General features: G+C 40.9%; 2 protein-coding genes across 5 annotated transcripts; both read left to right on the forward strand.

Moving 5' to 3' along the window:
• Positions 1–9,091: 9,091 nt before the first annotated feature.
• Positions 9,092–108,943, forward strand: LOC106588535 (ras/Rap GTPase-activating protein SynGAP). Of its 4 annotated transcripts, XM_014177664.2 has the most exons (22): positions 9,092–9,557; positions 32,164–32,297; positions 36,790–36,907; positions 83,652–83,746; positions 84,694–84,815; positions 85,185–85,338; positions 85,524–85,622; positions 85,750–85,989; positions 86,099–86,434; positions 86,597–86,741; positions 87,046–87,190; positions 87,353–87,589; positions 89,894–90,095; positions 92,091–92,281; positions 92,598–92,802; positions 93,561–94,178; positions 94,781–95,326; positions 96,017–96,184; positions 98,529–98,740; positions 98,955–98,982; positions 106,647–106,964; positions 107,770–108,943. In XM_014177664.2, the coding sequence occupies exons 1-21, from the start codon at positions 9,536–9,538 to the stop codon at positions 106,953–106,955; spliced, it is 4,326 nt and encodes a 1,441-aa protein (XP_014033139.1). In that variant the 5' UTR covers positions 9,092–9,535; the 3' UTR covers positions 106,956–106,964; positions 107,770–108,943. The 4 variants fall into 4 exon arrangements, with proteins under 4 accessions (XP_014033139.1, XP_014033140.1, XP_014033141.1 ...); XM_014177665.2 differs by lacking the exon at positions 106,647–106,964 and having other exon boundaries at positions 9,094–9,557; positions 98,955–99,027; XM_014177666.2 differs by lacking the exon at positions 106,647–106,964 and having other exon boundaries at positions 9,094–9,557.
• Positions 108,944–120,743: 11,800 nt separating this feature from the next.
• Positions 120,744–126,780, forward strand: LOC106588532 (relaxin-3 receptor 1-like). Its single transcript, XM_014177659.2, has 2 exons — positions 120,744–120,996; positions 124,300–126,780. The coding sequence occupies exon 2, from the start codon at positions 124,476–124,478 to the stop codon at positions 125,709–125,711; it is 1,236 nt and encodes a 411-aa protein (XP_014033134.1). The 5' UTR covers positions 120,744–120,996; positions 124,300–124,475; the 3' UTR covers positions 125,712–126,780.
• The last annotated feature ends 17,399 nt before the right edge of the window (positions 126,781–144,179 follow it).

Consider the following 144,179-nt stretch of genomic DNA (forward strand, 5'->3'; position numbering starts at 1 on the left):
ACATTTTTCCAGTTAGGATGATGGTGTTATGCTATAGATACTTCTGTGAATATCTGAACATTGCATCCAAAAATAAACTGCTCACATTCTGGACATAACTTTGTAAGGACTGTTTGTGTAAATAGTTTCTGAAAAAAGTGTGGCCAGCTCAAATGCTGATTGTTGCGTCATTCGAAACTGGCCGTTCTAAATGAGCGTTCTAAATGAGTGTTCTAATCACACGGGGTGTGATCGTACGCTTCAGGGACCACTGTAGAACGATCACACCCCGTGTGATGGTACGTGTGAAAGGGCTAGATAAGGCTATTATATTGTGATCGCTACATCCTATGGATTTGGATACTGCTTTAAAGCAAATTTCTGCAGCATTAGTAAAGATGTGATCAATACATGTTGATGATTTAATTCCTGTGCTGTTTGTAACTACCCTGGTAGGTTGACTGACAACCTGATCCAGGTTGCAGACACTGGTTACAGTTTGAAGTTTTTTCTTGAGTGGGCAGCTTGATGATAGCCAATCAATATTTAAATCACCCAGAAAATATACTTCTCTGTTGATATCACATACATTTCAAGCATTTCACACATATTATCCAGATACAGACCGTTAGCACTTGGTGGTCTACAGCAGCTTCCCACAAGAATGGGCTTTAGGTGAGGCAGATGAACCTGTAACCATATTACTTCAACAGTATTTAACATTAGATCGTCTCTAAGCTTTACAGGAATGTGCAATACCGCCTCCGTTGGCATTTCTGTCTTTTCGGTAGATGTTATAACCATGTATTGCTACCACTGTATCATCAAATGTATTATCTGAGTGAGTTTCAGAGATAGTCACAATATGAATGTCATCTGTTACAAGCAAGTTATTGAGTTCATGGACCTTGTTTCTTAAGCTACATATGTTAATATGGGCAATTTTTAGCACTTTTCTGGGTTGCTTGATTGTTTTTAATGCTTTACTGAGAAGCTTATCAGAGGTAGACTTACTCATATTATTTACATTGGAGCTGATAAGGCAGGGTGAGCTGCATGAAGTGGTCTTCCTGCTAGTGCACACAGCCTTAGTGCTAACAGTGTAACTCTGGTTTATAGGCTCATGATTACTGCTTACAATAGTGTTTGCTTACAATAGTGTTTGCCAATGTGTTTGCCAATGCCCCTAAGATCATGTACATTTGATGCAGCATTATGACGACTCATTGTCACAATGGTAGGGATAAACTGAGCTGGTCTTGGATCATTTACCAGTCATTGTTTCAACAGAATCTAGAAATGCGTGGACAGAGTCCAGGAGCCAAGATGATTTGGATGGACTCCGTCATTCCTGTAGCGTATCTTCTGTTTCCAGAAGGTGCCAAACTTATCAATAAAAGTGACTCCAGCAGAGCTACAGTAGTATTTTAGCCAGATGTGTAATGCCAGCAGTCTGCTGAATCTTTCACACCCGCAGCCCAACGATGGTACTGGACCTGAAATTATTGGCCATTTTTTGGAGTCTTTTAACGCTAAAATCAGTTCTTTTAACTTCTTACGGCTTGGGGGCAGTATTTTGACGTCTGGATGAGAAGCGTGCTCAAAGTAAACTGCCTGTTACTCAGGCCCAGAAGCTAGAATATGCATATAATTGGTAGATTTGGATAGAAAACACTCTAAAGTTTACAAAACTGTTAAAATAATGTCTGTGAGTATAACAGAACTGATATGGCAGGTGACAACCTGAGGAAAATCCTTCCAAGAAGTGGGATTTTTTTGATGTGGGTATTTTCAATTGAATGCCTATAGAGTATCTAATGGGTTATGACCCAGATTGCAGTTCCTATGGCTTCCACTAGATGTCAACAGTCTTTAGACATTGTTTCCGGCTTGTTTTCGGAAAATGAAGAAGAATGAGACCTTTCTCTCAGTGGACTGTAGAATCAAGCAGTGCTGGTTTGTGCATGTGACTGAGTGTGCGCCCTTCGTTGTTTTTCCTTTCTATTGAATACGCTATTGTCCGGTTGAAATATTATCGATTATTTAGAGAATTGACAACCTGAGGATTAATTATAAAAATCGTTTGTCATGTTTCGACGAATTTTACCTGTACTATTAGGATGTATTTGTCTGCATGTTTTGACCGCCAACAAAACGCGCCAACAAACTGAGTTTTTGGGATATAAAGAGGGACTTTATCAAACAAAACAAACATTTATTGTGTAGCTGGGACTCTTGTGACTGCAACCATATGAAGATCTTCTCAGGTAAGTGATTAATTTTAACGCTTTTTCTGACTTTTGTAATTACTTTACTTCCTTTACTTAAAATGTTTGTATGCTTTCGTAAGCGGGGCGCTGTCCTCAGATAATTGCATGGTATACTTTCGCCGTAAAGCCTTTTTGAAATCTGACAAAGCGGCTGGATTAACAAGAAGTTAATCTTTAAGCCGATGTATAACACTTGTATTTTTTATGAAGGTTTATTATGACTATTTCTGTATTTTGAATTTGACGCTCTGCAATTTCACCGGATGTTGTCGAGGTGGGTCGCTAGCGGAACGCCTGCACCAGAAAGGTTAAAATCAATTTTCAAATGTTCCGAGACACTGTAGCCCTCCTGATGTTGTTTGACCCCACATGGACTATGACAGTGTCAGCTCCCGGCATCTGTGGTAGAACAGTCGGAAGCAGCCTTGTTATGTCCTGTACTCGTGTTCCTGGGTAGCACAGGGTTTTTGCCTTGGTGACTGAGACGTTTCTCACCATAGAGCTGACTATGATGACAGCTGGTGATGTTGAATGGGCCGGTCTCTCAGACAGCCTCACAGTCTGGTGAGTCTCGGAGCTCCGAGGATCTGAACCCGAGGTAGAAGCCACCGGAGAGGGAGACAGAACCGAGGACGAAGACGCAGGTACCTCTGGATCCGATCTTGATTGGGAAGCCACCAAGGAAGGATCCAGGATCCAGGGAGGCAAAGCTGTTTCTGTGTCAGTTCCATGCTCAACATCTCCATGGAGACCCCCGTTACCAGAGGACGCCTTCTTCGACTTCCATGGCGAGTGACATTCCTCCATGACTGGTTGGTTGGGTCAAGAACAGCTCCGTTCTCCAGGGAAGAGGGAGACCTTCGGAGATGGAACCCTACGATTACCAGCCAGATGGCTGTGGAGAGTCGAAACGGCGGCGTAACTTCCACCAGACCAGAGCGGCGTCCGGCTACTGGTATGGCAACTGCTCGGCCTCCGACCGCAATGCACTACAATGCACGACAAGATAGAACGAGGGCGGAGTTGCAATCTGCTGCGGTTATAGCCTGCAGAGTTCTGTCTTACTATGCAGGTCAGTACCCAAATAATTCAAGCTTCTACTTTTAATAATCCAGAAACAAGTCTCTCACCGTTGCCGCTTGGTATAGACCACCCTCTGGCCCCAGCTGTGCCCTGGACACCATATGTGAATTGATTGCCCCCCATCTACTTTCAGAGCTTGTGCTGCTAGGTGACCTAAACTGGGACATGCTTAACACCCCGGCCATCCTACAATCTTAGCTTGATGCCCTCAATCTCACACAAATTATCAATGAACCTACCAGGTACAACCACAAATCCGTAAACACGGGCACCCTCATATCATCCTAACCAACTTGCCCTCAAAATACACCTCTGCTGTTTTCATCCAAGATCTCTGCGATCACTGGCTCATTGCCTGCATCCGTAATGGGTCTGCAGTCAAACGACCACCCCTCATCACTGTCAAACGCTCCATAAAATACTTCAGCGAGCAGGCCTTTCTAATCGACCTGGCCCGGGTATCCTGGAAGGATACAGCTGTCAGAGCAGCTCACAGATCACTGCACCTGTACATAGCCCATCTATAATTTAGCCCAAACTACTACCTCTTCCCTACTGTATTTATTTATTTTATTTATTTTGCTCCTTTGCACCATATTATTTATATTTTAACTTTGAACTTTCTTCAAATAAAAAATCTACCATTCCAGTGTTTTACTTGCTATACTGTATTTACTCTGCCACCATGGCCTTTTTTGCCTTTACCTCCCTTATCTCACATCATTTGATCACATTGTATATAGTCTTATTTTTTCTACTGTATCATTGATTGTATGTTGTTTTACTCCATGTGTAACTCTGTGTTTTTGTATGTTGTCGAACTGCTTTGCTTTATCTTGGCCAGGTCGCAATTGTAAATGAGAACTTGTTCTCAACTTGCCTACCTGGTTAAATAAAGGTGAAAAATAAAAAATAGAAAATATTGACTTCATCCTGTCAGTAGAGGATGCCTGGTTGTTCTTTAAAAGTGCCTTCCTCACCATCTTAAATAAGCATGCCCCATTCAAAAATTGTAGAACCAGGAACAGATTTGGGACACTATAAAGTCCATGGAGAATAAGAGCACCTCCTCCCAGCTGCCCACTGCACTGAGGCTAGGAAACACTGTCACCACCGATAAATCCACTATAATTGAGAATTTCAATAAGCATTTTTCTAAGGCTTGCCATGCTTTCCACCTGGCATACCCTACCCCGGTAAACTGCCCTGCACCACCCACAGCAACTGGCCCAAGCCTTCCCAATTTCTACTTCGCCCAAATCCAGACAGCTGATGCTCTGAAAGAGCTGCAAAATCTGTACCCCTACAAATTAGCTGGGCTAGATAATCTGGACCCTCTCGTTCTAAAATGATCTGCCGAAATTGTTGCAACCCCTATTACTAGCCTGTTCAACCTCTCTTTCATATCGTCTGAGATTCCCAAAGATTGGAAAGCTGCCGCAATCATCCCCCTCTTCAAAGGGGGAGACACTCTAGAACCAAACTGCTACAGACCTAAATCTATCCTACCCTGCCTTTCTAAGATCTTTAAAAGCCAAGTTAACAAACAGATTACCGATCATTTCGAATCCCACCGTACCTTCTCCACTATGCAATCTGGTTTCAGACCTGGTCATGGGTGCACCTCAGCCACGCTCAAGGTCCTAAATGATATCATAACCGCCATCGATAAGAGACATTACTGTGCAGCCGTCTTCATCGACCTGGCCAAGGCTTTCGACTCTGTCAATAACCACATTCTTATCTGCAGACTCAACAGCCTTGGTTTCTCAAATTACTGCCTCGCCTGGTTCACCAACTACTTCTCTGATAGAGTTCAGTTTGTCAAATCGGAGGCCTGTTGTCCGGACCTCTGGCAGTCTCTATGGGGGTATCACAGGGTTCAATTCTTGGGCCGACTTTCTTCTCTGTATACGTCACTGATGTCGCTCCTGCTGCTGGTGATTCTCGATCCACCTCTACGCAGACGACACCATTCTGTATACTTCTGGCCATTCTTTGGACAGTGTGTTAACTAACCTCCAGACGAGCTTCAATGCCAGACAACTTTCCTTCTGTTGCCTCCAACTGCTCTTAAATGCAAGTAACTCTAAATGCATGCTCTTCAACCGATCGCTGCCCGCACCTGCCCGCCCGTCTAGCATCACTACTCTGGACGGTTCTGACTTAGAATACGTGGACAACTACACATATCTAGGTGTCTGGCTAGACTGTAAGCTCTCCTTCCAGACTCACATTAAGCATCTCCATTCCAAAATAAAATCTAGAATCGGCGTCCTATTTAGCAACAAAGCATCTTTCACTCATGCTGCCAAACATACCCTCGAAAAACTAAAACAAAATAACTCAAAAATCACTGAAGCTGGAGACACATATCTCCCTCACTAGCTTTAAGTACCAGCTGTCAGAGCAGTTCACAGATCACTGCACCTGTACATAGCCCATCTGTAAATAGCCCATCCAACTACCTCATCCCCATACTGTATTTATTTATTTATCTTGCTCCTTTGCACCCCAGTATCTCTATTTGCACATTCATCTTCTGCACATCTATCACTCCAGTGTTTTCATTGGTATATTGTAATTACTTCGCCACCATGGCCTATTTATTGCCTTACCTCCCTTATCTTACCTCATTTGCACACACTGTATATAGACTCTTTCTACTGTATTATTGACTGTATGTTTGTTTATTCCATGTGTAACTCTGTGTTGTTGAATGTGTCGAACTGCTTTGCTTTATCTTGGCCAGGTCGCGGTTGTAAATAAGAATTTGTTCTCAACTAGCCTACCTGGTTAACCTGTTTGGGCTAGGGGGCAGTATTTTCACGGCCGGATGAATAACGTACCCAATTTAAACAGGTTACTACTCTGGCCCAGAAACTAGAATATGCATATTATTAGTAGATTTGGATAGAAAACACTCTGAAGTTTCTAAAACTGTTTGAATGGTGTCTGTGAGTATAACAGAACTCATATGGCAGGCAAAAACCTGAGAAAAATCCAAGCAGGAAGTGGAAAGTCTGAGAATTGTAGTTCTTCTTTTGATTCTCTATCAAAACTACAGTGTCTGTGGGGTGACGTTGCACTTCCGAAGGCTCCCATTAGCTGTCTAAAGCCTTCAGAAAGTGGTTTGAGCATTCTCCTGTCACTGGGCAGAGTATAGGAGCTCAGTTACTGAGTGGTCTGCCTGGCAACAAAGGGATTGGATATGCGCGGTCATGCGAGCACGCCGTTCCTTCTTTTTCTTCTTGAATGAATATGCTATTGTCCGGTTGGAATATTATCGCAATTTTACGTTAAAAATACCATAAAGATTGATTTTAAACAGCATTTGACATGCTTCTAAGTACAGGTAATGGAACATTTTGACGTTCTGCGCTCACGCGTTATGCCTTTGGATAAGTGATCTGTACGCACGAACAAAATGGAGGTATTTTTACATAAATATGGATTATTTCGAACAAAAACAACATTTCTTGTGGAAGTAGCAGTCCTGGGAGTGCATTCTGACGAAGATCAGCAAAGGTAAGAGAATATTTCTAATACTAATTCTGAGTTTAGGTTTTCCCCAAACTTGGCGGGTGTCTGAATAGCTCACCGTGATGGCTGAAAAATGTGCTTTCTCTGTAAAGCTATTTTAAAATCTGACACAGCGGTTGCATCCAGGGGTAGTCTATCTATAATTCTTTAAATAATTGTTATATATTTTGTCAACGTTTATGATGAGTATTTTTGTAAATCGATGTGCACATTCACCGGACATGTGGTGGGAATACATTTTCTGAACATCACGCGCCAATGTAAAATGCTGTTTTTGGATATAAATATGAACTGTATCGAACAAAACATACATGTATTGTGTAACAAAATGTCATAGGAGTGTCATCTGATGAAGATCGTCAAAGGTTGGTGCTTCATTTAGCTGTGTTTTGGGTTTTATTGACACATGTCCTTGCTTGGAAAATGGCTGTGTGATTATTTTTGTCTATGTACTCTCCTAACATAATCTAATGTTTTGCTTTTGCTGTAAAGCCTTTTTGAAATCGGACAATGTGGTTACATCAAGCAGAAGTGTATCTTTAAAATGGTGTAAAATAGTTGTATGTTTGAGAAAGTTGAATTATGACATTTTGTTGTTTTTGAATTTGCCGCCCTGATATTTCACTGGCTGTGTCCCGCAGGTTGGACGCTAGCGTCCCACCTAGCCCATAGAAGTTAAATAAAGGTGAAATTAAAAAATAATAAATAAATCTACAGAGGGTAGTGCTTATGACCCAGTACATCACTGGGGCAAAACTTCCTGCCATCCAGGACCTCTATACCAGGCGGTGTGAGAGGAAGGCCCTAAAAATGGTCAAAGACTCCAGCCACCCTAGTCATAGACTGTTCTCTCTGCTACCGCACGGCAAGCGGTACCAGAGCGCCAAGTCTAGGTCCGTTGTCCCCCCCCCTCTCTTTTACGTTGCTGCTACTTTCTGTTATTATCTATGCATAAGTCACTTTAATAACTCTACCCACATGTATATATTACCTCAATTACCTCAACTAACCGGTGCCCCTGCACATTGACATTGTACCCGCACCCCCTGTATATAGCCTCGCTATTGTTATTTTACTGCTGCTCTTTAATTATTTGTTAATTTTATTTATTTTTTTAGGTATTTTTCTTAAAACTGTATTGTTGGTTAAGGGCTTGTAAGTAAGCATTTCACTGTAAGGTCTACACCTGTTGTATTCCGCACATATGACAAATACAATTTGATTTGATTTGATGTGCTCAAACGAAGCTTCGGACATCATTGATCACATTATAAAGTTTCTTTGAAACGAGCATCAGTACATTGTGTCGGATCTGTAGTGCTTTGAAAACTACACCGGAGCGTCAGAGCTCTGGTATCAATCGTCCCATCACTAGGTTTGGATGAAATGTAAGTCTCACTTTGTTAAATGATTAAATAAAACAATGCAATGGTTTATTGTGAAGTTGTTCATGTAGTAATATCTTGCAATGTTAATCGTAGTACAAACTATAGCCTGCATGCACTCATAAGCAAGTGCTACACAAAGTTCATAAATCTGTTGACAGACTGTCTGTTCCATTTGTGCTTTGGTGCGATAGAGAAAGACTGGGTGCGCCCGATTCAACATGAGGATGGTGCCGCAGAGTTCACACCAAGGGTTCCCAAACTTTTATACTCAGGCCTCCCTTCCAGCATTGGGAGACATCCATGCTACTAATATTGTCCTGAAATGTGCCTCTCAAGATAACTTTTTGATGAGTCAAAACAAAACAAGGAATATAACTTATAAATATAAATGTATAGCACTTTGTGACATCTGCTGAATTTGATTGATTGATTGATTGTGAGCTTAGTTCAACTGTCATACCCCATCAGAACCCAAAATATGAGCTTGTTTTATAGTGTAGTAAACAAAGACAATATAGCCTCAAAACATGTTTAAAACTATACTTTTGATGTAATGTAAGGTACATCCACAGCTCTGTCTGCGAATTTGAGACTGGTTACATTTATCCAGCCCCATCTATAGGCTTTTTACTGAAACAGGGGCGGCAGATTCGCTTTGTTATTGTTTCAACTGCTGATTGCCGCTTTAAATTATGAAAAACTCAGAGAAAATAGAGCGAAAAATATTATTATAGTCTATATTGTAGTATCCTATAAATGGACACTATCCCGCCCACCTCCCGTGCACTATTTGTAAAGAGTGTGTGTGTGCAACGTGTATGAGCGTGCGCCTACGAGAACGCGGAAAAGAGTTTCATTCAATGGGACTAAATTCAATGGGCATAGACTTTGACCTTATGATAATTGGGCAGATAACGATTAAGATAGCCTATACGTGCAATTGGTAGCCTAATACATTGCACACGCAAGCGCTCAAACGCTCCACCTCTTCTTGCCTCCCTCTCCCACTCACTTCGGCTCGTGTGATATACCCATATTTCTATGTAGACAACAATTTACATGCATTTATATTTATGTCCTTTACTCTATCGTCGCAAATGGCCTCCAACGGAGATGGACTGAGTAATTTTTATACATTGCCGTTGTATTTTCTCAGTTAACGGTTCCTAGGCTTTGCCCAATCATTATGTAGCCGTTTTATTAATGGAATTTCTACTGACGAGATTGAAAGTGCTGAGAGCTTGCTCTGGGTGACTCCGATGTCTTTAGACCATGTCCTATGTCTCTTCGCAAGGTAAGATAGTCTGATATTTAACAGCTCTTACCATCTCCCTCCCTCTGGTTGCCTCATCACCCACAAAGAGTGAGGAAGTGGCACAGTGCAGGTTGTGAGATTGTGTCGGGCTGTATAATTTCATAAGGTATGAAATCGTGTTGCTTTGTCAACTGGACTATTGGATTTGCTGTTAACAGTGGTGGCCAAATGTTGTGTGTTTATGCACTGTATCTGAAGTGTTACTGTATGTTTTTTTAAAGGACGTCTTCTTGACTATTTCAGTTGACGGAAACACTGAATGCGAGACTAGTTGGTCCTGAAATACTCTGAGATGATTATACAGCATTAAAAGTGCTTGATGTTCTAATAGTGTGCATAGTTCAGTCACTATTCAATTATTGATACGACATTTATTTTTATTATCAATGCACAACATGACCCTTTCTACAGTGCACTTCTCATTTGTAGTGGGGAGGTGTTAGCCTCAGGGTATTGTACTAAAGCCTACGCCAGCCACTGCACTGCACACAGTGTATTTTTAGATTTCGAAATAGCCCAACGGTGAAGAGTTGTGGAATTGAGGTGAGAATATTTGGAGCAGGGGATCATGGGAGTTGGAGTATTACACCAATGAGTTGAGAGTCATGAGAGTTTGTGTTGTGCATAGCCCCAAAACATGAAATAATGTATTATTTCTTAAATATGAATATACACAGGATCAAGCTGATACAGGTTAGTGTTATAGCTTTGAAATGTGGAAGTCTCAATGTTGAACTGTTAATCGGAACTGTGTATCTGCCTTGCATTAATTTCATGTTGTAAATATATTGAGATCTTATTGTCACTAGACTAATTGGTTAATCACCCTATTAAGCAAATATATAATTTACAGACCTTGTAAATATAATTTTAAGTCTCATGCTAATACTGTGATGCAGCCAGGGGTTAACTACACTCACACGGACCGTGAATATACACTGAGGGTACAAAACATTATGAACACCTGCTCTTTCCATGCCATAGCCTGACCAGCTGAATCCAGATGAAAGCTATATGACCCCTTATTGATGTCACTTGTTAAATCCACTTCAATCAGTGTAGATGAAGGGGAGCAGACAGGTTAAATAAGTATTTTTAAGCCTTGAGACAATTGAGACATGGATTGTGCATGTGTGCCATTCAAATCAAATCAAAATCAAATGTATTTATATAGCCCTTCTTACATCAGCTGATATCTCAAAGTGCTGTACAGAAACCCAGCCTAAAACCCCAAACAGCAAGCAACGCAGGCGTAGAAGCACGGTGGCTAGGAAAAACTCCCTAGAAAGGCCAAAACCTAGGAAGAAACCTAGAGAGGAACCAGGCTATGAGGGGTGGCCAGTCCTCTTCTGGCTTATAACAGCACATGGCCAAGATGTTCAAATGTTCATAAATGACCAGCATGGTCAAATAATAATATTCACAGTTGTCGAGGGTGTAACAAGTCAGCACCTCAAGAGTAAATGTCAGTTGGCTTTTCATAGCCGATCATTGAGAGTATCTCTACCGCTCCTGCTGTCTCTAGAGAGTTGAAAACAGCAGGTCTGGGAAAGGTAGCACATCCGGTGAACAGGTCAGGGTTTCATAGCCGCAGGCAGAACAGTTGAAACTGGAGCAGCAGCACGGCCAGGTGGACTGGGGACAGCAAGGAGTCATCATGTCAGGTAGTCCTGAGGCATGGTCCTAGGGCTCAGGTCCTCTGAGAGAGAGAAAGAGAGAATTCGAGAGAGCATACTTAAATTCACACAGGACACCGGATAAGACAGGAGAAATACTCCAGATATAACAGACTGACCCTAGCACCCGACACATAAACTACTGCAGCATAAATACTGGAGGCTGAGACAGGAGGGGTCAGGAGACACTGTGGTCCCATCCGACGATACCCCCGGACAGGGCCAAACAGGAAGGATATAACCCTACCCACTTTGCCAAAGCACAGCCACCACACCACTAGAGGGACATCTTCAACCACCAACTTACCATCCTGAGACAAGGCCGAGTATAGCCCACAAAGATCTCCGCCACGGCACAACCCAAGGTGTGGCGCCAACCCAGACAGGAAGACCACATCAGTGACTCAACCCACTCAAGTGATGCACCCCTCCTAGGGACGGCATGAAAGAACACCAATAAGCCAGTGACTCAGCCCCTGTAATAGGGTTAGAGGCAGAGAATCCCAGTGGAGAGAGGGGAACCGGCCAGGCAGAGACAGCAAGGGCGGTTCATTGCTCCAGAGTCTGCATCTCTCACATGGGTAGGCAGACTATTCCATAAAAATTGAGCTCTATAGGAGAAAGCCCTGCCTCCAGCTGTTTGCTTAGAAATTCTAGGGACAATTAGGAGGCCTGCGTCTTGTGACCGTAGCGTACATGTAGGTATGTACGGCAGGACCAAATCGGAAAGATAGGTAGGAGCAAGCCCATGTAATGCTTTGTAGGTTAGCAGTAAAACCTTGAAATCAGCCCTTGCCTTAACAGGAAGCCAGTGTAGGGAGGCTAACACTGGAGTAATATGATCAAACTTTTTGGTTCTAGTCAGGATTCTAGCAGCCGTACTTAGCACTAACTGAAGTTTATTTAGTGCTTTATCCGGGTAGCCGGAAAGTAGAGCATTACAGTAGTCCAACCTAGAAGTAACAAAAGCATGGATTAATTTTTCTGCATCATTTGTGGACAGAAAGTTTCTGATTTTTGCAATGTTATGTAGATGGAAAAAAGCTGCCCTTGAGACAGTCTTGATATGTTCTTCAAAAGAGAGATCAGGGTCCAGAGTAACGCCGAGGTCCTTCACAGTTTTATTTGAGACGATTGTACAACCATCAAGATTAATTGTCAGATTTAACAGAAGATCTCTTTGTTTCTTGGGACCTAGAACAAGCATCTCTGTTTTGTCCGAGCTTAAAAGTAGAAAGTTTGCAGCCATCCACTTTCTTATGTTTGAAACACAGGCTTCTAGCGAGGGCAATTTTGGAGCTTCACCATGTTTCATTGAAATGTACAGTTGTGTCATCCGCATAGCAGTGACATTTAACATTATGTTTTCGAATGACATCCCCAAGAGGTAAAATATAAAGTGAAAACAATAGTGGTCCTAAAATGGAACCTTGAGGAACACTGAAATTTACAGTTGATTTGTCAGAGGACAAACCATTCACAGAGACAAACGGATATCTTTCCGACAGATAAGATCTAAACCAGGCCAGAACTTGTCCGTGTAGACCAATTTGGGTTTCCAATCTCTCCAAAAGAATGTGGTGATCGATGGTATCAAAAGCAGCACTAAGATCTAGGAGCACGAGGACAGATGCAGAGCCTTGGTCTGACATCCTTAAAAGGTAATTTACCATCTTCACAAGTGCAGTCTCAGTGCTATGATGGGGTCTAAAACCAGACTGAAGTGTTTCGTATACATTGTTTGTCTTCAGGAAGGCAGTGAGTTGCTGTGCAACAACTTTTTCTAAAAGTTTTGAGAGGAATGGAAGATTCGATATAGGCCGATTTTAGTTTTTTTATATTTTCTGGGTCAAGGTTTGGCTTTTTCAAGAGAGGCTTTTTTACTGCCACTTTTAGTGAGTTTGGTACACATCTGGTGGATAGAGAACCGTTTATTATGTTCAACATAGGAGGGGCCAAGCACAGGAAGCAGCTCTTTCAGTAGTTTAGTTGGAATAGGGTCCAGTATTCAGCTTGAAGGTTTAGAGGCCATGATTATTTTCATCATTGTGTCAAGAGATATAGTACTAAAACACTTGAGTGTCTCCCTTGATCCTAGTTCCTACACAAGGGAAACCAAGCACTCAAACCGGTGCGCCTGGCACCTGCTACAGTACCATACCCTGTTCAAAGGCACATAAATATTTTGTCTTGCCAATTCACCCTCTGAACAGGGTATAGTACTGTAGCAGGTGCCAGGCGCACCGGTTTGAGTGTGTCAAGAACTGCAACGCTGCTTGGTTTTCCTTGTGTATCAAGAAAGTTCCACCACCCAAAGGACATCCAGCCGACTTGACAAAACTGTGGGAAGCATTGATATTAAAGCACAATAAACATTTACCAACTTAGCTTTACTGAGAACGGAGAACATTTGTTATTTGTAAACTGAAAAATAATAGTTTTGTTTCCTTAACATTTCAAATAGCAAACATGCAACTTCACACAAATATGTTTTGACATTCTGTAGACATTCATCTGAATATATAACTATCTCAGTTTATCAACCGAATTGTCAAACATGTTCGATTTTTTTTTCTTCCCCCAAAACATTTTGACATTATCTGGATTTATAGATGACTGGAGACATTAACATTACTGTATGTGCTGTAACTCAATCAGTGAGCTTGTTTCTGTAATACACAGGTACTTCCTGACGAGTTTGCTAAGCTTTGAGAAGTTCACTTCGACCCTTAAAGTGTCTCATAAAGTGTATAAAAAAATATCATAATTATGTTATGTGTTTTTAGGGTTTTTGTTCTAAAACCACTCCTAACTCAGAGATGGGTGTTGAAATATGTTATGAAACTGTTTGACAGTTCAATAGGTGTTACATTTTGATTTTGGGTAACACTTTATTTGAAGGGTACCTAATATAAGGACATCTTAAAGCAGTGGTATTCAAACTTTTTCAGCGGTTACGCCATTTTTTCAGCAAGAGTTTCTGGGACCACATTTATTCCCCAATAATTTCTTGTGACCCCACCCCACCCCAAATCTAATGTGCCAACCTTAAAATCGTTAACCTTAGATGTTTACCTTTTTACAATAAATGAAAAGAAACCAATAAATATTGATTTTAAGTCTCGGGACGGAAATCCGTGCCAATGTATCCTCCAAACACTGCTTCGAGGGCATTTTCAATTTTATGCAACAGGTTACCAACATATTCAAACAATAATTGACATATTTCCATTAAAAACATTATTTGATGAATTTATTCATACTATTTCATCCTTCCACAAGATATAGCCCCAAAACAAATCTAGGGTTGCTACCCAAGCCAGCTGGTCATTCCTTCTATCGGTTCGGTTGCCAGTGACACGACCCAGTCGTTCAGTCTTTTTGATCTGTATCTATGGACGTGCCCCAGTCATTCGTGGCTGGCAACATTCTTGTCCCTTGCTTGCTAGCTTGCCACCTACGGCTAACTTACAGTTACGTCAAAAAGTGCAGCCAGAATAACAGCAAAGTAGCTGCATTTGAATTTGTTTAAGCTGTTTTCTAGTGACATTTATTTGGATGCATCCATAACAATGAGCTAATGAGGAGCGTTTTCGCCTGGTGTAGAAAATGTGCTCACTCGTCAGGACACTGTTGTTCAGAGGAGCTAGCCAACACAATCACTTCAAACTGAAGCTGGAAAGACTGCAAACTAGTTGCGCTTTGTTTCATTTTACCTTTTTTCAATTTACATTTCTTTGTTATGTGTATATATACATAAAAATGATGCCAGCTGATTCATGATTTCGACTGGCTGTGAAACGCTGCCTGTCTGTCTGTTTCGTCCTGACACATTCATTACTAAAGGACAGCTGGAGATCGAATTTGAATCTTGAAACAATGTTGCAAATGTTGGAGAGACAGACAGCAAAGTTTATACAAATCTCTGCTGTTGAAAACTAAATGTTAGTCTAAAAGAATGTGAGATAATGTCTAGATAATTTTTATAGTGGAGATCAAGTTTATAAATTGCTTGGCTGGGCTGGTGAGACAGTGGATTGTGCAGTCAGATGGAACAGAGTAAATAGGCATTTTAACATCATAGATTCAGCCGTTGGTGACTTGTGGATTATAATTTCTATTGGCTAGGTGGGACGTTAGCGTCCCACTCTATTCAACAACCAGTGGAATCGCGTGGCGCGAAATACAAATACCTCAAAAATGCAATAATTTCAATATTTCAAACATACGACTATTTTACACCATTTGAAAGATAAGAATCTCGTTAATCTAACCACATTGTCCGATTTCAAAAAGGCTTTACAGCGAAAGCAAAACATTAGATTATGTTAGGAGAGTACATAGACACAAATAACCACACAGCCATTTTTCAAGCAAGCATATATGTCACAAAAACCCAAAACACAGCTAAATGCAGCACTAACCTTTGATCTTCATCAGATGACACTCCTAGGACATTATGTTATACAATACATGCATGTTTTGTTCAATCAAGTTCATATTTATATCAAAAAACAGCTTTTTACATTAGCATGTGATGTTCAGAACTAGCATTCCCACCGAAAACTTCCGGTGAATTTACTAAATTACTCAAGATAAACGTTGAGAAAATACATAGCAATTATTTTAAGAATTATAGATACAGAACTCCTTTATGCAATCGCTATGTCAGATTTTAAAATAGCTTTTCGGCGAAAGCACATTTTGCAATATTCTGAGTACATAGCTCAGCCATCACAGGCTAGCTATTCAGACACCCGCCAACTTCGGGGCTCACTAAACTCAGAATTACTATTAGAAAAATTGTATTGCCTTTGCTGTTCTTCGTCAGAATGCATTCCCAGGACTGCTACTTCCACAAGAAATGTTGTTTTTGTTCCAAATAATCCATAGTTATGTGCAAATACCCCCGTTCTGTTCGTGCATTCAGTTCACTATCCAAAGGGTAATGCACGAGCGCATTTCCAGACAAAACAATTCAAAATGTTCCATTACCGTACTTAGAAGCATGTCAAACACTGTTTAAAATCAATTTTTCTCGTAAAATAGCGATAATATTCCAACCAGACAATACTGTATTCATTCAAAGAGGTAAAGAAAAAATGGCGAGGTCTCGTGAATGCGCATTTCCATTTCCAGGCAGAGCACTGACAAACTGAGTTACTATACTTTGCCCAGAGGCAGGAGACGCCACAATCCGCTTTCTGGCGGCTTTAGAGAGCCAATGGAAGCATTAGAAAGTGCAACATAACCCCACGGATACTGTAGTTTGGATAGACAAGCAAAAGGAGAACTACAAAATCACAGACAGGCCACTTCCTACTTGGAATCTTCTCAGGTTTTGCCTGCCATATGAGTTCTGTTATACTCACAGACAACATTCAAACAGTTTTAGAAACTTTAGAGTGTTTTCTATCCAAATCTACAAATAATATGCATATTCTCGTTTCTGGGCAAGAGTAGTAACCAGTTTAAATCGGGTACATTTTTTATCCGGCCGTGAAAATACTGCCCCCTAGCCCAGACAGGTTAAACTGGTTTCTCGAGCCCTGAATGCTGATTGGCTGACAGCCGTGGTATATCAGACCGTATACCACAGGTATGACCCACATTTGTTTTTACTGCTCTATTTACGTTGGTAACCAGATTTTAATAGCAATAAGGCACTTCGGGGGTTTGTGGTATATGGCCAATATACCACGGCTAAGGGCTGTTTTCAGGCACTCTGTGTTGTGTTGTGTTTAAGAACAGCCCTTAGCTGTGGTATATTGGCAATATACCATACCCCTTTGTGTCTTATTGCTTAAATAGACACCAGCTGGAATGCGGTTTTAACAAATTAGCATTCAGGATGAGACCTACCCGTTGTATAAACATGAATAGAGGATGCGTACAGGAAGCTGCGTTGGTTGGGCATTTTGGGGAGGGAATTTTGACTGTGGTCTCAGAGCCTCGTAGCTATGTCACAATGGGATGCCGGACTATCAACTCTCAGCATCTGTGGACTCTGAATTACTCTAAGACAATTAGTTACTCACCCTGTGAAACAAACCCAGTGTGTTCCATTTCAACTAGAGAGAAATGGAAATGTAGTTTTGGTCCTGTGAGATGCAGAATATAGTAATCTGTCCTCGATTCATAGATAGGCTGAAAGGAATGTAATAGCCCTTAGGAAATGCATCATCACTTCCCTGGCACACACCCCAACACACCCACCCATTTACTGATACAGCAGCATGCACACAAAAAGAAACAGTTTCATGCATACACTCAGAGTAAGTATAAGGTTGCCAGTGTAAATCCAGGGCTGACTGAAGGAATCTGGCAGGTGTGAGGCGGACGGATACTAGTGTTACTGAGTGAGTTCAGACATGGGTCCCCATCTAGGGGGACCACATTTAAAATACCCATCTGGAACAACAGTATGATTTTGTGGGACATTTGCAGGACAGTGTCGCCTATGCATACCAGTCATTTGATCTCAATCAGTTTCATGGGAATATGCATTTAGATCTTCTTGAATTACTGTTTAGTGAACAAATTAGAGCAGGATGTTAACAAACTATACCCTAGGCTTCAGCCTTCCAGTATTTTGTTTCAATCCAAGTACATTTTGCCTAGTGGCCGCATGAGAAAAAAAAACATCCTGTTGATGTAACAGTAATGTTATACTATGCTATTATATTTGTTTATGTTATGTAGAATACTAATTAATCATTATGTGATCTTCCAAGACACTGATTCAGCTTTGATCTAACTACTAAAAGAGCACCATTGTGAGAAGTGGCGGAGCGACACTCCGGTGTCCTCCAGCAGCACTACAATCCCTGCTCCCACTACACCAAACAAGCTAATTGAAGTGCACCTATCCTATTTCTTTGCCTCGCTCAAACTTTTGTGATGAAAATAAGACACCACATGTGTGAATGTTTTATCAAAATCTGGGAATTTTTGGCAAAGGAAACATTACTGGATGGTAAAACATTTAGGAAGGGTGACTTAAAAAAGGGGGATTGAGAGAAGTAGCATTATGTTGAATGAGCAACTATTGACAATGGAGAGACCCACAAGTTTGACAGATTTACCTTATTTCTTTCAGTCTAATACGGCTATTTACTTATGCCTACTTCTGTAGGTCTTCATCCAAAGCACGTTTTTTGTAAGTAGTTAGTCCTAACTGTCCTGTTGAAGTTTAACTGGAATTTAACCCAAAGGGATTTGAGAAATGTGATTAGTTGACAATAGGCCTATGACATTGGCTGACCTCTCATCTTGCGCTGCACAGAATATTGTGTTTAACATCACCAGTACCACACCCTTAAGATATATACAGTATCTTGTCATAAGCCAACATGACTCCAAGAGACAGGTTGGAATGTCTGACTCAAATATGGGACAAATCTACTTTTTTTCTCAATTAGTGGTGTTTGATTTTGTTGATCAAAAGTTGGACATGATTGTTTGGTTGAGGGAACAAAGGGACAAAATGCGTGGGAATGTCCCGCACAAACTGGGACATGTGGTTACCCTAGCCCCATATGGTGTGTTTTGTTGTTGATTGAGAGTGATATGTGGTATGCGTTGTAAATAAATATTTGTGTAATAAGCCATTAAACTCTAAAATACAAAAATAAGTTAGTTAATTATCATTACTGATACAAAAAAAATACTTTAAAAAAAGGACCGGGTCCCCTGTGTACCACAAGACTGTGAGTCAGCTGAACCAATGCCTAGGCATACACTTGTTGGGCTAATGTAAGTCTTTAGGTGCTAATGCAAGTCTTCTAAGAGCTCAGACACACCGGTAGGAATGTCAAACCTTTGCCTGCCGACAGTACTTAGCACCTTTGAACAGTGTCGGCAGTCAATCTCTTTTGTGTTCACATAGCAAAGACCTTGAAGTCGCCAGCCACTCAGCCTTGTTAAAATACTCCAAACCAGAAGGTGGAAGTAGCGTTGTTTGGCAATGCATGGCCGTGTGTGTTGCTTTATGGTCTAGTCAATGCTAGCTAGCTAGCTAACTAGCTCCGCTGATGTTGATATAGTTCTAGAAATCCCTTGTTGATATTAGCCAAATAGCCACAGCTATATAACTAGCTAGCAAGATGACAAATAAACAATTTAATACAGCGCATAGATACATGTTTAATTAGCTGGCTAACATTAGTGTAGCCCAGGCCCTCTACTACTACCAATTAATGCCAGGGAAGATGGCACAAACGTGGCAGTTAAATTGGGCAGAGCATGAGTTCATTCTGTTTCCACCAATAGCAAGCGTTAGGGGACTGGTCTGGTTTTGAAGTTAGAGCAGGCAACTGTGTGTTTCTGAGATTACTTTCATCCCCGGTGAATGGCGGACAGCCGTGACTGTTTGCTGGACTGTAAATAACGAGTGTGTGTAGAGTATAAACTGTGTGAGTGGCTAAGAAGAGTTGATCATCAAGTGACGAGACCAGATAACGACATCTATACCAGCAATTCTAGAGTTACTGTGTGTTCAGAGTAGCTATTGGGTGTCAGAGTAGTTTTGGTCTCGTGACGAAACGTCATCTGGCTTGCCCTCTGTTTCCTACCACTGCACTGAATTCGGACCGCTCTTGCATGCATTTGTTACTCCCGCTCCCAGAACTCACACACACCCACACACAGACACAGAGAAGCACAAGGACTGCACTTGCTCTTGTTCATCTAAGCCCGTTGAGGGACGAAGCCCTGCAACGTAATAAGATAATTGTTACATTTCAGAGCTCTGAATAATAATGAGGGGTACTCCAGGTTTTTAAAGGTTGCAACCAGGTTATACTTTATTGAATGTTTATATTTTTTCTGATTTTGGATTACTGAGTTAACTATGAGTAAATGAATTGTAGTTCTCGTGCATGATGCCATACTGATTGGTTTTGTTTCTGAATTGTATTGCACCATACTATTTGGGTTTATTCTGCGTTATATGCCTTACATTTGATTCCAGTCTAAAGAGTTATATTTCTGTATATTACTGAATTAAGCCCAAAGGTAATTTGTACTGTAAAAATATAATACATTTTCCAAATACAAAATATGACAATTGCCTTCCTTTGGTTATTTTTGAGTATATGGTCACCCCTATTTTACATCCTCAAAGCTCAGTTACTGTAGGGGCACAGTAGGGGGGTTACATTAGCTAAATAATTAGCATGATTCGCTAGCTAAGTAAAGTAAAGACACTGCATTTGCTCTCGGCAGGCAGCTGCTTCATGGGAAGCCATTGTGATTTAATTATAATGTTACTAGCTACAGTGGCCATATAGCTGGCTTGGTAAAGCATTTAGTGGTCTGCATTGTGCTGCGCTTACTACCACATCCGTTTCATATGAAGTCTGTGTGACTGCCTTGCTCAGTTAGCAAGCTAACGTTAGCCAGCTAGCTAGCTAACTAATACGCCAAGAAAACTTGCTCAAGAAAAAAAGATGTAGGCCCTATTATGTAGCTCTATTGTTTTAGTTAGAACAATTCTGATGAAAAGTAGGTGGATTCGACTGGAAAAAGTGCACTATTTTTTTCATTTTTCTTGTCACTCCTGTCGGTTCTCCACATGTAGGTTTGTGCCTTCTGATTGGCTCAAAGTCAAGTTGTCGGCCACTGCCGAGTATTGTGATTGTACAAGTAGAAACAACAAGTTCGTCGTTACCATGTCAGTGCAGAGGAGGTACGTATTTTGTCATAGATTTTCAAGCCGATTTAAATAACAACTGTAACTAAGCCATTCAGGAACATTCAATATCATCTTGGTAAGCAACTCCAGCAAATATTTGGCCTTGGTTTTAGGTTATTGTCTTGCTGAAAGGTTAACGTGTCTCCCAGTGTCTGTTGGAAAGCAGACTGAACCCGATTTTCCTCTGGGATGCTTAGCTCTATTCTATGATGCTTAGCTCTATTCCATAAATGTTTATCCTAGAAAACACTCTAGTCCTTGAATATGACAAGCATACCCATAACATGATGCAGCCACTGCCATGCTTGAAAATATGAAGAGTGGTACTCAGTGATGTATTGTGTTGGATTTGCCCCAAACATAATGCTGTCAAGATTGTTTGTAGAGAAGGACCAAGGCGCAGCGTGAGTATCGTTCCACATCTTTATTAATATGTGAAACTTTGCAAGACACAATAAACTATAAACAAAATAACAAACCGTGACGACAGAGGTGCAACATGCACTAACTCAAAATAAGATCCCACAAACAACAGGTGGGAAAAAGCTGCCTAAATATGATCCCCAATCAGAGACAACGATAGACAGCTGCCTCTGATTGGGATCCATATCAGGCCAACATAGAAATATAACATCTAGATTACCCACCCTAGTCACACCCTGACCTAACCAAAAATAGAGAATAAAAAGATCTCTAAGGTCAGGGCGTGACAAATGCTTTGTATTCAGGACTTAAAGTTAATTTCTTTGCCACATTTGTGCAGTATTACTTTAGTGCCCTATTGCAAAACAATGTTTTATTCTGTACAGGCTTCCTTCTTTTCACTCTGTCATTTAGGTTAGTATTGTGGAGTAGCTATAGTACAATTTTGTTGATCCATCCTCAGTTTTCTCCTATCACAGCCATTAAACTCTAACTATTTTAAAGTCACCATTTATCACGACTCAGGATATGACCCAGATGCAGACACAGGAGGCGGATAGTACAGTTCTCAATAATTTATTATAACACGGGACAAAGGGCAGGTCGAGGACAGGCAGAGGTTCGTAATCAGGTCAGAGTCAGGCAGGAACAGGACAGCAGGCAGGCTCGGGGTCTGGGCCGGCAGAATGGTCAGAACCAGGAAAACTAGGAAACAAACACTTGAGAAACAGGAAAACAGGAAAGCACGCTGGTAAGACCTGACAAGACGAACTGGCAACAGACAAACAGAGAACACAGGTATAAATGCTCAGGGGATAATGGGGAAGATGGGCGACACCTGGAAGGGGGTGGAGACAAGCACAAAGACAGGTGTAACACCATTGGCCACTTGCAGGGGCATGTATTCATGGATGCCAAGGGAAGCCAGGCTTCCCCCCCAAAAATGACCAAGAAAAAATGAATAAAACATACAAAATCATTTGTCTTTTGTCTCTCGGTGATTCATAAATGTCCTTCAATAAAATAATAGCCAATCAGCGTTGAGCTGGTCCTGGCACACAAAAAAAATGACATTTTAAGGGAAGCCAGTTTCGATTTGGCTTCAGACCAATCAAATCACATTAGAAGCCAAATGTCATTGACAGAACTTGAATTGTTGCATCCTGTTGTGTCATTGTCCTCCGGTGGTTAACTAGCTAAAATCGGGTGTCTAGCTTTCCTAAATTAGCCATTGATGGAGATAGGGATTTGGACTTGTGGTTTTACTTAATTCTCCGTACATGCCAATGATTATAACGGCGATTCTGATCCAACCATGAATTCATACATTGTGCCCCTGGGCTGAGAGGATGGAAATTCAACATGTAGCTAGATGTAGTTACGTTAGGCTAATGTTAACTAGCTGGCCTGGCGCATTGTTGCCCATGAAAGGAATTTAGGCTAGCGAGCCAGCATTTTAGCCAGGAAGCCTAGGACAATAAAAACTAAATGTGTGTATGACAGTCATAGACCGTTTAGGCAACATGAGATGAAGATGGCATTGGTGTTCCTCTACAAGTAGGATGAGTCAACATGTTTTTCTACTTGCGCGCACACACACACACACAAAAAAATCAGTACCATGGACAGCTATCATATTTAGCTTATAGTGATTGGACTAAATCGTTTTTGGTATCTTTTAGTTGTCACTGCATTAGACTAAGCATACGTGATTAGATTATGTTGAAACATTGCTGGAATAGTGGAGGCATCGCCTGTTTTCTTTGCAAATGGCAGTAACTCCCTGTGGTTCTAAATATATAGTGTTTAGTAGTCCGAAAATGTCAGAAACATTAACTACCTTGACCATGCTGTAGGTCATGTAACTGTTTGTTACATGCAATATGTTGGTCTCCGGTTTTGTGATGAAACAATGGTGTGGTTGAATTCTGCCGCTGTGTCTTTTTATTGTCTCTGCCTTAGGCCTATATATCATGGTGTCAAGGCATATGAACTAACAAGTTATAGAGCAAATTACGCAATTATCACAACACATAGGTTGTAATATGTATATATTTTTGGGGCTTCCCTGGTGATTTTACCCACACACCGATACTGGCCTCATGGTGAAATCTCTGAACGGTTTCCTCTCCGGCAACTGCGTTAGGAGAGACGCATGTATCTTTGTAGTGAATGGGTGTATTGATACACCATCTACAAAATAGGTGCCCTTTTTTACAAGGCATTAAAATACCTCCCTATAATCTGTGTTTGAAATCCACTGCTCGAATGAGGGACCTTACAGATAATTGTAAGTATGGGGTACAAAGATGAGGTAGTTATTCAAAAATCATGTGAAACACTATTATTGCACAGAGATTGAGTCCATGCAACTTATTATGTGACTTGTTAAGCAAACTTTTAGTCCTGAACTAATTTAGGCTTGCCATAACAAAGGGCTTAAATGACTCAAGACATTTCAGATGTTCTTTTTAAATTAATTTGTAAACATTTTTAGCAACATAATTCCACTTTGACATTATGGGGTATTGTGCAGGCCAGTGACACACATTTTTAAAATTCAGGCTGTAACACAACAAAATGTGTAAAAAGTCAAGTGTTGTGAATACTTTCTGAAGGGCTGTATTTATTTTTTCAGTTTGCGGAAAGTTTATATCTGTAAATAATAACCATGTTAAACTATATAAAAACATCTTTACATTCGTACACTACCAACCCATTTTGACATGTTTAGTGTTGGAGTGATAGTTTACGCTGGACCACGTGACTATAATGCCACCTGTAGTTGTTTTTAACCATTTAAAAAAATATATATATTATTAACGCATCCTCTTCCAATGACAAAAATATATTAAAAAAATTTCTTCAGCTTTTTTGTTACATATACAGTACCAGTCAAAGTTTGGACACACCTACTAATTCAAGGGTTTTTCTAAATGATTTACTATTTTCTACATAGAAGAATAATAGTGAAGACATCAAAACTATGAAATAAAACATATGGAATCATGTAGTAACTAAAACCAGTGTTAAACAAATCAAAATAATATTTTATATTTCTTCAAGATTCTTCAAGGTAGCTACCCAAATTAGCCAGTTCTAATGTATCCACAATATTCACGATCTCTTTAACTGCTGAGGGTGATAGTTACCACCAAAGCTCACACAGTCATTCATCCCGCATACAAACAGTATGCAGTAAGGTCTTCACAGCTCCCTCAGAACCTGTATACTGACCCTGCCGGGAATCCAAACAGGTCTGGGTCCAAAATTCAAACGTGTCCCTCCAGTCCAGGTTGGTTCCTGTTTGACTTTCACAGGTCTCTGGTCTATGTAACTACAGTTGATATACCCAAGTGAACCTGACCATGGCTCTCCATAGCCTATATCCTATTTATTTTTTAAGGCAAAGTTTTTGACAACAGAAAAGACTAGTGTCTGCCACAACTGATTTTAGGGATATAATCTATATGCATGCATCAGTTGACACTGCACCTGTCGGACACTTTGTATCATGGCATGTGGAGACTTGATGCCCCTCACACATACAGTACCGATGAAAAGTTTGGACACACCTACTCATTCAATGTTTTTTCTTTATTTTTTACTATTTTCTATATTGTATAATAATAGTTAAGACATCAAAACTATGAAATAACACATGGAATCATGAAGTAACCAAAAACGTGTTAAACAAATCAAAGTATATTTATATTTGAGATTCTTCAAAGTAGCCACCCTTTGCCTTGATGACAGCTTTGCACACTCTTGGCATTCTCTCAACCAGCTTCATGAGGTAGTAACCTGCATTTCAATTAACAGGTGTGCCTTGTTCTAAGTTAATTTGTGGAATTTTGTTATTTCTTAATGTGTTTGAGCCAATCAGTTGTGTTGTGACAAGGTAAGGGTGGTATACAGAAGATAGCCCTTTTTGGTGAAAGACAAAGAACAGCTCAAATAAGCAAAAAGAAACGACAGTCCATTACTTTCAGACATTAAGGTCAGTCAATCTGGAAAATTTCAAGAACTTTGAAAGTTTCTTCAAGTGCAGTCACAAAGACCATTAACCACTATGATGCAACTGGCTCTCATGAGGACCGCCACCGGAAAGGAAGACCCAGAGTTACCTCTACTGCAGAGGATCATTTCATTAGAGTTACCAGCCTCAGAAATTGCAGCCCAAATAAATGATTCACAGAGTTTAAGTAACAGACACATCTCAACATCAACTGTTCAGAGGACACTGCAGGAATCAGGCCTTCATGGTCGAATTTCTGCAAAGAAACCACTACTAAAGGACACCAATAATAAGAAGAGACTTGCTTGGGCCAAGATGCACAATCGAGAGCATCCTGTCGGGCTGTATCACCGCCTGGTACGGGAACTGCTCCGCCCATAACCGTAAGGCTCTCCAGAGGGTAGTGAGGTCTGCATAACGCAGACCTCACTCATCAAGGACATCAAGGACAACAACCACCCGAGCCACTGCCTGTTCACCCCGCTATCATCCAGAAGACGAGGTCAGTACAGGTGCATCAAAGCGGGGACCGAGAGACTGAAAAACAGCTTCTATCTCAAGGCCATCAGACTGTTACAGCCATTACTAACATTGAGTGGCTGCTTCCAACATACTGACTCAACTCTAGCCACTTTAAAAATTGATGTATAAATGTATCACTAGCCACTTTAAACAAGTCCACTTTATATAATGTTTACATACCCTACATTACTCATCTCATATGTATATACTGGACTCTACCTTCTACTGCATCTTGCCATCTTGATGTAATTAAATGTATCATTAGCCACTTTAAACAATGCCACTTTATATAATGTTTTCATACCCTACATTACTCATCTCATATGTATATACTGTACTCTATACCATCTACTGCATCTTGCCTATGCCGTTCGGCCATCACTCATTCATATATTTTTATGTACATATTCTTATTCATTCCTTTACACTTGTGTGTATAATGTAGTTGTTGTGAAATTGTTTGGTTAGATTACTTGTTAGATATTACTGCATGGTCGAAACTAGAAGCACAAGCATTTCGCTACACTCGCATTAACATCTGCTAATCATGTGTATGTGACAAATACACATTTATTTGATTTGAAACACGAGCAATAGACATTAGAAATCTGTCCTTTGGTCTAATGAGTCAAAATTTGAGATTTTTGGTTCCAAACGATCTCTGCATGTGTGGTTCCCACTGTGAAGCATGGAGGAGGTGGTGTGATGGTGTAGGGGTGCTTTGCTGGTGACACTGTCTGTGATTTATTTAGAATTTAAGGCACACTTCACCAGCATGCCTACCACAGCATTCTGCAGCGATATGCCATCCCATCTGGTTTGCTCTTAGTGGGACAATCATTTGTTTTTCAACAGGACAATGACACAACACACCTCCAGGCAGTGTAAGGGCTATTTGACCAAGAAGGAAGTGCTGCATCAGATGACCTGGCCTCCACAATCACCCGACCTCAACCCAATTGAGATGGTTTGGGATGAGTTGGACGGCAGGGTGAAAGGAAAGCAGTCAACAAGTGCTCAGCATATGTGGAACTCCTTCAGACTGAATGCCAAGAGTGTGCAAAGCTGTCATCAAGGCAAAGGGTGGCTACTTTGATGAATCTTTGTTTAACACTTTTTTTGGGTTCCAACGTTATTCCATATGTGTTATTTCATAGTTTTGATGTCTTCACTATTATTCTACAATGTAGAAAATAGTAAAAATAAAGAAAAACCCTTGAATGATTAGGTGTGTCCAGACTTTTGACTGGTACTGTATATATAACTGGTAAATGTATCTCTGTTCCTTGACCCAGGCCAGCCATGGTTCTTATAACCTCAGATCATCCCAACTACACAGTAAATCAAGGATAGTTGAAATCACAATGTTAAAGAAATTTGGCTTAAATTGACTCTACTGGGAGTTATATTAACCCTCAAGAGACCCTGAAGTTAGTCTTTGACAACTGGAGTTGATTGGGACAGAGTACTTTTAACTCCATTAAGAGTAACCAGAGACAGGGAGTTAAATCAGATGTGATTTTTTAAATAGTTTGTTTCATTATCAGTTTTTTTGCATGTACTTTGTTTTTGATTTTATGCTACACATTTTTCTAAACTAATCCAATCTTTAAGTGGTTGGATTTATAGCAACAGTTAGTGAGATAGTTGTTCCAGTTTACATGGTGTGTAGGTGGTCTCCAAATACTGTATTTTCTTCCCTACAATGACATGTATGCTAAATGCACATTTGGGGAAATGTAAAAGTGCTGGATAAATTCCTACAAGTTGGATTCCAATTGAGATTGGATATTACATTGCAAACCACTATAATGTTACAAATTAAGAAATATTTAAATATAGCTTTAAACCCTTATAACTCAAAGGATGTCAACTGAAAGAGAAATGTACTCGGCTGGAGCAGATTGTTAATGCAAAAATATATTTTTTTAACAATTAATGCAAAAGATAAAAAATTACACTGAAAATATTAATATAGAATTTGAGTTCAATTTAAGCAACTCTCGGAGACTTGGATAATTCCTCCAATTATTGTCATTTGAATACCAAAAATATCAACACCATGACCAGAGTAGTTTTAACGCAAAATGCGGGTGGGACGCTATAAACTTCCAAATAGTGTTACATTTGACTCCATAGAGTTGAACGAATTCTTGCGATTTTACTGTGTAAGTTAAGTTGCTATTCCAGGTGCCAAGGGCCAGACCACAGAACTTGGTAAAACAGCTTTTAGTTTTCTGGTTTTCTTGGTCTTGGAATAATCTCCAGAATTTGTTCAATTTAGAGTACTTTATCCAGATAGAGGAGTTCAAGGCTAAAGCTACCCTTTTCAGGTCTGGATGACAAAGCCTTCATGTTTTACAATGATGGTGGGTATTTCTTGATATTTATGTTTTTATGCAGCACTGTAGTTTTTTTTAATGGATCAAATATGCCTCCCTTGGAAATAAGTATTCAAACATCAATGGAACATTCTGGTTTAATAAAGGTTAAATAAAATATATTCCATAGTAGTCCATTGTGTGCAGTGACTTTTGTCTTGGCTTTGTATTGTTTTACACAAGCTCTTTCCTGTTGCTAATCTGGCCACTTTCTTATAACCTTTTGTGAGTATGTCAGATCGCTACTTTTAAACATTACTCTGTCCCAGTCTGTTCCACCCTAGCAGTCATGTAGTAGAGCAATGGATGTAATCAGATGTACGTAGGTCTTTTGAGGCTAATGTATTGATGAAAGTCTATACTTAGCTGCAGATAACCTTTTGATTTAAACTCCCTCTACTCACTAACAACTATGTGAACACAATCAAGTGTTGTGGTTCCCAATGCTGCCCAATAAAACCTGATTCATGTGGCCTGGCCATTGGTCTTGGTTACTATATAAAGACCTACAACTATTACCAGGTAGACTCCCCTCACAGGTATGCTATCATTGTTCAGAATAAGAAGTGTGTGTGTATGAGGTGAAGTGGTGAAGTTTGTAAACAAACACATGAATACATATTGCTATGGCAGGTTTGATAGAATTCCAGCCTTGGTCGGTTGATATGTTTTGCCACGATTTTCCATTGATGACTTCAATGGAGCATTTCTACTTCATACCCCGTTAGCGTTAGCATGGATTTTACCATGGTCGTGATGTGAATTAGATCAGTTGTTTACAAGTGTGGGTGTGAGTCTGTGAGAGCAGTGCGGACAATGCTGTGGTGCTGAAATGGTTTGAACTCCCTAGACACTGGGGAGCACTTAAGGACAGCGGCATGGTGCTGAAATGGGTCAATCCACTAGACGGCATAGGTATACAGTACCAGTCAAAAATCTGGACACACCTACTCATTTAAGGGTTTTTCTTTATTTTCACAATTTTCTACATTGTAGAATAATAGTGAAGACATCAATACTATGAAATAACACATATGGAATCATGTTGTAACCAAAAAAGTGTTAAACAAATCAAAATATATTTTATATTTGAGATTCTTCAAAGTAGCCACCCTTTGCCTTGATGACAGCTTTGCACACTCTTGGCGTTCTCTCAACCAGCTTCAACTGGAATGCTTTTCCAACTGTCTTGAAGGAGTTCCCAGATATGCTGAGCACTTGTTGGCTGCTTTTCCTTCACTCTGCGGTCCAACTCATCCCAAACCATCTCAACTGAGTTGAGGTCGGGTGATTGTGGAGGCCAGGCCATCTGATGCAGCACTCTATCACTCTTCTTCTTGGTAAAATAGCCCTTACACAGCCTGGAGGTGTGTTGTGTCATTGTCCTGTTGAAAACAAATGATTGTCCCACCAAGTGCAAACCAGATGGGATGGTGTATTGCTGCAGAATGCTGTGGTTTATTTGCAGCAATTTGAGCACGAAGGCCTGATTCACACAGTGAACTTAGCTTCAGTAACAACATTGCAGAACATAATAAAACTATTTACATAATAAAAAAAATCCCCATCAATCCACTGCATCCGCCGATATCGCCCTTCCACAGCTGCGGTGAAAGGTGGCAGAGCCAGAGCAGTGTTTATCAGACCATGAGCCTTCCCGAAAATCGGTCTTCTCACGAAAACATCTGTAGCGTCCGAACAGTTTGGCCTAAACTATCATGGCCACTCCATTGAAAGATGAGACTCTAACAAACACGATGGTGTTCTCCGTTTTGCTCAAGGACGCGCACAAGCCTAACAAGCCTCATCTGAAGGTCCCGGTACCGGTTTAAAAAAATGAAAGGAAGTATATATGGAGATAGTTCCGTGCCTAAAATAATGGGATATTTACATGATAAAAAATAAGAAAAAGAAATCAAATCTTTCTTATATCTCTCAGATATAGGACAGTCACTTCACAACAATCTTCTTTAGACTCTGTTATTCACTGTGTTTCTATTGGCTAATAGCAGTAATGCCAAATTCAATGTTTTATCAAATAAAATATATATTTTTTAATACCTTAAGGGGTCTTAAAATTCAAACTCAAATAGTTAAGTGATCCTTGGTATGACCAACTGAAAAGAATTCCATATGTTAGTTTAGAAAAATTGAGAGAGTGGGAGAGTGAAATGCAGGGAGTAAAGAGGAGGAAAGGGAAGGAAATAGGGACATATGGGTAAAAAGAGAGGGGGAGGGGTAAGCCATAAGGAAAAAATATGATTGTGACTATGAAGCAGCCTAATGTTTCCAGTGTGTAGTGGTCAAGGTTATCACAAGCCCACACAAAACTACAGTGGTGGAATATCTACTTTCTACTTTTGGAATCTGCAGGGCCTCCTACATACTACATGTGATATTGTACATTTAAAGACTATAGAGGACAAGAGAGGGAGGAGACTAGTCACTTCTTCATGTGTATCAGGGTTGCCATGGAGACAAAGTGTGGGCTTCACTTAAAAAATAGTGCCCTCCTTTCCTTTAGTTCCTCACCCTTCTACTATCTCTCTCTTCCACCTTTTCCACTGTCAATTGTTCACAAACCTCAATTTCCCCTTTAGGTAGCTAGTTCTATCAGATGTTCTCTTCTCTTCCTCCCCTTTGGAACGCTAGCCCTATCCTCTCTCGAACCCATTTTGCTATTTCCATTTCTCTCTTCATCCTGCTTGGAATCTTTTGCTCTATCCTTTGCAGATCATCTTTCCCTTCAGCAGTCCCTTAGTCTATTCTTTTCTCAGTTGCCATGGCGATGGGCTGGGGGTGTGTGTGTGAGTGAGAGCGAGTGAAGGAGTGGGCGTTGCGGAAATGACATGCCAGAGCAGAATTTTAGCTTCCTGTGCACTCCTCTATTTCTGGATGTGCAACTTTAACCGTGCACAAAATATGACACACAGTCAAATTGTATATACAGTATTGCATTCTTGTATGAAAATCACCATACCTCCAAGTAGGTGGATAATAATGTGCTGCTTGGCTATCCTCCCAGCACAATGAATGGGCAAATTACAGAAATGGTTCTCTATTATTATTTTTATCATGGAGAATTAACACAGAATTGAAATGTCACATACTTTTCCATAAACATCATTAGGTTTGCTATATTGCCAAATACAATACGCAAGAGTATGTCCGTTTTATTAATGTCAATGTTGTAGTTTTTGTTATGCATCCCTGTCTCCTAGATTTGGGCACACTGCTGTGGTACATATTGACTTATTGGGTAACATTAAAGGTGCACTATTCAGCCTTTTAAAAAAGTATTTATCTGTAGTATTTGAAGAATGCACTTCGTGTACTACTTCCTTACTTTATTATAATACCCCCAAATAAATGGGGCAGGGATGCGAGGTGGTGTTAAATTGTTTGTTTTCATCTACTGAGAAAGACAACTAATTGTGAAAGAGGATTAGCTGTTTGTATCTGCAACTTGCCAGTAAACAAGCAACTTATGATATATAAAATTATATATTATAAGTAAGCCTTGTCCGAGCCAAAACAGCCCACATGGTCAGGAGCCAGTTTCTGTATCATGACGCAGCACATAGATATATATCAGGTCTCTTACTTTTTTGTCAAAAGACACCACTGTCTTTCTATCTCATGGAAGTTTCTGAATTGAGGACAGGTCTATTTTATTTTTAGGACAATCAGTAGATCTGATTGCCAACTCTATTTATAACAAGTAAAAAATGGAAGCTCTGCTGCTACCTCCTGGGGAAAAAAATAAAGTATTATTTTTCTGGCATTATCAATTGTGCTATTGATCCTAGCTGCTGTGCTGTTTTTCTTCTATATAAAGTTAATTTACTAATTCCTTTTATCTCATTCTAAGATGGAAGGTGTGCCTCCCCGTTGTCTTCGCGGCCCCAGACCCCTTCCAATGGCCTGGCTTATGATTCCCCTGGTTGGAACCTACGCCGCTCGATGAGAACCGGGAGTCAGCGCTACATGTTTGACCAGGAGGAGGTAGGATGAATACCTCCATCTTGTTCACCAGAGACAAGCACATGCAGGACATGGCAGACAACCACAGTCCTGCTGATTTTCATTTCTCCCTAGCTCTTAATTGGTCAGTGAATGTATTTGATTGACTAGAGAGTCTACCTGATGGGTTGAGAGTCCACATTGATCACTGATTTATTTACCTACAGGTACAGTATATTCGGAAAGTATTCAGACCCCTTGAATTTTTCCACACTTTATTGTTACAGCCTTATTCTAAAATTGATTAAATAAATGTTTTTCCTCATAAATCTACACACAATACTCCATAATGACAAAGCGAAAACAGGATTTTAGAAACATTTTCAAATTTATAATTAAAAAAAAAAAAAAATACCTTATTTACATAAGTATTCAAATACTTTGCTATGATACTCGAAATTGAGCTCAGGTGCATCCTGTTACCATTGATCATCCTTGAGATGTTTCTAGAACTTGAATGGAGTTCACCTGTGTGGACATGATTTGGAAAGGTACACACCTGTCTAAATAAGGACCCACAGTTGACAGTGCATGTCAGAGCAAAAACCAAGCCATGAGGTCGAAGGAATTGTCTGTAGAGCTCCGAGATAGGATTGTGTCGAGGCACAGATCTGGGAAGAGTACCTAGACGGTCCCCAAGAACAAAGTGGCCTCCATCAATCTTAATTGGACAAAGTTTTGAACCACCAAGACTCTTCCTAGAGCTGGTCGCCCAGCCAAACTGAGCAGTTTTGGGAGAAGGGCCTTGATCAGGGAGGTGACCAAGAACCCGATGGTCACTCTGACAGAGCTCCAGAGTTGCTCTGTGGAGATGGGAGGAACTTTCCTGAAGGACAACCATCTCTGCAGCACTCCACCAATCAGGCCTTTATGGTAGAGTGGCCAGACGGAAGCCACTCCTCAGTAAAAGGGTCATGACAGCCTGCTTGGAGTTTGCCAAAAGGCACCTAATGGACTCTCAGACCATGAGAAACAAGATTCTCTGGTCTGATGAAACCGAGATTGAACTCTTTGTCCTGAATGCCAAGCGTCACATCTGGAGGAAACCTGGCACCATCCCTACTGTGAAGCGTGGTGGTAGCAGCATCATGCTGTGGGGATGTTTTTCAGCAGCAGGGACTGGGAGACTAGTCAGGATCGAGGCAAAGATGAACAGAGTATAATACAGATAGATCCTTGATGAAAACCTGCTCCAGAGCACTCAGAGCACTCAGAGCACACAAAGCACTCAGACCTCAAATGGGTGCAAAGGTTCACCTTCCAACAGGACAACACAGCCAAGACAATGCAGGAGTGGCTTCGAGACAAGTCTCTGAATGTCCTTGAGTGGCCCAGCCAGTGCCCGGACTTGAACCCGATCGAACATCTCTTGAGAGACCTGAAAATAGCTGTGCAGCAACGCTCCCCATGCAATCTGACAGAGCTTGAGAGGATCTGCAGAGAAGAATGGAAGAAACTCCCCAACAACAGGTGTGTCAAGCTTGTAGTGTCATACCCAAGAAGACTCGAGGCTGTAATCGCTGCCAAAGGTGATTCAACAAAGTACTGAGTAAAGAGTCTGAATACTTACGTAAATGTGATAGCAGTTTTTTTTGTAATAAATTTGCTAACATTTGTAAAAACCTGTTTTTGCTTTGTCATTATGGGGTATTGTGTGTAGATTGATGAGGAAAAAAACGATTTAATAAATTTTAGAATAAGGCTGTAACGTAACAAAATGTGGAAAAGGTCAAAGAGTCTGAATACTTTCCGAATGCACTGTATATTGGTATGGTGCACTAGGTTAACACACCTAAACCCTGTTTGGATTGGAGTGTTGTCCCTAACCAATAAAGGTACCCTTTAGATAATTTGAGTATCCAGGCTAGGTCCTACTTTTTTCTGTTACTGAACTTTCAGGGCCAAACCCTATTAAAGGTGATGTGTTTAAACTTTATAACGCTACTAGTGAGTCCGTACACCAGGCTACCTAGGTCTTTATCAGTCTCCGATTGAGAGACAGGGGCGAAAAACTAGGTACCGCAGTGGGCAGCTAATACAGGTTGTATTGAATGTGGTGTCGTACGGGCAGCCCAATTCTGATATTTTTACAGCACTAATTGTCTTTCATCTTTTCACCTATCACATCAGAGCTCATGCAGAGCTGGTCTGATTGATCAAAATACCTTTGAGTGAAAAAAATATCAGATTTGGATGCCTGTGTAAACGCAGCCATAGAGCTGTACATCCACATTCTATCCCTAGCGCAATTATTTATTTTAAATTCTGTATGTTTCTATTAGGTCCAAGTGGGGGTTTTGAATTATTTAGTTAATACGAGTTGTCTCATCAAGTGGGTAAGAGAAGATTTAAGGAATAGCTTGTATAAAGAACAGCAAGAATGTTATTGTATGATACCATTTTGTTGTATTTTTTATTTTCTTTCCCCCACTTGAATACTCCTATTTTACAACCCATATACGGACAGATGCTGGAAATTAGCACAAGCTAATGCATTGATGATGCAATGCAATGTATCAGTGGTTTGTTAGTTCCGAGTAGGAAAGTAGAATTGGGCAGATTTGTGGAATACATCACGGGCCCATCAATAACAGAGCAGCCCAGATGTGAGAGATGAAGTCCCAAAACTAGCCATTGGAGGGAGACATTATTCAACTTTACAATGTGGTATCCCAAAATAATCGTTCCTCTTCTTAATTCATATGGCAGGTACTCTTGCAAAGACACCCCAGTAACGGAGACACTTTTTGTTATTGTAAATTGAACCTGATATGATCGTAATCATACACAGGTGATTCATATGAATTGTTTGAGGGTTAGGGTTTTCAATGAAAATGAGAGGAATTCCTCTACTTATGTAACCTTTTCCTTTAGCGTGTATCTGGATGGGATAGGGGATTACATTAATCTATTGATCTGAGAACATACTGTACAAGCATTTAATATAGTTCATTACTAATTATAGTCATACAAAACATGTATTTTACTCCAATATGTGTTTTACTCGCTGCGAGTACTGGGGTAGTGCACTTAAAAAAGATGTGCAGTACTGTACTTCTGAATAAAGGAAAAAAGCTATTCAATTTACATTCAACTTAGTAGAGCTTAAGTCAATTGGAATGGCAATTTATCATTGCTAGCGTTACCTGAGCTCAATTTTATGTGTTTTCTGCTATTTACTATGGCACAGTATCACAATGCGAATATCATTTCTCTCTCTCTAAACTTCAGCACTTTCTGGTGATGCACTTACCAGTGCTGGCTCATGTCACCTGTCTGGGGAAATACCTGTGGGAGAAGCTATTTCGGACCACACACCCTTGTCCTTTCACTGTCCCTTAGCCAAGGGCTCTTTGCCACAGCTAACAGCAGAACCCACTCAATATAATGTACAGTAGCTCTCCAAGTTCATTGAGGTTGTGCTGAGCCATCTACTTTTCTCTCTGTGGTATGTCAAACAACTATATATAGTCAAATGAACTCAATGAAATATGTGGGATGGAATATTTTAATTCAATGCAATATTTGGGAAAATGTTACAATTTCAACGAATAAGAGGATCAACAAAGCTAGCATTTACAGAGAGCATAGGGGACATAAGAATGGCTCACAAATGAAGTAATATGACACTTAATACAGTATGTGCGGCATGGTTTTGGAGGTCACATTAACCTACACTATATGATAAATTCATATTTTCAGAGACAAGGTTAACAAGCCTGATTTTGAAGAGATATCAACGATAATGTTGATGTCAGTCTGTGCTGTTTAAGAATTTGAGAGGGGTTACATTTCCCTATCCCCATCCCTCAGCTGTATACCAATGCAAGTGTCAGTTTATTGTTTTATTAAATACCAGAATGTAGCCTTAATGCCAACCTATTCACTTTGTTAACTATTTGTTTCACATAGAGACAAAGTGCTTCTGGGTAAGGCTTTGCGTGTTGTAAAGCAATTTGACCTCTCACCTCTGTTAACCACATTGGGAATGTGTTGTGCTAGCCTTTATTTTAAGTGTGGGTGGAAAATGCCCCTGGTCCTTGAGACGCTCAACCCTCAATGGTCTGGATTTCAGTAGGGGAGGTTTTCAGTTTATTGCTTTATTATGTTAAATACACAAATATCAAGTCATATGAAGCTAACTCAGAAATATTTACACCAGTGAAATTGACATAAATAAATACAAATAAAAAGCATGTAGCTGTGTTACACAACTAACTTTTTCTTATACTGTATATGCTCTGGTTTGATATGATCATTTAGCAAAAATGAAATGATCCTGTGCAATCACTTTTTTCTTACAGGACAACAGCTAAACAAAGTGAGGCTTTAGTGCCCAACACAAGTGATTTATACAGTATGTAGGGGAAGTGCTAGGAGGAGCGATGGTCAGGCGTGGAGTGACCAAGGTACAATCTTAAGAGTGGGTTTTCAGCCGGACCTTGACCTATCTGACCTCCTGTTCTTACCTTAGGTTCACCCTTTACTGATGCATGAACGTCGCTCAGGCTCTCAGCGCAGCGAGCGCACCAAGCTGCTTCGAAGGACAGTCAGTGTGCCGGTGGAGGGGAGAAATCAGCACCCCGAGATAGGTATGTAGAACCCATACCGAAAAGATGTGTACTGGATTGCAAAGTGCAAACTATGTAAGTGCATTGCAGTTCAATAGAACCAATTCAAATACATTGTTTTTTATTGTTCTGGATATCTGCAAGCTCTGGTTTGGTACATGCATCCTTGCATTTCCCAAGCCATTGTATTTGTTGGAGACAAATTAAATACACCGCTATGAAAGCATACTGTTGGTTACCCTTCTTTTTTGCACTCCTTCTCTGTGCCTTTTTATGTGCCTTTTTATGTGTCAGTGAAATCAAATTATATATTAAAACCCTCAGTAGCACACATTCAAGGTCACACCTTGAATACAGTAAATAAGAAGTGCCCACTTGCAGTTTAAGTACTGTAGTCTTCTGTTGTTTAAGTGATGCATTGACGTGATGCGCTATGTCAAACAACACTTTGACCGTATTGGTATTTGTCAGCTTCAAAATATTATAAGTATTTTTCATTGTACTACTATGCTGGAAGCATAGAATAGTTTAATTATTTAAATAGATTTGTATTCAAACTGCACCATGAAACAAGCTAAGGGGGCAGCATTCAGTGATGGTTGTCATGTATACCATACACATGTACAGAGATGAAGACATACATATGCATAACAATCATTTAATTATTTTCATGAACAGAATTAAGTAACTATGATTGTGTCTCTAAGAATATATCTATTGGCTTTGTTGATACATTTGTCATTGAAAATAAGAATTTATTCTTAACTGACTAGCCTAGTTAAATAAAGGTAAAATAAATAAAAAATACTCTTATCTGTACATTAGTTGGTGGGTCATTGCACCAATTCGGTGCCTTCTGAGATGTGTAACTTGGTGAGAAAAAAAAATCATCTAATTGTAACATTCTGTCATAACAGAGCACATGTTCAGGTTCATAAAAAACATGTTTACCATCTCAAAAAGATCACGATAGTAAGTGCCTATTAAGTGCCAAATGAAGTAACAGGGTTGACAATTTCATCTTAAATCAGCTTTAAATTCCCTTGTGACAGGGAAAATAGAAGCTTGTTGTATGCATCAGGGAGGGGCTGTTGAATGCAAGCTTAATTTTTATTTATTGTTAACCTCTAGGGTTGTGGGGCGAAATCGCTATTCAACAGCCAGTGAAAAATCAGAGCGCCAGATTTAAAACCACAAAATGTCATAATTCAAAGTTCTCAAACATAGGACTATTTTACACCATTTTATAGATACACTTCTCCTGAATCAAACCACGTTGTCCGATTTCCAAAAGGCTTTACAGCGAAAGCAAAACATTAGATTATGTTAGGAGAGTACATCGACACAATAACCACACAGCCATTTTCTAAGCAACTAGCATGCATCACAAAAACCCAAACCACAGCTAAATGCAGAAGTAACCTTTGATGATCTTCATCAGATGACACTCCTAGGACATCATGTTACACAATACATGCATTTTTTGTTCGATAAAGTTCATATTTATATATAAAAACAGCATTTTACATCAGCGCGTGACGTTCAGAAAATATTTTCCCTCAAATACTGCCGGTGAATCAGCGCCACAATTTACAAAAATACTTGTCATAAACATTGATACAAAATTAAACTGTCATTCAAAGAATTATAGATGAACATCTCCTTTATGCAAACGCTATGAAAGATTTCAAAAAAGCTTCACGAGGAAAGCACTCTTTGCAATAATCTGAGTACTGAGCTCAGAAAAATACACTAGGCTATACAGATAGCCGCCATCTTCGAGTCATCTAAAATCATACATTGCATTAGAAATATTCCCTTACCTTTGATCATCTTCATCAGAAAGCACTTCCAGGTATCCCAGGTCCACAACAAATGTTTTGTTCGATAAAGTCCATCATTTATGTCCAAATAACTCCTTGTTGTTCGTGCGTCCAGTAAGCTACTCCAAGTGTAGAAAGCACACGGACGATGTCGCGACGAAAAGTTAAAAAAAGTTGTATTTACGTTCGTTCAAACATGTCAAACGTTGTAAAACATCAATCTTTAGGGCCTTCAGAACGTGAAGATTCAATAATATTTCAACCGTGTCTTGATAAAGGTTTTGGAACGGGAGGATCCTCCCTCGTGAACGCGCCCCAAGAAGTGATGTCACCCCCTGCCTCAACAACTTCCCCTCCTTGTCATTCGGTCTCTGTTCATCGTAGAAGCTTCAAACAACTTTGTAAAGACTGTCGACATCTAGTGGAAGCCGTAGGAAGTGCACAATTATTACTACGTCACCGTGTATTCAATAGGAAATGACTTGAAGAGAGCCCATGCATCCAGATTTCCACTTCCTGGTAGGATTTCTCTCAGGTTTTTGCTTGCCATATGAGTTCTGTTATACTCACAGACACCATTCAAACGGTTTTAGAAACTTCAGAGTGTTTTCTATTCAAATCTACTAATAATATGCATATCCTAGCTTCTGAGTTTGAGTAGGAGGCAGTTTAACCTCTTGACGGTCGCCTAGGATAGGGGGCGCCACAGCGCATTCTGAAAAAAAATCGTGCCCATTTTAAACGGCCTACTACTCAAACTCAGAAGCTAGGATATGCATATAATTAATACTTGTGGATAGAAAACACCCTAAAGTTTCTAGAACTGTTTGAATGGTGTCTGTGAGTATAACAGAACTCATATGGCAGTCAAAACCCCGAGACAGATCGAAACAGGAAGTGGAATTCTGAATTGCGGACTCAACTCCATCACGTTGCCTATTAATCACACCGTGAGCTATGGTTCATTGAGCACTTCCTATTGCTTCCACTAGATGTCCCCAGTCTTTACAAAGTGATTTGAGCCTCCTACTGTGAAAACTGACAGAATGACACGCTGTGGAACGTGGTCACACGGAGAGGGCCATCACCATTATGACGCCGGCGCCCCTGGCTACCCTCCCCTTTCGAAACGTTTATAATGACAATGCAATCGTCCCCCTTGAATCTTATTGGAGCTCTGGTTGAAAAAGGCCCTAAAGATTTATGTTATACAACGTTTGACATGTTTGAACGAACCTAAATAAGAAAAAAATGCATTTTGTTGAAAGAGCAGCCCCGCGCACGTCGGAACTTTTGGTGCAGCCTTCAGAACGCGCTAACAACAACAAGCTAATGGAACATAAAGGATGAACTTTTTCGAATGAAAATACATTTGTTGTGGACCTGGGATTCCTGGAAGTGCCTAAGGATGAAGATAATCAAAGGTAAGGGATTATTGACAATAGTATACAAGACTAGATTTCATATGCGATTGTTCCAAGATGGCGCTGACCTGTATTGCTAGCCTATTGTTCTGAGTATCGCATCCCCTTTTTATCGCAAAGTGTGATTACCCAGTAAAGTTATTTTTAAATCTGGCATTACAGGTGCTTTCAAGAGATATTCATCTATAAATCTTAGAATGACAATATTACATTTTAAAAATGTTTTCGAATAGTAATTTAGTAAATTGTAGCGCTGTTTCATCGGATGCATTTGAGGGAAAATAGTTAGTCAACGTTACGCACCGATGTAAAATGCTGTTTTTATATGTAAATATGAACTTTATCGAACAAAAGAATGCATGTATTGTGTAACATGATCTCCTAGGTGTGTCATCGGATGAAGATTGTCAAAGGTTAGTGCTGCATTTAGCTGTTTTTTGGTTATTTGTGATGCATGTGGTTGGTCGGAAAATGGCTATGTGGCTACTTTTACGATATACTCCTCTAACATAATCTAATGTTTTGCTTTTGCTGTAAAGCCTTTTTGAAATCGGACAACGTGGTTCGATTCAGGAGAGGTGTGTCTATAAAAGGATATAATTTGGATTTTTGTTAATTAAATTTAGTTATGCTAATGGCGATATGATTTTTCGCTGGATGTCGAGGCCGCACAGGGGTTAATATGGGCACATATTTTTTCCGAAATTGTCAATACTGCCCCCTAGCCCCAACAGGTTTTAAAACATTTCTAGCCTGTCTATCTATGCTGACTATCTACGGGAAACATGGTTGACATGTTATGCTTGACACATTCAGTTTTCCACCACAAAACACCAGAAAACTGCCAAAAAAGAGTAGAACCAGCTCATCTGCTTTTACGCTATGATTTGCCTATTAGATGTTCAATGTTTCTTTTGAAAAAAATAATTAAAAAGGAATAGTTCCACCATATTAAAATGAGAGTTCAGTTTACATAACAGGGTTGACCTTAAAATGAGGGACAGACGTAAATTAATCACTAATCACATGAAATAAATAATAATCTTCAGAAATTACTTTGTCAAAGCAATAAAATAACTAGGGCTTTACAATGATGGTGAAAACTTGGAGAAATGTCAGGATTAAGCATGTTAAATCTTCCTGGCAGTCACAGAGGGTGCATGGAGGCACATTTCAAATTGCAAAATGTTTGCACTTTAGCAAATCTGATTTATTGAATTATCCATGGGGTCAATATTAAAAGGGCACTTCATTGAATATAAAGGCTTTTAAAATTCAATATTGCTGCACAATTTCTACTTAAAATATCAAAGGGACACAAAAGGCACTCATTTCATGGAATGTCACCGGTACATTTGTATATTCTGAATTAGAGATATTTGTAAAAAGGTTTTCAGATTTGTCTATAGTGCCCCATGGAATTGGCTGATGGTGGCAATGTGCAATTATGACCATTAACACTTTTTCTAATTCAACAGTACTTTCGAGTGGATTTCACAGTGGGACTGCAATATGTAATTATATAATTACTGATGAAGGGAATAAGTCATTTTCCCACATCAACTTTTAATGCTGGCTACTTTATTAGTGGTTCACAAATTGGTTCACAAATTCTTCACTTTTAATTGTCCTATTATTCTATGTCGATGAAATGTGTACATTTTGCATTATGATGTTGTGACATCATGGTCAGGTTTTGTAAATGCCAATTTAGCAATACATGTATTTATCTGGTTGTAATTTGGTTAAATAATCTGGTTATCTGACCAGATAAGCGAAATAAGAAGTCTTTCCAAAGACGTCTTGATGTTATAAAGAAAAAATACATCTTTGTCTGGTTAAGATCACCAGAATACAAGTTTACAACAATTATGACATCAAATGCCACATTTTGCCAACTTTGTACTGACTACATTTACATTTTAGTCATTTAGCAGATGCTCTTATCCAGAGCAACTTACAATAGTGAATACATACATTTCATTTTCATTTCATGCATTTATTTTTTTTTTGTACTGGCCCCCCGTGGGAATCAAACCCACAACGCTGGCGTTGCACACACCATGCTCTACCAACTGAGCCACAGGGAAGGCCAATAACTACTAACTGCTAGGTTGATGCTGCAGGTATATAGTGGATGAAACCATAACCACACATTCAGTATCAATTTAAGTGTGGTTATTATTTGAAGTTGTTGCTTCAGGCCTTTGAACATTTGGTCCCCTGATAAACTCAGCAAAAAAGGAAAATCCTCTCACTGTCAACTGCGTTTATTTTCAGAAAACTTAACATGTGTAATATTTGTATGAACGTAACAAGATTCAACAACTGAGAAATAAACTGAACAAGTTCCACAGACATGTGACTAACAGAAATTGAATAATGTGTCCATGAACAAAGGTGGGTCAAAATCAAAAGTAACAGTCATTATCTGGTGTGGCCACCAGCTGCATTAAGTACTGCAGTGCATCTCCTCCTTATTGACTGCACCAGATTTGCCAGTTTTTGCTGTGAGATGTTACCCCACTCTTCCACCAAGGCACCTGCAAGTTCCCGGACATTTCTGGGGGGAATGGCACTAGCCCTCACCCTCCGATCCAACAGGTCCCAGACGTGCTCAATGGGATTGAGATCCGGGCTCTTCGCTGGCCATGTCAGAACACTGACATTCCTGTCTTGCAGGAAATCACGCACAGAACGAGCAGTATGACTGGTGGCATTGTCCTGCTGGAGGGACATGTCAGGATGAGCCTGCAGGAAGGGTACCACATGAGGGAGGAGGATGTCTTCCCTGTAATGCATAGAGTTGAGATTGCCTGCAATGACAACAAGCTCAGTCCGATGATGCTGTGACACACTGCCCCAGACCATGACGGACCCTCCACTTCCAAATCGATCCCGCTCCTGAGTACAGGCCTCGGTGTAACGCTCATTCCTTCGATGATAAACGCGAATCCGACCATCATCCCTGGTGAGACAAAACCACGACTCGTTAGTGAAGAGCACTTTTTGCCAGTCCTGTCTGGTCCAGCGCGGTTCGTTTGTACCCATAGGTGACATTTTTGCTGGTGATGTCTGGTGAGGACCTGCCTTACAACAGGCCTACAAGCCCTCAGTCCAGCCTCTCTCAGCCTATTGCGGACAGTCTGAGCACTGATGGAGTGATTTTGCCTTCCTGGTGTAACTCGGGCAGTTGTTATTGCCATCCTGTACCTGTCCCGCAGGTGTGATGTTCGGATGTACCGATCCTGTGCAAGTGTTGTTACACGTGGTCTGCCACTGCGAGAACGATCAGCTGTCCGTCCCGTCTCCCTGTAGCGCGGTCTTGGGCGTATCACAGTACAGACATTGCAATTTATTGCCCGGACCACATTTGCGGTCCTCATGCCTCCTTGCGGCATGCCTAAGGCACATTCACGCAGATGAGCAGGGACCCTGGGCATCTTTCTTTTGGTGTTTTTCAGAGTCAGTAGAAAGGCCTCTTTACTGTCCTGATTTTTCATAACTGTGACCTTAATTGCCTTCCGTCTGTAAGCTGTTAGTGTCTTAACGACCATTCCACAGGTGCATGTAAATTAATTGTTTATTGTTCATTGAACAAGCATGGGAAACAGTGTTTAAACCCTTTACAATAAAGATCTGTGAAGTTATTTGGATTTTTACAAATTACCTTTGAAAGACAGGTTCCTGAAAAAGGGACATTTCTTTTTTTTGCTGAGAATGAAAGACCAAGAGGATAAACAATAAAGACATTGTCTTCACGGCCAGTTTTGCTCATATTTAACAAGGCTGCCAATATTAGTGGAGGGCACTGTAAGGTCCCACAGTTGACAGTGCATGTCAGATTAAAAACCAAGCCATGATGCTGAAGGAATTGTCCGAGACAGGATTGCGTCGAGGCACAGATCTGGGGAAGGGTAACAAAACATTTCTGCAGCACTGAAGGTCCCCAAGACTACAGTGGCCACCATAATTCTTAAAGAAGAAGTTTGAATCACCAAGACTCTTACTAGAGCTGAACACCCAGCCAAACTGAGCAATCGGGGGAGAAGGGCCTTGGTCAGGGAGGTGACCAATAACCTTATGGTCATTCTAACAGAGCTTCAAAGTTCCTCTGTGGAGATAAGAGAACCTTTCAGGCCTTTATGGTCGAGTGGCCAGACTGAAGCTACTCCTCAGTCAAAGCCCGCTTGGAGTTTGCCAAAAGGTACCTAAAGGACTCTCAGACCATGAGAAAAAGATTCTCTGGTCTGATGAAACCATGATTGGACTGGGAGACTAGTCAGGTTTGAGGGAAAGATGAACGGAGCAAAGTACAGAGAGATGATTGAAAACCTGCTCCAGAGCATTCAGGTCCTCAGACTGGGGAGAAGATTCACCTTCCCATAGGACAACAACCCTAAGCACACAGCCAAGACAATGCAGGAGTGGCTTCCGGACAAGTCTCAGAAGGTGCTTGAGTGACCCAGCCAGAGCCCGGACTTAAACTCAAGCGTCGCTCCCCATCTAACCTGAAAGAGCTTGAGAGGATCTGCAGAGTAGAATGGGAGAGACTCCCCAAATCCAGGTGTGCCAAGCTTGTAGCGTCATACCCAAGAACACTCAAGGCTGTAATTGCTGCCAAAGATCTGAATACTAATACTGGTAGCTTCATTAAATATTACCCGCAAAACACCAGTCTCAACGTCAATAGTGAAGAGGCGACTCCAGGATGCTGGCCTTCTAGGCAGAGTTGCAATGAAAAAGACATATCTCAGACTGGCCAATAAAAAGAAAAGATTAAGATGGGCAAAATAACAGACACTGAACAGAGGAACTCTGCCTAGAAGGCCAGCATCCCAGAGTCGCCTCTTCACTGTTGATGTTGAGACTGGTGTTTTGCGGGTACTATTTCAAGCTGCCAGTTGAGGACTTGTGAGGCATCTGTTTCTCAAACTAGACACTCTAATGTACTTGTCCTCTTTCTCAGTTGTGCACCGGGGCCTCCCACTTTCTATTCTGGTTAGAGCCAGTTTGCACTGTTCTGCGAAGGGAGTAGTACACAGCGTTGTACGAGATCTTCAGTTTCTTGGCAATTTCTCGGATGGAATAGCCTTCATTACTCAGAACAAGAATAGACTGACGAGTTTCAGAAGAAAGTTATTTGTTTCTGGCCATTTTGAGCCTGTAATCGAATCCACAAATGCTGATGCTTCAGACACTGAACTAGTCTAAAGAAGGACAGATTTATTGTTTCTTTAATCAGAACAACAGTTTTCAGCTGTGCTAAAATTAATGCAAAAATGTTTTCTAATGATCAATTAGCCTTTTAAAATGATAAACTTGGATTAGCTAACACAACATGCCATTGGAACACAGGAGTGATGGTTGCTGATAATGAGCCTCTGTACGCCTATCTAGATATTCCATTCAAAATGTGCCGTTTCCAGCAACAATTGTCATTTACAACATTAACAATGTCTACACTGTATTTCTGATCAATTTGATGTAATGGACAGAAAATGTGCTTTTCTTTAAAAAACAAGGACATTTCTACCCCAAACTTTGAACGGTAGTGTATACAGTTGAAGTCGGAAGTTTACATACACCTTAGCCAATTACATTTAAACTCAGTTTTTCACAGTTCCTGACATTTAATCCTAGTAAAAATTCCCTGTCTTAGGTCAGTTAGGATCACCACTTCATTTTAAGAATGTGAAATGTCAGAATAATAGTAGAGAAAATGATTTATTTCAGCTTTTATTTCTTTCATCACAATCCCAGTGGGTCAGAAGTTTACATACACTCAATTAGTATTTGGTAGCATTGCCTTTACATTGTTTAACTTGGGTCAAACGTTTCGGGTAGCCTTCCACAAGCTTCCCACAATAAGGGGTGAATTTTGGCCCATTCCGCCTGACAGAGCTGGTGTAACTGAATCAGGTTTGTAGGCCTCCTTGCTCGCAGACGCTTTTTCAGTTCTGCCCACACATTTTCTGTAGGATTGAGGTCAGGGCTTTGTGATGGCCACTCCAATACCTTGACTTTGTTGTCCTTAAGCCATTTTGCCACAACTTTGGAAGTACAGTTGGGGTCATTGTCCATTTGGAAGACCCATTTGCGACCAAGCTTTAACTTCCTGACTGATGTCTTGAGATGTTGCTTCAATATATCCACATCATTTTCCTTCCTCACAATGCCATCTATTTTGTGAAGTGCACCAGTCCCTCCTGCAGGAAAGTACCCCCACAACATGATGCTGACACCCCCGTGCTTCACGGTTGGGATGGTATTCTTCGGCTTGCAAGCCTCCCCCTTTTTCCTCCAAGCATAACGATGGTCATTATGGCCAAACAGTTCTATTTTTGTTTCATCAGACCAGAGGACATTTCTCCAAAAAGTACGATCTTTGTCCCCATGTGCAGTTGCAAACTATAGACTGGCTTTTTTATGGTGGTTTTGGAGCAGTGGCTTCTTCCTTGCTGAGCGGCATTTCAGGTTATGACGATATAGGACTCATTTTACTGTGGATATAGATACTTTTGTACCTGTTTCCTCCAGGATCTTCACAGGGTCCTTTGCTGTTGTTCTGGGATTGATTTGCATATTTTGCTCCAAAGTACGTTTATTTCTAGGAGATGAGCGGTATGACGGCTGCGTGGTCCCATGGTGTTTATACTTGCATGCTATTTGTACAGATGAACGTGGTACCTTCAGGCGTTTGGAAATTGCTCCCAAGGATGAACCAGACTTGTGGATGTCTACATTTCTTTTCTGAGGTCTTGGCTGATTTCTTTTGATGTTCCCATGATGTCAAGCAAAGAGGCACTGAGTTTGAAGGTAGGCCTTGAAATACATCTACAGGTACACCTCCAATTGACTCAAATGATGTCAATCAGAAGCTTCTAAAGCCATGACATTTTCTGGAATTTTCCAAGCTGTTTAAAGACACAGTCAACTTAGTGTATGTAAACTTTTTTTAAATGATATAATAATAATATTATTACAAAAAAACACAAGGAAGGGCTAACATTGAAGTATTAGAACATGAAGGACAAACAATACAGCATCAAGACACTATCAAATATGTATCAGTCTTTCCGCAACAGAGCCATCCTTATGTGTGAGGGTGCGTGTGCATGATAGTGATATAAAATATATGTTATAGTTTCTTTTTTCATGATCACAATCTTGTGAAACCCGAACCCTCCAAGATCCCCCCCCCACAGTTCCCCAATAGCTGTCCCTCAACCATTTGAGACCCTACCCACAGTCCCCCCCCCCCCCCCGGAAGAATTAAAAAAAAATACAATTAATTCCATTCCCCACCCCCAAGAACCCCGAATGAACTAAAGATTAAAAAAAAGGAAAAGAGGAGAAAACAGCAAACAACAATGCAAAAAAAAATATTATATATATATATATTTATTAAAACAAAGGACATCATAACAAAACAGAAATCATAACAGCAATGCCAACTGTATATGTTTGTGTACATGCCTGGCACTATTACATGTATGTGTGTGTTCTTGTATGTGTTTATTTGAATGAGAGTGTGTGTATATACATGTCTACAAACACCTGCATGGCATCAGCCTCAGGCAAACCGGCGTTAGTTGTAAAAACACTGCCACTTAGTGTCATTCAAATGTACTTTTTTAATGTTTTATTTTGACTTTTTTTCTCCCTTTATCTTTTGAGCATCATTCTCTCTCTCACACAGCAACTCCACTCTCACTTGTCTCCATTTCCACATACCAACCCTCAGCCCATCCCATCTATCTCTGCTGGTCACCCACTTTGTGTTTCTACGCAACACATATATTTCAACCATGCTATGATGTTTAACGTACAATTTGAATCTATCGAATAGAATCTACAGATTGCGTGTTGAAGATAAATACTTTTACTCAGAGTATTAGTATATTAGTAATTGACTGACCCGGTCTCTCCAGATCTCCTAACAGTACTATTTCTAGGGTCAATTTTAGATCAATGCTATGCATTTTCAGCCATTCCTGAACCTGCGACCAGAAACAGGGTACCTGAGGGCAATACCAAAATAAATGGTCTATTGATTCTGTATCCTCACAACAAAATCTGCAGAGCTTCGATTTTATGCCCCAAATACTCAAAATTTTTGTTGGTGGCAAGAATTCTATAAAATAATTTTTGCTGAAAAGCACAAAGTCTTGAATCTTGCATTGTTTTATATATCAACTCATACACCCTGTACCATGGAATCGGTACATCAAAAATCTCTTCCCAACTATTTTGCGATCTGTATGGCACAGTTGTCAACATCTTGGTCCTCAAATGAAACTGGTATACTTTCCTGTTTATGCTATTTTTATTCCTCCACCAGTTATGATCGTTTATATTGGGCAGACAGACCAGTTCCCTACCTCCTCCCGCTGCCACCCGCCTCCTCCATTTTGGGGCAATGCTGTAATCAATTGGTTGTACTTTTGGATTGAGCAGACCTTCCCGTACAATTCTGATAACTCCATGAAGGACATAACTCAACCATTACAATTTACAATATCATTTAAGGACAAAAATACCCTTTTCAAACATCTTTCCCATAAATACAGGTATTTTATCAACCAGCACATTTGAGTTCAGCTATAATATTGTGGTAATATTTGTTCTATCTTTTCAGGGGGATGAAATTGAAATTGTAGCCAGCTCTGCAATCCTTGTTTGAAAAAGACAGATACTTTGAAAAAAGTATCATTTTCAATTAATAGAAAATGAGACATGGCAATCTGCACAAAGGCAAAAAGCCCATTTCTAAACAATGGATGAGCTTTTCTTATTAATCTACTTGAGAACCATTTAGGGTTCAAATAAAACTTATGAATGAGTGAAGCTTTTAGAGAGAGGTTTAGTGCTTTTATATTTAATAATCTCAACCCACCCAATTCATATTCATTATATAGATTGGCTCGTTTTATTTTGTCTGGTTTAGCGTCCCAGATAAAGCGAAATATTTTTTGCTCATATGATTTGAAAAACGAATCATCAGGATTAGGCAGCGCCATAAGTAAGTGAGTAAACTGAGATATGACTAAGCAGTTAATCAGGGCATTTTTTCCATAAATAGACAGGTATTTACCTGTCCATGGTTGCAGGATCTTGTCTATTTTTACAAGTTTTCTATTGAAATTCATTGTGGAGAGCTTATTTATTTATATCTTTTGTGATATGAATACCGAGTATGTCTACTTCACCATCAGCCCCATTTTATAGGTAAGCTGCAGGGTAATGTAAAAGTTGTATTTCTTAAGGATCCAATACGTAACATTGTACACATCATAATTCTGTTTTAGTCCAGAGTACAGAAACGTTATCTAGATCTTTAATGAGACATTGCAGGGATCTAGCTTGTGGACTTCACATAAAACTTGAGTCATCGGCATAAATGGACACCTTTGTTTTTAAGCCTTGGATTTCTAATCCTCTAATGTTGTTATTGGATCTGATTTTAATAGCTAGCATTTCGATGGCCATAATGAATAGATATGGTGACAGCGGACACCCTTGTTTAACTCCTTGACAATTCAAAACTCTGAGAAGTAGCCGTTATTTACTATTTTACACCTGGGGTTGCTAAACATTATTTTTACCCATTTTATAAGAGAATTACCGAAATTGAAAAAATCCAGGCATTTATAAATATAATCCAGTCTTACTTTATTAACTAGACAAGAGTTTAAAACAAATTCTTATTTTCAATGACAGCTTAGGAACAGTGGGTTAACCTCCTTGTTCAGGGGCAGAACAACAGATTTTTACCTTGTCAGCTTGATCTTGCAACCTTTCGATTGCAAGTCCAACGCTCTAACCAATAGGCTACCTGCCGCCCCAAACGAGCCAGTTTTAGTAGCAATTACGTGTCAGGCATTTTAATAGTCCAGGAGATGAGCACAGATAAGCCTTGATATGATAATAGGCATTTTCTGTGTATGTTTAAAATAAAGGAATTATAATAATATAGTGGGGGGAAATAAAATGATACTGCAACATTACCGAGGTCAAAGTATATCTATCTCCTGATGGTAACCATGGTAATAACCAGGCTGAAGTCTGTTAAATAGTAACCCGTTCAGTTTATTTTTACGCCACCATCGCTTTGACCTCTCTCTCTCTTCTCACTCTCTCCATGTTCCTCTATATTTTCCTCCTCTTCAAGTAAAAATCTCCTTTTGTGCTGCCTGCAGTTAAAAGGAGAATATTCATAGTCATACAGTACAGTTGTCATGGAAACTAGGAATACTGATTTATCGCCCACATGTCTGGCTTGGTTGGATCCAGGAACCATAATTGGCTAACACCGTCCCATCTGGACTAAACTACTGTAGAACATGGAACAGGTTGTCAGAATAAAAATTTTGCAGTTATGTGTTCATTCAAAGATGTGTGTAATAACAATCCTTCAGTTTAGTGAGGGTGTTTTGTTTAACAAAACCCATCTGCATCAGTGGTTGAATTAAGTGTTATACGTTTAGACCTACTCTATCCATTGTTGATCAACAACAAATTAGAATGGTCCAAACACACCAAGACAGTCGTGAAGAGGGCACGACAAAGCCTATTCCCCCTCAGGAAACTAAAAAGATTTGGCATGGTTCCTGAGATCCTCAAAAGGTTCTACAGCTGCAACATCGAGAGCATCCTGACTGGTTGCATCACTGCCTGGTACGGCAACTGCTCGGTCTCTGACCGCAAGGCACTACAGAGGCTAGTGCGTACGGCCCAGTACATCACTGGGGCTAAGCTGCCTGCCATCCAGGACCTCTACACCAGGCGGTGTCAGAGGAAGGCCCCAAAAATTGTCAAAGACCCCAGCCAACCCAGTCATAGACTGTTCTCTCTACTACCGCATGGCAAGCGGTCCCGGAGTGCCAAGTCTAGGACAAAAAGTATTCTCAACAGTTTTTACCCCTAGCCATAAGACTCCTGAACAGGTAATCAAATGGCTACTCGGACTATTTGCATTGTGTGCCCTCCCAACCCAACCCCTCCTTTTACGCTGCTGCTACTCTCTGTTTATCATATATGCATAGTCACTTTAACTATACATTCATGTACATACTTCTTCAATTGGGCCAACCAACCAGTGCTCCCGCAAAGTGGCTAACCGGGCTATCTGCATTGTGTCCCACCCACCAACCCCTCTTTTACACTACTGCTACTCTCTGTTCATCATATATGCATAGCCACTTTAACCATATCTACATGTACATACTACCTCAATCAGCCTGACTAACCGGTGTTTGTATGTAGCCTCGCTACTTTTATAGCCTCGCTACTGTATATAGCCTGTCTTTTTACTCTTGTTTTATTTCTTTACCTACCTATTGTTCACCTAATACCTTTTTTGCACTATTGGTTAGAGCCTTGTTAGTAAGCATTTCACTGTAAGGTCTACACCTGTTGTATTCAGCGCACGTGACAAATAAACTTTGATTTGATAGAAATGTAGGGCATGGAGTTTGCTTTCAATTCCTTCACCATTCCAAGCCCAAAATTCACCGTAACCCTGTAGGAAAATGATATCTCTCAAAATGCTTAGCAGTTTTTTTCTTGGTGTGGCAACATGTGGGATGAAGTGCTGCTGCTACAGAGCTACTAGATTCAGAGAGACAGCATTTGTGTGTAAGTGGTCTTCAATCCTGGTCCTTTGAGACCCAGGATGTGTACAGTAGGTGTTTGTTCTAGTCCAGCTCGAACACAACTGATCAAGCCCTTGATTAGTTAAATCTGGTTTGTTATTATTGGTCTTCAACAAAGGGCTACACATCCAGTTGATCGACAGGACCAGAGTTGAACAACGCATGTCTGTGGGTAATAAATGAAGTGCACATGCTGCTGCTCCTGGTGGAGCATCTTTTGAACAGATGGAGATTTCCTATGTAGTCAAATATGATTTATCAACCCTGTTGGTTGGTTTCCTAAGCCAATGCCTCAATGACAATGTATAACTGTCAGTATTCTTCAGAGACGGAATACATATACATGACTGAAGAGTCAAATATAAAGGTTGACTGACAGTATGCTATAGCTGCCAAAATATCACCCTGTAGGCACATATTTTGAAATACAGTGCCTTCAGAAAGTATCCATACCCCTTGACTTATTCCACATTTTGTTGTGTTACAGCCTGAATTCAAAATGAATTCATTTTGTATTTTTCTACCCATCTATACACAATACCCCTTAATGACAAACTGACTTTTTTTATGTTTGCAAATTTATAAAAAATATGTATACAGATATATCTCATTTACATAGGTATTCACACCCCTAAGTCAATACATGTTAGAATAACCTTTGGCAGTGATTACAGCTGTGAGGCTTTCTGGTAAGTCTCTAAGAGCTTTCCACACCTGGATTGTACAATATTTTCTTCAAGTTCTGTCATTTTTAAGTCTGCCATGGATTGTCAAACAGATTTAAGTGAAAACTATAACTCGGCCCCTCAGGAACATTCGCTGTCTTCTTGGTAAGCAACTCCAGTGTAGATTTGGCCTTGTGTTTTAGGTTATTGTCCTACTAAAAGGTGAATTCTTCTCCCAATGTGTGGTGGAAAGCAGACTGAACTAGGTTTTCCTCTGGGATTTTGCCTGTTCTTAACTCCATTCTGTTTATTTTTTATCCTGAAAAACTCAGAGTCCATAATTAATGCAAGCATACCCATAACATGATCAAATCAAATCAATGCTTGAAAATATGGAGAGTGGTACTCAGTAATGTGTTGTATTGGATTTGCCCCAAACATAACACTTTGTATTCAGGAGAAAAATGTAATTGCTTTGCCACATTTTTTACATTATTACTTTAGTGCCTTGCTGCAAACAGGATGCATGTTTTGGAAGATTGTATTCTGTACAGACTTCCTTCTTTTCACTCTGTCAATTAGGTTGGTATTGTGGAGTTACTACAATGTTGTTGATCCATCCTCAGCTTTCTCCTATCATGGCCATTAAACTCTGTATCTACTTTAAAGTCACCATTGGCCTCATGGTGAAATCCCTGAGCAGTTTCCTTCCTTTCCGGCAACTGAGTTAGGAACGACAACTGTATCTTTGTAGTGACTGGGTGTATTGATACACCATTCAAAATGTAATTTAATAACTTCACCATGCTCAAAGGGATAGCCAATGTCTGCTTTTTTAACTTCCAATGAGGCATTGGAAAACCTCACTGGTCTTTGTGGTTAAATCTGTGTTTGAAATTCATTGCTCAACTGAGGAACCTTACAGATAATTGCATGTATGGGGTACAGAGATGAGGTAGTCATTCAAAAATCATGTTAAACACTATTATTGCACACAGAGTGAGTCCATGAAACTTAATGTGATTTAAGCAATTCGTTAGGCTTGAATATATTTAGGCTTGCCATAACAAAGAGGTTGAATACTTATTGACTCAAGACATTTCAGCTTTTCATATTTAATTAATTTGTAAACATTTGGAAAAACATAATTCAACTTTGACATTATGGGGTATAGGTCAGTGATAAAAAAAAATCTAAATTTAAAATCCATTTTAAAATCAGGCTGTAACACATCAAAATGTGAAAAAAAGTCAATGGGTGTGAATACTACACTAATTATTTTGAGTGCTGTGTCCACAAAGCAGAGGGAAACCATCAGGTGGATTCCAGATGTTAGACAGCCCATCACAATCAATCATGCATGAAATAACACAACTTGGTTTTAAATTGGTTTATCCAGGGAACAAGGACATTAAATAATGTAATTGCAGTGCATTCAGAAAGTATTCAGACCCCTTCCCGTTTTCCACATTTTGTTACGTTATAGCCTTATTCTAAAATTGATTAACTTATTTTTTTCCTCATCAATCGACACACAATACCCCATAATGACAAAGGGAAAATTGGTTTTTAGAAATGTTTGCAAATTTGTAAAATGTTTTAAACAGAAATACCTTATTTACATAAGCTCAAGTCCATCCTGTTTCCACTGATCATCCTTGACATGTTCCTATAGCTCGATTGGAGTCCACCTGTGGTAAATTCAACTGATTGGACATGATTTTGAAAGGCACACACCTTTCTATATAAGGTCCCACAGTTGACAGTGCATGACAGAGCAAAATCAAGCCATGAGGTCGAAGGAATTAAAAGTCCCCAAGAACACAGTGGCCTCCATTAATCTTAAATGGAAGAAGTGTGTAACCACCAAGACTCTTCCTAGAGCTGGCTGCCCGGCCAAACTAAGCAATCAGGGAGAACAGCCTTGGTCAGGGAGGTGACCAAGAACCCAATTGTCACACTGACAGAGCTCCAGAGTTCCTCTGTGGAGATGGGAGAACCTTCCAGAAGGACAACCATCTCTGTCAGCACTCCACCAATCAGGCCTTTATGGTAGAGTGACCAGACGGAAGTAAAAGGAACATGAATAAAGTATTCTCAGACCATGATGAAAGCAAGACTGAACTCTTTGGCCTGAATGCCAAGTGTCATGTCTGGAGGAAACCTGGCACCATCCCTACGGTGAAGAATGGTGGTGGCAGCATCATGCTGTGGGGATGTTTTTCAGTTGCAGGGACAGGGAGACTAGTCAGGATCGAGGGAAAGATGTACGGAGCAAAGTACAGAGAGATCCTTGATGAAAACCTGCTCCAGTGCGCTCAGGACCTCAGGCTGGGGCAAAGGTTCACGTTACAAAAGAACAACGACCAGAAGCACAGAGCCAAGAAAACGCAGGAGTGGGTTCGGGACAAGAATGTCCTTGAGTGGCCCAGACAGAGGCCGGACTTGAACCCGATCGAACATCTCTGGAGAGACCTGAAAATAGCTGTACAGCGATGTTCCCCATCGAACCTAACAGCGCTTGAGAGGATCTGGAGAGAAGAATGCATGACACTCCCCAAATACAGGTGTGCCAAGCTTGTAGACTTATAACCAAGAAGACTCGAGGCCGCAATCGCTGCCAAAGGTGCTTAGACAAAGTACTGAGTAAAGGGTCTGAATACTTATGTAATTGTGATATTTCATTTTTAATTATTTTTGTATAAATTTGCAATGAAAAAAAATAAATGTTTTTGCTTTGTCATTATGGGGTATTGTGTGTAGATTGATGAGGGGAAAAAACAAGGTAAGCAATTTTAGAATAAGGCTGTAACATAACGAAATGTGGAAAAAGTCAAGGGGTCTGAATATAGCCAACTGTTATATGCTACACTATGTATTGTAGCCTAATGATAATACCAGCAATGAGGTGCATACTTGTTATTCTCTCAGATGTGGGCACTTTTCAGACACAATTTTATGTTTTAGTCTTTAGCCAAAAATGTTTTCTTTAGCCAAAAATGAATGTGTAGTTGTTTGGCTGTTGTCTTGTTCGTTTGTGAGCATTTAGTCTACCGTCCATCCTGTAAACCTATACCGTTATTGCGCACAACCTTCCCACACACTTTCCCCTCTCTCGTAACCTCATCTTGTTACGCTGCGTGTTTGTGTGTGCGCGAGAGCGAGAGACAGAGAGAGAGTATAATCGAGAGAGATTTCACCAATCACTTTACAACACCTCCTTCGCCTCTTTCTGACTATTTGCGTCTCAATCATCTCGTTGCAAGTGACGGAGCTAGAGGAACAGCGACAAGAGAGATGGGCGACACTGTATACAAGATCACCAACCTGTGCGACGCCGTCGATCAATCCATCTTTCCAAGCTACGGATAAAGTCTGACGCAGCACCATAGAGAAATATATTTGACGGTAGAACAGAGGGAGCATCAAAGCTGCAACTCCTTTGAATTAATTAGCCAGTTACTTTGGAATGTGATGCATTTACAATACCTGTCGGTTTATTTTACTTCAATGAAGGATGACAGACTACGGACGCGTCCACAGCTTCCCCGCTGCTATCAGCAAACAGAATGTAGTCTACGAATTGTAAAATAGTCCATGTTTAACGTATCTTCTGGATTTTGGGCATATGCGCGCATTGGAAAGGTATAATACGTCTATAGGCTATATTTTATTTATTGATGGACAGACGTGGTGTGTACGCGCACATAGCCTAAGCACGATGATGCATTCGTAGCCTAGCTGTTGGCATACACCCTAAATATCTACACACGTTTCTGCATGTATGATAACCCCGACCTTGTCATATCGATGAAAGTAGGGGTGATTTATGTTACGCATTTCACCTATTTCAATACTGACACATCGTTCTGGGAATTTCAATCACATTTCTGATGGCTTGCAATAATCAGCAGTTTATTTCACAGAAATACTGAATGCATTTGACAAACAATTGACAGATTAGCCTACTTGTGTATTGATCATTATATTGATCATTAGGCTATCAGAGAGTGTTTTTAAATAGAACGCCAGTTACGGTATTGAAAGAGTAATAGGCTGCAAAAATAAACACAACAAAAAGATGAAAAAGATCAGCCTCAGAAGAGATTCTGTAGGTTACCGAGAAAACGGCAAAGGGGTCACATTTCAGCGTTGGGGTTGTGTGACAGTCGGAAGAGAAGGAGCCGGGGTAAGAGACCAAGGAGACGCTTCGGCCAAGGAGCCTTCTGTGGGACTGCACGACAAGGAGCTACCGCTGCCAGCGTTGAAAAGCATGGCTTGGGGTTGGTGGAAGAAAGAATCGAATAATCTTGAGACATCATAACGATCATTATAACAATATACATCACGATATCTTTTGAGTAATAGGCCTACCACATTTTTGATTGTGTTAAGAGGTGTGGCAAGTAGCCATTTCCCCCCAAAATATATATTGGTCATTATTAGCATATTTTAACAAAGGCTATTTATAATGTGTATGTTGTATTTACTAATATGTATAATCTAAAGACTGTGCAGGTATATTTGAATAATAGCCTACTTGTATTCTTAGTTGCACTGACCATATAGCATTGTAATAATGGTATGTTTAGAAAGACATTACCACAGACACAAGCCAAGTCCATGTCACAAGCTACACAAACTTACTTAAAAACAGTATCCTGTTAATGTGCTTCTCCAAAATCTGCACACTGATGAGAACTGCCAGCAAGATGAACAGCCTTATCACTCATTGTCCTCAAAAATTCACAACATTTTGGCAAAGGACATGTGCTTACTTCACAGAGAGCTATCTTAATTTAATGAAAGTGTATTATCATAAATGCAATTGCACACACTTAAAGAACATATACAGTAAAGGTGAACATTTTCAAATGCATACTAATTTAGCTTAAAATAATGAGATGTACACACTCCTATTCCTATCCAACGTGATTTGAAGAGTACCAATTTGGTAGTGATAAAGGAGTATGGATATTAGGCCACTTTAAGTGTCTCAAATGTGGTCACAGAGAATACTGTTGAGCACAAGCTAACTAAAAAAGGAGAGGACCCTATACCCTATTACTGGACACATCTGAACCTACCTGTGTTGTGGACCAACAAAACCTGGAACCTTTCTACTAACCCCCCTGCTTAAGCAACTTGGAAACCAACCTTGACTCTGTTGACTCCCTGATATAACTCAGTTGTCGAGCTGCAGTACTTGGAAATCAACGACTCACAACCTGACTTTTGGGTAAGGCCTGTAAATCTATCAGCGTCTTTGATGATTTGTCCATGTAATCCTCTCCAATGTTGAATGTCAGAAGTGTCTAACTGAGACTGAATTGTAACTTTAAACTGCAATTACACTGAAGTTCCAATATATAGCCGCCTCGACAAGGGCCCTGTCCAGAAACAACCCCAAGCTCCAACCCCTATGGCCATGTGAATCTGAATTAATTTCATAGGTATAAGTGATATGGTAGTAGCTCCTTCGGCTTGTATGTTACTGATTGCTCAAAAGTGTTATTGTAACATTAGTTTTGGCCTTGGCCATGCATGCCATGTACTGTTCAGAGGCTACCTGAACAGTCACATCACACCTTGATTTGTTGATGGAGGACCTGAGGCTCACAATGTTGTTTTTACCAGTATTTCTTCCTGGTTAATGTATTGTAACCAATAATGTAGTGGAGTCTTTTTATATTTGGTGAATACCCTTATGCACCTATTATTCTAAATTAGCATTGTTAGTGTTAGCGTTAGTGTTAGCGTTTGGTACTCTGCACCCTTTATATACCCCAACGTCTATGTCCGCCTTTTTACCCCTACATCCCTGCTTGTAACACTACAGTATACTTAGGTTCTTAGTTTGTTCCTGTTAAAACACTAGTCTTGCCATTTCCAAATTTTAGCCAGAATTAAATAATTACCGATGGTGGATTTTCTACAACTCGTTTTCAGAAGTTTTTGACATGCACATTCTTGGTGTGTCCTGGATTGGAGAGAGTTGACACTTGACTTAGCAATAAGCAGTCTCATTCCGTGAGCTGTATGACATTCCATCCAGGTTTGCCGCACGCACTGAATTGGTCACACCATGGGACAGACAATTTCTAAACTCACTAGACCCAGGATATGCTGCTATGCAAATCCAAGGCACTGCTGATAGCATAGTTGTGGAAAAACCTCCATACTCAATGATAGTGTTCCAGCCCTTGTTCTGTGCTCAGTCTACCTGGCAAATACATGAGTTCCACATCTTATTGGATGCTAGTCATAAAACAACTCGGAACTTTTGCCATCAAGATGTCTATTGATGACGTGCTTCTAAATATAAAGCTCCTGTTTTCTAACTCAGTTTAGCCCTTATATAGCATTAGCTTTGTACTGTACCTAACAGATTGGAAACTGGAGTTAGTGTGTGCAGTGAAAACTTCAAATGGATAGTTGTCATGGTAACAATAGAAAAAGGGGAGCATTGGGAACAGCATTGAAGCAGATATTAACCTACAGTAGATGCTGTGGCATACTCTTGCAGTATCATTCCTGTTGCTCACACACATAAAATTGTTCAGCCAACACTAATCAAGTGTGTTTGAGTGTAGTTAGCTACATATTATGTTAATTAATCCCAGAATGTAAGCCTCTGGCGATATCTATTAAACTACTAATATTTAGCATTTTTTAAGATGGTCATAAGATGGACCATTGCTATTTGATTTGGAATTGTAGGACCCGTGTAGGTATCCAAAATAAATATAAAAAAAAATATTTGATGAAACATTGAATTTTGCTTTACTGCTATTAGCCCATAGAAACGCATTGAATAATACATTCTACACAGGGCATGTTTTTTTACAAAAATAAATAAAAAGGAAGTATGATTTTAAATGTCTGAAATGCATCTAAGAGATATCAGAAAGCATCAGGGATGGAAAAAAAGGTGGTTTCAAAATAAGCCTATTCACCTGTGAAGTTTGTGGGCGTCATAGAGCAAAACGGACGACACGTTCATTCCAAATAATGGCCTCAAACCCTTCAGACTTTACAGATGTTTTCATGAGAAGACCTGTGCTGAGTTGGCAAGTGGACGGGACCGACTTTAGATGAGTCCTGTAAATCCTGTGGGCGTCGTTGAACAGAATGGACGACATGTTCCTATTCGTTCTGACTTTACAGATGTTTTCATATAAAAAAAATACTTATTAAAATATGTTTTATTGTCACAGACCGGATAGGTGCAGTGAAATGTGTTGTTTTATAGGGTCAGCCATAGTAGTACGGTGCCCCTGTAGCATATTAGGGTCAAGGGCACAGTGACAGATTTTTCACCTTGTCGGCTCGGGTATTCAAACCAGCAACCTTTGAGTTACTGGCCCTCCGCTGGTCAACAAAAGCCAGAGATTGTTTTGAATAGGCCATGTATTCCTATTACTTCTTAAAAATGTAGAGATGTAGGCCGATAAAGTATTAGTCCACAAAAATATCTCAAACTCATGAACAGAGAAACACATGTGGAAGGCTTAGGGCTATTGTGTACTTTTCAAACACCCACTCTCAATCTTCCTTGCACTCCCTATCTCTTTTTCTCTCTGTCCCTTTGTGTCTCTCTCTCTCTCTCTCTCTCTCTCTCTCTCTCTCTCTCTCTCTCTCTCTCTCTCTCTCTCTCTCTCTCTCTCTCTCTCTCTCTCTCTCTCTCTCTCTCTCTCTCTCTCTCTCTCTCTCTGTGTATCAGTTATCTGGAAGCTGTTACCACCCACACACACTCTGGCCTGATATCAAATTTACATTTAGAATATAAACACACACACACAAATACAGAGATTTTCACAACGATGTCATCACACACAGACAATAATGTTATTTCAATGTTTAAATATTTTGTTGTGTGATATGTAATGATGTCACAGCAAGCGCCATAAGGCATGTGTTTGCACTAGGATACCAGTTAAGGTGTCTTATTACTGTTCCATGCCTCTGGTACCAGGCCCTATGCAAAACTATTTGATTTGTTCCTCACACATGATTGTGAAAAATTCACTCTAATTTGCACATTGTGTGGGTGGTGTTTGTGTACTGTACGTGTAGTGTGTGTGTGTGTGGTACTGTATGTTGGTGTGAATTGACTGTGGCCTGGATGATTAACGCTCAAGTCTCTTGCTCCAAATTATTAGTTGTGCCAATGTCTTATGGTTCAAGTGGAAGCTTTTAGAGTTGTTACCATGGATGAAAAACAATGAGCTGGAATCCAGAATAGAACATATAGAGAGAGAGAGAAAGAACGAGAGAGAGAGAGTGACTCACTGCTCAACGTCAGAATGGCTCACCATCCCATTCTGACATGTGAACACTTATACAATAATGTACACCTTGATCAGGACAGTGTCATAACCTTTACTAAGGACCTAAAGGATGCAACACTTAGCAGGGACCCATCACCCCAGCAGCAGCGGCCCCCCGCTCCACTATCTAAAACAACAGCACCCCCACCATCCCCAGGATAGAAGAGCCAGACACCGCTTATTACAGCACAACTCTACAAGACCTGGCCCAACACAGCACAGATTTACCAGACCAAACCCGCTTCAGGACAGTACTACTAGACCCGGCCCATCCCAACACAGCTCTACTAGACCCGGCCCATCACAACACAGCTCTACTAGACCCGGCCCACCACAAGACAGGTCTACTAGAACCAGCCTATCATAACACAGCTCTACTAGACCCAGCCCATCCACAACAGAGCTCAACTAGACCCGTCCCATCACAACACAGCTCTACCAGACCTGGCCCATCACAAAACAGCTCTACCAGACCTGGCCCATCACAACACAGCTCTATTAGACCCGACCCACCACAACACAGCTCTACTAGACCCGTCCCATCACAACACAGCTCTACTAGACCCGGCCCATCACAACACAGCTCTACTAGACCCAGCCCATCACAGCACAGCACTGACCACTACTGTAAGGTTGGGCAGAATACTTTCCTTCAGAGAACTGGACCATATGATGCAGTCTACACCATGTGTAATTTCCCAGCAGCATACCACCCTGCATCCCACTGCTGGCTTGTTTCTAAAGCTAAGCAGGGTTGGTCCTGGATGGGAGACCAGATGCTGCTGGAAGTGGTTTTGGAGGGCCTGTAGGAGGCACCTTTCCTGTGGTCTAAAATTAAAAAAATACCCCAGGGCAGTGATCTGGGACATTGCTCTGTGTAGGGTGCTGTCTTTTGGATGGGGTGTCCTGACTCTCTGTGGTCACTAAAGATCCCATGGCACTTGTCGTAAAAGTAAAAGTAGGGGTGTTAACCCCGGCGTCCTGGCTAAATTCCCAATCTGGCCTTCAAAACATCATGGCCAACTAATCATCCCCAGTTTACAATTGGCTCATTCATCCCCCCTCCTCTCCCCTGTAACTATTGCCCAGATTGTTGCTGTAAATTAGGATGTGTTCTCAGCCAGATTTCTTACCTGGTAAAATAAGGGTTAAATAAATAAATAATAAAATCATTCAGATCATCAGCCGACATATAGTGAGGTAACTTCTGACAAAAGACACCTAGAACTACCAGAGATTGGAGAGGTGTGCCAACTATTGCATTTAATATGCAGACTACTGGACTAGACAGACCTTTTAATTCACTCACACACACTCACACTCTCACACACACAGACACACACACAAGAAACAGATATGTACAAAAGGTTGCAGATTGCATTGCATTGTACTTATTTTTAGTGCAATCTTATTCCATTCTTATTGATTTGTTTATACAGTTGAAGTCGGAAGTTTACATACACCTTAGCCAAATACATTTAAACTCAGTTTGTCACAAATCCTGACATTTAATCCAAGTAAAAATTCCCTGTCTTCGGTCAGTTAGGATCCCCACTTTATTTTAAGAATGCGAAACGTCAGAATAATAGTACAGATAATTATTTATTTCAGCTTTTATTTTTTTCATCACATTCCTAGTGGGTCAGAAGTTTACATACACTCAATTAGTATTTGGTAGCATTGCCTTTACATTGTTTAACTTGGGTCAAACGTTTTGGGTAGCCTTCCACAAGCTTCCCACAAGAAGGGGTGAATTTTGGCCCATTCCTCCTGATAGAGCTGGTGTAACTGAGTCAGGTTTGTAGGCCTCCTTGCTCGCACATGCTTTTTCAGTTCTGCCCACACATTTTCTATAGGATTGAGGTCAGGGCTTTGTGATGGCTACTCCAATACCTTGACTTTGTTGTCCTTAAGCCATTTTGCCACAACTTTGGAAATACACTTGGGGTCATTGTCCATTTGGAAGACCCATTTGCGACCAAGCTTTAACTTCCTGACTGATGTCTTGAGATGTTGCTTCAATATATCCACATAATTGTCCCTCCTCATGATGCCATCTATTTTGTGAAGTGCACCAGTCCCTCCTGCAGGAAAGTACCCCCACAACATGATGCTGACACCCTCATGCTTCACGGTTGGGATGGTGTTTTTCAGGTTGCAAGCCTCCCCCTTTTTCCTCCAAGCATAACGATGGTCAAACAGTTCTATTTTTGTTTCATCAGACCAGAGGACATTTCTCCAAAAAAGTACAATCTTTGTCCCCATGTGCAGTTGCAAACTATAGTCTGGTGGCCTTTCAGGTTATGTCGATATAGGACTCGTTTTACTGTGGATATAGATACTTTTGTACCTGTTTCCTCCAGCATCTTCACAAGGTCCTTTGCTGTTGTTCTGGGATTGATTTGCACTTTTCGCACCAAAGTACATTAATCTCTAGGAGACAGAACGCGTCTCCTTCCTGAGTGGTATGACGGCTGCATGGTCCCATGGTGTTTATACTTGCGTACTATTGTTTGTACAGATGAATGTGGTACCTTCAGGCGTTTGGAAATTGATCCCAAGGATGATCCAGACTTGCAGAGGTCTATAATTTCTTTTCTGAGGTCTTGGCTGATTTGTTTTGATTTTCCCATGAAGGTAGGCCTTGAAATACATCCACAGGTACACCTCCAATTGACTCAAATTATGTCAATTAGCCTGTCAGAAGCTTCTAAAGCCATGACGTCATTTTCTGAAATTTTCCAAGCTGTTTAAAGGCACAGTCAACTTAGTATATGTAAACTTCTGACCCACTGGAATTGTGATACAGTGAATTATAAGTAAAATAATCTATTTACATTTTACATTTAAGTCATTTAGCAGACGCTCTTATCCAGAGCGACTTACAAATTGGATCTGTAAACAATTGTTGGAAAAATTACTTGTGTCATGTACAAAGTAGATGTCCTCACCGACTTGCCAAAACTATAGTTTGTTAACGACTCCAATCTAAGTATATGTAAACTTCCGACGTCAACTGTAACAATTCTTTATTTTTTTGCCACTGGTACCATGATAGTAATTATATGTGTAATGATAGGTATGTGTATATGTATGTATACAGTGCCTTCGGAAAGAATTCAGACCGCCTGACTTTTTACACATTTTGTTATGTTACAGCCTTATCCCAAAATTTATTAAATTGTTTGTTTTTTCGCTCATCAATCTATACACAATACAACATAATGACAAAGCGTAAACAGGTTTTTAGAAATGCTTGCAAAATTTTTTAAAAGAATGTTATATACCTTATTTACATAAGTATTCAGACCCTTTGCTATGAGACTCGAAATTGAACTCAGGTGCATCCTGTTTCTATTGATCATCCTTGAGATATTTCTACAACTTGATTGGAGTCCACCTGTGGTAAGTTAAATTGATTGGACATGATTTGGAAAGGTACACACCTGTCTATATAAGGTTGACAGTGCATGTCAGAGAAAAACCAAGTCATGAGGTCGAAGGAATTGTCTGTAGTGCTCAGAGTAAGCATTGTGTCGATGCACAGAACTGGGGAAGGTGTGAGAAAACATTTCCTAGAGCTGGCCGCCCGGCCAAACTGAGTAATCGGGGGAGAAGGGTCTTGGTCAGGGAGGTGAACTCTAGAGTTCCTCTGTGGAGATCGGAGAACTTTCCAGAAGGACAACCATCTCTGCAGCAGTACACCAATCAGGCCTTTATGGTAGAGTGACCTGACAGAAACCACTCCTAAGTAAAAGGGTCATGACAGCCTGCTTGGAGTTTGCCAAAAGGCACCTAAAGACTCTCAGACCATGAGAAACAATATTCTCTGGTCTGAAGAAACCATGATTGAACTCTTTGGCCTGAATGCCAAGCGTAACGTCTGGAGGAAACCTGGCACCATCCCTACAGTGGAACATGGTGGTGGCACCATCATGCTGTGGGGATGTTTGTCAGCGGCAGGGACTGGGAAACTAGTCAGTATCGAGGAAAAGATGAACGGAGCAAAGTACAGAGAGATCCTTGATGAAAACCTGCTCCAAAGCGCTCAGGATCTCAGGCTGGGGTGAAGGTTCACCTTTCAACAGGACCATGACCCTAAGCACACAGCCAAGACAATGCAGGAGTGGCTTCGTGACATGTCTCTGAATGTCCTTGAGGGGCTCAGCCAGAGTCCTTACTTGAACCTGATCGAACATCTCTGGAGAGACCTGAAAATAGCTGTGCAACAATTCTCCCCATCCAACCTGACAGAGCTTGAGAGGATCTGCAGAGAAGAACAGGAGAAACTCCCCAAATACAGGTGTGCCAAGCTTGTAGAGTCATACACAAGAAGACTCAAGGCTGTAATCGCTGCCAAATGTGCTTCAACAAAGTACTGAGTAAAAGGTCTGAATACTTATTTAAATGTAATATTCCCGTTTTTTTCTACATTTCTAAAAACCTGTTTTTGCTTTGTCATTATGGGGTATTGTGTATAGATTTAATGAGGGTAAAAAAACTATTTTATACATTTTAGAATAAGGCTGTAACCTAACAAAATTTGGAAAAAGTCAAACAGTCTGAATACTTTCCAAAGGCACTTTATCTATGTATATGTGTCTATACAGTCCCAGTTTAAAGTTTGGACACACCTACTCGTTGTTTATTTTTACTATTTTCTACATTGTAAAATTATAGTGAAGACATCAAAACTATGAAATAACACATATGGAATCATGTAGTAACCAAAAAAGTGTTAACCTGTTAGGGCTAGGGGGCAGCATTGACACGGCTGGATAAAAAACATACCCGATTTAATCTGGTTACCACTCCTACTCAGTAACTAGAATATGCATATACTTATTACATATGGATAGAAAACACCCTAAATTTTCTAAAACTGTTTGAATGGTGTCTGTGAGTATAACAGAACTCAAATGGCAGGTCAAAACCTGAGAGATTCCTTTACAGGAAGTGGCCTGTCTGACCATTTCTGGAACTTCTTTGCCATCTCTATCATTTACTAAGGATCTCTGCTCTAACGTGACACTTCCCACGTCGTCCATAGGCTCTCAGAGCCCGGGAAAAAGAGAATGTCGTCATTACAGCCCCAGGCTGAAACACATTATCGCCTTTCTCAAGTGGCCCATCAAGAGACACTAGCTTATGCGCGTGACCCCGACCGCCCCCGCCTTTGGGATTTTTTCCTCTGTTTGCCGAAAAGGAGATTCCCTGTCGGAATTTTATCGCTTTTCTACGAGAAAAATGACGTAAAAATTGATTTTAAACAGCGGTTGACATGCTTCGACGTACGGCAATGGAATACTTTGAATTTTATTGTCAGGAATTGCGCCAAGCGCGCGACACTTCTTTACTATTTCGGATAGTGTCTGGAACGCATCGAACAAAACGCCGCTATTCGGATATAACGATGGATTATTTTGGACCAAACCAACATTTGTTATTGAAGTAGACGTCCTGGGTGTGCATTCTGACGAAGACAACAAAAGGTAATGACATTTTTATAATAGTAAATATGATTATGGTGAGTGCTAAACTTGCCGGGTGTCTAAATAGCGAGCCCGTGATGCCTGGGCTATGTACTTAGAATATTGCAAAATGTGCTTTCACCAAAAAGCTATTTTAAAATCGGACATATCGAGTGCATAGAGGAGGTCTGTATCTATAATTCTTAAAATAATTGTTATGCTTTTTGTGAACGTTTATCGTGAGTAATTTAGTAAAATGTTAGCGAATTCCCCGTAAGTTTGCGGGGGGTATGCTAGTTCTGAACGTCACATGCTAATGTAAAAAGCTGGTTTTTGATATAAATATGAACTTGATTGAACAAAACATGCATGTATTGTATAACATAATGTCCTAGGGTTGTCATCTGATGAAGATCATCAAAGGTGAGTGCTGCATTTAGCTGTCTTCTGGGTTTTGGTGACATTATATGCTGGCTTGAAAAATGGGTGTCTGATTATTTCTGGCTTGGTACTCTGCTGACATAATCTAATGTTTTGCTTTCGTTGTAAAGCCTTTTTGAAATCGGACAGTGTGGTTAGATTAACGAGAGTCTTATCTTTAAATGGCTGTAAAATAGTCATATGTTTGAGAAATTGAAGTAATAGGATTTTGAAGATTTTGAAAATCGCGCCACAGGCTGGCAGTGGCTGTTACGTAGGTGGGACGAATTCGTCCCGCCGGTCCCATAGAGGTTAAACAAATCAAAATATATTTTAGATTTTAGATTCTTCAAAGTAGCCACCCTTTGCCTTGATGACATCTTTGCAAACTCTTGGCATTCTCTCAACCAGCTTCACCTGGCATGCTTTTCCAACAGTATTGTAGGAGTTCCCACATATGCTGAGCACTTGTTGGCTGTTTTTCCTTCACTCTGTGGTCCGACTCATCCCAAACAATCTCAATTGGGTTGAGGTCGGGTGATTGTGGAGGCCAGGTCATCTGATGCAGCTCTCCTTCACTATCCTCGTTGGTCAGAAAGCGCTTACACAGCCCGGAGGTGGGTTAGGTCATTGTCCTGTTGAAAAACAAATTATAGTCCCACTAAGCTCAAACCAGATGGGATGGCGTATCGCTGCCGAATGCTGTTGTAGCCATGCTGGTAAAGTGTGCCTTGAATCGTAAATAAATCACTGACAGTGTCACCAACAAAGCACCCCCACACATCACACCTCCTCCTCCATGCTTCACAGTAGGAACCACACATGCAGAGATCATCAGTTCAACTACTCTGCATCTCACAAAGACACGGCGGTTGGAACCAAAAATCAAAAAATGTGGACTCATCAGACCAAAGGACAGATTTCCACCGGTCTAATGTCTTTTGCTCGTGTTTCTTGGCCCAAGCTTCTTCTTATTGCTGTCCTTTAGTAGTGGTTTCTTTGCATCAATTCGACAATGAAGGCCTGATTCACGCAGTCTCCTCTGAGCAGTTGATGTTGAGACTTGAACTCTGTGAAGCATTTCTTTGGGGTTCAATTTTTGAGGCTGGTAACTGTAATGAACTTATCCTCTACTGCAGAGGTAACTGTGTCTTTCTTTCCTCCGGCGGTCCTCATGAGAGCCAGTTTCATCATAGCTCTTGATGGTTTTTGCGACTGCACTTGAAGAAACTTTCAAAGTTCTTAAAATGTTCCGCATTGACTGACCTTCATGTCTTAAAGTAATGATGGACTGTTGTTTCTCTTTGCTTATTTGAGCTGTTCTTGCCATAATATGGACTTGGTCTTTTACCAAATAGGGCTATCTTCTGTATACCGCCCCTACCTTGTTACAACACAACTGATTGGCTCAAACGTATTAAGAAGGAAAGAAATTCCACAAATTAACTTTTAACATGGCACACCTGTTAATTGAAATGCATTCCAGGTGACTACCTCATGAAGCTGGTTGAGAGAATGCCAAGAGTGTGCAAAGCTGTCATCAAGGCAAAGGGGTGGTTTCTTTGAAGAATCTAAAATATCTTTTGTTTTGTTTAACTCTTTTTTTGATTCCATATGTGTTATTTCATAGTTTTGGCGTCTTCACTATTATTCTACAATGTAGAAGAAAAAAATTAAGAAAAACCCTTGAATGAGTAGCTGTGTCCAGGTAGTGTGTGTGTGTGTGTGTGTATATGTGTATATGTATATATATATATATATATATATATATATATATATATATATATATATATATATATATATATATATATCACACACACATATATATAATGTTTACTATTTTCTACATTGTAGAATACTTGTGAAGACATCAAAACCATGAAATAACACATAATCATAGAGTAACCAAAAAAGTGTCAAACAAATAAAAAGATATTTTATATTTGAGACTCTTCAAAGTAGACACCCTTTGCCTTGATGACAGCTTAGCCATACAAGATGAAGGAATTTTGAAAACTTATTTTGGTCATCTATACAAAAACATCCCACAAAAAGACTTACAACATACCCAATTAGACATTCAAGAAACATTTAACATGCTTGAATCAGTCATTAAAAACAACCAAAATTCATTGGATTACCCAATAACCCAACAAAAACTAAAGGAAAAGCTAAAATATATGAAACCAAATAAGGCCTGTTGTCTAGATAACATCAGAAATGCAGAGTATCATCAGAGTTGCAAAATTCTGTGCTTATTTTGTTCAACATGGTACTTACTATCCATTATCCACAAAAGTGGAGACAAATCAGACCCCAATAATTACAGGGGAATTTGCATAAACTGCAACTTGGGAAAGGTTTTCTGTAGCATTTTAAATTCATTAATTCAAACTTTTCTTCAAGAAAGAAATTTAATAAGTACATTTTAAATTGTCTTTCTCCCCATCCATCGCACTACTGACCATAAATATACCTTACACTCACTAATTAATAAACACGTCCACCAAAAAAAAGAGGGCAAAAAAAAAGTCTCCAATTTAAAGCACTTCAAACCCAAGAGCTGAGCCCAGAAACGAGCCCTCTCAGTCAGCTGGTGTTGGACCTAACCAACCAAGCTGACACCAGCACTGTTTAAAAAAAATAATTTTTAATTAACAAAACCATGAACAATCAAAGGACTCATATTTACAACATTGGAAAAAACTAAACAAAATTCCGAAGCCGACTAAATTGCTGTCTGGCCCTAAACAGAGAATATGAATTGGCTGATTATTTCTACTCTGTCAGAGATACGAAGCAGAGACCGATCCTTACCAAGTACAGGCTGGCAATAGAAACCGGCAGACATAAAAAGACATGGCTACCCAAAGAGGAGTGTGTATATGGTCACTGTACAACAGGGGAGGTAAAAACAGAGGATGCACTTTCTCTTTTAGTGTGATAAATATTCCCCACCAAGATATTCATTATTCACAGAAATTCTAAATTTATTCCAAATTTTAACTTATTAAACCCAGAGGAAAAACACAAAATACTCATGGGCAAAGGAGCAATGGCGCCTCTTCCAGCTAAATATGTATTTGCCTGCCATAGCCTAAGGGACACTGAATAATAGCATCTGCATAGTAAACAGTAACTTTAGTATTATTGTTATTAATATTATTATTGTTATTACTCTTATTATTATTGTTGTTGTGATTATTATTCAAAAAAGTTGTGGTACGGGTAGTAGGGGTGATGGAAATGATAGCAGTTTAGTGATGGTGGTGGTAGTAGTAGTAATGATGATGATAGTTGTAGTACTGATGTAATGGTGAGGATGAGAGTTAGTTTTAAGTTAGTTATAGTTTCATGTTCCATGTTTAGCCTTAGATATTTATTATATGTCTACTATTGACTGTTACCATTTCATTGTTGATATTTAAATAAAATGTATTTTTATTATTTACTACCTTTTTATCTTATTATTTTTTATTCTTTATAATTTTATTACAAAGCATATTGTATACGTTGTTGCTTTGGCAATATTGCCACAATATTTTTCATGCCAATAAAGCAGCGTGAATTTAAATGTAATTTGAGAGAGAGACAGTTTGATATAGGTCATCAATAAAACGTCACAATAAGGTGCAGAGCGTTTGATTTGCCTGCCGGGGGCAAGGAGACCCCAGCTCTGGTAAAACCTTTGACAATACATGCCATTTTCAAGGGATTGTTTAATTAATTTGAACTATTTGGTTGTAATATCATCACCTCTTGAAGAGCATAGTCAGAACAATTGCACACATTTAGCTCTATCATCAGAGTAATACAGCAAGTAACTGCATGCTTTTCATGATCAGTAAACTTTGTAAGTCGCTCTGGATAAGAGCGTCTGCTAAATGATGTAAATGTAACATCAATTGATCATGGAATTTCAGATACGTGAGGGTAGCCTCACGATATCGCTCAATTTTGTCCACCATTAATTGGGTGTTTGAGTGATTTAAAATAAAAGTGAACTATACCTGACAAGTATGAGTGGTTTAGGTTCATTTCCCATCCTTTGTTGGCTCTGCCTGTCAAGCAGCAGAAAGGCGCATTTGTCGATGTACTGTTAGCTGATAATGTTTACTTTGCAAGCTACTGGTAGAAACTTTGAACAGTTGGCTAATGTACTTTTTTCTTCAACCAACATAGGGCTGGCTACCTTTTAAAGTTAGCTAACATTATCCCTTTTCAACATTGTTATGAGCTCTTGAACACAAACATTTCAATTCATAAAGTTTTCGTAACATTGTGTATGTGTATGAGGCCTAAGAAACACAAAATAATTTCTCATTAAAAAAATGCATTATTGAACAGTAAGAGACTTATTTCAATAATATCCTCAGTTAGATTAGTCTAGCAGGCAGTACAAACCATTTTAGAAAAGTGTTTATATAATTACTAATAGTATTGCTAATTAAACAGTGCATTAAAAGGGAGCGCTTACTCTCATTGGAAAATAAATAGAAATTGACGTGGCAATCTCTCTACCCTTGTATCAGCAGACAACCGAACGGTACTAAACACTTTCAGTTAGGTAAGGTCTGAAGAAAACTGAGTGACGGGCTGACAGCACATAATGTCCTTAATGTACAAAAATAGCCAGGACTGAACATAGTCACTTTTTGAGCAAGAGTGTATGACATACAGTAGTTGGTGCATGAATCATATATTTCTTTTCAACGTATGGTATGCAGTTATTCAATTTTTTGGACCTGGGTTTAAAGTGGTCTTAAACTGTATAGTAAAACAGAGCCTCTACTCAATCAACTGTGTTTGTTTTTGGCCAAATTATCAAATCTCTGGTTCTCCATCCCATCAATATTGGCAGGTATGTTTGGGTAGTTGAGATCTTTCAGTGAGATAACTTGGAGGTGCGTAACTTGGTCTTGTGAGCAGGTCTTCTATCATGCATTCGGAAAGTATTCAGACCCCTTAACTTTTTCCACATTTTGTTACATTACAGCCTTATTCTAAAATGTATTAAATCGTTTTATACTGATCTATCTACACACAATACCCCATAATGACAAAGAAAAAAATTGTTTTTAGAAATTGTTGCAATTTATTACAAAGAAAAAAATGGAAGTTACATTTACATAAATATTCAGACCCTTTACCCAGTACTTTGTTTAAGCACCTTTGGCAGTAATTACAGCCTCAAGTCTTCTTGGGTATGACGCTACAAGCTTGGCACACCTGTATTTGAGGAGTTTCTCCCATTCTTCTCTGCAGATCCTCTCAAGCTCTGTCAGGTTGGATGGGGAGCGTCGCTGCACGGGCTCTGGCTCGGTCACTCAAGGACATTCAGAGACTTGTCCCAAAGCCACTCCTGCGTTGTCTTGGCTGTGTGCTTAGGGTCGTTGTCCTGTTGGAAGGCGAACCTTCGCACAAGTCTGAGGTCCTGAGCGCTCTGGAGCAGGTTTTCATCAAGGATCTCTCTGTACTTTGCTCCGTTCATCTTTTCCACGATCCTGACTAGTCTCCCATTCCCTGCTGCTGTAAAACATCCCCACATCATGATGCTGCCACCACCATGCTTCACTGTAGGGATGGTATTGGCCAGGTAATAAGCAGTGTCTGGTTTCCTCCAGACGTGACGCTTGGCATTCAGGCCAAAGAGTTCAATCGTGGTTTCATCAGACCAGAGAATCTTGTTTCTCATGGTCTAAGAGTCCTTTAGGTGTCTTTTGGCAAACTCCAAGTGGGCTGTCATGTGCCTTTCACCGAGGAGTGACTTCCGTCTGGCCACTCTACCATCAGTCCCTGATTTGTGGAGTGCTGCAGAGATGGTTGTCCTTGTGGAAGGTTCTCCCATCTCCACAGAGGAACTCTGGAGCTCTGTCAGAGTGACTATCAGGTTCTTAGTCACCTCCCTGACCAAGGCCCTTCTCCCCGATTGCTCAGTTTATCCGGACGGCCAGCTCTAGGAAGATTCTTGGTGGTTCCAAAATTCTTCAATTTAAAAATTATGGAGGCCACTGTGTTCTTGAGGACCTCAATGCTGCAGACATTTTTTGGTACTCTTCCCCAGATCTGTACATCGACACAATCCTGTCTCGGTCATCTATGGACAATTACTTTGACCTCATGGCTTGGTTTTTGCTCTGACATGCACTGTCAACTGTGGGACCTTATATAGACAGGTGTGTGCCTTTCCAAATCATGTCCAATCAATTTACCACAGGTGGACTCCAATCAATTTGTAGAAACATCTCAAGGATGATCAATGGAACCAGGATGCATCTGAGCTCAATTTCGAGTCTCATAGAAAAGGGTCTGAATACTTTATGTAAATAAGGTATTTCATTTTTTTTTATTATATACATTTGCAAACATTTCTAAAAACCTGTTTTTGCTTTGTCATTATGTGGTAGATTAATTAATTCAATCAGTTTTAGAATAAGGCTGTAACGTAACAAAATGTGGAAAAAGTGAAGGCGTCTGAATACTTCCCAATGCCCTGTATAATCAACTTTTAAGATCTTGTAAGAACCTAAAGCCTGATGTAATAGGTTGTACTGAATGTCACATTTGGCCTTGTTTTGGAAAGATGCTATTTTTGTCAAGATATGCTACTCAGGACAATGTAGCATTTAGGAGAGCCAAGTGACAATAAATACAAAAATTATTACTCTGAAATGACTCATATTATCCAATTTAAATCCATATGTGAATCGACTGTATGTGACTCAGTCTTTTCCTATGTGAGTCATTAGGACACATATAGACATAAAGAATGTGTTATGAAATAGAGGGTATTCTATCCAGAACATTTCTGACACTAGGTGATGGAGTTTACAAAGAATCTTCACTGTATAAATATGTTCACCTAAAGACTTCACCAGGGTAAAATCCTTGGCTGTTAGAAAATATCATTTCCACCGTTCCAGCTGTGTGAATGAGATTGAGGGAAAAGCCCTGCATTTTTAGATACAAATTTATAGGAAACAAGGTGGATCTTTGGTGATGCTGGTTTTATCTGTTATAAATATGGAAATCATGGTCTATGGTACTCAGGATTTTGTCAGGATTTTGTCTGCTTTGAGTCACACTGTGGCAGGGATGTTCAAGGTTATTGTAAATGGGGCCTGTGCAGTTTGATGCATTCTCACCAATGTGCTCAGGCACACGACCTTGGATTGCATTAAAGTTGACCTCTCATCTTTTTTTATACATAGTTTTGCGCCATTGCCACAAAAACCTGCAAACCAATGTGAACGTTCTAGTTTAATCCTTTTTCTAGGATGTGGTGATTTTATTTTCTTCTCCCTCATAGAATGCCTTTTGTATTACCAACTCATATTGAAGTACACATAAGTCCATATAATAGTTTATTATTTTAGGCACTTATTTCAGGGTGTTCCCAGTTCACGACACCTGATTGCCCTCAGCAAGATTAATTATGCATGTTCAATGAGAGTGAGCAAACTAACTTTCGTAATGCCATCGCATTGATCACAGCTTGCATTCCATTAGGACATATTTCACTCTTGTTCGATCTTTAAAAATCAAATGTGATTTCCTTGTTGTGTATCAGCAGATTTAAGCTGGAAAAGGCTGGCTGAATATTGATGTTGAGACCCAAATCCAGTAAAACATTGCCAGCACACAGATTAATAAAAATCTATGTTGATTCCTTTTTCAGGTCCATGGTAGATCAGTACTGTTTTAAAGCTGTTTACACATCAATGACTGGGGCAGTTATATTTTGGTGATAATCTACGGTACCTCAGATTGTACATCTTTCCAAAGAGCCTGGAATAATGGAATAATATACATTAAATTAAGACTGGCGGGACGAAATTCATTGAACTCTTCCTATTTTATTTGTTCTATCTGGAGAACCCACATTACTTATTACCTCATGATGTAAAATACATGGAATCTATTGAATTCTACCATCCATTACATACAATACAGCATAGGTCTAAGACGTAAGGCACTTCTACAGCTGTTCTAAACAGGGCTTTTTTTAATGAAAATTAGTCGAGACTTTCATAAGGATTTGTGTGGGTGGTTGTGTGCATGAATGTGTGTGTGTGTGTGTGTGTGTGTGTGTGTGTGTGTGTGTGTGTGTGTGTGTGTGTGTGTGTGTGTGTGTATTAGAGGTCGACCGATTAATCGGAATGGCCGATTTAATTAGGGCCGATTTCAAGATTTCATAACAATCGGTAATTGGTATTTTTGGAACGTATTTGCCGATTTTAAAAAAAATATATTTTTTAATTAAATTTTTATACACCTTTATTTAACTAGGCAAGTCTGTTAAGAACACATTCTTATTTTCAATGACGGCCTAGGAATGGTGGGTTAACTGCCTTGTTCAGGGGCAGAAGACAGATTTTTACCTTGTCAGCTCGGGGATTCGTTTTTGCAACCTTCCGGTTACTAATCCAACGCTCTAACCACCTGCCTTACATTGCACTCCACGAGGATCCTACGTGGCAGGCTGACTACCTGTTACGTGAGGGCAGCAAGAAGCCAAGGTAAGTTGCTTGCAAGCATTAAACTTGTCTTATAAAAAACAATCAATCTTAACATAATCACTAGTTAACTACACATGGTTGATGATATTACTAGTTTATCTAGCGTGTCCTGCGTTGCATATAATCGATGCGGTGCCTGTTAATTTCTCATTGAATCACAGCCTACTTTGACAAATGGGTGATGATTTAACAAGCGCATTTGTGAAAAAAGCACTGTCGTTGCACCAATGTACCTAACCATAAACATCAATGCCTTTCTTTAAAATCAATACACAAGTATATATTTTTAAACATGCATATTTAGTTAATATTGCCTGCTAACATGAATTTCTTATAACTAGGGAAATTGTGTCAAGCAGTCTGGGTATATGCAGCAGTTTAGGCCACCTGGCTCATTGCAAACTATGTGAAGTCCATTTATTCCTAACAAAGGCCGTAATTAATTTGCCAGAATTGTACATAATTATGACATAACATTGAAGGTTGTACAATGTAACACTATTTAGACTTAGGGATGCCATCCATTAGAAAAAATACGGAATGGTTCCGTATTTCACTGAAAGAATATACGTTTTGTTTTCTAAATGATAGTTTCCGGATTCGACCATTTTAATGACCAAAGGCTCGTATTTCTGTGTGTTATTATGTTATAATTAAGTCTATGATTTGATAGAGCAGTCTGACTGAGCGATGGTAGGCACCAGCAGGCTCGTAAGCATTCATTCAAACAGCACTTTCGTGTGTTTGCCAGCAGCTCTTCGCAATGCTTCAAACATTGCGCTGCTTATGACTTCAAGCCTATCAACTCCCAAGATGAGGCTGGTGTAACCAATGTGAAATGGCTAGCTAGTTAGCGGGGTGCGCGCTAATAGCGGTTCAAACGTCACTCGCTCTGAGCCTTGGAGTAGTTGTTCTCCTTGCTCTGCATGGGTAACGCTGCTTCGAGGGTGGCTGTTGTCAATGTGTTCCTGGTTCGAGCCCAGGTAGGAGCGAGGAGAGGGACGGAAGCTATACTGTTACACTGGCAATACTAAAGTGCCTATAAGAACATCCAATAGTCAAAGGTATATGAAATACAAATCGTATAGAGAGAAATAGTCCTATAATTCCTATAATAACTAAAACATAAAACTTCTTACCTGGGAATATTGAAGACTCATGTTAAAAGAAACCACCAGCTTTCATATGTTCTCATGTTCTGAGCAAGGAACTTAAATGTTAGCTTTTTTACATGGCACATATTGCACTTTTACTTCCTTCTCCAACACTTAGTTGTTGCATTATTTAAACCAAATTGAACATGTTTCATTATTTATGTGAGGCTAAATTGATTTTATTGATGTATTATATTAAGTTAAAATAAGTGTTCATTCAGTATTGTTGTAATTGTCATTATTACAAATAAATAAGAAAAAAATCAGCCGATTAATCGGTATCGGCCTTTTTTTGGCCCCCCAATAATCGGTATCGGTATCGGCGTTGGAAAAAAAGCATAATCGGTCGACCTCTAGTATGTATACAACCTATGTAAGGGTCATCTTTTAGGGTCTGTTATTTTTACTTCACTAATTGATATGTATCAACTCACATTCAAATATGTTGCCCTTCTAAGAGAAATGACTAGGAGGGGAAATGTGTTAGACAGCAGGATAGAATGAAAAAAGAGATAGAAGAGAGAGTGCAGAAGAGAGGGGAGGGGAGGATGACAGATAGAAAGAGACGAGAGGAGGGGGAGTACACCACTGGAATTATGTAAAAGAGTGCGTGGGAGAGAAGAACAGATAGAACGAAAGAAAGTTAGGCTAATGATATATGAGTTACTTCCTTGTTAAAATGTTATAGGGTGCATTTTCTCCATTGTTTTTGATGGTAGGCCACTCTGTTAGACTTACATTATTAACAAATAGCCACAGTAGTCTACATGGCCACTGTTAAAACTGTAACTTACAGCGGGTACAGCCTTTGTGTTCACAGTAAACACATGCTGGAAGTTGCACAGAATTTTCACAACATTCAAGTTTGCGCTCAGCAGACCTGAAATTTGCTCAGTGCCGAAACAAATTTGAGGGAACATTGACCCACACCCCTTTTATTTTTCCCTAAATATCTGACACTCCTGGCTACATTTTCCTCAGTTTCCCAGTGGATACTTAAGGCACCATAAATACTCACTTGCCTTCTTTCTTTAAGATAGCAGCCAATGTGTGGTGTTCAATGTAGGCCTACATTCCATGAGACTTTTGAGAAGAAAAAAAACATGCAGTGCTTTACATTAACCTGTTTATCCACCTCAGACAAGGAGATGACTGAAAATGTTGTTGTGTTGTTTGATGCAAGAAACCACTACTAAAGAGAATCAGACATATTATGCTACCCTCTGCCTATTGGCTACTTAGCTTATTCAAGCCTGTCTCAAAATACAACACTGCTCACTGCTCCTTTGATACAAAAAAAGCTCTTTACCTGACTTGATTTTCTAAGATGTCTAGAAAAGTACATGTTTTGTGCTCTTGTAGGAAGCAATCACTCCCCTATTGCTGACTACAGATGATCTATAACTGGGCTAATAACTCACTAACTAGCAAAGGATATGAACAAAATGTGCACACGTGACTACATGCATCTCTCGCTTTGATCTCAAAACAAGTGCATCTACTCACAGCCACTCATTATGTAAACACAGTCCAGTTGAATGTAAATGACACATCCATACATGGCAATGGTCTATTTGCATATAGGCCTACTGCAGCTCTGATGGTTTATGCCGCACAGGTCTGGGTAGATTACGGGCTGAGGAGTGCGTGTCAATGCAATAGAATCCTACTCCAATGTGTTCTGCCTACAACAAAATATCTTGCATAGCTTGTTTTGTTTCGGTATGTTGCATTGAAAGTGGTTAATATTGTGTTGATTCAATCACACTTGTCACAGTAAAGGGAAAGGTTGATAGTGGGAAAACTCTAGAACAGTGGTCACCAATCTTTTCTGAGTCAAGATCACTTTGAGTCGAAATGCAAGCCGTAAGCTACAATATAGGCCCAGTACATTATCACAGCATATTGACTTTGTTGAATTGCCCAGCCAATGTATTGTTGTTTGTGCCATTTTTTTTACATTATATTTCTACATTTAAGGTAGGCTATATGATCACACCACTGATAGATCCGTTGTTGTATTACTTGTGAAGCACAGCTGAGTGAGCATACATTTAAATCATTTGCTTTTTATTTGTATTTTACTGTGCTGATGGTGACAGCGTCTGATGATCAGTCTCAGTGGAGGGACTGAGGGTCCGCCTCTCAACCCGCTGCTCTCCCTTTCCTCCGCTGACACTGACTGATGGTGAAACTCGAGTCGCACCTCATTATTTCTGCCTCATGCACAAATTCATGTTACTGCTATGAACAGAGAAAGTTAAATATTCCTCGCTATTATAAAAGACCCAAGCCGCTAATAACAACAACGCAAACCTATAGATACATTTACTACTCATTAATTACTGCTGCAGTGCTTGTTGAAGCACTGAGAGAAAATAGGAAGAATGAGAATTTTATAGTTTATATAAGTGTTGAACACAAAGTGTTGACAGTGCTGACTAAGAACTTAAACATGAACTCACTCCTAAAAACAGCCTATATTTGCTGTATTCGTTGACAGTCTCTCTCTAGTCATGGTTTTAAACATTTTGAAATCTCACAGTATCAACTGTGCTGTGCCTTATCTTATTCCTGCTACGTTACTGCAGACACGGTCATCTGAGCCATCCGATTGGCCAGCGGTAAGTTTATAGTGCACATGATTTGCTCTCTGGGCCCGCCGGGAAGAAAGAGTTTGTACCTTCAGGCACATGAAATGGTACAAAATGGCAAAAGTTAGCCTACCCGGAGCGCAGGGCAGCTGAATCGCGTGCATCCACTGGCAACAGCCCGAGACTAATAAAAACAATAATAGAAACACAAGGCTTTATCGTTGAGGTTTTTACAGAAATGAATGCCTTGGAGATCGACCAGTGGATCGCAATCGACTGTTTGGTGATCACTGTTCTAGAAAGTTTTGTGAAATTAAGTCTCGTTCTCTCTGTTCAAATCAAATGTATTTGTCACATACACATGGTTAGCAGGTGTTAATTCAAGTTTAGCGAAATGCTTGTGCTTCTAGTTCCGACCATGCAGTAATATCTAACAAGTAATCTACCAATTCCACAACAACTATCTTGTACACACAAGTATAAAAGAATGAATACGAATATGTACATAAAAATATATAAATGAGTGATGGCCGAACGGCATAGGCAAGATGTAATAGATGGTATGGAGTACAGTATATACATATGAGATGAGTATTGTAGGGTATGAAAACATATAAAGCAGCATTGTTTAAGGTGGCTAGTGATACATTACATCAGGATGGCAAGATGCAGTAGATGGTATAGAGTACAGTATATACATATGAGATGAGTAATGTAGGTTATGAAAACATTATATAACGTGGCATTGTTTAAAGTGGCTAGTGATACATCTAATTACATCAAGATGGCAAGATGCAGTAGATGGTATGGCGTACAGTATATACATATGAGATGAATAATGTAGGTTATGTAAACATTATCTAATATAAATAATATAAAGTGGCAAGTGATAAATTGATTATATACTGACCTCGCCTTCTGGGCTTCAGGGCTTCTGTTGGCTTCTGGGCGGCAGTCCGGGGGGAGCTCGCATGCAGCATAGAGTGAACATTGGTGTAACCATAGAAATAGAATTGGTAGAAAATAGCTGAACATAAAGGCAGCTCTTGTTTACAGTCTGGCAACCATCTTGGTGGCATGGTTTAAGATATTCAAGTTACCATTGCTTTAACGAACAAAGTCGATGACCTTGTGTTATAGGTCGTGTAATAGTAGAGTAGAGGCAGTCCCATTCTTATATAATTGACTTCCCCTGTTGGCTAGCCAACTGAAGCTCCCTAAGCCACTTGGCGAGATGGTGTCGGAGGAACAGAAGTGTTGACGCAGATTCTAATTCTCATCTGCCCTTATTCTAAGGAGTATTTTAATTTAGTCTGCCCGCCAGTTGGTGGTTATTTTCCATGTTCACGTAATTTTGCTGGTGGCCTACTTTTTGATCTGCTTCTGAATGTAGACACACATGACGTGGACATATGGCTAACATTTATTTATTGTGTAGCTGACAAACTGTACTTGTGATTTCTTCATCCTTTATCTCGACTTCGTCTCGGGCCTAACAACACCCAATACATGCCAATACATGCTCCAAACAGCGGCTTCTCTGGCATTATCACTTAAATAGAACACTTATATGAGAACACTTAAACAAAATAACCAAACGACCAACAGTTCCGTCAGGTACAGCAACTAAACGGAAAACAAACACCCACAAAACCCAAAGGAAAACAGGCTGCCTAAGTATGGCTTCCAATCAGAGACAACGAAAGACACCTGCCTCTGATTGGAAACCATACTCGGCCACACATGGAAAATGAAACATAGAAACAGAAAACTAGAACCAATTCCCCTAGAAACAAACCAACCCCAAAACACACAACACAACCTCCCTGCCACGCCCTGACCATTCTACTATGGCAAAATGACCCTTCTCACAATGGGAAACATATCTTTACATTGCCAAAGCAAGTGAAATAGATAATAAAGAAAAGTGAAATAAACAATAACAAATTAACAGTAAACATTACACTCACAAAAATTCCAAAAGAATAAAGATATTTTAAATGTCATATTACATCTATATACAGTGTTGTAATGGTGTGCAAATAGTTAAAGTACAAAAGGGAAAATAAATAAACATAAATATAGGTTGTATTTACAATGGTGTTTGTTCTTCACAGGTTGCCCCTTTTCTATGTTCATACATTTGTCAGGAGGTTGGGAAGTGCAGCTCAGTTTCCACCTCATTTTGTGGGCAGTGTGCACATAGCCTGTCTTCTCTTGAGAGCCAGGTCTGCCTTCGACGGCCATTCTCAATAGCAAGGCTTTGCTTGCTGAGTCTGTACATGGTCAAATATTTCCTTAATTTTGGGTCAGTCACAGTGGTCAGGTACTCTGCCACCGTATACTCTTTGTTTAAGGCCAAATAGCATTCTAGTTTGCTCTGTTTTTTTGCAAATTCTTTCCAACGTCTCAAGTAATTATCTTTTTGTTTTCTCATGATTTGGTTGGGTCTAACTGTGTTGCTGTCCTGTGGCTCTGTAGGGTCTGTTTGTGTTTGTGAACAGAGCCCCAGGACCAGCTTGCTTAGGGGGCCCTTCTCCAGGCACATTTCTCTGTAGGTGATGGCTTCGATATGGAAGGATTGGGAATCGCTTCCTTTTAGGTGGTTGTAGAACTTAACGTCTCTTTTCTGGATGTTGATCATTAGCGGTATCGGCCTAATTCTGCTCTGCATGCATTATTTTGTGTTTTACGTTGTACATGGAGGATATTTTTGCAGAATTCTGCATGCAGAGTCTCAATTTGGGCTTTGTCCCATTTTGTGAACTCTTTGGATGATGAGTGGACCTCAGAACTCACAACCATAAAGGGCAATCGGTTCTATCACTGATTTAAGTATTTTTAGCCAGATCTTAATTGGTATGTTGAATTTTACGTACAGTTGAAGTCGGAAGTTTACCTACACTTAGGTTGGAGTCATTAAAACTTGTTTTTCAGCCACTCCACAAATTTCTTGTTAACAAACTATAGTTTTGGCAAGTCGGTTCGGACATCGACTTTGTGCATGACACAAGTCATTTTTCCAAAATTTCTTTACAGAAAAATGAATTCACTTATAACTCACTGTATCACAATTCCAGTGGGTCAGAAGTTTACATACACTAAGTTGACTGTTCCTTTAAACAGCTTGGAAAATTCCAGAAAATGATGTCATGGCTTTAGAAGCTTCTGGTAGGCTAACTGACATAATTTGAGTCAATTGGAGGTGTTCCTGTGGATGTATTTCAAGGCCTACCTTCAAACTCCTCCTTGCTTGACATCATGGGAAAATCAAAAGAAATCAGTCAAGACCTCCACAAGTCTGGTTCATCCTTGAGAGCAATTTCCAAATGCTTAAAGGTACCACGTTCATCTGTACAAACAATACTACGCAAGTATAAACACCATGGGACCACGCAGCCGTCATACCACTCAGGAAGGAGATGCATTCTGTTTCCTAGAGATGAACGTACTTTGGTGCGAAAAGTAAAAATCAATCCCAGAACAACAGCAAAGGACCTTGTGAAGATGCGGGATTAAACAGGTACAAAAGTATCTATATCCACAGTAAAACGAGTCCTATATCGACATAAACTGAAAGGCCGCTCGGCAAGGAAGAAGCCACTGCTCCAAAACCGCCATAAAAAAGAGAGACTACGGTTTGCAACCGCACATGGGGACAAAGATCGTACTTTTTGGAGAAATGTCTTCTGGTCTTATGAAACAAAAATGTTTGACCATAATGACCATCGTTATGTTTTGAGGAAAAAGGGGGAGGCTTGCAAGCCGAAGAACACCATCCCAACCATTAAGCACGGGGGTGGCAGCATCATGTTGTGGGGGTGCTTTGCTGCAGGAGGGACTAGTGCACTTCACAAAATAGATGGCATTTTGACGAAGGAAAATTATGTGGATATATTGAAGCAGCATCTCAAGACATCAGTCAGGAAGTTAAAGCTTGATCGCAAATGGGTCTTCCAAATGGACAATGACCCTAAGCATACTTCCAAAGTTGTGGCAAAATGGCTTAAGGACAACAAAGTCAAGGTATTGGAGTGGCCATCACAAAGCCCTGACTGCAATCGTATTGAAAATTAGTGGGCAGAACTGAACATGTGTGTGCGAGCAAGGAGGACTACAAACCTGACTCAGTTACTCCAGCTCTGTCAGGAGGAATGGGCCAAAATTCAACTTATTGTAGGAAGGTTGTGGAAGGCTACCCGAAACGTTTGACCCAAGTTAAACAATTTAAAGGCAATGCTACCAAATACTAATTGAGTGTATGTAAACTTCTGACCCACTGGGTATGTGATGAAAGAAATAAAAGCTGAAATAAATCATTCTCTGCTATTTTTCTGACATTTCAGATTCTTAAAATAAAGTGGTGATCCTAACTGACCTGAGACTATAATTTTTACTAGGATTAAATGTCAGCAATTGTGACAAACTGAGTTTAAATGTATTTGGCTAAGGTGTATGTAAACTTCTGACTTCAACTGCATGTTCCTTTTGATGGCATAGAAGGCCCTTCTTGCCTTGTCTCTCAGATCGTTCACATCTTTGTGGAAGTTACCTGTGGCGCTGATGTTTTGGCCGAGGTATGTATCGTTTTTTGTGTGCACTAGGGCAACAGTGTCTAGATGGAATTTGTATTCGTGGTCCTGGCAACTGGACCTTTTTTGGAACACCATTATTTTTGTCTTACTGAGATTTACTCTCTCTCTCACAGAGCACGCTCGCGCTCGCAGGAAGAGCATTGCCACTGCGAGACAGCCAAGCATGGAAATCCCTCCCACTGCCCCCCAACAACCCTTCAGACAACAAGTAAGTACTTGAAAATGCTATTTTACCTCTTTCCATTATTATCGTGTCATTTCCACTTATTCTGGGCCATACAGTAAAGTGCTACCCACTATTAGCTTCACTTCCTGCTCTCTATCATTATTCTCCCTCATCACCCTGTTCTCTTTTGTCCAGAGCAGAATTGATGATAGTCATTCTTTTATTTTTTATTTAACCTTTATTTAACTAGGCAAGTCAGTTAAGAACAAATTCTTATTTACAATGACGGCCTACCCCCCCAGGCCAAGCACACCCCTAACCCGGACAACGCTGTGCCAATTGTGCACCGCCCTATGGGACTCCCGATCACTGCCGGTTGTGACACAGCCTGGGAACAAACCAGGGTCTGTAGTGACGCCTCTAGCCCTGCAATGCAGTGCCTTAGACTGCTGCGCCACTCAGGAGGCTAGTAATAGATAGTAGGCTAACTGTAATGCTACTAATTTACCGATTCCAAATTAAAAGTACATCATAGCAGTATGGGATACACCTGTACATTTCACCAGTTCAACCCCAGAAGAGTACTCATGCCAGTTGAGTTTTCAAGTCTTCAAATAGGCTTACACCATCCATCTTAGTGACTGAATTAGCATAGCCCACTGAAAGAACATTATTGAATTAGCCATTGTTGCTTCATCTGTAGCCCAATAGCCTCCTCCAGTGGACATCTGAAGGAAGCAAAACACAAACACTTCAAAAGTGGGTTCCTCTCGTCAACCTCCATCAGTACCACAACCATCACCACCACCAATAACATGGATTCATGCTAAAACTGATTTCGCAGATAGCGCCTATTTTGAAAGAAGGGTTTAATGCACTGATTGTAAGTCGGTCTGGAGCGTCTTACAAGAGCTTCTGCTAAATTACAGATTTCTTTATGAAATGGACATCCCCACCTGTGTAATGGTCTCCTCTCTTGTCCCCAACAGAGCTTCCTCAGTCGAAAGTTGAAGGGCTCCATCAAAAGGGCAAAGAGCCAGCCCAAGCTGGATCGAACCAGCAGCTTCCGCCACATGATTCTACCCCGTTTCCGTAGTGCTGATCAGGAGAGGTAGGTAACGCTTTCCCAAATGATTGCATGTGTGATGTACACTTGTGGTTCCTGTTATACACTCTATAAAGCTTTATTTTACGCTCCTTTTTTTGTGCATTTACCTGGTGATTTCCAATATGTACAGTTTATGTTAACAGTGGTTACTTTTTGGTACTTATTGCAAGAATTTAACACCATTTTTAACACTACCTGGTACCAGATTATATTTAGTAGTGCTTGTTTCAATGCACTTTCCCTTAACATTGTAATGGGACCACAGAGTATCTTAACCACTCTCTCTCTCTCTCTCTCTCTCTCTCTCTCTCACTCTCTCACTCTCACTCTCACTCTCTCTCTCACACTCTCTCTCTGTCTCTCTCTCTCAAGGACACGTCTAATGCAGAGCTTCAAGGAGTCCCACTCTCATGAGTCCCTGCTTTCCCCTAGCAGTGCAGCGGAGGCTCTGGACCTCACGCTGGATGAAGATGCTGTCATCAAACCTGTCCACTCCAGCATATTGGGCCAGGAGTACTGCTTTGAGGTGAGTGCCCAACTGCGAGAAGAGTAGTGTATAGAATCTCTCCTAATATTAAATCTAAAACAGTTATTACAGCTCAGTCTTCCAAGTTGATGTGTCATGGTGATAGTAATTGATCAACTGTTACACACTAACAAGCAACAAACTATATCATTGATGAATTCACTTCTGTGTCTGTTTGACTGTAGGTGACCACCATTTCAGGGACAAAATGCTTTGCCTGCCGCTCAGCTGCAGAGAGAGACAAATGGATTGAGAATCTACAGAGAGCTGTCAAGCCCAACAAGGTGAAAAAAATAGAGAGGAACAAGGACCCTGCTTGCAGTCCACACTCAAAATGCCTTTTATCAAAATGGCTTTCATCTCCATTAGTTTCAGCAGTCTTCACCTCTCTCTCCAATGCTCCCATTTTAGGACAATAGTCGAAGGGTGGACAATGTGCTTAAGCTGTGGATCATTGAGGCCAGGGACCTTCCTCCTAAGAAGCGGTACTATTGTGAGCTGTGTCTGGATGACATGCTCTATGCGCGCACCACCAGCAAGCCCCGCACGGACACGGTCTTCTGGGGCGAGCACTTTGAGTTCAACAACTTGCCTGCCATTCGTAGCCTACGCCTGCACCTTTACAAGGAGACAGACAAAAAGCGACGCAAGGTGTGTGTCTGTCTATGGTGGTTGTATTTTTCCTTGTGTATCTTTTGTGTTTGCAGAGTTACTCAAATATTTACTTCTATTCTATTCTCCATTCTGTTCTCTAACCTAGGAGAAGAGCACGTACCTTGGCCTGGTCACTATCCCCATATCGAGCATCACAGGCAGGCAGTTTGTGGAGCAGTGGTACCCGGTGATCCAGCCCAGTGCTTTGGCTAAAGGTGGCGGTGTAGGCGGTGGCAAGGTCATCAATGCCTCAATCCGCCTCAAGTCCCGCTACCAGACCATGAGTATCCTGCCCATGGAGCTGTACAAGGAGTTCGCTGAGTACATCACCAATAACTACCGTACGCTGTGTGCCGTGCTGGAGCCTCTGCTCAGTGTCAAAAGCAAAGAGGAGGTGGCGTTCGCACTGGTGCACATTCTCCAGAGCACGGGCAAGGCCAAGGTAGGAAGGAAGGCACTAAAGCAGGGGTGGCAAGCACTCCTGTTGGAGAGTAACCTCTTTCTAAGGTTATTGTAAATGAGGCCTGTAGCATCTTTTCTGGCCCCTGTGTCTGCTGTGCAATGTGTTTGTGTTGTATGTTTGAGGAGCATGTTCTTTTTTCAGGACTTCCTGTCAGACATGGCGATGTGCGAGGTGGATAGATTTATGGAACGAGAGCATCTGATCTTTCGAGAGAACACCCTTGCTACTAAAGCCATAGAGGAGTACCTCAAATTGATAGGGCACCGGTACCTCAAGGATGCCATAGGTAAAACTCCAAATTATTTTATTTTATACCAATACCAGTGTAAAATAACCAAATCCAGACCTGGGTTCAAATACTATTTGAAATCATTCAAATACTTTGAGCATTTGCTTTAGCCTGCCTGGAGTGCCAGCTGAGCGAGCTTTGCACTTCTAGGACATTTTTATTGAACAGGCAAGCTCAATTAAGCACAGCTAAAGTATTTGAAATGATGAGTGACAATGATGTTGATGAGAAGACTATGATGGTGATGATGAAGAAGAAGAAGATACTGATGAGGATTAATGGACGTTTGTCTCGTTGACAGGGGAGTTCATTCGAGCTTTATACGAGTCAGAGGAGAATTGTGAAGTGGATCCCATGCGTACTCCACCGTCTGTCCTGGCCGACCACCAAGCCAATCTTCGCATGTGCTGCGAGCTGGCACTCTGCAAGATTGTCAACTCTCATTGGTCAGAAATTATTCCACATGACTACGCCATTGTACAAATGTGTCAGTAACACAGTGTCCTTTCTAGTATGATGGGCTGTTTGTTCCCCCCCCCCCAAAAAAAAAAGTTTGCAATGAAAAATAAAGTACTATTCTATCCTTCTGTCCTGCCCTTTTATTCTAGTGTGTTTCCGCGGGAGCTGAAGGACGTCTTTGCCTCCTGGAGGGTCCGGTGTGCCGAGCGGGGAAGGGAGGACATCGCAGACCGCCTCATCAGCTCCTCCCTCTTTCTACGCTTCCTGTGTCCCGCCATCATGTCGCCCTCTCTCTTCAACCTCACCCAGGAGTACCCCGGAGAGCGGACATCCCGCACACTTACCCTCATCGCCAAGGTGGTGCAGAACCTGGCCAGCTTCTCCAAGTCAGTCACTACCTTCCCTCCCATGTAGCCTTCCCTTTCTTTTACCATGAACCTTCTTTTTAGCCTTTCCTCCTATGTACCATTTCCTCCCATGCAGCCTTCCCTTTTTTTTAGCATGACCTTTCTTTTAGCCTTCCCTTACATTTAGCCTCCCCTCACCTGTCCTGTAACAATTAACCTGCCTTTCCCCAAATTATTCAGTATGTCCACTACCAACCAAGCCTTGTTAACCTGTTGGGTCTAGGGGGCAGCATTTGCACGTCTGGATAAAAAAAATGTACCCGATTTAATCTGGTTACTAATCCTACCCAGTAACTAGAATATGCATATACTTATTATATATGGATAGAAAACACTCTAAAGTTTCCAAAACTGTTTGAATTGTGTCTGTGAGTATAACAGAACTCATTTGGCAGGCAAAACCCTGAGACATTTTCTGACAGGAAGTGGATACCTGATGTGTTGTATTGACTTTAAACCTATCCCATTGAAAAACACAGGGGTTTAGGAATATTTTGGCACTTCCTATTGCTTCCACTAGATGTCACCAGCCTTTACAAAGTGTTTTGAGTCTTCTGGAGGGAGATCTGACCGAACAAGAGCCATGGAACGATGATGTCCCATTAGACACCTGGCGCGCGAGTTCATGTTGGGTACCCTCGTTCCAATACGTTATAAAAGAGTATGCATTCGTCCACCTTGAATATTATTCATGTTCTGGTTAAAAAAGGCCCTAATGATTTATGCTATACAACGTTTGACATGTTTGAACGAACGGAAATATATTTTTTCCCCTCGTTCATGACGAGAAGTCCGGCTGGCTTACATCATGTGCTAACGAGACGGAGATTTTTGGACATAAATGATGAGCTTTTTTGAACAAAACTACATTCGTTATGGACCTGTGATACCTGGAAGTGACATCTGATGAAGAGAATCAAAGGTAATGGATTATTTACATAGTATTTTCGATTTTAGATCTCCCCAACATGACGTCTAGTCTGTATCGCAACGCGTATTTTTCTGGGCGCAGTGCTCAGATTATTGCAAAGTGTGATTTCCCAGTAAGGTTATTTTTAAATCTGGCAAGTTGATTGCGTTCAAGAGATGTAAATCTATAATTCTTTAAATGACAATATAATATTTTACCAATGTTTTCTAATTTTAATTATTTAATTTGTTACGCTGACTTGACTGCCGGTTATTGGAGGGAAACGATTTCCTCAACATCAATGCCATAGTAAAACGCTGTTTTTGGATATAAATATGAACTTGATAGAACTAAAAATGCATGCATTGTCTAACATAATGTCCTAGAAGTGTCATCTGATGGAGATTGTAAAAGGTTAGTGCATCATTTTAGCTGGTTTTATGGTTTTGGTGACCCTGTCTTTGACTTGACAAAACATTACACACAACTCTTGTAAATGTACTGTCCTAACATACTCTAAATTTATGCTTTCGCCGTAAAACCTTTTTGAAATCGTAAAACGTGGTTAGATTAAGGAGATGTTTATCTTTCAAATGGTGTAAAATAGTTGTATTTTTGAAAAATGTGAATTTTGACATTTATTTGGATTCAAATTTGCCGCTCTTGAAATGCACCTGCTGTTGATGGAGTGCACCACGGGTGGCACGCTAGCGTCCCACCTAGCCCCAAGAGGTTAAGTCATTATCTATGTCCTCAACCAGTTCCTCTTCCAGGAACCAATCCATTAATTATTTCCACGACATTGAGTTTGGGTCATACATGCTTAAGACTTGCTTAAGTCTTACTATGCATTATAACTGTATCATAATACATTATATCAGTCAGCTTGAAGTAAACTATTCCTAAATAAGTTTGTCCTTTGGTGACAGGGAGTGAAGAATTCATCCAACATGATTGTCCACAAACAAGATGATTGTGCACAAAAGTGACCGTAACAGGTTTCAATGGCACAAATGTTCAGAGGGTGGAGAAGTCTGTGTGCACAGAAACTATTTGTTTTAGCGATGTTCTTGTCACATTGCAGACAAGGTTACAGTACGAATAATTCAATTCTCCCCCTCACGTCACCTGTTTTTCATACTGTATCCTTCCATCTTCCTCACCTGCTCTTTAATTCTTTGCATTCTCACACTGTCTGTCTCCCCTCTCTTGTTTTCTCTCCGTACGCCCTTATCACTATTTCTCTGTACTTCTCCATACTATGTATCTTGTCCCTTTCTCCCTCAATCTTTCACTGTCTGTGGGAACTTCTTTCTCTCTTTCCCCCCACTCTCTCTATGCTCCCCCCACACTGCTGTCTTTTCTGCCCTCAGGTTTAGTGGCAAAGAGGACCACATGTGTTTTATGAACGAGTTTTTGGAGATGGAGTGGGGCTCCATGCAGCAGTTCCTGTACGAGATCTCCAACATGGACACGGGGAGCAACGCCGGGGGCTTTGAGGGCTACATCGACCTGGGCAGGGAGCTGTCAGTGCTCCACAGCCTGCTGTGGGAAGTCATGGCCCAACTGAGCAAGGTAATGGGGAATGTAACCTTTCCAGGCTGTTGTGCACAGTGCATATAAGCCTGGGACATCAACGATTCAAAGTTGGCCTTTTTGGGAGTGACCATAGAATTCTATGGGAGTGACCTTACTGAGTAAAGTATTTGTCAACATTTAATTTGAGCAAATCACACGACTGTGAGGCGTGGCTCCAAATGGAGGCAGGACCAGGCACAAGACACCTACAGTGTAGTGTTAGGGGGAAGATGTTGTGGGAGATGATTGGCTGGTAGATTAAGCCTATTAAGCCAATGCCTAAGTTTCTCCCAATCTTTCTGTATAATTGGCTAACAAAGGCCAAGTTTGACATGTTGGTCCACCAGACTCTTCAGGCATTTGGGAAGAATTGTCTGGGAACGAGATTATGAGGAATGTGACTGTCTAGGTTCAAACCCTGGTCTTCTGAACACCACACACATGCGTAAACCCACAGAATCTAAAGCCTGGTCATAGTCTTCAGGTCTCAGGTAAGGTTAGTCATCACCCATGAAGAAAATACTGTCGCTCCCTCATTTTTCATGAACCGAAAAGCAAATCTTGGAGGACAAAGGAAGTAAAAAATACTTATTTATTATTAAAACCAACATGTATTTGCGTATACTGTACCCTTCCTTGAGATATCGCATCCTAAATGCGTTCGTTTTGATAATAAGTGTTTTTGAGGACAAATTCCATTGTCCTCCAAGAGTTGCTGAATATTTTGCCATCTCCAGCTGAGCAAGGTAACAGCAATGCTACACCTGCCACATTTTTTTTCACGGCTTGAGCCACGACTGATTACACTCCTGCTGTTGTCAATGCTGCCCGCAACACTGGCCGCATGAGGAGGAGCATGTTAGTGAAGCAGCAAGGCATTAGACATGCCTTTTATTGTATAAAATTAACTTTTTCTATTTGCTACGTTTGCATTTGTGTCTTTGAAGTGTAACAAGAAATCTAAAGTGACTGTAATACAGCTGTAATACACTTTTCTTCTGCTGATATACCTCCTGCTACTGGTTTCCATCCCCCACCCCTTTACGCCTCTTCTCTCACCACCTCTTGGCTAAAATCCATTTGTATTTTCACTCCCTCCACTCCCGCTGTTCACTTGGCTGAATTCCTTTTCTATTTTGGCTCACACCACTCTGTTCACGCAAATGTTTTGGAGGACTGGTAAATATCACTTAAGTGAAACTGAAAGGGGAGTGAACGAGGGGAGGGGAAAATAACTTTTTATTGTCTGAGATCAAAATAGGCAAGCCTTTTCTAAATTCATAACAATAGGGTAAAATGACACAACATCTGCAAAATCTACACCTCAACTGAAATATTGGACACCTCCAACTCTAGGGATTCCCCATGTAATCAATGAGTGGAGTGAGCGACTGAACACGTTTGTTTTAATTGAGCCCGTGGCTGCATCTCAATAGTCTACAGTGGCTTCCTCCCTTCCTCACACAAAACAGGTGATAACAATATGGTTGACATCTGCTTTCATCTGCTCAGCTCCTTCACCTCAGTGTAGATGAATGAGAGGAAAAGAAGCCACTCTAGACTATTGAGATGTAGCCAAAGTCTCTCCATGATCCCTGTATCCCAATTCCCTGTTCTTTCTCCAGAAGTGTACACTTATGCACTCCTCCCCACTCATTTATAAGCATGGACGTGATCAGGGCTGTTCAAGTCCGGTTTTGAAGGGCCGAAACACTTCTCGTTTCTGTTTTTAACTGGTAGTTAATTTCACTCATCTCGTATCCCAGGTCTGAATCAGTTCCTGGTTAGAAGGAAAGGATGAAAACCAGAAGTGTTTTGGCACTCCAGGACCGGAAATGAACAGCCCTGCGCTAAATAGAGGTTCCAACACATTTCTTATAACAGTATTTTGCTTTTGAATCCATGAATGGAAGTGAACGAGTGCACACTTTGGGAGAAAGGACAGAATTTGGGATAAACAGTCACATCTTTTCATTACGCCTTGTCTCCCAGGACGCTATTCTGAAGCTTGGTCCCTTGCCACGTCTGCTGAATGACATCAGTGTAGCCTTGAGGAACCCCCAGCTCCACCGGCAGGCCAGCCACCAGCCAGACAGGCAGCAGGACAGGCTCATCACACGGCCGTCCTTCAATCGCCTGGTATCATCCGATTTCCAGAGCCTCATGATGCGGGACCTCAACAGGTAACTGCTCCGGGAGTAAACGCACCATCTGTGTAAGATTTCTTGAGGTTCAATAGTCATTTCAATTGATATGCATTGATTATTGAAGAGCATAAGTTATAAATGCCTTGTTTCGCCTTTAAAATAATCCAACAGCTAGGGTTGTACAATTTTCATTGTTGATGCTTTCGGTTGTCGTTTACGTCTTTGTTAACAAATAATGTTGATGCAAAGAGGGGTGAGGTGTGAGCCTTGAGGGTCACCTACAATATATACTGTAGTATAGCTTTAAAATACAGCCCCTGACAATGGTAATAATGATGATGATCATCTCCAGCTCAATAGACATCTCCCGTCTCCCCTCCCCAACTGCGGGATTATCTGGGGTCGGTGTCCTCTCGTCTCATGTAAGCATGGGAAGCTTTGCAGAACGAGACCCCCACGGCTCAAAGGACGTTTTCTACGTGACCCGTCCCCCCTTGGCTCGGTCCAGCCCTGCATACTGCACTAGCAGTTCTGATATCACTGACCCAGACCCAAAGGTAAACTTTGATGCATCGATTTATCGCCGCTAGCAGACATCAGTGAATTGACTAACAAAAACTTTGAGTTGGACACATACACTGTGTATACAAAACATTAAGAACACCTGCTCTTTCCATGACATAAACTGACCAGGTGAATCCAGGTGAAAGCTATTATCCCTTATTGATGTCACTTGTTAAATCTACTTCAATCAGTGTAGATGAAGGGGAGGCGACAGGTTAAAGAAGGATCTTTAAGCCTTGAGACAATTGAGATGTGGATTGTGTATGTGTGCCATTCAGAGGGTGAATGGGCAAGGCAAAACATTTAAGTGCATTTGAACGGGGTGTGGTAATAGGTGCCAGGTGCATCGGTTTGTGTCAAGAACTGCAATGCTGCTTGGTTTTTCATGCTGAACAGTTTTCCGTGTGTATCAAGAATGGTCGACCACCCAAAAGACATCCAGCCAACTTGACACAACTGTGGGAAGCATTGGAGTCAACATGGGTCGGCATCCCTGTGGAAGGCTTACCCTGTGGAAGTCCATACCCCGACGGATTGAAGCTCTTCTGAAGGCAAAAGGGGGGAGGGGAGGGTGCAACTCAAAATTAGGAAGGTGTTCCTAATGTTTGGTATACTCAGTGTATATTACAACTTGTAGTATACCTCAAAATGTAGTTATGAATTTCCCCAATAACTAAATAGTGAACATTATTATTAGTCACATTATAATAGGTTATTCCAGTTGACAGGTTATGTTCTGTCTCTCTCCTAGGTCCTCAGTGTTAACAAAAGCGTGTCCATGATGGACCTGCAGGACTCACGCATGAATAGCGTCTCCAACCTCCATTCAGTGGGCGATATGCTCAACTCCTCCCAGGCCTCTATAGCAGGCTTGGGCCACAGTTTCGGGAACCTGGGTGGCCCGCTTCGCATGGGAGGCCATATGTCCGCTGGTGGCTCTGGGAGCTCCGGCTTGAGGTTAAGCCAGATGGGGGGACCCCTTCACCACATGGGGGGTCCCACTGACTCTCTCTCCCAGCAGCAGCAACATGCGGCAGCCGCCATGCACTTCCCCCTCTCCTTCCAGAATCCCCTCTTCCATCTGGCTGCCGATGGCCCTCGGGGTCAGCCCCACAGTCGTCCTCAGGCCCAGCCACCTCCCCCTCCACTCTTGTTGGCCCCAGAGCTTGACAATGCCCACCACCAACAGGGCTACGTGCGGGCATTCGGCCATGGCGGCTTCTCGCGTAGTGAGGACCTTTCGGCCCTGCGACCACAGAGCAGTCTGGTGCAGCCCAGTGTTGTCCACTCGCACAGCTACAGTGATGACTACACGCGGCAAAACCAGAACGCTGAATACACCCGGCGCCAGCTTTCGCTGCAAGTGCAGGTCGGTATTCCAAGAAAATATCACTAATTCAATTTCAATTAAATTCAACTTTATTAATTCTGGTTGCGGCATTTAAGATGACATTGTCAGAGCCTAAGTGCACGTTAACAAGAATACATCTCTTCATACTAAACATACACCACACAGTGCATGTAACACCTTATGTAGACATTACATTTAGCAATCAGGCTGTTGCAGACTGTTGTTGCTGTCTGTTGCATTGATAAACCCCATCATAGATTTAAATAGATATTTCATATCATTTCTAAATAAACTGCCAAGAATGAATTCACCCAGCAGTCACTTTTTAGAAGCATTGATAGGGAAATGTGCAGTATCTCCCTATTGTTTGTATGACTACTGTAGATGCTTGAAAAACAAGTTAGACAGGGATTGTCCAATTAAAAGGGATTGTCCAATTAAATTGACTTCCCAACCATTCTTCATCTCCTTCCTTGTCTCTCCTCTTACACGTTCTCCCTCTCTCTCCCTCTCCTATAGTATTTGATCTCAAATACTGTATCTTCTTTTTCTAAATATTTCCTGCCCCCCCTCCCTCCGCCTCCCTCTCTTCCTTTTCCCGCCCACCCTCTCTCTCTCAGGAGAATCTTCAGCAGCAGATTCTTATGGGCATGACCCCTCAGACGGCCACAGGCATGGGCACTCCCACCTCCTTGGCCACTCCCCCCTCCACCGTGCACCCTGTCCGTCATGGCTCCGTAGCACCGCCTCCCCCGCAGCGCCTCAAATCCCAGCTGTCCATCAGCCCCGGGGCCACCTCCACCCCTCCCAAGGCTCGCCCCCAGAGCAGGAACCTCCTTCTCCAGTCGCCCGACTCCAGCTTTGGCGGCAGGCAGCCCTCACAACAGCAACAGCAACAACAGCAGCAGTTGTCCGTCAAACAGTCTGACAGCCCAGCCCCTGGGCTCCCGCACCAGTCGAGCTCTGCCAGGGACGGCCAGGGGGCGCCACAAGGGGGCAACGGAGAGACCACAGACACCCCGACTAAGAGCACAAAGCAGCCTCAGACCACAGACACCCCAACTAAGAGCACCAAGCAGCCTCAGCCGCAGTCCCAGCAGCAGCAGCAGCAGCAGCAGCAGCAGCCTCCACAGCAGCACCTGCTCAAGCCTACAGTCAATAAACAGGTCTATTGCTGGAACGCCATGGGCTCTGTGTTGGAATGCCTGGGTATCCAGCTGGAGCAATCCAGGAGACTTGAGACCGTGTTAGTCCACTGAGCTAAAGCCTTGGCATTAGCTCTGGGAGCTAAAACGAGTCTAGAGTTCTCAGGCAAGGTTACTTGTCACAAACCACCTCGGCTACATGTATAATCAAACCTGTTAATAACCGGTGCCAATATTAATCACACTTCTGTGATTCTCAGAATCTCAGCTGATTTAGGAGGGATGGATTACTGAGATAGCTTAGCCTGTGTCACAACTTCAGTGTTATGAACATGTAATTTTTGTTTGATTTTAAACAATCTGTAATTGTTTCCCATAATGTAAAAATTATCTAATGTAAATGTAACATCAAAGAAAATCGATTATGTATTGAAGGCTATTGTTTGAACATTACGGGCATATTGTAAAAATCGAAGTACTTGTAAGTCCAAAGAGATACATGTAGAAGATGGATAGCCAACCAAAAAGCACAGAAAGGTGTTGCTGGTTTAGCAAGTAATTTAAGTCATCTGTCTTAGCAGTTTAGACAACATCACAAGCTTTCCTAAATACTTTCTGAGATAGGAGTACCTTTTAGTCTTAATAATCTTGATAGCATGATCATGCAATTTCTGAGCCTCTTCCTGTATCATCTTGCCTCTTTGCTTTCAGGGTTCTCAGTCCCCCTCCACCCTGACCCCCAACGAGCGCACTGTGGCTTGGGTGTCCAACATGCCACACCTCTCTGCCGACATCGAAATATTGCGTAGCTCATCGAACCTTGAGGACCTCAAGCTGAAGGAGTACTCCAAGAGCATGGACGAGTCACGCATGGATAGGGTGAGTCTATTTTGGTCGTGATGACAGCCTCTCTGGTAAATTAAAGAAGGTTCCAAGATTATAAGGGAATGTCTTTATCTGATTTCCATTTTGTTGTATGGTAACATTTGACCTCCAGCATGATGTTCCAAGAATGTTATGGCAGGGTCAAAGGAAAACCTTCACTCTATGTCATAATTTGATGTACCAGGATTGGGACCTGAGAATATTGCTAGACTGTTCCTTGAATTAACAACTGTTCCTTGAAGAAAGTGATGCTTTAATTAATTTAATTCTTCACCTACCAGATGGTACATACATTTTTTCATACATGTTTTTCACACTGTGAAAAAGTTGGGAATACAGTGCTACAGGTGTAGTGTAGAAGCTCTGAAACATTGGGGTCAGCCCTAATACCGTACCCGCCTCCACGAGGGGGCTAGCTTTAGTTTTATGACCTTAAATAAAAATAAAGTTCAAATAATTGAGTGGTGGGTTGGCGTGACTAATTGAGGATTTTCTGAGGGAAAAAAGAGGGGTTTCAACTCAATATCAGGAAGGTGTTCTTAATGTTTTGTAAATATTTTGTAAATATCACCATCTTTGAAACACCAGCGCTTAATGGTTATTGTGGTATAGCGTGATATAAGCAGAATTCAATATAATTTCCCCCGATTTCAACTGCCCTCTTAGTCACTTTATCCTGGCGCCGGGTATGCCTAATACAGTTGAAGTCGAAAGTTTACATACACCTTAGCCAAATACATTTAAACTCAGTTTGTCACAATTCCTGAAATGTAATCCTAGTAAAAATTCCCTGTCTTAGGTCAGTTAGGATCACCACTTTATTTTAAGAATGTGAAATGTCAGAATAATAGTAGAGAGAATGATTTATTTCAGCTTTTATTTCTTTCATCACATTCCCAGTGGGTCAGAAGTTTACATACACTCAATTAGTATTTGGCAACATTGCCTTTAAATTGTTTAACTTGGGTCAAATGTTTAGCCTTCCACAAGCTTCCCACAATAAGTTGGGTGAATTTTGGCCCATTCCTCCTGACAGAGCTGGTGTAACTGAGTCAGGTTTGTAGGCCTCCTTGCTCGCACACGCTTTTTCAGTTCTGCCCACACATTTTCTATAGGATTGAGGTCAGGGCTTTGTGATGGCCACTCCAATACTTTGACTTTGTTATCCTTCAGCCATTTTGCCACAACTTTGGAAGTATGCTTGGGGTCATTGTTCATTTGGAAGACCCATTTGCGACCAAGCTTTAACTTCCTGACTGATGTCTTGAGATGTTGCTTCACCAGTCCCTCCTGCAGCAAAGCACCCCCACAACATGATGCTGCCACCCCTGTGCTTCATGGTTGGGATGGTGTTCTTCGGCTTGAAAGCCTCCCCCTTTTTCCTCAAAACATACCGTTGGTCATTATTATGGTCAAACAGTTCTATTTTTGCTTCATCAGACCAGAGGACATTTCTCCTAAAAAGTACGATCTTTGTCCCCATGTGCAGTTGCAAACCATAGTCTGGCTTTTTTATGGCTGTTTTGGAGCAGTGGCTTCTTCCTTGCTGAGCGGCCTTTCAGGTTATGTTGATATTGGACTCGTTTTACTGTGGATATAGATATTTTTGTACCTGTTTCCTCCAGTATCTTCACAAGGTCCTTTGCTGTGGTTCTGGGATTGATTTTTACTTATCGCAACAAAGTACGTTCATCTCTAGGAGACAGAATGCGTCTCCTTCCTGAGCGGTATGACGGCTGCGTGGTCCCATGGTGTTTGTACTTAAGCACTATTATTTGTACAGATGAAAGTGGTACCTTCAGGCATTTGAAAATTGCTCCCAAGGATGAACCAGACTTGTTAGGTCTACAATTTATTTTCTGAGGTCTTGGCTGATTTCTTGTGATTTCCGCATGATGTCAAGCAAAGAGGCACTAAGTTTGAAGGTAGTCCTTGAAATACATCCACAGGTACACCTCCAATTGACTCAAATGATGTCAATTAGCCTATCAGAAGCTTCTAAAGCCATGACATCATTTTCTGGAATTTTACAAGCTGTTTAATGGCACAGTCAACTTAGTGTATGTAAACATCTGACCCACTGGAATTGTGATACAGTGAATTATAAGAGAAATATTCTGTCTGTTAACAATTGTTGGAAAAATTACCTGCACAAAGTAGTTGTCCTAACCAACTTGCCAAAACTATAGTTTGTTAACAAGAAATTTGTGGAGTGGTTGAAAAACGAGTTTTAATGACTCCAACCTAAGTGTATGTAATCTTCCAACTTCAACTGTATATGCTAATGCATTCAGAATTCCAGAGCATTGATCTCCCTCTCCTGTCATCTCTCTGCCAGGTAAAGGAATACGAGGAGGAGATCCATTCCCTGAAGGAGCGTCTGATAATGTCCCATCGGAAGCTGGAGGAGTATGAGCGCAGGATGCTTTCACAGGAGCAGCAGACCAGCAAGATCCTATCACAGTACCAGAGCCGGCTGGACGACAGCGAGCGCATGCTGAGGCAGCAGCAGCTGGAAAAGGACAGCCAAATCAAAGGCATTATCAACAGGTGAGCTCGACCAAAACAAGACAAGAAAGAAGGTTCATGTCTGCTTGCTCACTTGCCTAGATAGCATTTACTTTAGAGAGAATTTCAATTCCCTGAACATCATATCTGTTTCAAAAAACGGAAAGGCTAAAGTTGGGAGCCAAAATGGTATAAATAAACGGAATCACGGCTCTGTAGCTTTCTCTAAAATAAACATTGTCTCCTTCTTTTCCAGGCTCATGGCTGTGGAGGATGAGTTGAGAGTGAGTGCCATTCCTGAAATCAAGCCCAGAATGTTCAGAGAGCAGGTCTGTCCGTTTGTCTGTATGGCTGAGAGTGTCTTCTAGTCTCTGAATCTATGGCGTGTACGTCGACATGGTTTATTATGGATTCACTGGTCTGTCATACGTGCCATTTTTACATTAGTAGTGGCAGCATGTAGCTAGTGGAATGCATTTGGAAACCTGCTACTCTGCAACATGCTTACCCAGATATGCTTACCCAAATATGCCGTAACTGTGGCAAAAAAGACTGTAACATACACAGTTTGGGGTTACTTATACAGTTTGGGGTCACTTATTAATGTCTTTGTTTTTGAAAGAAAAGCAACTTTTTTGTCTATTAAAATAACATCAAATTGATCAGAAATACAGTGTAGACATTGTTAGTGTTGTAAATGACTATTGTAGCTGGAAATGGCAGATTTTTTTATGGAATATCTACATAGGGGTACAGAGGCCCATTATCAGCAACCATCACTCCTGTGTTCCAATGGCACGTTGTGTTGGCTAATCCACGTTTATCATTTTAAAAGGTTAATTTATCGTTAGAAAACACTTTTGCAATTATGTTAGCACAGCTGAAAACTGTTGTTCTGATTAAAGAAGCAATAAAACTGGCCTTCTTTAGAATAGTTGGATTTGATTACAGGCTCAAAATGGCCAGAAACAAAGTACTTTCTTCTGAAACGCGTCTGTCTATTCTTGTTCTGAGAAATGAAGGCTATTCCATGCGAGAAATTGGAAAGAAACTGAAGATCTCATACAACTGTCAGGGATTTCTTCGTCGTCAGACGATATGGCGAAATCATCGTCGGAAAAAGAGGACCAATATGCAGCAGAGTTGAGTTAGTTCATTTTGAACATTTAATAAACTCAAAAATGAACATACAAAATAACAAAACGAACTCACGATTTCTAGACAGTCCTGTTAGGCTCACACACGCTAAACAAGAAACAATCTCCCACAATTACACAGACAAACACACCCAACTAATATAGGACTTCCAATCAAAGGCAACATCACACAGCTGCCTTCAATTGGAAGTCCACCCCAATTAACCAAACATAGACATACAACCAACTAGATCAACATAGAAATACGTAAACAAGGAACAGTGCCCAAAAACCACGGAATACTTAAATCAAATGCCCTTTTAGAAAAAACACCACCCCGAACCACATAAACCAAATACCCTCGGCCACGTCCTGACCAAACTACAATAACAATAAACCTTTATACTGGCCAGGTCGTGACAACAACACGGTGTACTACTACCTTCACAGAACAGCGCAAACTGGCTCTAACCAGAATAGAAAGAGGAATGGGAGGACCGGTGCGCAACTGAGCAAGAGGACAAGTACATTAGAGTGTCTAGTTTGAGAAACTCACAAGTCCGCCTCACAAGTCCTCAACTGGCACCTTCATTAAATAGCACCAGTCTCAACATCAACAGTGAAGAGGCAACTCCGGGATGCTGGCCTTCTAGGCAGGGTTCCTATGTCTGTGTCTGTGTTCTTTTGCCCATCTTAATTTTTTATTTTTATTGGCCAGTCTGAGATATGGCTTTTTCTTTCCAACTCTGCCTTTCTAAGTGACCCCAAACTTTTGAACGGTCGTGTCCTTAACCCCATAAAGGGCCTTGATAACTCATGGACCCAATCCAGTTTCTCAACATTAGTTTCCCTTGAAAAAACCCATGCCGAAACATCTACAATGGTGTTCATTTTACATTGATGAATTAGTTTACTTGACAACATATAATATATAAATATATATATATGTGCACCATGTCTGTTCCGTTGTATGTAAGCTGTTCAATGTCTGTCTAGGCACAATGTCACTACATTCTTTCATTTTTACCACCACTGACAAAAGACAAAAGTTTCATATTGAGGCATGTCTAACTCGAAGTTGGTGTGAATGGCATCTACTGTATGATGGAGTAGACCGGATGTATTTTTTATTTCACTTTTATTTAACCAGGTAGGCCAGTTGAGAATAAGTTCTCATTTACAACTGCAACCTGGCCAAGATAAAGCAAAGCAGTGCAACAAAAACAACAACACAGAATTACACATAAACAAACGTACAGTCAATAACACAATAGAAAAATCTATGTACAGTGTGTGCAAATGTAGAAGAATAGGGAGGTAGGCAAAAATTAGGTGAAATAATTAGAATTTAGCAACACTGGAGTGATAGATGTGCAGATGATGATGTGCAATTAAAGATACTGGGGTGCAAAAGAGCAAGAAGGTAAGTAATGATATGGGGATAAGGTAGTTGGGTGTGCTATTTACAGATTTGCTGTGTACAGGTATAGTGATCGGTAAGCTGCTCTGACAGCTGATGCTTAAAGTTAGAGAGGGAGATATAAGACTCCAGCTTCAGTTATTTTTGCAATTCGTTCCAGTCATTAGCAGCAGAGAACTGGAAGGAAAGGCGGCCAAAGGAAGTGTTGGCTTTGGGGATGACCAGTGAAATATACCTGCTGGAGCGCGTGCTATGGGTGGGTGTTGCTATGATGACCAATGAGCTGAGATAAGGCTGGGCTTTACCTAGCAAAGACTTAAACTTGACCTGGAGCCAGTGGGTTTGGCGACGAATATGTAGTGAGGGCCAGCCAACGAGAGCATAGAGGTCTCAGTGGTGCGTGCTAAATGATGTAAATGTAAATGTAAATGTGGGTAGTATATGGGGCTTTGGTGACAAAATGGATGGCACTGTGATGGACTACATCGAGTTTGCTGAGTAGAGTGTTGGAGGCTATTTTGTAAATGACAAAGCCAAAGTCAAGGATGGGTAGGATAGTCAGTTTTACGAGGGTATGTTTGGCAGCATGAGTGAAGGAGGCTTTGTTGCGAAATAGGAAGCCGATTCTAGATTTAATTTTGGATTGGAGATCCTTGATGTGAGTCTGGAAGGAGAGTTTACAGTCTAACCAGACACCTAGGTATTTGTAGTTGTCCACATATTCTAGGTCAGAACCGTCCAGAGTAGTGATGCTAGTCAGGCGGGAGGGTGCGGGCAGCAATCGGTTGAAGAGCATGCACTCTATCTAAGAAGTAGTTGGTGAACCAGGCGAGGCAATCATTTGAGAAGCCAAGGCTATTGAGTCTGCCAATAAGAATGCGGTGATTGACAGAGTCGAAAGCCTTTGCCAGGTCGATGAAGACGGCTGCACAGTACTGTCTTTTATCGATGGTGGTTATGATATCGTTTAGGACCTTGAGCATGGCTGAGGTGCACCCATGACCATCTCAGAAACCAGATTGCATAGTGGAGAAGGTATGGTGGGATTCGAAATGGTCAGTGATCTGTTTGTTAACTTGGCTTTCAAAGATTTTAGAAGGGCAGGGCAGGATGCATATAGGTCTATAACAGTTTGGGTCTAGAGTGTCTCCTCCTTTGAAGAGGGGGATGACCGCGGCAGCTTTCCAATCTTTGGGGATCTCAGACGATATGAAAAAGAGGTTGAATAGGCTAGTAATGGGGTTGCAACAATTTCTGCGAATAATTTCAGAAAGAGAGGGTCCAGATTGTCTAGCCCAGCTGATTTGTAGGGATCCAGATTTTGCAGCTCTTTCAGAACATCAGCTGTCTGGATTTGGGTGAAGGAGAAGCGGGGGAGACTTGGGCAAGTTGCTGCAGGGGGTGCTGAGATGTTTGCCGGGGTAGTGGTAGCCAGGTGGAAAGCATGGCCAGCCGTAGAAAAATGCATGTTGAAATTATCGATTATCGTAGATTTATCGGTGGTGACAGTGTTTCCTATTGTCAGTGCAGTGGGCAGAAGGGAGGAGGTGCTCTTAATCTACTTGGACTTTACAGTGTCCCAAAAGTTTTTGAAATTAGTGTGACAGGAAACAAATTTCAGTTTGGAAAAGCTAGCCTTAGCTTTCCTAACTGACTGAGTGTATTGGTTCCTGACTTCACTGAAAAGTTGCATATCGCAGGGGCTATTCGATGCTAATGCAGTACACCACAGGATGTTTTTGTGCTGGTCAAGGGCAGTCAAGTCTGGGGTGAACCAAGGGCTATATCTGTTCTTAGTTCTACATTTTTTTTTATGGGGCATGCTTATTTATGATGGTGTGGAAAGCACTTTTGAAGAGCAACCAGGCATCCTCTACTGACGGGATGAGGTCAATATCCTTCCAGGATACCCGGGCCAGGTCGATTAGAAAGGCCTGCTCACTGAAGTGTTTTAGGGAGCGTTTGACAGTGATGAGGGGTGGTCATTTGACCGTGGACTCATTACGCACGCAGGCAATGAGGCAGTGATCGCTGAGATCCTGGTTGAAGACAGCAGAGGTGTATTTAGAGGGAAAGTTGGTCAGGATGATATCTAAGAGGGTGCCATTGGTTACGGATTTAGGGTTGTACCTGGTAGGTTCCTTGATAATTTGTGTGAGATTGAGGGCATTTAGCTTCGATTGTTGGAAGGCCGGGGTGTTAAGAATGTCCCAATTTAGGTCACCTAACAGTACGAACTCTGAAGATAGATGGGGGGCGATCAATTCACATATGGTGTCCAGGGCACAGCTGGGGGCTGAAGGGGGTCTATAGCAAGTGGCAACGGTGAGAGACTTGTTTCTGGAAAGGTGGATTTTTAAAAGTAGAAGCTCGAATTGTTTGTGCACAGACCTGGATAGTATGACAGAACTCTGCAGGCTATCTCTGCAGTAGTCTGCAACTCCGCCCCCCTTGGCAGTTCTATCTTTTCGAAAAATGTTAAAGTTAGGGAGGAACAGGATATAAGTATGGCTAAAGGCTATAAAAACTGGTCATCTAGTGCATTCGGAACAAAGTAAAAGGAGCAGATTTCTGGGCGCGAAAGAATACATTCAAGGCATAATATACAGAAAATGGTATGGTAGGATGTGAGTACAGTGGAGGTAAACCTAGGCATTGAGTGACGATGAGAGAGGTTTTGTCTCTAGAGGCACCATTTAAGCCAGGTGAAGTCACAGCATGAGTGGGGGGTGGAACAAAAGGGCTAGCTAAGGCATATTGAGCAGGGCTGGAGGCTCTACAGTGAAATAAGACAATAATCACAAACCAAAACAGCAATAGACAAGGCATGTGTAGCCGAGTGATCATAGGGTCCAGTGAGTAGCTAGGCGAGCTGGAGACACGGCGATTCAGACAGCTAGTAGGCCGGGGCTAGCAGATGGGCTTCAGGGGGACGTCGCTACGGGAGAGCCTGTTGAAACCCCCTCGAACGGCTACGTCGGCAGACCAGTCGTGACGGATCGGCAGGGCTCCGTGTCGGCAGCAAAGGGTCCAGGCCAATTGGCAAAATAGGTATTGAAGCCCATGAATTGTCTGATGGATCTCTTCGGCTAGCCAGGAGATGGGCCTAGCTCCAGGCTAGCTCCAGGCTAACTGGTGCTTGCTTCGGGACAGAGACGTTAGCCAGGAGTAGCCACTCGGATAGCAGCTAACTAGCTGCGATGATCCGGTGTAAAGGTTCAGAGCTTGCGGAAGGAATCCGGAGATGTGGTAGAGAAAAAGCAGTCCGATATGTTCTGGGTTGATATCACGCTGCACAGACAGGCAGGAATTGACCGAGCTGAGGCTGGCTGTTGTCCTAGTTAACGGTGATGACCGCTAGCAGTGGCTAACTGACTACTAGCTAGTAGCTAGTTAGCTGGCTAGCTCCTGATAGGGGTTCCGGTTCTAAAGTATACAAAATAGCAGATCCATACCACATTGTGTGAGGCAGGAGAGTATGTTGAAATTGAGATTAAAAATATATACGAAATATATACGAAGAAAACAATATATACACGGGATGGGACAAGACAGGACAAAGACATCTGACTGCTACGCCATCTTGGTATAAGGTTGAATGGTGTAGTAAATATTTGGGGTGTTGCTTTGCATTGCAGTATATTCTACTGAGTCCTAGAGAATGGAGTTTTATCAACTGGACAACATTTGATTGGTTGAAGGCGATCCAATCACTGACTACTTTTTTGCAAAATTCCCCTCATTACAGATGTAGGCACAAACAGTTTACCCCCTATATTTCTGAAAACAAAATGTCTTAAGTACCTTACCATGGTACAACTGTTTTAACTTCTATTTAATAATTTGAAATATTCGTACATTGTTTTAATTTTTCAAAAGCAAGAGGCTCAATGTGTGAATCAGAAAGAAGATGGGGATTGCACTGATAGTAAACAGGGTTGGGGAAAAAAGTAGAGTTCGGTAAAAAATATAAATAAAGAAAACATTTAAATAAGGGGATTTAGAAATGATGCAAACAATGCCATTGATAAAACTCACAATATCTGCTATATTAAAGCTTCAAACAGCAATGGTTCTATGTAGCACTTTTTCTACTCAAACAACCCTTTTCTTTGAGAGGGTACTTCACTCGGTTCTGAATGGTTGCAAAGAGGGTTTTCTTCTTGCTAGAGGGTTGTGGGTAATGTGAATTTCTGTTTTCATGTAGCATGATTTCACATACCGTGGTACCTGTGATTTTGGTTGTTGTTTTATTCAAACTGTGTTGCCTCTGTGTTTATGTTCATTAGTTCTTTTGGGGTGGTTGGGTGGATACATTAGCATCTTTGTGTTCTGATACATCTTTACAGGAAATTCTTTGTGTACTGATACATCTTTACAGGAAATTATCTTTGTGTACTGATACGTCTTTACAGGAAATTAGGGGCTATTTATTTTTGTAAGTCTTACAGAGTGCATGTCTAATGCTAGTTTTCCATGCATCCCTGTGTTGAGGATGAGTTTGTGGCATCTGCCAGATACAGTGGTTTTGATTGATCAGGAGCATGAGTTTTTGATGAACCGAACAGAGGTTAAACATGAGACTTTTCTTTTATTATTTGAGAAAGGATAGGAGCAGAAGCAGGGAGACAGCGTATATGAAGTACAAATGTTTAGGGCTCATGATCGAACCAGGATCCCCGCCATGGGGGGAACTTATATGGATCCAAAGGCGAGAGCATTACCCACTCAACCAGACTCCACGTGACATTTTTCGTAACTTGGGCATATCTAGCTTTACTTGTTCATTGTGTGTATAAGGCCTCAGTCTGCAGTGAATTAAGGCAGCCAACACTGTTAGGGTGTCACTGATATGAAGCCCATTGACAACTACATTTTCTCAAATTTTAATGACAAACGCTGACTTTTATCAATTCCATTACATGAAGGGAAAGGAAAGGTTTCTACTGCCAGCTGAGGCTGTATTGCCTCAGACAAATGGTTGGACTACACCTGGGTTGTGTTCATTAGGGCATACAACAACAAAAAATGTTTTGCAACGCAAAATTAAAAATAGCTTTTCTTATTGGATAAGTCCAGGTATATCAGTCCGTTTTCTTCAGTTGGGTTCCTAAAGAACCCTAAACCGACCCTGTGCCCCCCCCCCCTGTCTCTGTCCTGAGCTTTCTTGTGGCGTCTTTCTTTCTTTTCTTTCTTTCATCTCCGTTGGAATTTATCATTCCTCTACTTTATAACCCATTTTTCTTCTCTCCCTCTCTGCAAAACTCCCCCCATCCCCCTCCTCTATCCCCTCCTGTGTGACGTTCTCTCCCCATGCGTTCTCTTCTGACTCCTTCCCACCCACCATTCCGCCTTTTCTCCTCCCTCCCTCCCTCTATCTTGCTATCGATAGGAAGAGGACTCTTCCTCTCTGGGTTCAGCAGACCCCCATGGTCTCCCTGGAGGGGGGGGGGGGACAGCCACCGCCACTGCCAGGCCCGGGGTCTCCTTTTCGGGTGTCTCCTGTGCCAACTCCCCTTGGAACGGAGCCCTCCCTCCCCTCCCACCTCCCCGCCTACACGTCAGCCACAATGGGGAGCTCCATGGCAACCGAGCCTACCCCTCAACTACTACCATGGTTACGCCAGCCAGGAGCACGGCATCTTGGACCTCGGCAACAGCAGCATCAGATCTGAGTTTAACCGGGGGGAGAGCAGTCTAATAACGAAATGTGATTACTGAAACGAGTCAAGTGGAGAGACGAGTTTTCACTCCCAGAACATCCTCTTGGCTATGTTTCTCCTTTTGGCCTTTTTTCCAAATAATAGTAGATTTACTTGATAGGGACCGATTTAATGACATTGACACATTTGATTTACCAGATGGCAGATGCATTGCACCATCTTGCTTTAGTTTGTGCTAATTTCCAGCATCAGTCACTAGATGGGCTTTGAAATAATAAGAATTGGTTCTCAGTTAACAAACCTTGTTGAATAAAGGAATAATAATAAAATGACATATTAGTTTTAAAGACTAAAGGAGCCATTCTCTGATATTTGACGGCTGATCCAATAATGGTGGTTAGGTTGTTTTTAATCCAACGGTCAAATGGGCTTCTATCAGTTTTGAGGTTGACAATTAGTAAATCATAGTTAATGATGTGTGGATTGGGAAGGCTTTTTGTACCTTTTTATTTGCGTCTTTTGTATTTCTCCTACTAAGGGTTTCAGGCTGTGTGTGTGTGTGTGTGTGTGTGTGTGTGTGTGTGTGTGTGTGTGTGTGTGTGTGTGTGTGTGTGTGTGTGTGTGTGTGTGTGTGTGTGTGTGTGTGTGTGTGTGTGTGTGTGTGTGTGTGTGTGGAGAGAGACAGATGGAGAGGGTATTTTGTTTTACCATATAGTTCTATTGCAGTGGTTGCTAAATGTTTAACTGTATTGCAGTCTAGAATAAATTGCAGTCTAGAATAACTCAAAGATTCGTATTGTTGTTTCATCCATTGCCCATTCACCATTTTATTCTTTCCCTCCTTTCCTGCAGCCAATCCAACCGTTTTACGGAGGACACCCTGGAACCTGACTGGCGGAGCTGATATGGGTCCCGGCTTAATCCTATTGGCTATCTAAGGCAAAACATAGAAGAGGTCTGCAGTACATGGCTGCTCCAGATCTGTTGATTTCCCACAACAAGCTGAACTTTTGGAAAATTCAAGGGGGGGGGTCTTCACATGCTAACACACACACACACACACACACACACACACACACACACACACACACAAACACACAAACACACACTCCTTCATGCATTTGCTCTTTCTCTCCCTCTCTCTGCAATACCACTGTAAGTTTTGACCCTGGTGACAATCAGCTCAATATGAGTGGTGATGTTTACATTGTCTGCGTGTTGCAGTGACCCATTCACGAGTGATGAAACATGGCAATATTGAACCTGTTGTTTCTGTTTTAATAGGTATGACAAAGCACAATACTGAGAAAGAGAGAGAAAGAGACTTTGGGGATCCCAAGATTCCTCAATTATTCACTTCACTTTATTAATTCCCCTGTGACAAACCTGCTACACCGAGGCCTTCGCGAAAGCAGTAGGTTTTTTAACTGCTACGCTGAACGCGTAACCCAGGGCCAGCGGGTGGAATTCTTGAAAAAAGAACCAGCACCCAGGGGCCTGTCGGAGAAACACGCTGCTTGCGCCCTTGTTTTATTGAAAACAATGGGAGCATCTGATACCCAGTAAAAGTAACACGTCCAGTTATGCTGTCAACCACTATGGCTCCAATTTATGTTTTTTTATGTTCTTAGTATTAAACTGAGTAGTTTAATACTTAGTATTACAGACGGTGAATGAAATGAAAGCCTACTGCCAATACTGCCCCTGTTCTCAGACTATATATCTCTTTAATGCCGTGAACATATCTATCTCTCCGGCCTAATTGTTTCCTCCTTTTTCCTTGTACTGCACTTCTCTATCTCTACCCGAGAGTAAACATACTAAATATGCACAGCCCTATGTTTCACAACAGAAGGACAAAAGGTTTCAATTTCTATGTCATCTAGATACAATTTCAACCTAAGGAGCTGGGACATATGGACATTGTTTTACATTTCCTACATATGTGTTTTAATGATATGAATTACTCACCTGGACATGTGTGGTGTTTGTTTCTTTAAATTGATATCCCAGTAAGGTTTCTTTACATTGTGGACGATTCCTCTGGACCACTTCGCTTTTGTATGTATGGGTTGTCTTTGAGATGGAAAAGAGGGGGATTTGACCTGCTCTGCCTCCATCAAAGTCTGGGACACACTGCCCTCTTGTGATCATAGTATCAATCTGCACTAGATAGCGGAGGAAGGACGCTTCCTCAAGTGGTGCTCAGCTACGGAGGTCGTGTTTGGCTGGGGATCAGGGATGCTACTATTGTCATGAGTGACCTGTCCCAGTTGAATTGACGCCATTCTTTCACCTTAGACTCGTGCAGATGCCTGGACTCCAACCTTCAGGTCGTACTCACCTCCCCTTATCATCACAGAGGGGTGTGGCAGAACAATCATCAGATGGAATTACTTAATGTCTCAATTATTGAATGGGTGTATCTGTTCCTTGCATATAAATATACACACACACACACAGTACCAGTCAAAAGTTTGGACACACCTACTCATTCAAGTGTTTTTCTTTATTTTTACAATTTTATACATTGTAGAATAATAGTGAAGACATCAAAACTATGAAATAACACATATAGGATCATGTAGTAACCAAAAATGTGTTAAACAAATATAAATATATTTTATATTTGAGATTCTTCAAAGTAGACACCATATGCCTTGATGACAGCTTTGCGCACTCTTGGCATTCTCTCAACCACCTTCACCTGCAATGCTTTTCCAACAGTCTTGAAGGAGTTCCCAAATATACTTGTGGGTACTTGAGTACTTGTTGGCTGCTTTTTCTTCACTCTGCGGTCCAACTCATCCCAAACCATCTTAATTGGGTTGAGGTCGGGGGATTGTGGAGGCCAGGTCATCTGATGCAGCACTCCATCACTCTCCTTCTTGGTCAAATAGCCCTTACACAGCCTGGAGGTGTGTTGGGTCATTGTCCTGTTGAAAAACAAGTGATAGTCCCACTAAGCGCAAACCATGTGGGATGGTGTATCGCTGCAGATTGCTGTGGTAGCCATGGTGGTTAAGTGTGCCTTGAATTGTAAATAAATCACAGACAGTGTCACCAGCAAAGCACCCCCACACCATCACCCCTCCTCTTCCATGCTTCTCAGTGGGAACCACACATGCAGAGATCATCCATTCAACTAATCTGCTTCTCACAAAGACACAGCAGTTAGAACCTAAGATCTCAAATTTGAACTAATCAGACCAAAGGACAGATTTCCACTGGTCTAATGTCCATTGCTTGTGTTTCTTGGCCCAAGCAAGTCTCTTCATCTTATTGGTGTCTTTTAATAGTGGTTTCTTTGCAGCAATTCGACAATGGAGGCCAGATTCACGTAGTCTCCTCTGAACAGTTGATGTTGATGTGTCTGTTACTTGAACTCTGAAGCATTTTTTTGGGCTGCAATTTCTGAGTCTGGTAAGTCTAATGAACTTATCCTCTGCAGCATAGGTAACTCTGGGTCTTTCTTTCCTGTGGCGGTCCTCATGAGAGCCAGTTTCATCATAGCGCTTGATGGTTTTTGCGACTGCACTTGGCAGAATATGTCTTAAAGTAATGATGGACTGTCGTTTCTCTTTGCTTATTTGAGCTGTTCTTGCCATAATATGGACTTGGTCTTATACCAAATAGGGCTATCTTCTGTCACAAGGCAAAGGGTTGCTACTTTGAAGAATATTTTTTGGGGTTACAACATGATTCCATATGTGTTATTTCATAGTTTTAATGTCTTCCCTATTATTCTACAATGTAGAAAATAGTAAAAATAAAGAATGAGTAGGTGTGTCCAAACTTTGACTGGTACTGTATATGTATGTATATATATATATATAGTTGAATATACAAGAAAAAGGTTCCATGTACACTGAGTATACCAATAATTAGGAACACCTTCCTAATATTGAGTCCCCCCCCTGCTTTTTGCCTTCAGAACAGCCTCAATTCATCGGGGCACAGGGATGCTGCCCCATGTTGACTCCAATGCTTCCCACAGTTGTGTCAAGTTGGCTGGATGCCCTTTGGGTGGTGGACCATTCTTGATACACACAGGAAACTGTTAAGCATAAAAAAAACTGCAGCATTGCAGTTTGACACAAACCAGTGCACCTGGCATCTACTACCATACCCCGTTCAAAGGTGTTCAAATATTTGGTCACCCTCTGAATGGCACACATACACAATCCATGTCTCAATTGTCTCAAGGCTTAACAATCCTTATTTAACCTGTCTCCTCCCCTTCATCTATAGTGATTGAAGTGGATTTAACAAGTGACATCAATACGGGATCAAAGCTTTTACCTGGATTTACCTGGTCAGTCTATGTCATGGGAAGACCAGATGTCCTTAATGTTTTATACACTCAGTGTATATGGTTGGTTTGTGCAGTATGTGTGAATATGCAGTGTGTGTGTGAAGAATTGTTCCCTAAGACAAAAAATATATAAAAATACACCTCACAACGGCAGGGACGAGAGGGGGTACACAAACATGGCTACACAGAGGAGCAGATCCCATGTCTTCTCATTTGAGTTGTGTATTGTCCTCTCTTGGTTCCCCCCACTCGAGGAAAAACAAAACATCAATATTTTGTTTTCCACCCATGCATATACACACCACCCTGTTCTGTACACGCAAAAATAACAATTTCAATCCTCACACACACAAAAGAACACCCTTTCACACAGACTCACATACCAACTCTAACAAAATGAATCCCACAGAGATTTCTGTAAATGTTTTATCTTTCCCTTCTAGTCAAACTGTATGGAACTTTGACATTATTTTATGTGTTGGTAATTTCTGTATATAAATTGGGGCAGTGGATTTTACCAATTCCTGCTTGAAACTATTTAATTCATTTTAACACTTTTCTTTTTAATATTTTATTTTCTCATAGTTCTATTAAGGTATATATATTTACATACAGATCTTTGTTAGTTTTATGAGTAGACCTTATGGTAAGTTGTTTTTGTAGTGTTTGAGATAGTTAAGGATTTAGATAGACTTAAGATCATGCTTTTCATAGATACAGGTGCAATATATTTAAATGATATACTGTGCCTCTCTTCAAATATCAGATTAAAAAAAAAAACAATGGGGTCATTTCTCATTTCATCTACAAAAGCCTCAGATCAACATCTTCTCACGTCAATAACCGAGTGGCCAAAATACAAGTGAATAGCATAGAAATGTTTGCTGTAGCCACAAGGAATGAATTGCCATATATTGATTTAGCCAATATAGGCATTTTTTTCAAGTTTCAAATGTAAATCATTCTCAGCTGCTTTGCTATAACATTACATGCATATTACTCCTAGACACATGAGTAGATTGTCATACAAATCAACTGAACCCTTAATCTATCATATTGAAACTACCTATTTATTCATTACATTGAGTGACGTGATATAATGCCTTTTCTCTTAGCCTTCCCTTTGATGCTACCCTTATGATGGAGCCTTCCCTTAAAGTTAGCCATGCCCCTTGACAAGCCATAAGCCCTGAACACCCCCTCCTATTGTCAAACTTTTAATGGACATTAGGGAATGTCACAGACATTTGTATGCAGACAGTATTTTGTGTGTATACTGTAGATCAATGAAAAACATATTTATCGAAATGTTATGGAGATTTCATATGAATGTTAATAGTCTCATGATGGTAATGGTTATTGTAATTAGTATGATGATTATTGTAATTATTATTGCTATTACAATGATTTTATTGATATTTACTTAATTATTCAACAGAAATTGCTTTTATGTGAATAAGGGTGAAGTTTATATTTCTGGAGATTTAAATAAGCAAACAAATGAATAAATAGATATATCCCTATCCTCCCACATGCTTTGTGTGTTCTGTCAATTACGGTGCTGTATCTAATCTAACTACAGTGTTGTGCTTTTGCCATTGAGGGCTTCCACTATTTCAAATTATTCAACAGGGTGGGGATTCCTATTGGTTGGGAGTGATCAGCCAACAATCAGAGAATTGTCTTCAAATTGGGTTGATTATAATTTGTAAATGGCTTTAAGCTATATTACCGCCATCTAGTGACCATAACAAATGAATGATAAAATTTGGTTCAGGACTGTCCGTAAATCATCAATATTAGCTTTACGTTTTATTCAAACACAAAATAAGAAAATAACAACTTTAAAATGGAGATAGCCTCAATGGCACTGCCTGTCAGAGATGCCATAATGGCACAGATACAAAGATGAGTCCTCTATCTATCTCTGGGAAACAGATATGGACATTTATAATTAGCGTGAACTATCCCTTTAAAATAGGTCTGGAAGAGAATCCTGGGTATAATAAATGAATGGGGAATAATTGTTGCTAACACAAGCACACTAACTACCCTTTTTTTGCGCATTGTAAGCAATGAAAATTTTTTAACTGATATTTCAGCTATTGTGAAAAAACGTTTAGTTGTTTCTAAGTCTAATTTCCTGCAATTCTACATAGTGTAACATGACTCATTACCTCTTTTGGATAGGCTATTTCATAAAAATATGAATAGGGGGGGAAAAAAGTATTGAACCAATTTGACCAAATGTTATTCAGCTAAGAAAAATGTTATTTATATGAAGGAGGGAAAGGGGGGACATGTCCCCACCCCCATTCTGAAATTGCATTTTTGTCCCCCACAGTTTTGTCATTGGAATGTGATACGAAAGGGCAACGGTGTGCTTTAGGACCATGCGGACACCTCCGGGCGGTTGGGTAGGCTGTTTGGAGTGTTTATCCGACTGGATAAAAAAAAAACTTATGTCCCCCCACTTCTTAAACCAAAGTTGCGCCCCTGATTTGACCCATCAAGTATCACTTTAATTGAAATTGAATACTGTAGCTCAATTGATGGCAACAGAGTCACACATTCTGTTAGATTACTTCCCAAGCAAAGTCCAAGTTTGTTTGAGTCCTCGACTTTAGAGAGTTGTAGCTCAGCCACTGAATGTCATAGAAATTAACCAAAGATACCCTTATGTGTATGAGAGCCAATATTTTTTTTCACCTTCAAAAAAAAGCCCAGTGCAGTCAAAATTCAGTTTTCTATGTTTTGTATCATATTGTAAAACAGCTGATGAAACCAGTGCTGTAAAGATGTGAAACAATGTGATCAGTGTTCTTTTCTGAAAGCTGCTGGTTGGAAATACAAGCTACACAATAACCTTTAATCAGCATGTGGAGTTCTGTCTTACCTGGTGACATCAGCAGGTGGTATACGTTAATAGACCAACAACAAAGAGAGTTACAAACCAATCTGCCAATAACAGCTAGTTTTCAGGTTACATATCCCTCCTATTAGGCCCCTCCGCTCTGGTGGATTGATCCAAACTGGTGAATGCACTGCTTTGGTGTACTTCCTTTACCCACTCAGACCACTCCCAGACAGTCCTACAGTAGCAAAATTCTTGCAATATAAATTGTTTATAGCGTTTGTTTCTTTCTGTTTTAATGGATAACTATTACAGTAAAGTACTTAGTCATTACTCGTAAATTATTTGATGTTGAGATAAGCTAAAGCAACTGACTGTAGACAAAAGTTGACCAGTGAAGTCTTGGGAGGTGCATCTGCCACAGCCAAAAGTCAGACACTGTTGTAGTTTTCCAACAGCAAGGCTCAGATCAACATGGCAGTGTTAAATTAGTTGCTACTGTTTATAAACATTTTTCTTTTTAATGTCAAAATGAATATGTCTCCACCCCCATATCACACACTCACAAACTGAAATCAGATGTGTGTACATTGAACAATCAATTGGTGAGAGAGAGCCTTTAGTATCACATTCAGTCAAAGCTTCATATGCTGTACTTTGATCACATGGTTTTTGTCATGCAGTCGGAGCAAATCGGACAAATTTGATCTCTTTAATGCAACACACTTTGAAAGGCGGTGACCAACGATGGTTGCAACTAAGCGAAACCGATCCGCTAGAAAACGCCCTAGTGTTATGGCTAAACCCACTGGGCAAAAACAACAACAACAAAAAATCGATGTGATGCTGTTGAATCAACTTGGAAAACTGATTGGGTTTGCAAAAAGTCATCAACGTAAGGGCATTTCATAACCTAAATACAATGATATGGTGACCTTTTTTGTTGATTTCACATTGAATTCACATTAGATGAAAACTCAACCAAATGTAAATCAAAACTAGAAGTTATTAGCCGGACATATCAATGCAACAACATTAATAACAAGTGGCTCTTGGGTATGCTTATTTAACAAGTGGCTCTTGGGTATGCTTATTTAACAAGTGGCTCTTGGGTATGCTTATTTAACAAGTGGCTCTTGGGTATGCTTATTTAACAAGTGGCTCTTGGGTATGCTTATTTAACAAGTGGCTCTTGGGTATGCTTATTTAACAAGTGGCTCTTGGGAATGCTTATTTAACAAGTGGCTCTTGGGTATGCTTATTTAACAAGTGGCTCTTGGGAATGCTTATTTAACAAGTGGCTCTTGGGAATGCTTATTTAACAAGTGGCTCTTGGGTATGCTTATTTAACAAGTGGCTCTTGGGTATGCTTATTTAACAAGTGGCTCTTGGGAATGCTTATTTAACAAGTGGCTCTTGGGAATGCTTATTTAACAAGTGGCTCTTGGGTATGCTTATTTAACAAGTGGCTCTTGGGTATGCTTATTTAACAAGTGGCTCTTGGGTATGCTTATTTAACAAGTGGCTCTTGGGTATGCTTATTTAACAAGTGGCTCTTGGGTATGCTTATTTAACAAGTGGCTCTTCAGTAATAAACTTAATGCCTCTTTGGCTTGAAAAATGAATAAATAAACATACGGGTGTGTAGGTCCTCACTTCATCCTTTCATTTAACTAATTTAAGATTTCCTTTTATTTAAATTGAAACAGTTGTTTATTTGATATATAAAGTAAATCTGGGTTCTAAATCGTGCAGGGAGTTTCAAAATCTCAATTTTTGGGAACTTCTGTCCACTATGCTGTTTTTTTGTTTGTAGGGTCTCAAAGTCAGGATGTTCTAATAGAGATATTGTTTGCTTCAGAAACTCCATGTCAGGATGTTTGTCCACAATATCTTTATGTTTCAAGATCTCGACGTCAGGACATTTGCCCTTGATATTGTTTTGTTGACGGCATGCAACTCCAGTATGTTACTGTTGGGAATATGGAGATAGGCATGTGCTTCCATGCTGGTTCAGACACAGAATGAGAGCTTCCATTAAAGAAGGCCACGCTCATGCCGGCCTTCTGACCTATTAGCAAGCTATAGCTTGCTGAGATTAGGTTGACTTTATGTCATTCACAATTTTCCAAAAGGTGGCTTGTATGGCCTTGTGTAGCCAGAATTTAATAAACTGTCATTTGAATTTACTCTACCGGTTGTCCACTTGGTTGGTCCTTATGCCATTAGAAATTTTAGATAAAATATCCAATATCCAAAATGATGGTACAGCCATTGAGATTTCTATCACCTGGTACATGTGCAAAACCACGTAAGCATGGGCTTGGTTAGTATGCATGCGTTGCGATTGAGGTCCAAAAGTATTTGGACAGTGACACAATTTTTGGGGGATGTTTTTTTTTAACCCTTATTTTACCAGGTAAGAGAATAGATTATCATTTACAGCATCAACCTGGGGAATAGTTACAGGGGAGAGGAATGAGCCAATTGGAAGCTGGGGATGATTAGGTGGCCATGATAGTATGAAGGCCAGATTGGACATTTTACCAGGACACCAGGGTTAACACCCCTACTCTTATGATAAGTGCCATGGGATCTTTAGTGACCACAGAGAGGTACGACACCTGTTTAATGTCCCATCTGAAAGACAACGTCCTCTAGCGGTCTCTCGAGGCTAGGAGAGCGCACTAGTGTAGAGAAGCCTATAGTGCGTTTTCATCCCACAGAGATTGTAGGCTATTGTATAATAAAGAAGAAGCCTTTTGGACCTAAACTTGGTGCTCCGGTACCGCTTGCTGTAGCAGAGAGAACAGTCTATGACTAGGGTGGCTGGAGTCTTTGACAATTTTTAGGGCCTTCCTCTGACACTGCCTGCTATAGAGGTCCGGGATGGCAGGAAGCTTGGCCCCAGTGATGTATTGGCCGTACGCACTAACCTCTGTAGTGCCTTACGGTCGTAGGCCGAGCAGTTGCCATACCAGGCAGTGATGCAACCAGTCAGGTTGCTCTCGATGGTGCAGCTGTATACATTTTTGAGTATCTGAGGGGGAATAGGCTTTGTCGTGCCTTCTTCACAACTGTCTTGGTGTGTTTGGACCATGATAGTTTGTTGGTGATGTGGACACCAAGGAACTTGAAGCGCTCAACCTGCTCCACTACAGCCCTGTCGATGAAAATGAGGGGGTGCTCAGTCCTCCTTTTTCTGTAGTCCACAATCATCTCATGGATGCCAAGGGAAGCCAAACTTCCAGCCAAAAATGTACCCCCACCCCCCCTTAAAAAACATAAAAATAATGAATCTTTCGTCTCTCTGTGTTTCATACATTTCCTACAATTCGCCGTGAGAGGCTGAATGTATCTCACCGGAGAAAGCATCCGAGGGAACGAAACAGTGGCCCGCTGTCTCAGTATGTGAAGCGAATCTATCTGATGCAGTCTGGTCAGAAAGAGTATGACATTGTTGCCGCACATTGCATTGAATGCAAGAGAAGCCAGCGAGCATTTGGCCTCCCTTGATAAAAAATAAATCAAATGCGCTAAACTGAGTCAGCTCAGCTGTGAATGGTCCTGTCGTACCAAAAAAAAGTGTAAAGGGAATATCATTTTGTTGTTGTCATCAGGTGGGTAGCTAGCTAATAGCGTCCCTTTCCTAAATTAGCCATGCATGGAAATAAGGATTTGGAACTGTGGCTTTACCTAATTCTCAGTACTGGCCAATGATTATAACTGTGATTCTGACCTAATCATAAATTCATACATTGTGCCCCCTGGCCTCAGAGGATGGAAGTTTAACATGTATGCTAACGTTAACTAGTTGGCCTAGCGTCAATGGAGGCTGCTGAGGGGAGGATGGCTAATAATAATGTCTGGAACGGAGCAAATGGAATGGATCAAACCATGTGTTTGATGTATTTGATATCATTCAACCTATTCTGCTCCAGCCCATCCTCCCCAATTAAGGTGCCACCAACCTCATGTGCCTGGCGTATCATTGCCCATTAAAGGAACTTAGGCTAGTGAGCAAGTATTTTAGCCAGGTAGCCTAGGACAACACAAATTTTAAACTGTGTACTGTATGACAGAGTCATTTAGGCAAAGGCAACATGAAAGAGGAGGATGGCATTGGCATTTCTCTACAAGTAGGTTGAGTCAACATATTTTTTTATACTTGCACACTCAAACACACACACACACACACACACACACACACACACACACACACACACACACACACACACACACACACACACACACACACACACACACACACACACAGGGAGAGAGAAATCAGTACCATGGACAGCCACATCATATTTAGCTTACGTTGATTGGACTAACTCGTTTTTGGTATCTTTTAGACCTAGCATAGGTGATTGGATGATGTTGAAATTGTGACGTTGAAATGGCGCTGGAATAGTGGAGGCAACTTCTGTTTTCTTTGGGACTTGCGGTAACTCTGTGGTTCTAAATCAACAGTAATTTAGTTGTGCGAAAATGTCGGAAACATTACCATTTTTCACCATGCCTTAGGTCATGTAGCTGTTTGTTACATGCAATATGTTTTGTGGATTTCACCAGACAGATGTTGCTCTCGGTAGACCTAATCGACTGGTAAACATGCAGAGAAAATGTTTGTTTTGTTCTGCTACCAAAAGACAGGGAGAGATGGCTTAAAGGTCCAATGCAGCTGTTTTTATCTCATTATCAAATAATTTCTGGATAACATTTAATTCTCTAAATTGTATTGTTTTAAATTAAAACATTAAAAAATTAACTGAAATAGCTGCTTAGCAAAGAGCAATTTCTCGAACAATAATTTTGCTACTGTAGGACTGTCTGGGAGTGGTTTGGGTGGGGAGGGGGAAAATTAAGATTTTATTTTATTGGCAAAGAGATTTGGAACTATTTTTCTTATTGGTCTATTAACAAATTTACCGCATGGTGATGTCACCACAGAAGGCCAAAACTCCCTCCCAACAAAGAGTCTGAAATTATTTCAGTTGGTCTTTTCAAACAGCTCTTACACTAGAAGGGCATTAGAATCATTTTCACAATTTCACAGATTATTACAAACTCAACGTGTGGAAGTATATATAAAACATAAGAAATCACGTTTTTGACAGCACTGGGCCTTTAATGCACAGAGATAAGATAATCAGTGTTAGTCCCTTTGTATCATCCTTCTGCCTTTTCCACAGCTAATCTAATCAACTCATTCATTGCTGATGACCTTTCCAATATCAACAGTGGACTCCGCAATAAAGAGCCCATTCTTGAAAAATCTAATTTAGAGAACATCATTACCAATTTGAAAAAAAAGATGAAAACAGATAACCTAGTGCCTATTTATAACGTGTCATATACCTTGATCAATATCGATATCTAAGTACACATAGATTTATGAGTAGCCTACATAGCCTAATTTAACCTCCCCACTGGGCATACAACGAATGGTTGAATCAACGTTGTTTCCATGTCACATCAATGATGTTTAATCAACTTGGAATAGAAGTTGAATTGACGTCCCTACCCAGTGGGCTATGGCTTGATTATTTCTCAAATCTGTAGGCCTCTATGAAATGTAGAAGAAAACAGGCAGTTAGTTTCTAGGCTATATGTATAATATTTAAAGCAATTAATATGCTAATCTCCTCCAGACATAGAATATACAGTTAGCTCCAAAAGTATTGGAACAGTGACTTTTTTTGTTGTCATTTTGGCTCTGTAGTCCAATACTTTGGATTTTAAATGATACAATGACTATGGGGTTAAAGTGCAGACTGTTTGCTTTAATTTGAGGGTATTTTCATCCATATCGGGTGAACCGTTGAGAAATTACAGCACAATTTGTTGGATGCATTTGTGTTTGTTTTGGTTGTGTTTCAGATTATTTTGTGTCCATTAGAAAGTAATGGTAAATAATGTATTGTGTCATTTTAGAGTCAGTTTTATTGTAAATAAGAATAGAATATGTTTCTAAACACTTCTAAATTAATGTGGATGCTACCATGATTAAGGATCATCCTGAATGAATCGTGAATAATGATGATCCTATGTCTAGAGGAGATACTTTTTTTTTAAATGGTAGAGTACAGAGAAAAAAACAACAACAAATGTCACTGTCCAAATACTTTTGTAGCTCACTGTAGACCTCGCCTTGTTTTGAAAAATTGCTTTTCACTGCAACTGGGCAACATGCATGAATTAAAAGGTAGACCACTTACTTAGTGCAAATCCGATATTGTTTGAGGCAATTCAGGCTACATGTTCTGGCAGAACCTTTTTTTCGTTTAAGATTCTCTTGGCCTAGGCTACTATGCCATCACACCTTTCACTTTCCCAAGCCTATCCCGTTCATTTCAACTGTGTAAAACTATGACTTCGTTGATAAAGGCAACAGGGGGTATGTTTTCATTTTATTTGGCTCTTAGGTAAATTTAAGAACGACAAATTGTCGCCGTAATTCCAGTACATTTATTAATACGTGTAGTGGCTATATTAAACGCGCAACGTTAGTGGATTCCAGGCAAATTGCATCGGGTTATATAACTCTTTCAGTGCGTAATGTATTCACTTCTCAAACGTCATTCACATAGGTTAATTGCACAAAACGAGCGTGCCCACCAGTTCACAAAACGAGCGTCCCCACCAGTGAACTTTTCCGAAGTGTTTCTTAGCAGCGGGACAGTGTGAACTTAGGAACTGCAACGGGGAGGGACAGATGCAACGTTGCAGTCCAGTCTGCATTATGTTCATCTGTTCATAACTGTTACACTGCTACATTCATACACTGCTGAGGCAGGTGGTCTTTTCCGATGGTGCTGTGCGTGGTCTCCACAAGCGGACCTGTGGAACATTAGCATCGGAGCAACTGAAGCCCACTGAACTGATTACCGTCCATTCAAGTCAGGTGAGAGCTCATCTGTAATGTTAGGCAGACTTTTACATTCACGTCCGATATGTATTTACTGTCATTGTTAGATGGATAACTTTCCATTGCACATAGATCAAATGCATTTTTATGACAAGCACATTTGTCTGTTTCAATTCTGAAAAGGGATACGTGTCCCCCGAATCACCTAGGCTACTTGATTTTGTTAAATTGCTCGCTTGACCATAAACTATCTGGTCTAATATTGGCTGTCTCGTTTGAATAACTAAAGCAGGCGGCAGGTAGCCTAGCGGTTATACGGTTGGCCCAGGAACAGAAAGGTTCCTGGTTCGTTATATCGGAGGCGATGTGCTCTTAAGCAAGGCACTTAACACTAATTTGGTCAATGGGCGCTGTGATACCATGGCTGAACCTGTAAAACAACACATTTCACCGCACCTATCCTGTGTATGTGACAATAAAACATATATGTTTTCCCAATGATATTTTGTTGATAACACTTCGGAGAACATGATATGATTTGAAAGAATATCTGAATAAATAAGATGTATTTTATCCATCTAAAACATGCATAGCCTAATCTTCTTAGATCTTTTCTGCTTGCTGAAATGTAATTAATTGTATTTCGCCTACAGTGCAAGTAGGCTATACTGAGTTTACAATGTTTCAGCCTCAGGCTACTTATTTCAGTCCATTGATACAAACTATAAAAATGTAATATTATAGGCTAGATATGGATAGTTCATTTTGAATCGATTGCGCATCATTCTCAATATTAAATTATAACGTTACCCAATTGTGTTATAATGGATGGTGTTTAAATACGTGAATTTGTATCTACAATGTACATTGTATAATTAGTTATAGATCCCCTCACTGCATGATGTTTTCATATGGCCCATAATATCACTTTACATTTTTAGTCATTTAGCAGACGCGCTTATCCAGAGTGAGTTACAGTAGTGAATGCATACATTTCATACATTTTTCCCGTACTGGTCCCCCATGGGAATCGAACCCACAACCCTGGCGTTGAAAATATCATGCTCTACCAACTGAGCCATACGGGACTTCGTGGCTACTCCTCCCTACACCATACATGATTCTGATAAAAACGTGAACATTTCTCCTTAAATGAAAGATTGGCAATCGTTACAAGGGTTGGTTAAGAATGGTTAGTCTTCATTTTAAACAAGTTTTCATAAATCAATTTCATAATAAAGTGAAAAAAATGTAGAATGAGACCATATGGCAACACCGTGTGATAATGGTAGTAAACCTCTAAAATCCATAAGGTACAGTGCCTTCAGAAAGTATGCACACCCCTTTACTTTTTCCACATTTTGTTGTGTTACAGCCTGAATGTATTAAAATGTAGATGTTTTTATCACTGGCCTACACACAATATCCCATAATGTCAACGTGGAATGATGTTTTTAGACATTTTTACAAATGAAAGCTCACATATATTGAGTCAATGTATTCAACCCCTTTGTTATGGCAAGCCTAAATAAGTTCAGGAGTAAAAATGTGCTTAACAAGTCACATGGACTCACTCTGAATGCAATAACAGTGTTAACATTATTTTTGAATGACTACCTCATCTCTGTACCCAACACATACAATTACTTGTAAGGTCCCTCAGTCGAGCAGTGAATTTCAAACACAGATTGGCTGGGATTGAACCACAAAGATCAGCAAGGTTTTCCAATGCCTCATAAAGAAGGGCACCTATTGGTAGATGGGTAAAAAAAAGCAGACATTGATTATACCTTTTGAGCATGGTGAAATTATTCATTACACTTTGGATGGTGTATCAATACACCCAGTCACTACAAAGATACAGGCGTCCTTCCTAACTCAGTTTTCAGAGAGAAAGGAAAATGCTCAGGGATTTCACCACGAGGCCAATGGTGACATTAAAACAGTAACAGAGTTTAATGGCTGTGATAGGAGAAAACTGAGGACGGATAAACAACATTGTAGTTACTCCACAATACTAACCTAATTGACAGTGTGAAAAGAAGTAAGCCTGTACAGAATAAAAATATTAATGAAAAGCATCTTGTTTTTGCGACAAGGCACTAAAGTAATACTGCAAAAAAAAAATGTGGCAAAGCAATTAACTTTTTGTCCTGAATACAAAGTGTTATGTTTGGGGGAAATCCAATACAACACATTACTGAGAACCAGTTTCCATATTTGCAAGCATAGGGGTGGCTGCGTCATGTTATCGGTATGCTTGTAATCGTTAAGGACTGGGAGATGAATTCACCTTTCCTCATGGCAATAACCTAAAACACAAGGCCACATCTACACTGGAGTTGCTTACCAAGAAGACAATGAATGTTCCTGAGAGGCCGAGTTACAGTTATGATTTAAATATACTTGAAATCTATGGCAAGACCTGAAAATGGTTGTCTAGCAATGATCAACAACCAATTTGACAGAGCTTGAGGAGTTATGGGAAAATGTTGCACAATCTAGGTGTGGAAAGCTCTTAGAGACTTACCCAAAAATATTAATTCACATTTTAGCAGACACTTTTATCCAGAGTGAATTACACTAGTGAGTGCATACATTTTCATACTGGTCCCACATGTGAATCAAACCCACAACCCTGGTGCTGCAAACACCATGCTCTACCAACTGACCTACATGGGATCTCACAGCTGTAATCACTGTCAAAGGTGCTTCAACAAAGTATTGACTCAGGGGTGTGAATACTTATGTAAATTAGATTTTTCTGAAATTGAAAACATTTTTAAAAACCTGTTTTTGCTTTGTCATTATGGGGTACTGTGTGTAGATTAATGAGGATAAACATGTATTTAATCCATTTTAGAATAAGGCTGTAATGTAATAAAATGTGGAAAAAGTCAAGGGGTCTGAATACTTTCAGAATTTTGAAGAGTACCAATTACAAATACCTTAAGAGCTTAGTTCAACTATAACCCATCACAACCTAAAATATAAGGTTGTTTTAATTCATAGTTTGTTAATAACCATGTATAGCTTAAATATTGCCCTTGCTTCTTGCGACATGCAGATAATACTGTTGCGCCATCTATAAATATGAGAGTGGTTATGTTTCTCAAGCCCCATCCCTCAGCTTTATGGCAAACCCAGTGGTGAGGCTGCCATTTTGTTGTTTTTCAAATACATTTTGAAATTAATCTTATGATGGATATTTTCATAACAATACATCCCTCGAAACGATCAAACAAATCTAGCTTTGATATGTGACACCCTTTCATTTAATCAGATGAGCAATGTCTCTTTAGGCATCAAAAATAATATGCATATCTCCTTTTCTTGCAGGAAATGGAGGACAATCAATAAATGTACATGTACATTAACTTCTCATCGGACCAACCAGGAATGACCGGTCTTTTACCATTGTAAAAGCTTCTTCTTAACAGCTTCTTCTACACAACCATAATTCAGAATTTTCTCAACTGTTCTTTTGGGTGGGTTTTCTCCTGGCCACATCCAAAATGTCTGAGGCTGACTTCCAGAGACTTGAGCTGTTTTACCAGATCCTGCACAAGGACCTGTCCTGCAACCATTCCCACCTGACCTTCCATAACACCAGCATGGTATACGATCTGGACTTCCCTGGAGATGGCTCACACTGGCTGCGCGCCATCATCTCCGTGGTGTACTGTGCCGTGGCCACCGGCGGACTGCTGGGCAATCTCCTCGTGCTGTACATTCTCTGCTCCACCCGGACCATCGTCAAGAGTGCCATCAACGTCTTTGTGTTCAACCTGGCTCTGGCTGACTTGCTACTCTCCCTGGCGCTACCGTTCTGGGCAGTAGACATCACCCTGGACTACAACTGGCCTTTTGGTTTGGCCATGTGCAAGGCCGTGTCCCTCCTGACGGGCCTCAACGTCTACGCCAGTTGCTTCTTCCTGATGGCCATGAGCTTGACCCGCTACTGTTCAGTGGCTACTGCACTCAAGCCTGCTGCACCACTCGGTCACAAGCTTTGTGATTCCCGGGTAACTACCGCACTTATATGGGCCGGGGCACTGGTGGCTGCTGCACCGCGTGCCGTGTTCGCCGATCTCAACAGAGTAGGCATGGCCAATGACACTGCATGTCTGCTCCGCTTCCCTAAAGGTACGAATTGGCTGGCTGTCAACCAACTCCTGAGGCTTCTGTTTGGCTTCCTGTTGCCCTACGTCATCATGATCCTCTCCTACCTGCTCCTGCTGCGCTTCCTCTGCCGGCACAAGCTGAACGGTGTCAACCCACAGCGACAGGCTCATGTCTCCAAGTCCGTGGCAGTTGTGGTGCTCTCCTTCTGCACCTGCTGGTTCCCGTATAACGTGCTAACTCTCTGGAGTGCGCTGATCCAGCTGGATCTAACAGAAATCAGTCCCTCCTACTACTTTGTCCAGACCTACCTCTTCCCCTTGGCCAACTGTCTGGCCTTCACCAGTAGCTGCCTCAACCCTGTCATCTACTGCCTCATTCGCAGGGAGTACCGCAAGGCCCTGCGCACCCTGGTCTTGAAGTCAAGTCTAGCAATCGCTTCCAAAGCCTGCCTCTCGGCAGTCAACTCCAATGAGGGCCAGAACCGCGATGGGCAGCTGGGCATCCCGCTCAACAATATGGAAAGCCACACGGCCCAGTCTTACACCAAGAGGTCAACACTGCCCTCTACCACTCTATCGCTGGGTCCCAGTCCCAAGGGCCTCTGTCCGCTCAATGACCTCACCTGAGGAGGATATCGCTGAACCTCAGACATAGATTAATTAAAGCTTCAATTCAATTTTGTTGGGGTTTTCGCATGGGTATGACAAACCTTTTTTTCCTTTACCAAAAACACAAAGTTGTATCTATATTATGAGACAAATGCCTTGTTGCCTTTTGCATGAACACGACAAGGGTATGAATTTTTGTGAACATCATCAGGACATTCCTTCTTCTTAAAATTATGCATTGTGTTTTTTTCTGTAGTTTGTGGGATAATTTCTTAAATTAATCTTAATTATGGCAAGGTAAAGCAAATCAAATTTCAAATCAAATTAGGAAACAAGTTAACAACATGTTTTTGCATCTTATTTTGATTCTTCAGCCCAAAAAAACTGAAACTACACTATATATATAAAAGTATGTGGACACCCCTTCAAATTGGTGGATTCGGCTATTTCAGCCACACCTGTTACGGACAGCTGTATAAACATTGAGCACCCAGCCATGCAATCTCCATAGACAAACATTGGCGGTAGTATGGCCTTACCGAAGAGCTCAGTGACTTTTAACGTGGCACCGTCATGGATGCCACCTTTCCAACAAGTCAGTTCGTCAAATGTCTGCCCTGCTAGAGCTGCCCCGGTCAACTGTAAGTGATATTATTGTGAAGTGGAAACGTCTAGGAGCAACACCGGCTCAGCCGCAAAGTGGTTGGCCACACAAGCTCACAGAACGGGACAGCCGAGTGCTGAAGCGCATAGCGTGTACAAATTGTCTGACCTCGGATGCAACACTCACTACAGAGTTCCAAACTGTCTCTGGAAGCAACATCAGTACAATAACTGTTTGTCATGAGCTTCATGAAATGGGTTTCCATGGCCGAGCAGCCACACCAAAGCCTAAGATCACCATGTGAAATGCCAAGCGCCGGCACCATTCGACTCTGGAGCAGTGGAAATGTGTTCTCCAGTGATGAATCACACTTCCCCATATGGCAGTCCGACCATCGAATCTGGGTTTGGTGGATGCCAGGAGAACGCTACCTGACCGAATGCTTAGTTCCAACTGTACATTTTGGTGGAGGAGGAATAATAGTCTCGGGCTGTTTTTCATGGTTCGAGCTAGGCCCCTTAGTTCCAGTGAAGGGAAATCTTAACACTACAGCATACAATGACAACTTTGTGGCACCAGTTCGGAGGAAGGCCCTTTCCTGTTCCAGCATGACAAAGCCCCTGTGCACAAAGCGAGGTCCATACAGAAGTGGTTTGTCGAGATTGATGTGGAAGAACTTGACTGGCTTGCACAGAGTCCTGACCTCACCTTTGGGATGAATTGGAACACTGACTACAAGCCAGGCCTAATCGCCCAACATCAGTGCTCGACCTCACTAATACTCTTGTGACTGAATGGAAGCAAGTCCCCTCAGCAATGTTCCAACATCTAGTGGAAAGCCTTCCTAGAAGAGTGGAGGCTGTCATAGCAGCAAAGTGGGCACCAACTTCATATTAATGCCCATGATTTTGGAATGAGATGTTCAATGAGCAGGTGTCCACATACAATTTTTTTGATGATATTTATTGCAAATGGCCCATGTCTCTCAGCCCAAGAGGTGCAAGCTCTTTGTCCTGTTAGAGGAGCATGGTCCGCACTCGAGGGGTTGGCAGTTAAAACCCAGTGTGGGCCACTTCCTTTAATGCTGTATATTGATATTGTTGGGGTACCGTTTTTTGTAGCATTTTTAAGACTTCTTTGCTAGATCTATATGACTGGCATTTTGAGTCAACAGTTGATTGCTCCTTAGGTATAAGCAAAGACTTTGATTTCTGGTTAAAAAGATGGAAAAAGGGTCATAGACTACATTTACAAGAAAAACTGGGACAAGAAACACAATAATGTTGAAGTAAAAACCCCTGCCAACTAATATTAACACTTATATTTTGTTTTGGAGAAATGATTTACCTTCTGTAAGTTTAAGAAACATTGCCTTGTGCCTTGTGCCTTTACCAAAATCCCACATCTCTTTAAGATATTTTCTAATTTCTCTCCCTCGTGAGGAGGGAGGATAATGAAAGTTCACAGAGGTAACACGTAAAGGTAGACCTACCAATTTGTTATAGTGTTTTTACTGATATCAAGTTTGCTTATGAATTATTAAGTGACTCAAATTCGTAATTCACCAAATCAGTAACAGAATTACAGAAAAATCAGTAATGGAATGACTGCAATTGAATTGCCTACAATGGGAAATCATAGTACTCACAAACCACAGATGGGTCACCTGCTACTGTCCACCCTTCCAATGGCAAAATTTTATGTTCAGCTCATAACTGTTTTTTCTCTCTTTCTGTTGTCTGGTGGTCAATGCAAGACTGTGAAAACAGTCTGGGCAACCCCTCCCTCTCCCTCTCCCTCTCACTCTCCCTCTCACTCTTTCTCTCACTCTCCCTCTCTCTCTCTTGCACTCTCTCTTTCTCTTCTATCTCTTTCTCCATTTAATGTCACCTCTCTCTGTCACGCCCTGATCTGTTTCACCTGTTCCTGTGATTGTCTCCACCCCCTCCAGGTGTCGATTATTTTCCCCAGTGTATTTATCCCTGTGTTTCCAGTCTCTCTGTGCCAGTTTGTCTTGTATGTTTAGTCAAGTCAACCAGTGTGTTTTTCCTGTACTCCTTTTCTATTCTCTTTTTATAGTCCTCCCGGTTCTGACCCCTGCTTGACCCTGGACTACTTTCCTGCCTGCGCTGACCTTTATTCTGCCTGCCCTTCGGTACCTATTGGACTCTGATCTGGTTTTGACCTTTTTGCCTGTCCACGACCATTCTCTTGCCTACCCCTATGGATTAATAAACATTGTAAGTCTCCAACCATCTGCCTCCTGTGTCTGCATCTGGGTCTCACCTTGTGCCTTGATACTCTCGGCTCTTATTGACACCTACCACGACACCTACCACCTACGCTCTTTCCACTTACTGTAAGAAGCATCCTCACCCACTGAGCACCGACCGACACCGGATGTCCATGGACGTTGAAAGCGAGTTGAAATTTGATCAGTCCGCCCTGGCCGGACCAAATCTTACCCAATCATAGGCATCTATGTTTCACAATTTTGGACATCATAGTGCAGTACAGTAGAGCATAGTAGAGCCCAGTACAGTAAAGAAAATTAGAGTAGAATAGAGTAGAGTTTACTGCAGTACAGTACAGTAGAGCATAGTAGAGCCCAGTACAGTAAAGAAAATTAAAGTAGAATAGAGTAGAGTTTACTACAGTACAGTACAGTAGAGCACACCAGAGTAGAGTACAGTATAATGCACTGTATTGTACTGTACTCTACTATGCTCTACTGTGCTGTACTGTGATGTCCAAATTTGTGAAACATAGACTTCTTTGATTGTTTCCGATTTGGTCTGGTCCGGACAAACCAACTGTGGTCTTGTTTGGGGGCGGAGCTCATTACAATAATAGCCAGTGTGTAGAACAATACCCAAATATGCAAAATAAGAATATGCATATTTCTACCTTTGTGTACCTATTCAGGATACATCATCATGAAGAGAATGATATTCATCTCCATTATTATGCATTTATATTCTGAACAAAAATATAAATGCAACATGTGGAGTGTTGGTCCCATGTTTCATGAGTTGAAATAAGAGATAGATTAGGGCCTAATCCATAGATTAGGACCTAATTTATTTATTTCAATTGACTGATTTCCTTCTATAAACTGTAAGTCAGTAAAATCTTTGAAATTGTTGCATGTTGCGTTTATATTTTTGTTCAGTATAGTACAGATCAGGGACACAGGATGTAATTCCATTACCGTAATTGTGTTACCGGATGTAAATCCACTTCACTTACTGTAGTTAAATAACCGAAATATATAGATTTTAACTCAGTGTCATGCCATAGCTGACACTGCATTCTTTCTGCAGACATCTTTGAATCTTAATTAGGTGCAAATATTTAACAAAGTTTTTGGAAAACATCGTTGCATAAGTAAATGTAAATGTGTTTTTGTGAAATGTTCTGTGTAAATTGTTCAAATGAGACATTCTGCATAGAGTTTTATGGTTTGTTAAACTTTGAAATCAATGGTTTTGTTTGGCATATATTTTAAAGCATAATTCCGTTACCGTGGCATTGCCCTCTAGCATTTTTTCTAATCATCCTAATGTGTATGTCCTCATCATGGACAAGTGTATTCAAATTATCCTGCATCTGGTGGTCTCCACAAGAGGTAAAAATAAATAACAGGGACAAACATTGTTGGCAAGAAACTGTTTTTAGTGACATATTTGAAATATACTCAAAGATGATTGAGATATAATTTCCAGATAAAACTGTTGGGAACCAGTTGTACAACAGAATGTACTCAATGAACCACTTCAGATGAGCTGAATTAACCAGTGGCATGTCTCCAAGTTACAGGTGCAAGATACAATTATGTTGTACAAATGCCTGTGTTGTCAGTTTGCTATTCCTAATAGAAGAAATGTAACTTATGTTTTGGTTGTGAAGGCTATGCAACCCACCGGGTGCAGACGTCAATTCAACGTCTATTCCACGTTGGTTCAATGTAATTTAATTGAAATTACGTGGAAACAACATTGATTCAACCAGTGTGTGACCATTGAGCGTCAAATGATTGTTTTGCTTTAGCAAGTTTAATGTCATTGTATTGGGATATCTTCTCACATTTCAAGTAGTTGTTGATAATTATACAACGGGTGGGTCTTATCCTGAATGCTGATTGGTTAAAACTGCATTCCAGCCTGTGCCTATTCCACAAGTTACCACCAGCTAAATCTATGACGTTAAAATGCCTATTTACTCTTTTCTATCTGACTGCGCAATCCACTGTCTAATCAGCCCAGCCAGGCAATGTATAAACTTTATCTCCACTATAAAAAGCATTTAGACATTATCTCACATTTCTTTTAAACTAACATTTAGTTTTAAACTAAATTGTAATAACCTCGCTGTCTGTCTGTTCCGACATTTGCAAAATTGTTTCAATATTCAAATCCGATCTCCAGCTGTCCCATAGTAATGAATGTGTCAGGAGTCGGGATGAGACAGACAGGTAGGCAACTTTTCTCAGCCAGTTGAAATCATGAATCAGCATAATTTTTATGGATATATACAAAGAACTATCAATAGAAAACAGGTAAAACAAAATTAACTGTAGCTATTTTGCAGTCTTTCCAGCTTCAATTTGAAATGATTGTGTTAGCTGTGTTGTTGGCTAGCTCTCGAACAACAGTGTCTTGACGAGAGAGCACATATTTTATGCCAGGTGGAATTGCGCATGATTAGTTCATTGTTATGGACGTACCAAATAAATGTCAGTAGAAAACAGCTTAAACAAATGCAAATACAGCTACTCTATTGTTATTCTGGCTGCACTGTTGCACGTGGCTGTAAATTAGCCGTAGTTGGCTAGCTAGCAAGCAAGGGATAAGAACGTTGCCAGCCAGTATGGCAATGGTACATTTAGAACGAACGACTGGGTCGTGTCCGTAGATAAAGAACAAAAAGACTGTACGACTGTGTCGCGTTTCTGGCAACCGAACCCATAGAACAGACGACCAGCCAGCTTGGCTAGCAGCCCTATATTTGTGTCGGGACTACATCTTGTGAAAGGATGAAATAGTATGAATAAATTCAGCAAATATGTCAATCATTATTTGAATATGTTGGTATCCCGTTGAATAAAAGCAATAATGCCTTGGAAGTCGATGTTTGGAGGATATATTGGCAAGGTTTGCCGGCCCTCGACGAACACCACCCAGGCAAATATATCATCCAAATTCCGGCTTCTCGAGCATAATTGATGATGGTTGTCAGTTTTTGGGTGAAACGCTATTGTTACATCTGATAAAGATTGTTACATTTTGCATATTTGTTCATTGAAAGTACTGTATGTGCTTTCTCAAGGTAGTCTTTCATCTGTAAAGTTTTTTCTGTCAATAAACATGATATTCTATTCTTTGGATTGGAACTTTTCTTTAAAGTTGGCACTGATCTTACTGATGTGAAACTTGAGGTTCCTGCAAAAAAAAAAAAAGATTTAGGCAGCCCAAAAATGACATCTTGTCGATATTCACATCATGCCTACAGTTGAAGACAAGTGTCTTCCCAACAAACCAAGAACATTCCCAGGACATAAGATAACATTCCCAGTATGGCAGGCACGGGAAAACCCCCACTTGATTTTCATTGGCTGATCTCTCAGTCCATCACCATCTCTAGCATAACACTTAAGCATTGTTCATACCGCAGGCCTTAATGCTCAAATCAATCCGTTTTGGAATACTGACTGTCCAAACAGCAAGTTACATGTGACCAAATTGGATTTGTGTGTGGTCAGACAGCCGTCATTTGCTGACATGGCCATGCTAGTTGTCATAGGAACTACGGGTGTGTGTGCTGTGGGGTAGGTTTATTGGTGGTGGTGCTCATGCTTCCTATCACTCAGAAGTTATGTAGCAAGCTAAGGTAGAAACAATGACTGTCATTGATGTTTCCCAGTTGCTTTGAATGTTCAAAATCATAGTGTAGGAACACTTTTAAAGCCTCAAAGGATAATATGATCTTTCAAAACGACTCCTTTTTGGCTAGCCACATCAGTCACCTAGCAAGCTAGGTAGCTGATTAGCTTTCTAGCACATTCACTCATTTGTTTGTAAAAATATTAACAAGATACCACATGTTCTTGTCAAACTGTCAACAGAGTAGCTAGCAAGCAACAAGATATTCCAAATAACAGTGTATAAACCGGTAGAGGGCAAATAAATCAGATTTGACTGTGCCGCATGGCTGGGAATTAGATTTGTATCTGACTTTAAACCACCTATGAAGGTGATTTGAGTCACTTCAAACTGCCAATGTGAACAAGGCTTTAAAACCTGTGGATTTCAATGTGCGAGCAGCACAAGTGACTTAATCCTAAGGGAGATTCTCAATTGGGGAAAAAGTCTGTCCTCTCCTTGACTCCTCTGTCCTCCGTGACCCGGAAACCGATAAGTGGTCACCATTCTGACATTCTTGAACTGCATTGTTGGTTAAGGACTTGTAAGTAATCATTTCACTGTAAGGTCCGCACCTGTTGTATTCGGCGCATGTGACAAATACAATTTGATTTTATATGTAGGAGAGTATCAATTCGTTAATAGGCAAACAGAGGAGTATGCTTCTCTCCTCAATAACCCCCTTCATTCAAATCAAATCAAATTTTATTGGTCACATACACATATTTACCAGATGTTATTGTGGGTGTAGTAAAATGCTTGTGTTCCTAGCCCCAACAGTGCATTAGTATCTAACAGTTCACAAAAATACATACAGAAATTGCTGTACAATATGATCTTGTTGCCATCTAATGCACATGCAAATGTTATAAATGAACACTGCAGAGCTCTCCCTGTCCTCTGCCGTGCCCTGATGGTATTACTGCTGATTATATCTGGAAATGTGCATGTACATCATGGCATATCTACTGTTGCGAGCCCAAATTCTGATTTGTGTTCTGATATCTGCTTTACTGATTTCTGCTCTTGTAAAAACCTGGGTTTTCTATACATTAACACTAGAAGCTTATTACCTAAAATGTATAAATTGAAAGTGTGGGTTCACAACTCCAACGCAGATGTGTTGGTCATTACTGAGATTGTGTTAAGAAAGAGTGTTTGGAACACTGATGTTGTGTCACAGTATCTAACGAAGGTGTCGGGCGGCGCTCGGCGGTCGTCGTCGCCGGCCTATTAGCTGCCACCGATCGTTGTTTCTGTGTCTTTTGGTTTTGTCTGTCTATCCCGCACCTGTTTTGTGTTTGTCATTAGTGGGGGGTTATTTAGTGTGTATTTTCAGTTGGGGTTCTCGTGCGGGATTGTTTATTGTCCACTCAGGACAGTTGCGAGTATAAGCTGTTATTGTACATTATATTTCAGTGCGCTTATTTTGGGAATGTGTTTTCCCCTGGCGGACTTCGCCACGCGCCCTGTGCCCTACGGCTATTGCGTTTGCTATTATTATTAAAACACAGTTGCTCCGGCCCTCTGTCTCCTGCTCCTGATTCCACATCTCCACTGGTCCTAGACAGCCGTGACATGTTGACCTTTCTGGTTATAACCTTTTTCGGCAAGACAGATCTTCCAAAGGTGGGGGAGTGGCAATCTTTACCAAGGATCAACTTCAGTGCTCGGTTGTCTCCACCAAGTCTGTCCCCAAACAATTTGATTCGCTGGTTTTACGCATTAAACTTTCCAATAACTCTTTGTTGACTGTTGCTGGGTGTTATCGGCCACCATAAGCACCGGCCTGTACCCTAAATACCCTAACTCTCTCCTGGCTCCTTATACTAAGTCTGAATTTGTCCTGCTAGGTGACCTAAACTGGGACATGCTTAAACCACCTGACCATGTCTTAAAGCAATGGGACTCCCTAAATCTTTCTCAGATTATAACCAATCCCACAAGCTATGACTCCAAACACCCAGAAAAGGCTACTTTCCTTGGTGTTATCCTTACAAATAATCCTGATAGGTATCAGTCTGGTGTTTTCTGTAATGATCTTAGTGATCACTGTTTTGAATCACCGAGCTGACAAGGTAAAAATCTGTCGTTCTGCCCCTGAACAAGGCAGTTAACCCACTGTTCCTAGGCCGTCATTGGAAATAAGAATTTGTTCTTAACTGACTTGCCTAGTTAAATAAAGGTGAAAAAATTAAAATCACTGTTTTACAGCCTGTGTTCGTAATGGCTGCTCAGTGAAATGACCGTTCTTGACTTGTCATAGACGCTTTGTAAAAAACTTTAATGAGCAAGCCTTCCTTCATGATCTGGCCTCTGTAAATTTCCCTCTGGAATGTCCCAGTAGTGAGGAATCCCAGAGTGGACAGCACTTGGACAGATAGGGTATGGCATGAATACAGCACGGATTTAGATTAGGGGCTAAATCCGTGCAAAAATCTGACAGACCACTTCTTGAGAGACCACAGCGACTTAAAAGCCATGGATCATCATGCGCAAAAAAGTCATTCCGGTCTCTGAAAACTCTCTCCCTTCTAAAAGAAAGGGTCTAATTTTTAAAACGGACTTATGATCAAAATTTATCGTAAGTGTGACTTCCGCAGAAAACCACATATAAGTAGTTATTTATAAAACCTTACTTTGACTTGGAAATGTGCTTATCTCTACGCAAAGTCTAGACTTGACGTAAGTGATTTTCCTGCTGGTTATGTAGGGGTTTTGCAGTTTGGGACCCATACGCGTCCACGCCTGTGGTGAACTTTACATTAGCTTTATGAACAAGTTGTTAGGAATTATCCATTAAAGGTGAGAGGAATTAATAGCCAAACGCAAGGTGTTTTGAATTAAAAACAGGATGTGATGTTCTATAAATAGTGTGTCAAATTAGAAAAAGGTAGCCATGGCTGTTCTTGAGTTATTGGAAGACATTGAAAACCGTGCTTCTTTAAGGTTTCTGCCCCTATCATCGCCAAGCCCATCTCTGACCTTTTTAACCTGTCTCTACTCTCTTGGGAGGTTCCCATTGCTTGGAAGGCAGCCATGGCGCATCCTTTATTTAAAGGGAGAGATAAAGCTGATCCTAAATGTTAAAGGCCAATTTCTATTTTGCCCTGTTTATCAAAAGTGTTGAAAAACTTGTCAATAATCAACTGACTGACTTTCTTGAAGTCTATAGTATTCTCTCGGGTATGCAATCCGGTTTCAGCTCAGATTATGGATGTGTCACTGCAACCTTAAAGGTCCTAAATGATGTCACCATTGCCCTTGATTTTATGCAATGTTGTGCAGCTATTTTTATTGTCTTGGCCAAAGCTTTTGATACGGTTGACCATTCCATTCTTGTGGGCCGGCTAAGGAGTATTTGTGTCTCTTTGGCCTGGTTTGCTAACTACCTTTCTCAAAGAGTGCAGTGTATAAAGTCAGAAAATCTGCTGTCTCAGCCACTGCCTGTCACCAAGGGAGTACCCCAAGGCTCGATCCTAGGCCCCACACTCTTCTCAATTTACATCAACAACATAGCTCAAGCAGTATGAAGCTCTCTCATCCATTTATATGCAGATTATACCGTCTTATACTCAGCTGTCCCCTCCCCGGATTTTGTGTTAAACGCTCTACAACAAAGCTTTCTTACTGTCCAATAAGTTTTCTCTGCCCTTAACCTTGTTTAGAACACCTCCAAAACAAAGGTCATGTGGTTTGGTAAGAAGAATGCCCCTCTCCCCACTGGTGTGATTACTACCTCTGAGGGTTTAGAGCTTGAGGTAGTCACCTCATACAAGTACTTGGGAGTATGGCTAGATGGTACATTGTCCTTCTCTCAGCACAAATCAAAGCTGCAGGCTAAGTTTAAATCTAGACTTGGTTTCCTCTATCGTAATCACTCCTCTTTCACCACAGCTTCCAAACTAACCCTGATTCAGATGACCATCCTACCCATGCTAGATTATGGAGACGTAATTTATAGATCGGCAGGTAAGGGTGCTCTCGAGCGGCTAGATGTACTTTACCATTCAGCCATCAGATTTGCCACCAATGCTCCTTATAGGACACATCACTACACTCTATACTCCTCTGTAAATGGGTCATCTCTGTATGCACGTCGCAAGACCCACTGGTTGATGCTTATTTATAAAACCCTCTTAGGCCTCACTCCCCCATCTGAGATACCTACTGCGGCCCTCATCCTCCACATACAACACCTGTTCTGCCAGTCAAATTCTGATAAAGGTCCCCAAAGCACACACATCCCTGGGTCGCTCCTCTTTTCAGTTCGCTGCAGCTAGCGACTGGAACGAGCTGCAAAAAACACTCAAACTGGACAGTTTTATCTCCATCTCTTCATTCAAAGACTCAATCATGGACACTCTTACTGACAGCTGTGGCTGCTTCACGTGATGTCTCTACCTTCTTGCCCTTGTGCTGTTGTCTGTGCCCAATAATGTTTGTACCATGTTTTGTGCTGCTACCATGTTGTACTGCTGCCAAGTTGTGTTGATACCATGTTGTTGTCATTTTGTGATGCTACCATGCTGTATTGTCATGTGTTGCTGCCATACTATGTTGTTGTCTTAGGTCTCTCTTTATGTTGTGTTATGGTGTCTCTCTTGTTGTGATGTGTGTTTTGTCCTATATTTTTATTTCATTTTTTATTTTTAATCCCAGCCCTCGTCCCCGCTGGAGGCTTTCTGCCTTCTGGTAGGCCGTCATTGTAAATGATCATTTGTTTTTTACTGGCTTGCCTAGTTAAATAAAGGTTAAATAAAAAATATGAAATGTTGCGCCTTCTTCACCACACTGTCTGTGTGGGTGGATCATTTCAAATTGTCAGTGATGTGTACGGCGAGGATCTTGAAGCTTTTCACCTTCTCTACTGCGGTCCCGTCGATGTGGATAGGGTTGTGCTCCTTCTGCTGTTTCCTGAAGTCCATGATTAGCTTCTTTGTTTTGTTGACGTATTTTCCTGGCACCACTCCACCAGGGCCCTCACCTCCTCCCTGAAAGCTGTCTCGTCATTGCTGGTAATCAGGCCTACTACTGTTGTGTCGTCTGCAAACTTGATGATTGAGTTGGAGGCGTGCTTGGCCACGCAGTCATGGGGGAACAGGGAGTACAGGAGGGGGCTGAGCACACACCCTTATGGGGCCCCTGCGTTGAGAATCAGCAAAGTGGAGGTGTTGTTTCTTACCTTCACCACATGGGGGGCAGCCCGTCAGGAAGTCCAGCACCCAGTGGCACAGGGCGGTGTTCAGACCCCGGGTCCCCAAGCTTAATGATGAGCTTGGAGGGTACTATGGTGTTGAAGGCTGAGCTTTAGTCAATGAACAGCATTCTTACATAGGTATTCCTCTTGTTCAGATGGGATTGTGGTGGCCATCTTGAAGCATGTGGGGACAGCATACTGGGATAGGGAGAGATTGAATATGTCCGTAAACACACCAGCCAGATGGTCTGAGCATGGTCTGAGGACACGGCTAGGGATGCCGTCTGGGCCGGCAGCCTTGCAAGGGTTAACACGTTTAAATGTCTTACTCACGTTGGCCACGGAGAAAGAGAGGGGGGCCCCACAGTCCTTGGTAGCGGGCTGTGTCGGTGGCACTGTATTATCCTCAAAGTGGTCAAAGAAGTTGTTTTAGTTTGTCTGGAAGCAAGACGTCGGTGTCCGTGATGTGGCTGGTTTTCTTTTTGTAGTCCGTAATTGCCTGTAGACCCTGCCACATACGTCTTGTGTCTGAGCAATTGAATTGCGACTCCACATTGTCCCTATACTGACATTTTGCTTGTTTGATTGCCTTGCGGAGGGAATAACTACACTGTTTATATTTGGCCATATTCCCAGTCATCTTTCCATGGTTGTATACAGTGGTTTGCGCTTTCAGTTTTGCGAAAATGCTGCCATCTATCCACAGTTTCCGGTTAGGGTAGGTTTTAATAGTCACAGTGGGTACAACATCTCCAATGCACTTCCTTATAAACTCAGTCACTGTGTCCGTGTATAAGTAAATGTTAATCTCAGAAGCTACCCCGGAACATATCCCAGTCCACGTGATCAAAACAATCTTGAATCATGGATTCCGATTGGTCAGACCAGTGTTGAATAGATCTTAGCATGAGTACTTCCTGTTTGAGTTTCTGCCTATAGGAAAGGAGGAGCAAAATGGAGTCATGTTCTGATTTTCCGAAGCGAGGACGGGGGAGGGCCTTGTAGGCATCCTGGAAGGTGGAGTAACAGTGGTCAAGCATTTTAGCACCGCGAGTACTATAGTTAACCTGTCTGGGCCAGTGGGACGCTTGCGTTCCACCCTAATCAACAGCCAGTGGAATCGCGTCGCGCTAAATGCAAAACCTCATAAATGCTATAACTTAAATTTCTCAAACATATGACTATTTTACACCGTTTTATAGATACACCTCTCCTGAATCGAACCACGTTGTCCGATTTCAAAAAGGCTTTACAGCAAAAGCAAAACATTAGATTATGTCAGCAGAGTACCCAGCCAGAAATAATCACACAGCCATTTTCAAAGCAACTAGCATGCATCACAAATACCCAAAACACAGCTAAATGCAGCACTAACCTTTGACAACCTTCATCAGATGACACTCCTAGGACATCATGTTACACAACACATGCATTTTTTGTTCGATAAAGTTCATATTTATATATAAAAACAGCATTTTACATCGGCGCATGACGTTCAGAAAATCTTTTCCCTCAAATGCTTCCGATGAATAAGCGCTACAATTTACAAAATTACTATTCGAAAACATTGTTAAAATGTAATATTGTCATTCAAAGACTTATAGATTAACATGTCTTGAATGCCATCTCTTTGCCAGATTTAAAAATAACTTTACTGGGAAATCACACTTTGCAATAAACGACGTGGTATGCCCAGAAAAAAAGTCTAGGCTATAAATGTTGGAGCCATCTTGGAACGATCAACCATCAAAAATACTATTGTAAATAATCCCTTACCTTTGATTATCTTTATCAGAAGGCACTTCTAGGAATCCCAGGTCCATAACAAATGTAGTTTTGTTCAAAAAAGTTAATAATTTATGTCCCAATAGTGTTAGCGCGCTCCGAAGGCTAGTGAAAATGTACCGTGTGCGTCTGACTTGTCGTCAGGAATGAGCAAAAAAAAAATATTTAAGTTCGTTCAAACATGTCAAACGTTGTATAACATAAATCTTTAGGGGCTTTCTCAACCAGGGCTTCAATAATATTCCATTGGGACGGTTGCATTGTCTTTCAAAACGTTTCGAAAAGGGAGAGTACCCATGGGCGCCGACGTCACAATGGTAATGGCCCATCCCCTGTGACCAAGATAAACAGGCTCTCTTTCAGTCAATTTTGATAGTAGGAGACTCAAACCACTTTGTAAAGACTGGGGACATCTAGTGGAAGCCATAGGAAGTGCTAAATTATTCACAAGCCCCTGTGTGTTTCAATGGCAAATGTTTGAAGTGATATCCACACATCAGATTTCAGTTTCCTGTCAGGATTTGTCTCAGGGTTTTGACTGCCATATGAGTTCTGTTATACTCACAGACACCATTCAAACAGTTTTAGAAACTTTAGGGTGTTTTCTATCCAAATCAAACAATTATATGCATATTCTAGTTACTGGGCAGGAGTAGTAAGCAGATTAAATCGGGTACGTTTTTTTATCCGGCCGTGCAAATACTGCCCCCTATCCCCAACAGGTTTTAATGTGGTGATAGAACTTTGGTAGCGTTTTCCTCAAATTTGCTTTGTTAAAATCTCCAGCTACAATAAGTGTGGCCTCAGGATATGTGGTTTCCAGTTTTCACAAAGTCCAGTGTAGTTCCTTGAGGGCTGTCGTGGTATCAGCTTGAGGGGGAATATACACGGCTGTGACTATAAACGAAGAGAATTGTCTTGGGAGGTAATACGGTCGGGATTTGATTGTGGTATTCTAGGTCAGGTGCATTTTAATGAGGGAAATAAGTATTTGACCCCCTCTCAATCAGAAAGATTTCTGTCTTTTATACAGGTAACGAGCTGAGATTAGGAGCAAACTCTTAAAGGGAGTGCTCCTAATCTCAGTTTGTTACCTGCATAAAAGACACCTGTCCACAGAAGGAATCAATCAATCAGATTCCAAACTCTCCACCACGGCCAAGACCACAGAGCTCTCCAAGGATGTCAGGGACAAGATTGTAGACCTACACAAGGCTGGAATGGGCTACAAGACCATCGCCAAGCAGCTTGGTGAGAAGGCGACAACAGTTGGTGCGATTATTCGCAAATGGAAGAAACACAAAAGAACTGTCAATCTCCCTCGGCCTGGGGCTCCATGCAAGATCTCACCTCGTGGAGTTGCAATGATCATGAGAACGGTGAGGAATCAGCCCAGAACTACACGGGAGGATCTTGTCAATGATCTCAAGGCAGCTGGGATCATAGTCACCAAGAAAACAATTGGTAACACACTACGCCATGAAGGACTGAAATCCTGCAGCGCCCGCAAGGTCCCCGTGCTCAAGAAAGCACATATACATGCCCGTCTGAAGTTTGCCAATGAACATCTGAATGATTCAGAGGACAACTGGGTGAAAGTGTTGTGGTCAGATGAGACCAAAATGGAGCTCTTTGGCATCAACTTAACTCGCCGTGTTTGGAGGAGGAGGAATGCTGCCTATGACCCCAAGAACACCATTCCCACCGTCAAACATGGAGGTGGAAACATTATGCTTTGGGGGTGTTTTTCTGCTAAGGGGACAGGACAACTTCACCGCATCAAAAGGACAATGGACGGGGCCATGTACCGTCAAATCTTGGGTGAGAACCTCCTTCCCTCAGCCAGGGCATTGAAAATGGGTCGTGGATGGATATTCCAGCATGACAATGACCCAAAACACACGGCCACGGCAACAAAGGAGTGGCTCAAGAAGAAGCACATTAAGGTCTTGGAGTGGCCTAGCCAGTCTCCAGACCTTAATCCCATGGAAAATCTGTGGAGGGAGCTGAAGGTTCGAGTTGCCAAACGTCAGCCTCGAAACCTTAATGACTTGGAGAAGATCTGCAAAGAGGAGTGGGACAAAATCCCTCCTGAGATGTGTGCAAACCTGGTGGCCAACTACAAGAAACGTCTGACCTCTGTGATTGCCAACAAGGGTTTGGCCACCAAGTACTAAGTCATGTTTTGCAGAGGGGTCAAATACTTATTTCCCTCATTAAAATGCAAATAATTTTATAACATTTTTGACATGCGTTTTTCTGGAATTTTTTGTTGTTATTCTGTCTCTCACTGTTCAAATAAACCTACCATTAAAATTATAGACTGATCATACACTACCCACCATTGCGACCTGTACGCTCTCGTTGGTTGGCCCTCGCTTCATACTCTTCGCCAAACCCACTGGCTATAGGTTATCTACAAGTCTCTGCTAGGTAAAGCCCCGCCCACTGGTCACCATAGCAGCACCCACTCGTAGCGTGCACTCCAGCAGGTATATCTCACTGGTCACCCCCAAAGTCAATTCCTCCTTTGGTCGTCTTTCCTTCCAGTTCTCTGCTGCCAATGACTGGAACGAACTGCAAAAATCTCTGAAGCTGGAGACTCATATCTCCCTCACTAGTTTTAAGCACCAGCTGTCAGAGCAGCTCACAGATCACTGCACCTGTACATAGCCCATCTGTAAACAGCCCATCTATCTACCTACCTCATCCCCATACTGTATTTATTTATTTATCTTGCTCCTTTGCACCACAGTATCTCTACTTGCACATTCATCTTCTGCACATCTACCATTCCAGTGTTTTAATTGCTAAATTGTAATTACTTCGCCACCATGGCCTATTTATTGACTTAACTTACCTCATTTGCACTCACTGTATATAGACTTGTTTTTTCTTTTGTTTTACTGTATTATTGACTATATGTTTTGTTTATTCCATGTGTAACTCTGTTTTGTTGTATGTGTCAAATTGCAATGCTTTATCTTGGCCAGGTCGCAGTTGCAAATGAGAACTTGTTCTCAACTAGTCTACCTGGTTATATAAAGGTGAAATAAATAAAAAAATCTTTGTCAGTGGGCAAATGTACAAAATCAGCAGGGGATCAAATACTTTTTTCCCTCACTGTACTCAGAAGCGGTGGATGGTGTGCACGCCACCTGAGTCAGACTAAAAGTCCACTTCGAATACCTCTTCTCCCCCGGCGACATCTTTGAGCAGCCTCTGGGATAAGTTCAATTGCCCTGGGGGAAGTTCTTTCCGGTTGTATGTAATAACACAAAAAACAGTTCTGGGCAAATAATGTAAGAAATAGCACATTAAAAATATATATATATTACAAAGTTGCATAGGATCTAGAAGCAGAGCTGCCATGTCTGTCGGCGCCATTTTGCCATGTAGTCAAGGATACACAGAGAGATTCTCAATTGGTTCTGCTCGACTCCTCATGTCCTTCCCTCCTTCCTCTCCTTGCCTCCGTTTGAAAAAGGTCAAAGGTAATCGAGGCGAGGAGAGGAAACATCGAAACAAATGTGCTTGCATGAAATTACTTTTACAGAGGAGGAATCACTAAATATACAGGGGGGTCCGGAATTATTGGATCCCTTGAGAAAGATGAGCAAAAAAGACTGTATAAAATAACTAATGCAAATACTGAGCTATATTATATGCAACAACAAAAAATGATATGATTGTATAATAATACAATTGCTCAGAGTAAGAGATTTTGTTTAACAAGTTGTAAAATTATTGGATCACCTATTTTCAATACTCCAGCCCCCTCCCCTTTTGAGGGTAACGTCACTGAGCCTTTTTCTAAAATGTTTTATGAGATTGGAGACCATTGCTTTATAGAGAATCTTTCCAGATCCTTGATATCCTTGCGCTTATGTACTGTCCTCCTCAATTCAAACTACAGGTTTTTCATGTCCGGAGACTGAGACTGAGATGGCCATTGCAAAATGTTGATTTTGTGCTAAATTAACAGTTTCTTTGTGGATTCACTTGCTGCTAAGTTTCAGCCTCCTGGCAGAGGCAACCAGGTTTTTGGCTAAAATGTCAATCATATTTTTTCACAAGACTCATCTGAAGTCGATACCACCGATGTGTCAACTTCTGTATGCAGTGTCCGAATGGTTTGGCTAACAAACTAATATGTCCCCATCATCGAGACTCTCATGAGACTGAGACACTCATGAACACATACAGTGCATGCTTGTTGTTTTGCTCTACAACGCCAACAAGCCTCACAAGACTCATCTGAAGGTAAACCAGTACCAGTTTGAAAAAGAAAAGGAGGTATAGAAGTACTTTAATGTCTATAAAAAAGGGTCAAATATGGGTAACAAAATAATTATATAACTTCCGGAGATTTCTTACACAGTATCTCTCAGATATAGGACAGACACTCCAAAACATATATATTTTTTTAACTATCTGTTTTACAATGTAGGAATATGTAATCCAATGCTTTATCTATGGGCTGATAGCAGTAAGGCCAAATTAAATGTTTGTTTATTTTATTTGTTTAATACCTACAGGGATCTTAAAATTCTAACTCAAATAGCACAGTTAAGATCATCCTAAAACAATTCTATATTTTAGCTTAGTAGGAACCCAGCCACGGGCCCTTAGACTCTAGGGTTAATCAACCCAACCCTTAATCTAATTTATTTGTCAATTTCCTGCCTACATGAGAGCTGGAAGGGAGAAGGGTGAAACTGGCATAAAATGGCAATTAGAGCTCTGCTTTGAGCACATACTGTGAGATAAGGCCAGTTTATCCTTTTCGGGGGCTCGTGGTTCCCACAGAGAACCACTAACAGCCCTGAAAAAGTGTCTATGCGGACAATTTTGCCAATTTCTCAATGCGGTCATTTTCTTTTTTCTTTTTTCTTTACTGTTAAACTACACTGCATTGCTTTCTGCACGCTACACCAGAAGCAGTCAACTGAAGCAGCAATCAACAGCATGTGACA

Source organism: Salmo salar, chromosome ssa27 (assembly GCF_905237065.1).
Source record: "Salmo salar chromosome ssa27, Ssal_v3.1, whole genome shotgun sequence".
Lineage (NCBI taxonomy): Eukaryota > Metazoa > Chordata > Actinopteri > Salmoniformes > Salmonidae > Salmo > Salmo salar.

What these genes read in the sequence shown, in the direction of transcription:
- LOC106588535 (XM_014177664.2), top strand. Translation starts at nt 9,536, where the DNA reads ATGTCCTATGTCTCTTCGCAAG. An exon ending in GTCCTATGTCTCTTCGCAAG is followed by an intron (nt 9,558 to 32,163) that starts GTAAGATAGTCT and finishes TCTCATTCTAAG; the next exon opens with ATGGAAGGTGTGCCTCCCCG. An exon ending in ATCAAAGGCATTATCAACAG is followed by an intron (nt 98,741 to 98,954) that starts GTGAGCTCGACC and finishes CTTCTTTTCCAG; the next exon opens with GCTCATGGCTGTGGAGGATG.
- LOC106588532 (XM_014177659.2), top strand. Translation starts at nt 124,476, where the DNA reads ATGTCTGAGGCTGACTTCCAGAGACTTGAGCTGTTTTACCAGATCCTG.